This window comes from Saccostrea echinata, unplaced genomic scaffold, assembly GCF_033153115.1.
Source record: "Saccostrea echinata isolate AGI-Se365-2 ecotype Australia unplaced genomic scaffold, CSIRO_AGI_Sech_v1 ptg000054l, whole genome shotgun sequence".
In the NCBI taxonomy this organism is placed as follows: domain Eukaryota; kingdom Metazoa; phylum Mollusca; class Bivalvia; order Ostreida; family Ostreidae; genus Saccostrea; species Saccostrea echinata.
The window spans coordinates 41,208,334-41,315,617 of NW_026889803.1; the positions used below are offsets into that span (position 1 = coordinate 41,208,334).

The 107,284-nt window shown below is 34.0% G+C and overlaps 3 protein-coding genes and 1 pseudogene across 3 annotated transcripts; 2 read left to right on the plus strand and 2 right to left on the minus strand.

Moving 5' to 3' along the window:
• The first annotated feature begins 2,142 nt into the window (after nt 1–2,142).
• LOC133204882 (uncharacterized) lies at nt 2,143–6,559 on the plus strand. The gene is made up of 3 exons (XM_061340626.1): nt 2,143–2,717; nt 3,817–4,063; nt 6,519–6,559. Exons 1-3 carry the CDS (start codon nt 2,349–2,351, stop codon nt 6,557–6,559), a joined length of 657 nt encoding a protein of 218 aa, XP_061196610.1. The 5' UTR covers nt 2,143–2,348.
• Nucleotides 6,560–9,195: 2,636 nt separating this feature from the next.
• On the minus strand, nt 9,196–87,155 carry LOC133204883 (atrial natriuretic peptide receptor 1-like). The gene is made up of 26 exons (XM_061340627.1): nt 86,987–87,155; nt 79,110–79,211; nt 73,641–73,804; nt 55,712–55,958; nt 55,371–55,516; nt 54,889–55,044; nt 54,538–54,673; nt 53,990–54,084; nt 36,513–36,645; nt 33,065–33,167; nt 32,630–32,720; nt 31,499–31,561; nt 31,047–31,115; nt 30,603–30,704; nt 27,151–27,222; nt 24,957–25,101; nt 19,025–19,183; nt 18,664–18,832; nt 18,067–18,213; nt 17,561–17,684; nt 15,946–16,014; nt 15,620–15,791; nt 15,438–15,536; nt 15,175–15,266; nt 11,834–11,968; nt 9,196–9,300 (listed from the first exon to the last, which is right to left on the minus strand). Exons 1-26 carry the CDS (start codon nt 87,153–87,155, stop codon nt 9,196–9,198), a joined length of 3,264 nt encoding a protein of 1,087 aa, XP_061196611.1.
• A 4,285-nt stretch (nt 87,156–91,440) lies between these two features.
• Nucleotides 91,441–92,694, plus strand: LOC133204884 (uncharacterized; annotated as a pseudogene).
• Nucleotides 92,695–101,657: 8,963 nt separating this feature from the next.
• On the minus strand, nt 101,658–104,494 carry LOC133206009 (uncharacterized). Its single transcript, XM_061341915.1, has 4 exons — nt 103,658–104,494; nt 102,970–103,138; nt 102,427–102,632; nt 101,658–102,148 (listed from the first exon to the last, which is right to left on the minus strand). The coding sequence occupies exons 1-4, from the start codon at nt 104,429–104,431 to the stop codon at nt 101,864–101,866; spliced, it is 1,434 nt and encodes a 477-aa protein (XP_061197899.1). The 5' UTR covers nt 104,432–104,494; the 3' UTR covers nt 101,658–101,863.
• Between the last annotated feature and the right edge of the window lie 2,790 nt (nt 104,495–107,284).

Below are 107,284 nucleotides of genomic sequence, written 5' to 3' on the forward strand. Positions count from 1 at the left end.
TGCATAACAAAATAAATCAAAACTTTCTCTGAGTAATAAAACTTTCTCTGAGTAATAAATATACCTCTTATGCGTTTTTATAAGCTCATTTGCATAGAAATGCTTATACCTAGCCTTAACTCACATGCGCGGGGTTTTTAAACCTGTTTGAATCTCACTTATTTCTCATATATGTGCACAAATTGATGCTTGTTACAATTGTCAACTCGCACTGGTAGAGGTTTGTCGAGTTTACTTAGAAAAAGATGATTTCTGTCTGCATGGTTACGGGTATGGAGGCCCGTTATGGCAAAAGGAAAAATCAGTATACTGATAAACTCAATTTGTATCCTATTAAAAAAAATCAATAAATGATAAAAGAATCATCAAAAAGTTACTGATACAAAGGATTCTGAGAATAATTTGTGAATGGGAATGCTGAAGAAATATTCTTAAGTTTTAATTTCGGCTTTTTAATTGTTTATTTAAAAAAAAAAGTCTCGTAAAGAAAGAAAAGCCCTTTTCACTTCACTTTTAGTATTTTGGTGTCGGAAATATTGGACAGGAGTGCCTATAACCTATTTTTAACAACTTTTCAAACAATTATGAATTAACTATATTTTAACTCAACACACACGTATGTTATATAACATTATATGCACTTAAGGTAAGAACTATTTAACTCGAAAAGCTGCTTGAAATAGCTCTGATTTTTTTTTTGCAATATTCGAAAAATATCAGTTTAATTTAAATCATATAAATTAAAATAGCATCGCTAAAATCACACTAAAAGAATTAATCTTTTAGACTTCTAGATTTGTGCCAGAATGTTGTTGTTTAAACCACAAGACAACTTCAAACAACGAGTCACAACTACTCAATATCCAGAATAAAAAAGTGTCTAAAAGTATTATTGACTCGATTCCACGAAAAAGGGGAAATTATATTTGTTCCTCATGTGTTAGTGCATACTCGAAGAAGTCGAAAACATTTCAAGATGAAATCATTCAGTATATTGAAACGGAATGTTCGATGAGTGAATTGAAAGATATTGCTTCAGTAATCGGAAAACGTATATCGAGCAATGTTAAAGAAGACTGTTTAACAATTCAAAATGACTATAGAAATACAGAAAAACTAGTAAATTTCAATCCCAAAGAATGGCTGCAATGTCGAAATGAAATTGTTGTCGAGTTTTTAATGTCAACTGCTGACATATCAAATTTAGAGAACAACAAGAGGTGTCTTGCCCTAGTATCGTGCATTGAGTCCTTGTATAAGGCAAGCCTTTCAAACCTCGTAACCCCTTTAGCATTTGCTAGAAACATTATCAGTTATCATTTTTCTGGTAGCAAGACCCTGTGTGACTTTAATTCTGAGACTGAACCTGCAGGTTCCTACAAAACGATTTTGAGGTGGTTGAAAGAACAAAGTGGTTCAGAAATTATCTGTCCAGTCAATCAAGATGTTATAAGCTTTTATGATAATAATCAAGTTTTGTGTAGAAACTGGAGGGTAAGACACAATGCACAAGTAAAAACGAGCGTTATTACTACATTATTGCATCTGTTTCCTCAAACTTGTGTCAAGTTACAGCATCAGCCACATCTTTCACCATCTTTCACCTTTTCTTTGGTTATATAGCTCTGAACTATCATCCGAAGAGCAGATAGCATGTGTGAGTGATTTTATCCATGCATCCTCCATTGACTTTAACAGACTACGAGATGACTTTTTACGACGTAGGATCATGATGGTGTACGACCAGCAAGCTCAGATGAATGGCGAGATAAAAGATGACGTTGACAAAAATTCTGTTGACGACAGAACCAAATACTCACTTCAAACACTATATGAAAAGGTTGAACACAAACATCCACTTGTATCCCCGACGCTCTTAATGGGAGAGCCTTGCATGAGCAACCCTTGTTCATATTCATCTGTCAGCACAATCTTGAAAGACATTAAAGGTAGATGCAGCGTTGGAGGTAATCGGAAGTGGACAGTGGTCGGGTCAGATGGTCTGCCCTATGTCCTTGGTTCACGTGCAATTGAAAAAGATCGAGAATTACAAGACATACTTATCATACCTGGATTGGGACACTATGAAATGAATATGGTGAGAGGTCTTTTCAAACTTCTTTTCGATGTAATTCTTGTTGAACTTCAAGACTACGAAAGCTCTTTCCAGTTTCAAAAATGCTTTTGACCACCACAAATCATGGCAAGCATTCTGTATATTTTTCTTTGGAACCTGTGATGAGCTTATTCTTCCATATGTGAGACAATGCATAAACCATGAGAAAACTCCATCTCTTCAAGAGTTTTATCAATTCTTGAAGGACGCCTCCAATCCTAATTTCATTTTTATGAAAGATATTGTATTCACATATTGCCTTTCCCTTGTTTTCTTTCGGGCTGGAACAAGGCGGAATAACTCATCTGTAATGCTTGCTGGTAGAACAAAATTTGCTAATTTATTCTATGGTCTAAACATGACTCATTATCAGGAAATTGAATTCAAAGACCTTCGTATGAGAGTATTAGCTCCTGAGGACATAAAACAATTTATAACGAACAACGAATCTTTCTCTGCTTCGGGTCATACAAGTAAAGGCGAGGGAGGGGACTTTCTTTTAGAAGCCTATAATAGGAAAACTAAGTGCTGGATGCCACCAGGAATTCCTGATGAAAGCAGATGGCTCAGATCAGTAAGAAATGTTGACACATTAGACAAGGTATTTATCCTATTATGTATCGTTTCTATCTTACACATATCGTACATAATATCCAAATTTTCTTATTTTGCCTTGTAAGAGTTATTTACATTTCGAAAATTTCTATGGTCATTACAATAATGTCTCATCTTTTTCAAAACCTCTTCGTCCATTATTACGTATCCAGTACAGCGGGTATGAAACCTCCTCTTACATCCCTGCCTACTGCATCCAACCCATACCTCCTTTTCTTTTTTTCCTTTGTGTTTTTTCATGCACACTTGACACAGATTATCATATTCAACGTGATCAGTTAGAGATTTTGATGAGTTTCTTTTACATCTTTTCCTTTTTTCGGCAACTATAGAATGAATAAAAATAATATTTATGTTGACTGCATAAAACAATGTGCTATTATGTTTTTACATTTTATAAAGTTTTACCTTTATTGTGCTTTGCAACAGGCGAGGGGAAGCTGGTATGTATAGGTTCATCTTCTCTTTGGGGGCTTGACGGATGCAAGTGGAACTCCTGTGATTCATTCTTATTGACATCATTGTCTTTATTTTGCTAAATGAAATTCAATATGTAATTATTAATACAATATATCAATGATACAAAAATTGTATTCAACATTAGAAAACCGTTTACCCGAGAAAAAAATGGTATACATTTAAAAAGTTGCTGCTCTTTTCTTCAAATTTTCTCCCAATCTCCGTGACTAGGGTAACTGAAAACTCGGTTTTAGTCAAGATATGAAGATCTTTTAGCTACAAGAAAGAACAGAATGTTTGTAATGCTGGAATAGTTTTTAAATAAAAAATGCATACGAGGTTGAATTGTATTAAAATACATATGAGATTAAATTATATAATTATTAAATACATAGAATATATTTGATACGGTAAAAAAATCTTAATTTGGCATAAATGTTAAAATGAACGCACAGCCATCAGTAATAAGATTTTTCAGAATATAATAATACTAGTAATATATAGACACAAATAATCACACGTTAACCACATACAATCATAAGCGCATCAAGATTGTTTTACATCATTATATCCAGCAAAATAAGTACCTTAAGGGCTGTTTATATGCATTGTATATTCAAATATAGATGAGGAAAACCTTTATCGGAGCACAAAACTGTGGGGAAGACTCAACCTATGAAATCCCTCTTCACACAGAAATTTTAAAATGGCGACAATACTTGAGAAATTCTAATTACCTCAACCCAGCTACAGTTTGTCGGCACACCTCTCTGAATGGGGTTGAGTTAGATGAGGATCTCATTAACTTTGCAGCGCATTGTAAAGCAAATCGAGAGTCTTATCATAACAAAATTGCACAAGGACAAATGCCAGGTTATTAAGCTAAGATTATTTTCAATTGAAAGTTTACTAACAAACTTTTTATATACATTTATTAGTATAATTTCTTATCTTAGGGGGAAGATTTTAAATTTTTCCCTTCCCAATAGCACGAATAGGTTTAGAAATCAGAAAAAAAGAGTAAGTGTTACAGGAATCCACAAACGTTTATAAAATACAGAAAGTATTTGTTTAAAACAAATGATTTACAAAGGTTACTTTTTAGCTCACCTCGACGAAGTCGAGATGAGCTTATGCTATACCCCCGGCGTTGGCGTCGGCGTCCCGGTTAAAGTTTTGGGAGCAAGTCCCATTCCCAAGTAACTATAAGCCCTATCTGGACCAAACTTGCATGGATGATGCATCTAGGGATGGACACTGCCACACTTGCTTCGGATGCTGGATCTGACCTAGATTTTCCAGATGAGTGACCAGGTTAAAGTTTTTGGAGCAGGTCCATACCTAAGTAACTATAAGCCCTACCTGGACCAAACTTGCATGGATGATGCATCTAGGGATGGACACTTCCACACTTGCTTCAGATGCTGGATCTGACCTAGATTTTCCAGATGAGTGACCAGGTTAAAGTTTTTGGAGCAGGTCCATTCCCAAGTAACTATAAGCCCTACCTAGACCAGACTTGCATGGATGATGCATCTAGGGATGGACACTAACAAACCTGCTTCGGATGCTGGATCTGACCTAGATTTTCCAGATAAGTGACCAGGTTAAAGTTTTTGGAGCAGGTCCATTCCCAAGTAACTATAAGCCCTACCTGGACCAAACTTGCATGGATGATGCATCTAGGGATGGACACTACCACGCCTGCTTCAGATGCTGGATCTGACCTAGATCTTCCAGATGAGTAACCAGGTTAAAGTTTTTGGAGCAGGTCCATTCCCAAGAAACTATAAGCCCTATCTGGACCAAACTTGCATGAATGATGCATTTAGGGATGGACACTGCCACACTTGATTCGGATGCTGGATCTGACCTAGATTTTCCAGATGAGTGACCAGGTTAAAGTTTTTGGAGCAGGTCCATTCCCAAGTAACTATAAGCCCTACCTGGACCAAACTTGCATGGATGATGCATCTAGGGATGGACATTACCACACTTGATTCAGATGCTGGATCTGATTTAGATTTTCCACATATGAGACCAGATTTAGATTTTGGAGCAGTCTCATTCCCAAGTGACTATAAGCCCTACCTAGACCAAACTTTCATGGATGATGCATCTAGGGATGTACACTAACAAACCTGCTTTGAATGCTGGATCAGAGCTAGATTTTCCACATGCGTGAATTTTAGCAATATTTTTACTAAATTAGCATGGATGCTGTATCTAGGGATGAACACTTCCAGACTTTCTTTGGATTCTGAATCTGACTTACATTTTCTAGATGAGTGACCAGGATAATTTTTTTTTGGATTAGCTTTATAAAATTATGGCCTGTTATGATTAAACTTGCATAGATGGTGCATTCAAGGATGAAACTTCCAGACTTGCTTTGGATGTTGGAACTGACGAAAATTTTCTTGATTAGTAAACAGTTTTTTGAGCAGGTCTATTTCCAAGTAACTATAAGTCCTACTTAAACCAAACTTGCATGGATATTGATCTTGGGATGTACCCTAACTAGAAAAAAAATATGATGTAAAATTTGCCTTACTTATAGATAACATTCGTCGAGGTGAGCTTCGTAATCTTTGATTACCTATGTTTATATTTAATAAAGTATTGTTTTTGGCGCTTTATACCCAATTAAAAGAAGTAACATGTATGTTACAAAAACAGTATCTGTATACATCCTGGTCATCAATGTTAATTTAATATATCGTTTTGTCTCCTAGGAAAAGGACAAAAACTTGTCCCAGTTTTCATTTTTCCAAATGAGCGTTCCGAATTTCATAAAATCGAACGAAAGACGATACGAGAAATTGTCGACATGGTCCTCAGTGGCATTTCTGAAATCAGAAGGTTGGGTCAGTTGATACAGCTTCGATTCTCCTGCAAACATGGCATCGAGAAAGATTGAATACTGCCAAAAAAGACGTCATTCTTTCATTCTACAAGGAAGTTGTTGTAGCTCTTGAAGAGGCCACTGCTATTTTTGAAGGTATATATTTACAGATTTTTTTTTCATTTAGACTCATAATGTTGGAGAGTTACCTGTTTGAAGATTCCAAGTCGTCTATTTCTAAGAGTCTGTGTCCTTTTCAAAGAATTTGTGATGTATTCCATTCTTACAGGCCCTTTTCTTCTCCCTCGGCAAACTTGACCCTTTTTGTTTTTTCCCGGATTGTACGAAGAAGTTGACTCTTTTGAGCTTGATGACTAAATACATAAAAAAAAATCAACCCCCACAAAACACACACACACACAAGTTTAATAATATATATTTACATGAAAATTTCATGTTAACGTCTTATTATTATCATTGTAGGAGACGAGGTCGATTCTGGAGAATCAGCAGCAGAGGATTAAAATTTTCTCATATAGTTATATGTGTTTTTTAACTTCCTATAACAAAACAGAATATCTTGTTTTCAGTATATTTCACAATGTAATATATGTAGATTTCAAATATATAAAAACTAGAAATTTCTAAATAACATTAAACATCGAACGTGGGGGGGGGGGGGGGTCAATTACAACTTTGATTTCAAAAGAAACACAACAAACTTTTTGAATGCATGCATATGTAAGATGATATAAGGAATAAACAGCAAACCAAAAATATATTAATATGGAAGAAAAGTGAATTGTATTTTCATAATGAAATGCATCGTGTGGCAAGTAAATAGACGAGTACAAAATACTGATTTTTCCTTTTGCCATAACGGGCCTCCATACCCGTAACCATGCAGACAGAAATCATCTTTTTCTAAGTAAACTCGACAAACCTCTACCAGTGCGAGTTGACAATTGTAACAAGCATCAATTTGTGCACATATATGAGAAATAAGTGAGATTCAAACAGGTTTAAAAAGCCCGCAATCAACGGTTGCTATGTTAAAAATGCAACTTCCGTTAAAAAAAGAGTGTTCGCATTATTAAACGCAACGGTAGAAAATTTATTAAAATTCATAACATGCAAACATGACAATTATTGTTCATTTTAATACCCACCATGGCTTGCGCTTCAAACACCTTGCATGGTATCCGATGAATTCGAGACTATCTACGGCGGCAAATATAGCGATATTTCACTATAATAGTGAGATACCACTATTATAGCGGAATGTACGTTTCCCCCCAACCTGTTTGGTAAAACCTTAAGATACATAAATTTATTGTGATGACATGATGTGCATTATGAAAATGTGGATTTTCATTTGAAGTGAACTAGTAAAATTTACAACTAAGAATAGTTAACATTAAAATTTATATAATTATTAACATTGACCTGAAGGTCCCAACAATAAAAATTTTAATAGGCCTGTAACATTCTGTAAAATAAGATATGGGAAAAATACCCTGCTCACGAATACCCCCTCCCCCTTCCCCTTTCAAATATCCAGAATCCCATCAGCATCGAAAGCCAGTTTTTTGACTTGCCTAGATTGCCGAGCGGTCTTGCGCGCTGTCCCTGTACTGCTTGGAGACAGATTTCGGAGGTCGAGATTTCAACCCCAAATTGTGGGTCCTTATAAAGTAAATATCTGCGTGCTTAATAAATAAATGTATATATATATATATATATATATATATATATATATATATATATATATATATATATATATATATATATATATATGGGGGGTGGGGGGGGGTGTTTGTGTGTGGGGGTGTGATTTTTGTGAACGGTGTTGCCATGGTTACTGAAATAGAAAATTTTATGAAATTTCTTTAAAGGGGCTTAGACACAGATTTGAAGTCAATATTTCATCAAATTTTCTGTATAATATCATGACTTATATGTTACAATAGCATTTCACACGAAAATATAATAAAAAATTTATTATATCTGGAAATGATTGAAACTACAAATTTCGGGTCTCGTTTGATTGACACATCCTTGCATTTTCACAAAACTAAACTTTATCCTTAATACTTAAGAAAAAAAATAGATATTTTGTTGTGTATTAATGAAAAATATTAAAACTATAATCCAGAAAATTCAGACTAGAATTGTGAGAAAACAAACCCAACTCATCAGTGTTTTAGTCCATGCTCAGTGATGTGTGCAGAGTTTAACAAATTGAACACACCCGGCGAATCGTAAACATTAACAATAACAGAGCTCGTGCCCTGTTTACAGAAACAGTTTACGTTTCCCCGTGTGTGATTTATTCTGTGAAATTCCTTTAAAATCCTACTCCACCTACAGTTTTGGTCCGATTTCAATATAACTTGGCACACAAGATACATATTTTATTGCGACGGCTTTTGATATTTTATGAACGGTCATGCCATGGTTACTAAAAATAGAAATTTCTACGAAATGTTTTCCAAATGCAGTTTGCTCTTACTGTTTTGGTCTGATTTAAATATAACTTGACACAAAGAATACTACTCGTAGATACATAATTCTGTGCATGCTCTTTTTATTTATTTATTGGGGGGGGGGGGGGGTGCATGGTTTTTAAAAATATTAATTTATGTGAAATTCTTTCAAAATCCTACTTCTATAGTCAGTATAACTTGGCACACAGGTAGACAATCTGAGATACATAATTCTTTTTATGGATTTACGTTTTTTTTGTGAGCATTGTTGCCATTGTTACTAAAAATAGAAATAAAAACTAAAAATAGCTCGCTTGGTTCTTAGGATGTCAAAAGAAGAGTGAAAATTGTGAAAAATGCCTGAAAATGATGACACACTTATGAAACTTCAATAGATGACTTAGGATTGCCATATATATTTTAAATCAATGTTGTACATGATATGTATTGAATAGTATTTGCTCTATATAGATTACATATATAAAATATTAAGGTTGACAAATTGTTTATACACAGAAAATAAAGAGCTAGCAAGCAGTATCCCGTTTACGACATACGTGTTGTTGATTATTGAGCACTTAATTGAATTATATTCGGACAAACGAAGTGAGGGAGAATATAATTTTTGATATTAAGAATTTAATTTTTTGCAATTAGAAAATCATTTTCTGGTATCAAAAGTATCTTCCCTTTGTGTCCTTCTTATCCTCCTTCTCCCTTCCCTCTGTGTCCTTCTCATCTTGGTTATCCCCCACCCATTTAAATGTAATGGGCGGAGTCTAGATTAGAGAAATACAAATATCAGTCAAAATAAAATCAAATTTTGATTTTTTTTTATATCAGAAAGTGATTTTTTGATATAAGCAAAAAAAAAAAAATCATTTTCTGGTATCAAAAGTATCTTCCCTTTGTGTCCTTCTTATCCTCCTTCTCCCTTCCCTCTGTGTCCTTCTCATCTTGGTTATCCCCCACCCATTTAAATGTAACGGGCGGAGTCTAGATTGGAGAAATACAAATATCAGTCAAAATAAAATCAAATTTTGATTTTTTTTTATATCAGAAAGTGATTTTTTGATATAAGCAAATCTTGTATCAGAAATTACTGCTCAGGGTAGGTTAGTCGGTAGAGCGCTTGCTCCGTGATCGGGAGGTCGTGAGTTCGAATCTCGGCCGCCACTGACCTAAGTCGATAAAAAATGGGTAGCAACTGTTCCTTCGCCATGCTCTCGGCACACATTGAAGTGCTTCGGATCCTTCGGATGAGACCTTAAAAACCGAGGCCCCGTGTCACGGCAGACGTTGGCACGATAAAGATCCCTCACTGCTCAATGGCCCTGAGTGCCGAGTAAAGGTCAAAATTTGAAGCCCTTCACCGGTATATGGTGACGTCTCTATATCAGTGAAAAATTCTCGAATGGGACGTAACAACGTACAATCAATCAATCATATATCAGAAATTAATGTAAATTTTCTGATATAAAAAAAATGAAATTCTTGATATCAAAATATCAGAACACTGATTTTGTTTTATATATCAGAAAATGAATTTCTGAATTTTTGAAATCAAAAAATCGATTTTCTTGATATCAGAAAATGTGCGTGAAATAAATAGAACCAACATTAATGAATACTCCCTTATTCCCCTATAATTAGCTAGTTTACTTGTATTGGTACCATGATATATACCAATCTCGATGCAGCATTGTAGATCCAATTTACTATGAATATGATTCCATGGTTACGCTCACTCCTCATGGAAGATTGACTGTAATAAAAACATTATTAATTCCTAAACTAAACCATCTAATCCTAACTTTACCAAATCCCAGTGAAGAAGTAATAAGTGCTTTTGAAAAAGATTTGTATAATTTCCTTCGGAATAAGAAGAATCATAAAATTAAGAAAAATGTTATAATTCAAGAGTACAGATATGGTGGTCTAAAGATGATAGATTATAAAGATTTTGTTACATCATTGAAGGCAAGTTGGATAAGACTGGTAATACATTCAAAAGCCAAATGGATCAGCTTACTTGAGGCAGAATTAAAAACAAGTATAAATCATCTTTGGATGTTTAGAATTGATTATATTAAGAATTTAGGCAATAACTGGAGAAATAAATTCTGGAAAGATGTTTTTTTAGCTGGTCTAAAGTATATCAGAATGAAGCTATGAATGGTTTTACACTCCAGCAAGAACATGTTTGGTACAATCCAAAGGTCACCATTGGTGGCCGGTCAATTTTTATTAAAAGTTATTTTAGTTCTGGTTTTGTTTTAATTAATGATTTCCTTGATCCAAATGGTAATATTTATAGTTTTAATAACATTCAGAATAACTTTAATGTTAAAAAAAATTATATTGAATATGCAGGACTAAGAACTGCTATAAGAAAGAGACTAGCCTGTTTTAAAGATTACAAAACAATTTCAATTTCCAGACCACTTATTTCTGCTAGTTTACTTATTTTTTTCAAGAGTAAAAAAGGGTGTAAAGATATGTTTAGTCTTCTCATTAAAAATAAAAAGGGTGAAATAATTTCAGTTATAAAATGGAGAAAAGAAGGAGAGCAATTTTGTGAGGCATCATGGGAAAAAATATTTGAGCTACCATTTAAAACAATTCAAGAATCTAAATTTCAATGGTTACAATTTCAAATTTTACATAGAATAATTCCTAATAAAAGTTATCTTTACAAATTAAAATTAATTGATTCACCATTATGTTCCTTCTGTGATACTGATATTGAAACTATTGATCATCTTTTTGTTGACTGCTTCTGTGTTAAAGAACTTTGGTTGGAAATTGAAGAATGGATTTTGAATAAACTAAACCGGTTAGTTTGTTTCAATAAGAAATCAATCTTGTTTGGTAAATTTACAAACAGAGAACAATACATGTACAAGTTTGAGAATCTTCTTATTATGACTATCAAACGGTATATTTTTTCAAGTAAGTTAAAAATCCAATAAAATTAAGCATTGAGGAATTAAAACATGTAATTACTGACAGAATTCTAATATGATCGTCGTAATTTTGAACTATATTTATACCTTTAACATTTCATCATAAAACGCTGGCTGTACTTTGCTAATGCAAATCATTTTCTCATTATGTATTTTTTGGCAAGAAGAGAGTAATATGGACAATTTTTTCTGACATTTATTATACACACTTTTAAAATGTTCTGGCTTGTCCTCGTTGTGAAAGATTCGTTAATAACAAAGATGGAATTCAAGATGGTGTGGAATGAAACCAGAAGATATTGGTATCTGCTAGAACAACACATGGTAGTCTAAAGGCTACTCAAGCCTTCAGATTGTTCATTAAGGTATTGTTCAACATTGAATTTTGAGATGATTCCAAAGTTGACTCCTCTAAAAATGTGAAGTTTTGATTGCCACCCTCCTTCCATTCCAACCAGTATGTAAGCATAACTCCTTTACCCTACAAAAATGGACAAAAGTACATTTGCACGGTACAAGTAAAAAGAAACAAACAACTGTTACACTAACAACAATGCACCCATCTTCCCAAGTAGATGGCAGTAATCTTATGATGAGTCTGAAAATGTGATTTTCCATCAAACACATTCTGCAAAACTAGACAAAAAATCATTTGCAAAGTAATCGACATGTAAAGGAAATCAGTTGCTTAGCATGATCTATCTAGAAAACGGAAACCGATACAAAGACAAGAAGCCCAGGGGCCATATCGCTCACCTAAGCACTCTGGCTAGGAAAAAGCAGAAATCAGTTCAGTCTTGAAAAGTTTAAATATAAAACTGGTTTGGGGGTGGGGGGTTATTTTGAACTAACTTTGACCTATACTTCATAGGGATGCATTTGAATTAATAAGACAAACAATGGCTTTTGTTGTTCTAAAGAGAAGAAAACTTTTATTGATATATCATTTGTATTCCTTTGTATAACTATGATCCCTTGTTATGGCCCCTCTATTCTCCTGGGGAGTCCTGATTTGAACAATTTTGAATCTACATTACCTGAGGATGCTTCCATAAAAAGATTACCAATCATGGCTCTGCTGTTCTTGAGAAGAAGACTTTTAAAGATTTTTCCTATGTATTCGTACGTAAAACTTTGATCGCCCATCGTGGCCCCACCCTACCCCCGGGGGTCATGATTTGAACAAATTTGAATCTACACTGTATGAGGATGCTTCCATATAAATATGACCAATCATAGTTTTGCTGTTCTTGAGAAGAAGATTTTTAAAGATTTTTCCTATATATTCCTATGTAAAACTTTGATCGCCCATTGTGGCCCCACCCTACCGCCAGGGATCATGATTTGAACAAACCTGAATCTACACTACCTGAGGATGCTTCCAAATAAGTTTCAAATTTTCAAGCACAGTGGTTCTTGAAAAGAAGATTTTTAAATGATTCCATTAATTTTCACGAATTCATAATTATCTCCCCTTGGAAGAAGGCGTGGCCCTTCAGTTGAATAAACTTGAATACCATTTACCCAAGGGTACTTTCTGGCAAGTTTTGTTGAAATTGGCCCAGTGGTTCCTGAGAAGAAGATGAAAATGTGAAAAGTTTACAACGAAGACGACAGACAACGGACAAATTTCGATCAAAAAAGCTCACTTAAGCCGTCGGCTCAGGTAGCTAAAAAGGGGGTCTTTACAGAAGAACAACGCATGATGTACTTATTTTGTAAAGGTTTACAGCCAATAATACAGAAACCTATAAAGTACATAACCAAAAGGTTATCGTGTTGTTATTTTACAAAGGTTTACAACCAACAACACAGAAACCTATGCTCAAACAAAAGGTTAGCTTGACCCTGTCCTACAAAATTAACAATACTTTAGTACAGGATTCTTTAAAGAATCAGGGCACTTGACTACAGAAAATTTTACAACTGATATTAACACTATAGATACACAAACAACCAGCTACAATTAAGAAGTGAATGATTTGAAATACGTTGATATTATCCTCTACCCTTTAAATATTCGGAAAAACCTCTGAACAGTATTTCAATATAACGCAGGGGTTTGATTGTAAAATATTTCCATGTAATTGATTAAAGTGTGTTCATAGGTGAGTTATAAATTTTAAATAGTTAACGACTCTAAAAGATATACAAAGTTTAATTTCTACTTAATACAAATTCTTAATTTAGAAAAAATATAGTGCATCATGGGGATTTTAAGGGGTCGTAGACCCGTATTCTACCCATTCCCAATGGTAAAAGTGTGTGTGCGTTTCCAATTTCATAGCCTAAAAGAAAATCCACAAAAAGGCGATTCGAAACAAAAATATCTCTAAAAAACTATAAAAAAAAAAGTATGTCCGAACTCAGTAACATGTATATCAGAATCGGCGTTTAAATAAAAAAAAATCTAAAACGCAGGCTCCAAAACAGATTGACTGAATGTACAATAACTTAATAAATACCTTGCAAATAAAAAAAAACAAACTCTAGTTGAATTTATTTAGAAAGATGTTACATATGATATTTTTCTCAATTTCAACCCACAGGCCCTTGAATCGCTTAAATCCGACTTAAGAAAAATTTTGGGTGTTAAAAAAAGAGATAAAAGTATGTAACTCCTTACATGGGGTACCCACATTTCCGATTAAAATACTTTTAAATCAAATGATCTAAAATTTTTCTTTCTATTCATATCTATTCACATATAAACAACCTACATTACTACCAAAGCTGATTCCGAAAGTCCGTATACTTCCCCAGATATTCTGAAATCAATTCCAAAATTGACCTATATTTTTTACTCGACATTAGCTTGGTCCCCTGGTCATTCACATCTATACAGACGATGTTTGAACTGCAGTGAACAATTGCACAATATTTGCACGACCTTTCAACATTTTAATGTTGATTTTTTGCTCCAAAATGTACAGTTAAGTCCTTAAGAATTCCTTTCGCGAATAAATAATTAGAAAACGCCAGGTTATGCCAGCTTCAACAACTACACAGCCATTTTGTTTATAATTTTTTTTATGATTGAACGAAATTTTCCCGGAATGCATTATATTCGATTTTTTTTAAGTTAGACCGCTAAAATTTTGTTGGTAACTTAGTAAGAGTTTTTGATCAAAACATATAAAATTTTGTAGAGAATGAGTGCTAAAAAACAAATATTTAGTGAATATAGAAAAATTCCTGGAAAAATTCGACCCGTCATTCACATTTTACAATTAGTGAAAATATTCGGAGGCCCAACCTAATGTCGAGTAAAAAAAAATGTCAATTTTGGAATTGATTTCAGCATATCTCTGGAGGTATACGGAATTTCGGAATGAACTTTGGTAGTAATGTAGGTTGTTTATATGTGAATAGATATGAATAGAAAGTAAAAATTTAGATCATTTGAGTTAAAAGTATACATGTATTATTGGTGAAAGTGGGTACCCTATGAATGAGTTCCATACCTTTATTTTTTTTTACACCCCAAATTTTTGTAAATCGGATTAAAGCGATCTAAAGGCCTGTGTTTCAACCTAATGTCGCTATTTTTCCCAAATGGAAAGGCCGAGGCCCTTGATTTTAAGACCTTAAAAAAACCTGGCATCATCTATCCAACTTGAAATCGCACCTGTGTTTCGATAAATGTATCATTGCTTTGCATGTATGGTAGTAATGGTATAATGGTACCTTAATAAAGACTTCTCCTCTTGTGCTGAGATGAACTTCTGGTGAGTCTTTTAAGAGTGTTGCAGTAGAACCACTTATTTGAATTTTTGAAGCTAAAGAAATCACATTGTAAAGTCATGCCATTTTCGAGCAATATATTTAATGGAAAAATTGTAAAAGCGATACTTTGTTGTGGACAATAGGAATAAATTGATACAGAGCATTCTACTTCTCGAAAAGGTAAAAAAAAATATTCCGTTTGATCGCAGTTGATTGCTACAAACCTTCACTTGTACTTTCCATTCTTGAGGCCGTATTTACAGTATCTCCAAACAGGCAGTATCTTGGCATTTTAACACCAATAACACCAGCAACACAAGGACCTAAAAAATAAATATTATAGAAACCCCCATGACTGTCTTTTTCATGAATACTCTGAATAAAGTTAATTTAAGATAAAGCATACCTGAATGGACTTCCGCACGCAGTTCAAGCTTTTTACGTGGCCGGTGACGTATTCTGAATTTATTGACTATCCTCATTATAGATATGCTAAGTTTGGCTATTTCTGTATGATGATAGATATTCCTTTGTGGCAGACCAGAGGCACACATGTAGGCATCACCAATAGTCTCTACCTTAAAAATAATCATTTTTATTTTCTGAATTTGTTTATATTTGTCCATAAACTGCTAAATTGTTTTATGTTGATTAACAGTGAAAAGGAGCTGAGCCAATATTTAAAAAAAATACGTGGATATGATCACAAAGTATTGATTTATAAAAGTTCACCTTGTACACATCATACGAGGTAATTACATCGTCAAAACTGGAATACAAGTCATTCAACATTTCCACAATCTGAAATGAAAGAAAAAGTGAGCAAACTCACATACCCCACTGTTCCCCAAAACTTGACAATGCAACACATAATGAATGGCACAGTGCACTTTAAATACACAGTATAATTCAAAAAGGGCAAGTAATTGCAAAAAATCATCACATCAAAACTTCTTGCATATAAGGACATTCAAATCATTGCCTGTTACAAATTTAATTGGGCTGAAGTTTCTAGATAAATAATGGAATCAAAATTTCTCGGTAATATACACATTATGTCTGATATAACTACAAAGTTTCAGGAAATTCAGTGCAGGAATTATGCTGGCAAACTGTTATTTAAATTCCTCAGTGATTTCGATTTGTTAATGAGTGTAAGTTCATGTCCAAAGTATGACAATTTACACATTTAAATAATTGATGGGAATAAAATTATGACGTGGTCATAAAAAGATCTTTGTATATATACTGTACTCGTGAAATCATTTTAGGCAAAGCACTACTCTGAGCTGTATGCGTGTGTGTGCATGTTTGTGTGTGTGTGGGGGGGGGGGGGGTTGTGGGGTTGTGTACTTCTATCCAAGATTGTGTGTGTTGAATCATTAATATTTTGACCTCAAAATCAATAGGTGTCTTTTATAAAATATAATTTCATTACAAAAGCTGATTCCAGTGGATTTTCTTATTACATAGCTGAAAAGTTTCTTCAATAATAGCCAAAACTTTAAGGCCAAAAATAATGGAATCAAAATTTCCTGGCAATATGCACAACTTCAAACTGTGTCCTAAATACCTGCTAAGTTTGACGAAATTCTTTGCAGCGGTTTAAGAGGAGTTGTGCTGACAAACTGTTCATCTCTATATTCAAGATACATGTATGCCCAAAAATCTAAGTAGAAAAGTGCCAAAACTCCAAGATAAATAAAAGAATAGTAATTTCCTGGCAATATGCACATCTACACACTGTGTTCTAAATATCTGCGAAGTTCGATGAAATTCTGTGCAGCGGTTTAAGAGAAGTTGCGCTGACGAACTGTTCATCTCTATATTCAAGATATGGTCGAAAGTCTTAAGTTGAAAAGTGCCAAAATTCCAAGAAAAATAAAGTAATCGGAATTTCCTGCTAATATGCACATCCACACTCTGTCTTCTAAATATCTGCAAAGTTTGACGAAATACTGTGCCGCGGTTTAAGAGGAATTGTGCTGACAAATTGTTCATCTCTATGTTCAAGATATGGCCAAAAATCTAAGTTGAAAAGTGCCGAAATTCCAAGAAAAATAATGGAATCGGAATTTCCTGGCAATATGCACAACAACACACTGTGTCCTAAATATCTGCAAAGTTTGACGAAATACTGTGCAGCGGTTTAAGAGGATTTGCGCTGACAAAAAAAGGACTGACTGATTGACGGACGGGTCAAAATATTATACCTCCCCCCCCCCCCGCAACTTGTTGCGTGGGGTATAATTACATCATCTTGCTATGTTGCGAGAATAACTGTTTATATTTATTTTTAAAGTACAGGAATTCAATCTGAATGGAAATGTCGTTAAATAAATCTGACCTGCAACGGCGAAGATTCAGAAGAAATGGATGTGAACTGCACAATATCAGTAAACAGAATGGTAACAGACTCGAATGATTCAGGTTCTACAAATCCCTGGGATTGAATCTGATGAGCAATCGACCTACAATTAGGAGCATAATTTATGCACTGCAGATAGCAGTAATTTACTACGTTGATTTAATTGTACATTGCTATTGTCATCTACACTGCGACCGTCCGTCTTTTTTTCTGTGTGTTTGTTTGAAAGTTTGGGAAGTGTACATGTATATCATGAAAATTCCATTAAAAGATCTACGCCGAATTACGTATCACACAGAAATGGAACAAATGACAGGAAAGTCTCACTCAGCTTTGACATCACCAGCAGGCAACAATGCGTTCCTTGTTTTCATGATAGAATTTTTTTACCATTAAATTAATAATTGAACTGAAAAATTTTGAAAATGAAACATTGTTGTGATTTTTTTAATACACATGCATTAAATGTCTTTAAAAAAACTCACTGAGGTAGTAATTGATAGAGAAGATCTTCTGCTCTTCTCTTCTCGTGTAAATATTTTGACGTTCGCTCTTCAACAAGGTCCTCCAAGTTTGTAGCATATTGTTCCATTCTATTCAGAAGATTGTCGAAGAAATTCTCGGCTTTAACGCTGTCGTCAAAATATCATTCCAGTATTTCATAATGTCAGAATGAAAGAAAGATCTTTGTCTTGATATTAAAATTGTTAAGTAAAGTACTAAACGATGCTAATCAAAGTACTTAATACAGAATTTTTTTATGAGTATGTTTGCTAGGGAAAAAAAATAATTAAGAATTCTAATGATGAATTTACAACAGATTTCGTTTGGTGTACTTTTCGTCCAAAACAATTTAATATGATGATACAAAAAAAGAACAAGGGTGTTTTCAAACGATTTATCAAACCAACAACGGGTGGGACTGCCAAAAGCATCGATGTCAAAATTCCTGTCCAAATTTAATAGGTTATTCCGTATAAATACAACAGCTCTTTCATTAACTTTCAATTAAAGGTGTATTATGAGTATATTGGAAAATAATATGATAAGAAATAGTTCCATGAATTCCAGCTTATACTTACTCTGTAGAAATTTTGATGCTTTTTTTCAAATCCTTAAGAGTTAGTCTGCTTTCTGGATTAGCATCCCAACATTTGGATATTAAAGCTTGGAGCTTTCTGGGACACCCATTAGTTTCAAATTTAGGGCGAAAATTAATGGTCTCTTGACATTTTAACCGCTCTATGATTTCTGTTAAAAAAAAAAATGAAATTGCAAGCAAAATTATATTTTTAATTTTTGTCTTCTGACAAAAAGTTTGATATCACTGAAATCTCTACCGTTTTTTTTTTCTTTTTTTTCTTTTTTTTTTTTTTTTTTTTTTGCTAATGGATACCCACTTAAAATGATAGTTGAGAAATCGAAAACTTTTATAAAATGTACCAATTGGTTGTAGCTGAATTGTCTCCACTCCAAATGGACCATTTCTTTCAAACAATTCGTGTATTACTATGGCCAAGGAATACATGTCCGATTGTTGATAATTTGCTGGAGTTTGAAGTATTTTTAATCTCAGTCTCTCTGGCGAAGTCCATAACAGGTCTGTAATATTAATATTTTTGCGAAATTAGATCTGATTTGAATACATTAAAGATTAAGGATTTTCATGTGCTCAAATGTGTGTTGTTTAGAATCTTGTTATTATTGAAGTATACTAATTAAATGAATGCATAATCAAGTTTCACATTTTTTAAAAGACAAATTATGATAAATCATTTGGAGAAATGGTGTTCCTTCTGCTCATTTGCATATCGGCCATATTGGAGCTATACTGGCGACAGATACCAAAAAGGTTTATGTAGAAAAAAAAAATTAAAAAAAATCGCAAATTGCTATATACTTTTTCGAATAAAGTTCCGATGATTTGATTTTGTCTTTATATCTTCTACCGGAAATGACAGGATTGTTAATACTAAAAAGAAAGTTGCGAACGCCTTTTTGATTTTAAATTCGAATCGAAAGTATATTGTTTCATTGACTGTACATGTATGTTGTTTTACGTCCCATACGAGAAGAATTTTTCACTCATATAGAGACGTCAGTGTATGCCAGTGAAGGGCTTCAAATTTAGACCTATACTCGGACTCGAGCAGTGAGGGTTCTTTATCGTGCCAACGCCTACCGTGACATTGGACCTCGGTTTTTAAATTCTCATCCCAAAGACCCGTGTCTTTCACTTCTAGTGCCAGGCGATTGGCATAGGAACAGTCAGAACTATGTTTACGTTTCAGGCCTGACGCGGCGTGGCGAACGAGAATCGACCCCGGGCCTCCTGATCACGAAGCGAACGCCCTACCACTAGGCTACCATGAACGGTATTGTTCTATTAAAGGAAAATGCAGAATTGGTGTTTTTATCATTTCATGATGAAATGAAAGTGTTTATTGCAAGTTGAAGAACTCTTCCGCCAATAAATAGATACAGGAGAAAGCAAGAGCAAACGCTCTAACCACTGAACTACGCAGGTGACCGTATAACTAAGAAGGAGGGTTTAAGAAAAAAAGATACAAAAGAGGCTTCCAGGTTTTAATATAAAAATTTAAAGACATGGAATTTCGAGTTTATGCAGGATCTTATGAATATTAATGAGAGGTAAATCACCTGAAAGCAATCACACGAATAAACTGCAAACCATTTCTCCATATATTAAAAAAACAAAAGGAAATTATAATATGGGAATTAAATACCTGATTTAAGATAAATAAACCTTTCAACATACAGGGAAGTAACTCAGGTATGTAAAACAACGAAGCAAAAGACGTCAAAAAATTTTATCAGCAAAGAGAGGTTTTAGGGTAGGACAATCGGGAGCTGGGCTAGAGGTGAAATCTAATGGGTAGACTCACCAAGAGAGACAGCAGATGAAAATACTTTAACATAATAATTATAAACTCTATCCCCTACAAAGACCCTTTCAGGCAAATTCCAGTCATTTCATTCGAATACTATTGAGATCATCATCTCAAACTCTTATGAAAGCACTGGATAACAAGAGGCCCAGGGGCCATATCGCTCACCTGAGCACTCTGGCTAGGAAAAAGCAGAAATCAGTTGAGTCTTGAAAAGTTTTGATATAAAAGTGGTTCGAGGGGGAGGGGGGGGGGTTAAATTTGAACTTGAATCTATACTTCAAAGGGATGCTTTTGAATTAATATGACAAATAATGGCTATGCTGTTCTTAGGAAGACAATTTTTATTGATATATCATCTGTATTCCTTTGTATAACTATGATCCCCTATTATGGCCCCTCTATTCTCCTGGGGGGGGGGGGGGGGGGGTCATGATTTGAACAAAATTTGAATCTACATTACCTGAGGATGCTTGCATTTAAATATGACTAATTATTGTTTTGCTGTTCTTCAGAAGAAGATTTTAAAAGGCTTGCTTTTTCCTATGTATTCCTATGTAAAACTTTGATCACCCATTGTAGCCCCACTCTACCCCCGGGGGTCATGATTAAAACAAACTTGAATCTACACTTCCTGAGGATGCACCCATTAAAAAAAACCAATCATGGCTTTGCTGTTCTCGAGAAAAAGATTTTTACAAATTTTTCCTATGTATTTTATGTAAAACTTTGATCACCCATTGTGGCTCCACCTTACCCCCGGGGGTCATGATTGGAACAAACTTGAACCTGCACTACTTGAGGATGCTTCCATGTAAATATGACCAATCATGGCTTTGTTGTTCTTGTGAAAAAGGTTTTTACAGATTTTTCCTATGTATTCTTATTTAAAATTTGGATCGCCCATTGTGGCTCCACCCTACCCCCGGGGGTCATGATTGGAACAAACTTGAATCTACACTACCTGAGGATGCTTCCATATAAATATGACCAATCATGGCTTTGCTGTTCTTGAGAAGAAGATTTTTAAAGAGTTTTCCTATATATTCCTATGTAAAACTTTGATTGCCCATTGTGGCCCCACCCTACCCCCGGGGGTCATGATTTGAACAAACTTGAATCTACACTACCTGAGGATGCTTCCATATAAGTTTCATATTTTCAAGCACAGTGGTTCTTGAGAAGAAGATTTTTAAATGATGCCATTAATTTTTCATGAATTCATGATTATCTCCCCTTGGAAGAAGGCGTGGCCCTTCATTTGAACAAACTTGAACCCCCTTCACCCAAGGATACTCTGTGCCAAGTTTGGTTGAAATTGCCCCAGTAGTTCTGGAGAAGAAGATGAAATTGTGAAAAGTTTACAACGACAACGACAACAACGCCGACGACAGACAACGGACAAATTTTGATCAGAAAAGCTCACTTGAGCCTTCGGCTCAGGTGAGCTAAAAAGCTGAAGAGTTTACAATAATAGTATTCAATAAACACCGATATATCGATTATCGAGAATCAGAAAGTGTCGGTATACAGCTGATAGAATCCTTCACGCCAGCACAGAATCTTGGTTTTGAAAAATATCTACATTGAAAAACGACATTGCTTATTTTCAAATAAAACGTCGAGTTGTTAAAGGCCGAAAATCACAAAAGAACAAATTTTCTTACAAAACTGAGACTCGGACGAAATTCCAACGTTCTTGAAAACCCTCTTAAGCTAGTTAAGTACTTATTTAAATACCAACATTCTGCATGACTTCTCGACATGGGACAATACCAATGTTTTGAAAGACCTTCTTTACCCGAACCAAAAAAGAAACTGTATAAAACTGCAGTGATTGGAGGTGGATAATGCTATTCTAAACAAAAATGTTTTGAGCAGAAAGATGATGAGCAGAATTTCAGTCATAATGATTATTAATGCGTTAAAACAAGCAGGCTAATACAAGCGTTAACGTTCCTTATTTATACAGTAATATTCCACAATCACCTGCATATGGTGTTTATTCGATACTAAAGCGCATGTTTTGCGTATGATAAAACCTTTGATAGAAGCAGGTAACTGACAGAAAAAGTTGATGTTACATGGTTTTCAAATATCTCGTTTTAAGTCAGCATTCTCAAAGAAGAGGGTACGGTTTTGGCTTTATTGTGCCCTAAAAATTGAATGTTTTCAAAAAGTTTTGAAATTGGCATAAATATGAGTTGAGTATATGGGTGTGATAATTCATGAAAGAATATGGCATGAAGGAGGACCATTCTGGAAATATGACATCATTAATTTTGTATTTTTCTAAGTTTTAAGCAGAAAAAGCCTCAAAATGACTCATTTCAGGGGGTATTTTCCTTGAAAAAATAGTGTCCATAGCCGTCTCCCACTTTAATATTCGGATATGTTGTGTAAAATTCTTTAAAAAATCACATATCTCAAAATCTTAATGGGCGATGCATGTGGTCTATATTATCTGAAAGAAAATTTCACTGAAAATTGATGTCTTCTGGAACTTTTAAAGAAAATACGGGAAAATGCACGAGTTTATGACGTCACAATTTGCATTTAGGAAATCAAATGAGAAAAACGATTTGTTTGATCTTACTGCATGGAGTTTCAACATTTCAGAAAGCATGAATTTTAATTTCTTTCATCACTTTCATAATTTAGAAAAATACAGGGCCAGATTTGTATTGAAACTGTACCTTGTTCTTTTATGGGCCATTATGACTTTGTTTCCAAAAAGAAAATGTTTAGTAAAGCTTTAGCTCTTTCACTTCAAATCTTTAGAAGCTTTACAATCACTGACATGTTATACTTAAGTGTTACTTACTGTAAAGCTTCTGAAGATCTAAAATGAAAGTACTACAGCTTTACTAAACGTTTTCGTGTTTCTTTCTTTATTTGTAATTTTACCGAGCACTGTGGATTTATATTTCTATTTTAATATATATATATATATATATATATATATATATATATATATATATATATATATATATATATATATATATGATTGGTTGTGTGTTGTTTGACGTCCCGTTCGAGAATTTTTCACTCATATAGTTATATAGAGATGTCACTGTATATCGGCTGGTGAAGGGCTTCAAAGAGGGTGTTGCAGTTCTTTTGTTATTTTCCCTAAAGCTGTAGCAGCTTAAAAGAAAAAATTTAAGTAACAGAAAACGGTATATACAGCACAATGTAAAACAATATTTAGAAACTGCATACCGACTTCCAGTTTGCCATTAAATGAAGTGTAATTAGTTACATAGCAAAATAAGTCAAGTTTTCTGTTTTTCAAATAGGGAATCCCCATTGTTCTGAAAAATTGCCTCCTTGAAACGGAATGAATTTGATATACGCATAAAGAGACGGGATTTTTCTTCAAAACTGCCATTTCCGATTTTTGTTTCAAAAAGGCATATTTTCGAAAATCACAAAAATCGAATAAAAATTATCCATCCGAAATGCAAAATATGTACATAAAATAGCACGGGATAGTTCACTGTTGGAGCTGGTCTAGTGGTAAAGCATGTGGACTCTATGCAAAGATTCTTTTACCTGAGAATGGGTTCGAATCTTGGAAAAGCTGGTATATACATGTATATCCATTTTTTTTTTCTAAGACATATATTTAATATTATTGTTTAGTGACGAAGTCTTAAAAAATAAAGTACTATCATTTTAAATACTTTAATTTTTTCGTACACATTTCGTTTCATTATTGTTCTGTTAATTAGTGGCTCAGGTTTGACTTGAAACAACTAAATTGAAATGACTCAATGGATTTTCTTGGATACTGCATCAACAGCGTGATTATTGGACACATTTTTACATACTGAAAAATATTAATGCACACTGTCTACAGTACATCTTTCAAAATGATGTGCGAGGTGCACTTGCCATTAATTGTGCTTTTTATCGTTCCAACTTTTCTCTTTCAATATAGCGACAGTGACCATAGATGCGAAAAAAGTTTACTTTAGTCAGTCTATGTTAGGAAAAAAAACTATAATGCATGAAATAAACGTAAAATGGTAAATGTTTTGTTATAACAAGCTGGACATACCCGTCGTATAAATAAAGTCATCTACGTAGCATTATCTATATTTAGAGATAACTCTTCATGCAAGTTTCTGCAAGACCTTTACTCGGCACTTAGGGCCATTGAGCAGTGAGGGTTCTTTATCGTGCCAGCGCCTACCGTGACACGGAGCCTCGGTTTTTAAGGTCTTGTCCAAAAAAAAAAAAACCCCGAAACTTTCACTCCAAAGTGCCGAGTGCTTGGCGAAGGAACAGTTGCTACCTATTTTTATCGACTTATATCAGTTGCGGCTGTGATTCGAACACACGACCTTCCGATCACGGACCGAGTGCTCTACCGACTGAGCTACCGTGACGGTTTATTAATATAAAGTGCAAAAAGATAGTGGGCTACACCCTTAGAAAAATAACTAAATTGGTTTCTTTACCTCTTTCACATTTTGATTTCTTCTCAATCCAGTTACGTGGTCCAAAATCCGTCAATTTGAGAACGAAGCGACCATCGATTACACAATTAGAACTCTTAAGATTTCCATGGTAACGAAGATTTGAATGAAAGATGTATTCAAGACCCTTCAAAATAAGATTATCCAGTGAATTCTTCAAAAAGCATATTGATTTTTGAAATATCCTAATTATGATGTAAAAAAAGAAATATTCAAACGTAACGGCTGATCATGAAGTCGAATTAGCTTAAAACACCCTCGATTACAAAATGCATTTAAAACTTTCCGACTTTGGTTCTTCAACAGATTTATATCAAACTATACAATTATCTGGAGAGACAGTTATATATCCGGATGATCGAGGATAGTGATATCTATAGATGCATGTAATATATTTTTAATATATTTTTTAAAACTTAAGAGCCATTCTCTATAATGACTTGAACATTTATATAGGAGCTGTGGCACGCATAGTCTCAGAATTTCTGCAAACTCTCTACGATAAATGTCTTTGATACCGTTAACTCAAATCAGGCAAAATTTGGTTGCTACGTGTCATGGTTACCATAGCAACATGTCCTAAAGTTTGAAAAATGGCATTTTCCAACATGTTCAGAGTCCCATAGTTAACGTTTGCAGCAAAGCAAACAAGTGGCAATGACTGTTTCTGAAAGTTGAAGGCCTGATGTCTTAAATGCATGATAAACATGTTTGGTAAATCAACCATTACATACGTTACTATGGAAACAAAGTATTCAAAAGTAATAATTTTGTTCATTGAATTTTATGAAGTCATACACTTAAGAATAAAAAACAATTATAGGTTGAAATGCAAGCAAATAATAGACAAAAGATCCTTGTAACATATAACAAGGGCGAAATATGATATTTCTTATAGGTTGGCAATGGTTGCCATGGTTTTAATACCATGAAGAGATTGTAAATTTACTCTCTTAGTGTTTTAATCTTTTCCTATCTTTTTAAAAAGTATATTTTTATATAACTGATGATCAATTTTTAAAGGCGTTATTGTGACCCTAATTTTGACATTTCAAAAAATTCAAATTCAATTCTTTAAATAGACCGTTGCTATGGAAATTAGCCAAAAAAATATGCATAAAAATATGAAAAATATTCTGTTTCCTTGGATACGTACCCTTGTAGATAGATTCCCAAAACTTTTATGATTGATATTTATGAACAACTAACCTGACTTTCAAGTTTGATTACCACCCAATCTCTAACTGGATGCAAAAAGCTGGCACATAGGGTTAAATATTGATATAAAGTTACCAAAATCAAACATTTTTCCTTCTTGGTAACCATAGCAACAGTGTTGTATTTTTCTTCAAACTTTATCAATATATGATATTCAACTTTAGTTTTACCAGGTAAGTACTATTCAAGGTGAGTCAAATAATATGTTTCTTGATTAAAGGGTAAGTAAATTCCTAAAGCTGCAAAAAAAAATATCATTTAAACAACTGGTATGTTGTTTCCATGGTTACACTGCAAAGTAACAATTAATTCCATTTTTTCTTATGGTGTCGGTGTTGCATGGTCCTAAGGATGTATATGTGCCAGTCATGAATTTTATTGTTTTTCCACAAGATAGTAGCATTAACCCAATCTTAGCAACAGATTTTGCATGGTTACACTGTGTTACCATGACAACCATGGGATTTATTTTTAGAATAATATTGCCAATACCTAATTACTTAAGGTCAAATATTTTTATTGTTTTTCTTAAGTTGTTGATTGAGTTTGATCAAGTAACACCTATCATTAGTGAGTATTGAGCATTTTTCAGCATCTAAAATGTATTCCAAATGTACCCATGGTTACCACTTACTTAGAGATATATTCTAAATAGTTTATTTATAGCATAAGTGGCAACAAGGTGTCATGTTTTTGTGAGAATGCTTTGTTTGTTTTTCTTAGTCTTTATTAAGGCTTAATAAAGATTCAAAGTAGCTGAAAATCTCAATTTTTCAACCTTTTCTGGCTGTTACCATGGCAACCAAGACACATAGCAACCAAATTTTATTTGAAATATGTTTTTGGTGTCAAGTACTAATAATGGGCAAAGTTTCATCAAAATTGGTGACTATGCGTGGCAAAGAAGTTTAAGTGGTTACAGAGAATGGCTATTAAATCGCTCAGAAAGGGCATTTACTCTGATTGTGTCCCATAAAAGACAGCAACGAAAATCCCAATTCATCTTGATATCTTCGTTTTCCAGTATATCCTGTATTAAAAGTAGAGTAAATAAGTGAATTTAAAGTATCTGATTCGATATTTTATAATTTCTCTACGTACATCCCATCTTAACAAAAACTACAATATTAAACTATACTAAACAGTATCAACGTTTGTACAAAGTGAATAGAAGTATTACTACAGTGATTCAAAGTACAAGTATTTTTACCATGAATTTCAAAATGTGATTTTTTATTTCCAATTCTTCTTGCGAATTGTTTTTTAAAGATATTTCAAGGATTTTTATATTAAAAGGAACATGAGATGTTTGTGAAACACTTATGCCCCCCCCCCTCCCCCAATAATTGGAATTTTTCTAAGTCCAAGGGGTATAACTGTCAAAAATTGCTCGATCGTACCCAAAACAGAACTTGACCTGGATATTTTTATGATAAATCCGTGTTCTAAATTTCAGTACAATATGTGCAACCTCTGCAAAGAAAATAAACCGAAACTGCAAATAATTGGAATTTTTCAAAGTCCATGGGGCATAACTCGATCGCACCTAAAACAAAACTTGACTCCAAGTTAGATATTTTTATGATTATTCTCTATACCAAAACTCATTTTATTATATTTACATTTGCAAATGTTTTCTTTTATATAACACTATTAAGAGCAACGCGTATCTATATCCGTATAAACACGGGTTCCCCGCGTCATAATTGTTCGACGTAATTTTTCAGTGACGTCATAAAGGGTCGACGCGCAAACAGTGGATCAGTTGGGTTTGAAAAATAAAACGTTTCACGCGTTAAAGATTATAATCAGGTAAATATAAAATATGAACAAGTCACAAATGTAAATATAAGTAATAAGGTATCATTTTAAAACATCTATCGGGCTATAAATACGGGTTGGTACGAGATCAAATTTACCATAAAGCCCTTCGGGCTTTATGGAATTTGATCTCGTGACCAACCCGTATTTATATCCCGATTGATGTTTAAAAATGATACCTTATTTCTTAAATGTGCAACCTCTGCAAAGAAAACGAACGGAAACTGCAATTAATAATTGGAATTTTTCCAAGTCCAAGGGGCATAACTCTGTCAAAAATTGCTCGATCGTATCTAACACAAAACTTGACTTCAAGTTAGATATTTTTATGATAATTCTGTATACTAAAGTTCATTTCATTATGTGCAACCTCTGCAAAGAAAATGAACGGAAACTGCAAATAATTAGAATTTTTCTAAATCCAAGGGGCATAACTCTGTCAAAAATTGCTCGATCGTACCTAACACAAAATTTGACTTCAAGTTAGATATTTTTATGATAATTCTTTATACCAAAGTTCATTTCATTATGTGCAACCTCTGCAAAGAAAATGAACGGAAACTGCAAATAATTGGAATTTTTCTACGTCCAAGGGGCATAACTCTGTCAAAAATTCCTCGATCGTACCTAAAACAAAACTTGACTTCAAGTTAGATATTGTTATGATAAATCTGTATACCAAAGTTCATTTCACTATGTGCAACCTCTGCAAAGAAATTGAACGGAAACTGCAAATAATTAGAATTTTTCTAAATCCAAGGGGCATAACTTTGTCAAAAATTGCTTGATCGCACCCTAAACAGAACTTGACCTAGATATTTTTATGATAAATCTGTATACCAAAGTTCATTTCAGTATGTGCAACTTCTGCGAAGAAAATGAACGGAAACTGTTAGTAGACCGACAGACAGACCTACCGACCGACAGACAGCAGCAAAGCTATATGCCCTCCCTTCTTCAAAGGGGAATTATAATTAACTCAGGTACAGGTGGCATCAAATGTCCAGCGGTCAAGGTCTATTAAGTAATATTAGCACTCGAGTTTTTCTAGTTGTGTCGAATGCACTTTCGACATTTTTTGAGTTCCTCGGATACTGGTTCTGTATCTTGATGAGGAATAATTCTGAGAAGTATGAAAATGTTCTAATTTCTTCCTTGTATTGCATGCCTTGCTGAAGAACAGAATTAATCTGTTCCTGTTTCTTTCTGGTTACATGTTGATAGTCAGTAATTACCTTCTCGATTCCTCAAGGTCCTTTGATGCAGTTAAGTTTTTCCTGGAGTTCTTTGATTAGTTCTAATATCTGAACAAAACACGTTTTTCTCTCACACATCAATTTGTTTTTATAAATTTGTAGGATTCCGCCTGTTCCCGGTACTTTTCAGTTTGAGTTTTCAAAGTTTCGGTGTGAATTTCGATGACAATGATGAGAAGGGCTTTTCACTTAAACATGATTTTTCTCACGATTTGTCCGAAATTTGATTATTCTTTCTTTGTCTCTGATCTTCTTTCATTTTGATTTGTCTTCGCACTGTACATATGTACGTTTTGTCCGTCTGCGTTTCGATTGAGCGCGTGGGTATTGAAAAGACAGCACAGATGGTTCGGGAATTCCGCATTCTACACATCCTCGCATAGTGTCCTCACAGGCGGTTATAATATATTAAAAAAGGATCCAGAGGAAAGTTTTATAGAAGTATGTACTATAGTTAACTACACGTAGTTATGTAAATTAAATTTTTGTTATAGCACCTGTGGTGTTTCCAGAAGTCCGCTATTCGTAGAGTTTATAGAATTTATTAGATCACCGATCGTAATTGCCATCTTTTCCCTGATAGCATTCTTTATATTTTCATTCAAGTAATGAATTTCTTCTTCTTGTAACAAGGTATATTGTCTTTCAAACATGATTATTAAAAAACGCGTTCATCAATCGGGAAGCCATGCATAATATTCAATTAAAGAACTGAGAGTTTTTAAAGTATAAGTCCAGTCTTTTTTCTCTTATTGGAAATATATAATCGCCAGATTTGCCGGTTGTTAACGGTATTGTTTTAGAAAATGAATTTGTGCCAGGGTCAGATATTAAAAGTGGGCATTCTTTTAGTGTATTTAATTTTTAACGATTTGAGTTATTTACTCTCTTTTTTCTATGACAATATTTTTATTGAATCATTTGAGAATCTAATAAAAGCGTTGCCAAGACCATCGCTAATAATGCCAAAATTATATTTATTAATTAATTTAATCATATCAACAGCAAAATATACACATAATTAAAACTAAAAGTTTCCCCATTTTTATTTATAATTAAGGAAGCCCTGTATCCAAGGATAGCTGCAGACGATTATTCTTGCAATACCCTCTTGGCCGTTCTATGCATAACAAATTTTCAATTTCCTCACCAATGAATGGTATACTTTTGACATCTTCGAAAAATTTTGAAGTGTACACCTTCTTAAATCTATGATCATACACCTTCTTAAATCTAAGATCATACACCAACTTCTAACTGAATTTGAACCCACATAAACCTTTTATCAAAAATATAAATAATGAGGTACATGTGTATCACATATAAAATATACCATTAAACTCCCCTTGCTGCAGTATTCTACCACTGTGATTTTTAAAGCATCCACACAAAACCCAACGACTTTGGCCACATTTAGATGATCTAGTTCTCGAATCTGAAAAAAAATTAATGCACAGAGGTACGTTTTATACATGTAGTACATTTAAAGTGAACGTGAAAAAAAAACCTTGTGTTTGTTGAAAACGAAAATTTTGATTTGTTCTACATTTTTTGATCATTTCACGACATTGATCTGTTTTTAATGTCACTTGCTTGGCAATTCTTATTTAATATATTTGTAAGATTCGACGTCTGTTGAAGTATAAAGATTAATTCTTACATAGCATATAAGCATATTAACATTTAATTACCAATAATGTCACGAGACCAAAGCATGGTATTTTATGATGAAATATTTTATAAATACTTTTGCAGCTGATCAGTGACATTTTCATACCTGCTTTAATTCTCTGACGTCATAGGTTGAATCCGCCACTTCGTACTTTTTGAGAACTACTGTAGTTCCCTGCAGGAAAATTGTCTGTTTTTGTGACCTACTGTATCTTAGTACATCTTACAGCTACACAGTGTAATAAGATATCGCTTAAAGAATTAAAAAAAATTACCAACATAGTCAATTTGCTAATGTTTTTTGTTGATATGTTACATGTATTATATACAAAATAATCATTTGAAAACACTTGAAATAATTTCACTACTACATGTATATATAAAACTTCTTGACTTTAAACTACCATTAGTTAAGTAAAATTTACTTTTGTTTCATACATGTATCATCAAACTTTAATTAGTAATGTGCCTGAAATATACATCATCTTTTCTCTAATAAACTTATAATTAATAATAAAAGTTAATCAAATTTAAATTCTTCATTAGAATAATCGTCACCTTATACATTGCTGTAGAGACTAGACATCTGTCTATGTTGTGTTGTTCTGAACGAAGTGATATCTGCAAGAATTATTGATGTAAAAAACAAATGGAAAAAAATTGTAGATCACTTCACAATATCCTTAATATTGATAGTGTTTAGGAAATTTTTTTCCCATACTGAAGCATAAAATGATAGGGCATTTGATACCCCTAAACCAATTGATATAAATTTAATTTAATTTAAGAAAAAGAAATATTTCGTACTACTTACTTGAATTTCATCGATTTTTAAATAAAGAAGGTAATGGTAATTACATATAGGAATAAAACACTATTTTATTGTGCCAAATTGTATATTTTACATCCCTTGAGACAATTTACCTAATAATAAATTTATCGCATGCTTAACAGTTATATAAAAACGCCCGCGTGACGCAGTGGTTAGAGCGTCTGCTCTAGAGTCGCGGAGTAAGGAATTGATCCTTACGTCCCACTGTGGGACGTGGAGACCGGTCCTTCGGATGAGACCGTATAAACCGAGGTCCCGTGTCGCGGTAGGTGCTCCCTCACTGCTCAATGGCCCTAAGTGCCGAGTATAGGTAAAAAAAATAGCAGCTGTCCACCAAGTGGTGGTGTCTCAATATGAGACAAAAATTCTCGAGAGGGACGTTAAACAACAAAGAAAAAATAGTTACATAAAGGTATGACAACTTGACGTAAAGTCTCCCAATCATTTTAAAACTATTTATTTATAGATAAAGTTTACTTGTTTTTTTTACATGAAGGCGATTTTTGTGTGTGTGTGTGTGTGTTTATATTTATTTTTGTAAAAACCAGCTAAAAACCAGCTCAGAAATGTCATATGAGGGGCAGTTTTGTTCTAGAAGTAATTTATTAACTAAAATGTCAATCAGTAGTAAACTTGTTCTGAAATATCACGATTTAATTTCGATAAACATATTCTTTTACATTTATTATCATACATGTATGTAAGTTAACAACAAAAAATCTTGATCAGTATACATGTACTACATAAAATTGTCAATTTAATTCCAGAGGATTGTCAAGGCAAATAGCTTTTTAAAAGTTTTGTTGTGCAAATTGACTTAAAAGTACATCATAAATATTTTTTTTTTTAAATCTTACCTTTGACATTGAAAAACCTGATTTTTTGGTGGAAAGTATATCGCTTTCTTTTATTCTCCACACACTCTCACTAGCTTTTCTTTTGATTCGTCTGGTGTAAAGGAAATAAAAGTGAGCTGACTTATTAGGTAAGAACACGTTTCTTTAAAACGTTTTCAAGATGTTGAAGAAATAAAACTACCTAAAAAGCTTATCACAAATAACATATTTTCAAAACTGCAACTGTGTGTGTGTGTGTGTGTGTTGGAAACTGTTACAGAATTTTTTGAAGAGTAGCAACAAAATTTATTAGTTTTAGAGTGTTTACTGAAGATTATACTTGGACTTGTCATAAATCATCAAAATATCTGTTATATTTTTTGATTTAATTTGTTATAATCTGATGAACTGTGGCAAAAACGTGATTTATACACTACAGCAATTGGTTAACCGTACGTTACAACAAATCTTGGAATGATGATGCTGAGAAATACAACTAGAGCCAGGATACTTCCCATGGTTCCCACCACGATCTCTAGAGTCTCCATCTTTTCCAGGTCTGCAAGGAAGAGAAGGAGGTGTACATATGTAACAAATTAAAACAACCAAACCTAAACAAAATTAAATTAAGAGGCCAAAGGCTCACATCGCTCAACTGACTTACTAATGATCCTGTTGTTCTAACAAAGCAGATTTCTCCCTTTATATATATCTACATAAAACTTTGATCATATATTGTTACCCAACCCTACCCCAGGGTTCAGGAATGGAACAAATTTGAAACTACACGAGCTGCAGTTGCCATATAAATATGACTAACAGGACATTGCTGTTCTTAAGTTGGAGATTTAAAAAAAAATCCTGCATATTCCTATGTAAAACCGGGGGTCATGATTTGTAGAAACTTGAATCTACACTACATAAGGATGCTTCCATAAAATTAAGACTAACCATTGGTTTCCTGTTGTTAAGATGATTTTTTAAAGAACCTTCTTTCTATTCTTATGTAAACCACAGGGGCTCGTCACGATTAATTTGTCTTCTTTCTGTTTGACCACTCCTACACTATGAAAAACACAAGGGAGGAATCGAAAAAGGAAATTAAAAAAAAAGAAAATGTCTTTCGACAGTCTGCCATAAGAGTTCTTCCTTTCATGTACCTTCTCGCACTGCCCTTCCCATTGTCAGCTCTGTGACGATTAGTGTTTTGACGACAGTCTGAAGGTTGTTTCCATTATGCATGGGGAAACTCATTTCCTGGTTAGATCTACTCTCAGATCCCAGCTTGTTCTCTGTCTAGCAACGATATTGCTTTTGTTTGCTTGGCTGTTGACTCCCAAACTCTCGTGAAATGCATTTGTTTCACTTCTTTGGGCGTGTTCCCTCCTATCCACTTCCTGCACATTTACCAAGTAACACAATACCTTGTGCTGTTTCTATCTGTATCTCCATTGAGAAAGCGCTATTTTGCATCCTAAAAGCATTTTAGCTTCATCAACATTATTTATCAGAAGCTTCAGAAGTCTGCGTAAGATGTTCCTACAAGTCGCTGCTGGCACATCCACACTTTGTACTTCCCCGATAATCCACCGACTACCGTCAAGTTTCTTAAGTCACATCTGGACTTGCCTTTTGATATCTTTAACTCTGTTCCTGCCTGTGAGGAATCATCAATCCATCTCCCCCAAGCAATTGATTATATTGTCCACTATACGGTGGGGACTACCTCATGCATCCTTACATAACTATGAATATCAATACGTCTCTTTTTCAGCACATCTTGAACTCTTCAACTTAAATTTCATGCCTTTGCAGGAAACCTTAACATCTAATGCAGACAGCACCTAATCTAGCTTGTGTGTTAGTCAATGTTCACACAGTGAAGTTATGGATGAGACTTCTAGTCAATGGATAGTATATTTCAGACTTCATCTTTGAGCCTCTTCTCTCTCGTCCTGGTCATTGTAATTTTACTTAACCCCAAGACGAACAAAATTATAGAGATGGTGCATCCATTAACTTTCCATTTTTTGACCTACTGCCAGGAATATGGTGAACTCCTCCACAATAATATGGGTCCGTACCTGTCCATATTAGCATTTGGCAATCTCGGACCTTCTCTAGTATACAGGAGCTCTAATGCAGCCCCAATACGCCTATGTGGGACCCACAGACTCACCATACTACAGCAAAGTTTTTAACTTCTTTGGCTATATGCCCTACACGACAATAAACCGGGGGTATGCCTGCCTTTTTGATTTTCATACTTCTATATACCCTTTTTCCAATATAAGTATGTACATTTATTAGTAAACTCTCTTGGCTAATGCTGGCAGGAAACTCTCCTTCTTCTCGAAACATCCTTCTTCTCTCCCTCAATGCTGGCTTTTTGAAATCCATCGATATCTGTGAAAGATGTACATATATTTCCTGTTTACAGGGCCCTAGATCTTTCTTCCTTTGTGGATCTGGATGTGTTGTACGCAAGTATACTTCAGCCTATTCCTTGGGAGATTGGAGTTTCATTGACTGACCTTTCTTAACCCAGAAACTCTCTCGTAAAGTTGAATGGACCCTTCAAAAACTCTGCCATGTGTATGTCTAGGATCTAAATGTATGTCCTGAATTTTGAAAGATCTGGCCCGATGTCATCTGTCAAGATTACTGTCCCTGACTTTTCCCAGTCATTTGATAACCTTCTCTGTCATCAGCCCTCCTAATCTGTCTATTCAACACATTCAGTTCTTGGAGAAACACCAATATTCCTTTGGAGTCTGTTAGGGGTCTGGCTTGTAATCTGCTTCTTAACCTTCCCTTTCTCAAAACACTCTGTCTTTTTTCCACAATGCTGGTTAATGCTTCAATCATCCTTCCACCTTTCCTTTGCTATGTTTCTTAAGGATCTTGCTGACATTTTCATCAAAGCTGCTTTACGCTCCTTTCAGCCGCAATATCTGATATCCTAGGTTTCTATGTCAGTTATTTTTTACTTCTGTGGATCCCTGATTGGCTTGTTTGTGAAATGAGCTTCTCCAACATTTCCCCGAGGGTGTTTTGGAATGAATGACACGGAGAGGCTTTAGACTCCCTGGGTTGTCTACGGCCGAGGATCTTCCTGTATTTATATATGTACCAGCAAGTACTGTGTGTTGTGCCTGGGTCGGGTCTACTTATTACAATATTAGCTTTTTGTCTGGTGTTTCTCAGTTCTTTGTAGTCTGACAATTTTGTCCTGTTCCAGCTTCAACTCTGTTTCCTCAATATAATTGAATGGCAATATCTTTCTCCTAGTCCTTGGGTCATTTCTAATCGTTTCCATTCGATCTGTCTGTTCGTGCCTGTTACCTCATCTCTCTCGGGACGTTCTACAGGTAAGAGGTCTCCCTACATTTATTTCAAAGTTTATGAAAAGGGGGGTGGTTGTCATGGACGCCTACATTACACATTCGAGGTTGTTTTTCTGCTTGGCGGAAAGGCCGGAGAAGTTTCGATTGCTATATACATGCACCAGTACACGTGCAACGCAACGAGTACGGACTGAGGTAAATTGTATTTATACTACAATTAAATAAGTTGGGATCAAGTGTGAATTGATTTGGAAAAGGGTTTCCCCAACCAAATACTGATTGGTAATGACTTTATAACATAAAATACTTATATAAGAGGTCCATGGGCCGCTGACTCAGCTGAGCATTTTACATACGTCATATATACATATATATAGATATAAATATATTTTGTGTAAATTGTGGAGTTATTGTACCTTCTTCCCTGGTTACCCAAATAGGAAGGAAAGCATATTTAGAGGCAAACACCTATACATGTATATGGGTGTTACTGTCTTGTGACAGCATCTAGTTATTTATAAAGTATAAGATATTTAAAATAAGTTTTATTTATTTACGGTTTTCACAAAATTCGCCCAGGAATCCACAGTGTGGTGTGTCCGAAGGTGGTCCCAGTCCATCAGGCCATTGTATTTTATAGAGCGAATCCTCTCGAAATACTCCATCTTCGGTAAAGAAATAGCCAACAGTCTGAAACCAAAGAACAATTTTCACTTGGAAATTAAGAAAACAGGGTCAATAAAAGAGCTTATGGACCAATGGGTTTATTCAATTAAATGTCTTAGTTAAATTCACGCAAGAACAAATAGTAAACAATGATGCCCCATATGGCAGCTCATGCCTAAGTTTCTCAAATGCCAAGGTCAAGAGATCAAAATTGTTTATACCCAAAGAAAGATCTTGTCACAAACATTACACATGTGAAATGTGAAAGCCCTAGCACCAATTGTCCAGATGTTACGGCCATGGTTAAAGTTTTCAAAAATAGGTAAAACTCCAACTAAGCGTGAAACGTTTACTGAATTTTGTAAACGTTTAAACGAACAGCAGTAAATGAAACGTTACCGTTTAAATGGGAGAATATTTTGTGTTGAATTTTTATGGTTACTTACTCATGAAACACTAATTTAATACTCTATTCTTTCATTATAATGTAAGTATGAGTTGTTATAACTATTTATTGGTTTTTTAGGACGAAAGAATATGAAGCGCATAAAACTCATTCACTTTCTAAACCGTCACCCAATATTGCATTAATAGTTTGTTTGGCTACATACCAGACGTAGAAAAAGCATTGTCAAATTAAACTTGCAGAGATGGCTCTTTTAATCCTGAATTAAGTATACCGCGGTCTGTTGACTGTATTGAAACACTTTTCAAAGACTGGTGAAAACGTACGCATTATATTTATTTAATCAAAGTAAATCAAGTTTTGTACTTTGAAAAATAAAGTAAAATCATAATACATCGTTAGTATTCGCTACTCGGAAATCGGAATTAAATATGTTACACAGTATTTGGTTTTAGATAGTTTAGTTTAATAACATGTTTCCGGTATCGATTAAAACAGAAAACAATTATTTTCTTTTGGTAAATATGAAATAAAACAACTTGTTTGTATTTGTCTTTTATTACTTCTGTTAGACATTGATAATGACCTTCGTGTAAACGTTTACTCAATTCGTAAACGTTTAGAGCATTTAATCGAAACGTCGCCGTTTACACGTGTAATCGTTTCGCCCTTAACTCCAACATCAAGGTTAAAATTGTTGGTACCCAAGGGAAAGTATTGTCACAAAGAAAACACAATCGTGTGAAATATGAAAGCCCTAGCCCCTATTGTTCAAAAGGCCAAGGATAAAGCTCTTCAAAAGTAGGTCAACCCCAAGGTCAAAATTGTTGGTACCCAGGGAAGGTCTTGTTGCAAGAAATACACCTGTGAAATATCAAAGCCCCAGCACCAACCATTCAAAAATTATGGGCAAGGTTTAAGTTTTTCAAAAGTAGGTAAAACGCCAAGGTCAAAGGATTAATATTGTTGCTACCCAAGGGAAGGAGGTCTTGCCACAAAAAATACACCTGTGAAATATCAAAGCTCTAGCACCAACCGACCAGAAGTTATAATCAAGTTTAAAGTTTTTCTAGAACAGGTCAATTTCCAAGGTCAAAATTGTTGGTACGGAAGGGAAGGAATACACCTGTGAAATAGCAAAGCCCTGGCTCCAACTGTTCAAAAGTTATGGCCAAGGTTCAAGTTTTTTTTTAAGTAGGTAAAACTGAAAGGTCAAGGTCGAAGGGTAAAATTGTTACTGTAGTACACAATGGAAGGTTTTGCCACTATAAGTGGCAAAACCCTCCATGTGACATGAAATACACTTGTGTAATATTAAATCTCTAGCTTCAACTGTTCAAAAGTTATGACCAAGGTATTTTTTTTAAAGTATGTCAAACTCCAAGGTCAAAAACATTTTTACCCAAGGAAAGATCTTGTCATATGAAATACACCTGTGATGTGTGAAAGCCCTAGCTCTATCCGTTCAAGTTAGGGTCAAGGTTAAAGTGTGGTAAAATTTTGCAAAAGTGTGTCAAACTCCAAGGCCAAGAGGTCAAATTTGTGGTACCCAAAAAGAAGTCTTGTCACAAGGAATACACATGTGAAATATGAAAGCCATAGCTCCAACCAATCAAAAGTTATGGGCAAGGTTAAAATTTTTTGCGGGCAAACGGACAACGGACAGAGAAAAACCAGAAGTCTCTGATGAGACTGTAGCTCTACTGGTCTGTATAACAAAAGAAAAGTAGCACTTGGATTTGAAACATTGCAACATGCAACAATAAATAGAATTATGTATCTTAATGTAGTCTACTTTTGTGACAAGTTATATTGAAATCAAATGAAAACTAGAAGTAGTAGTATTTTGAAAGTATTTCACGGAAATTTCTATTTTTAGTACCGGTAACCATGACAACACCATTCACCCAAATAAAAACCAGAAGTCTCTGATGAGACTGTAGCTCTACTGGTCTGTTTGTATAACAAAAGAAAAGTAGTACTTGGATTTGAAACATTGCAACATGCAACAATAAATAGAATTATGTATCTTAATGTAGTCTACTTCTGTGCCAAGTTATACTGAAATCAAATGAAAACTGTAGGAGGAGTAGCGTTTTGAAAGTATTTCAGGGAAATTTCTATTTTTAGTAACCATGACAACACCATTCACCCAAATAAAAAAAAACAGAAATACATATTATGTATCGTAGTGTATTCTAACTGTGTGCCAAATTAGATTGAAATCAGACCAAAATTGTAGGAGGAGTAACGTTTAATGGGAATTTCACAAAAATTTCTATTTTAAGTAACCATGGCAACACTGTTCATCGAATTCAAAAACCAATGCAATAAATTATGTATCTTAGTATAGTCTTCTTGTATGCCTAATTATATTAAAAGCAGACTAAAACTGTAGCAGGAGTAGTGTTTTAAAGGAATTTCACAGAAATTTCTATTTTTAGTAACCATGGCAACACCGTCCATTGAATTCAAAAACCGATGCAACAAATTATGTATCTTAGTGTAATCTACTTGTAAGCCAAGTTATATTGAAATCGGACCAAAACTGTAGGAGGAGTAGCGTTTTAAAGGAATTTCACAGAAATTTCTATTTTTAGTAACCATGACAACACCGTCCATCAAAATCAAAAACTGATGCACTAAATTATGTATCTTAGTGTAGTCTACTTGTGTGCCAAGTTATATTGAAATCGGACCAAAACTGTAGGAGGAGTAGCGTTTTAAAGGAATTTCACAGAAATTTCTATTTTTAGTAACCATGGCAACACCCTCCATTGAAATCAAAAAACCGATGCACTAAATTATGTATCTTAGTGTAGTCTACTTGTGTGCCAAGTTATATTGAAATCGGACCAAAACTGTAGGAGGAGTAGCATTTTAAAGGAATTTCACAGAAATTTCTATTTTTAGTAACCATGGCAACACCGTCCATTGAAATCAAAAAACCGATGCACTAAATTATGTATCTTAGTGTAGTCTACTTGTGTGCCAAGTTATATTGAAATTGGACCAAAACTGTAGGAGGAGTAGGATTTTAAAGGAATTTCACAGAAATTTCTATTTTTAGTAACCATGACAACACCCTCCATCAAAATCAAAAACCGATGTACTAAATTATGTATCTTAGTGTGTCTACTTGTGTGCCAAGTTATATTGAAATCGGACCAAAACTGTAGGAGGAGTAGCGTTTTAAAGGAATTTCACAGAAATTTCTATTTTTAGTAACCATGGCAACACCGTCCATTGAAATCAAAAACCGATGCACTAAATTATGTATCTTAGTGTAGTCTACTTGTGTGCCAAGTTATATTGAAATCAGACCAAAACTGTAGGAGGAGTAGCGTTTTAAAGGAATTTCACAGAAATTTCTATTTTTAGTAACCATGGCAACATCGTCCATTGAAATCAAAAACCGATTCACTAAATTATGTATCTTAGTGTCCATTGAAATCAAAAACCAATTCACTAAATTATGTATCTTAGTGTAGTCTACTTGTGTGCAAAGTTATATTGAAATCAGACCAAAACTGTAGGAGGAGTAGCGTTTTAAAGGAATTTCACAGAAATTTCTATTTTTAGTAACCATGGCAACACCGTCCATTGAAATCAAAAACCAATTCACTAAATTATGTATCTTAGTGTAGTCTACTTGTGTGCCAAGTTATATTGAAATCTGACCAAAACTGTAGGAGGAGTAGCGTTTTAAAGGAATTTCACAGAAATTTCTATTTTTAGTAACCATGGCAACACCGTCCATCGAAATCAAAAAAACTTGTGTGCCAAGTTATATTGAAATCGGACCAAAACTGTAGGAGGAGTAGCATTTTAAAGGAATTTCACAGAAATTTCTATTTTTAGTAACCATGACAACACCCTCCATCAAAATCAAAAACCGATGTACTAAATTATGTATCTTAGTGTGTCTACTTGTGTGCCAAGTTATATTGAAATCGGACCAAAACTGTAGGTGGAGTAGCGTTTTAAAGGAATTTCACAGAAATTTCTATTTTTAGTAACCATGGCAACATCGTCCATTGAAATCAAAAACCGATTCACTAAATTATGTATCTTAGTGTAGTCTACTTGTGTGCCAAGTTATATTGAAATCGGACCAAAACTGTAGGAGGAGTAGCGTTTTAAAGGAATTTCACAGAAATTTCTATTTTTAGTAACCATGGCAACACCGTCCATCGAAATCAAAAACCGATGCACTAAATTATGTATCTTAGTGTAGTCTACTTGTGTGCCAAGTTATATTGAAATCGGACCAAAACTGTAGGAGGAGTAGCATTTTGAATAATTGTTTACAGACAGACGGACAGACAGACAGACAGACAGACAGACAGACGGACGGACGGACGACGGACACCTTACTATCGCATAAGCTCTTCTGGTCTCTGACCAGTAGAGCTAAAAAAACAGAAATACATATTATGTATCGTAGTGTATTCTAACTGTGTGCCAAATTAGATTGAAATCAGACCAAAATTGTAGGAGGAGTAACGGTATAAAGGAATTTCACAGACATTTCTATTTTAAGTAACCATGGCAACACTGTTCATCGAATTCAAAAACCAATGCAATAAATTATGTATCTTAGTATAGTCTTCTTGTATGCCTAATTATATTAGAAGCAGACTAAAACTGTAGCAGGGGTAGTGTTTTAAAGGAATTTCACAGAAATTTCTATTTTTAGTAACCATGACAACACCGTCCATCGAAATAAAAAACCGATGCACTAAATTATGTATCTTAGTGTAGTCTACTTGTGTGCCAAGTTATATTGAAATCGGACCAAAACTGTAGGAGGAGTAGCGTTTTAAAGAAATTTCACAGAAATTTCTATTTTTAGTAACCATGGCAACACCGTCCATGGAAATCAAAAACCGATGCACTAAATTATGTATCTCAGTGTAGTCTACTTGTGTGCCAAGTTACATTGAAATCGGACCAAAACTGTAGGAGGAGTAGTGTTTTAAAGGAATTTCACAGAAATTTCTATTTTTAGTAACCATGACAACACCGTCCATCGAAATAAAAAAACCGATGCACTAAATTATGTATCTTAGTGTAGTCTACTTGTGTGCCAAGTTATATTGAAATCGGACCAAAACTGTAGGAGGAGTAGCGTTTTAAAGAAATTTCACAGAAATTTCTATTTTTAGTAACCATGGCAACACCGTCCATCGAAATCAAAAACCGATGCACTAAATTATGTATCTTAGTGTAGTCTACTTGTGTGCCAAGTTATATTGAAATCGGACCAAAACTGTAGGAGGAGTAGTGTTTTAAAGAAATTTCACAGAAATTTCTATTTTTAGTAACCATGGCAACACCGTCCATCGAAATCAAAAACCGATGCACTAAATTATGTATCTTAGTGTAGTCTACTTGTGTGCCAAGTTATATTGAAATCGGACCAAAACTGTAGGAGGAGTAGCGTTTTAAAGGAATTTCACAGAAATTTCTATTTTTAGTAACCATGGCAACACCGTCCATCGAAATCAAAAACCGATGCACTAAATTATGTATCTTAGTGTAGTCTACTTGTGTGCCAAGTTATATTGAAATCGGACCAAAACTGTAGGAGGAGTAGCGTTTTAAAGAAATTTCACAGAAATTCCCATTTTTAGTAACCATGGCAACACCGTCCATCGAAATCAAAAACCGATGCACTAAGTTATGTATCTTAGTGTAGTCTACTTGTGTGCCAAGTTATATTGAAATTGGACCAAAACTGTAGGAGGAGTAGCGTTTTAAAGGAATTTCATAGAAATTTCTATTTTTAGTAACCATGACAACACCGTCCATCGAAATCAAAAACCGATGCACTAAATTATGTATCTTAGTGTAGTCTACTTGTGTGCCAAGTTATATTGAAATCGGACCAAAACTGTAGGAGGAGTAGTGTTTTAAAGGAATTTCACAGAAATTTCTATTTTTAGTAACCATGGCAACACCGTCCATCGAAATAAAAAACCGATGCACTAAATTATGTATCTTAGTGTAGTCTACTTGTGTGCCAAGTTATATTGAAATTGGACCATAACTGTAGGAGGAGTAGCGTTTTAAAGGAATTTCACAGAAATTTCTATTTTTAGTAACCATGACAACACCGTCCATCGAAATAAAAAACCGATGCACTAAATTATATATCTTAGTGTAGTCTACTTGTGTGCCAAGTTATATTGAAATCGGACCAAAACTGTAGGAGGAGTAGCGTTTTAAAGAAATTTCACAGAAATTTCTATTTTTAGTAACCATGGCAACACCGTCCATCGAAATCAAAAACCGATGCACTAAATTATGTATCTTAGTGTAGTCTACTTGTGTGCCAAGTTATATTGAAATCGGACCAAAACTGTAGGAGGAGTAGTGTTTTGAAAAATTGTTTACAGACAGACGGACAGACAGACAGACGGACGGACGACGGACACCTTACTATCGCATAAGCTCTTCTGGTCTCTGACCAGTAGAGCTAAAAAAACTATATGCCCCTGAATCATCGATTACTGGGGCAAAATGATTAAAAGTTATACATTCTATTCGTGTCTCTTCACCTACGAATAAACTATATTACTAAGAAAATTCATTCCAAAATTCCGTATACTTCCTAAGATATGCTGAAAAGCATGCCAAACGTTGGAATCAAATTATGGAAATATGAAATATGTAATGGATATATGAATCCTTACTTTTAGGCATCAAGAAGGCAAACTCCGAGAATAAAGATTTTCTACATTCCAATGAATTTTCAATAGCTGACCAACTTAGTCGTGGGACCTGAACCCTGAATAAGGTGTCATGAATTTCACATTATTGCTTTTCATATGTCCAGAGGTAAAAATAAAAAATTTTGAAGATAGCATTAATTATGATGGCAGACAAGCTGAAAATGTTTTATGTATGATGCAGGAGTAAAACATAGCAAAAGGTCATCTAAGTGACCTAAAAACTTTGTCACCCCTATATATAGTCCGAAATATCTGACGTTTTCATGGCGTTTTTCACGATTTTTATATTTGACATGCCAGGGAAACGTCAGAACCGGTGTCGTATAGTGAGACTTCCCCCGAAAGGCTCACTATATAGTGAGTCTTCCCCCCGGAAGGCTGGCTATATAATGAGCCTTCCCCCCTGAAGAATGGCTATATAGTGAGACTTCCCCAACGGAAGTTTCACTATATAGCCGTTCTTCCGGGGGGAAGGCTCACTTTATAGCCAGCCTTCCCCCATTCATAGCGAGACTTCCCCCTCTTATTATAGTTTCCGGAACATTGTTTTATTATTTAAAAAAAAATTCTAACAGTGTTAATTTATGACGAAATTATCTTCCATATATATACATGTATTTATATATTTATTTTATATGCATGAACAGTTTGAATATCGTTTTAACTGTTTGATATCCATTATAACATATGCATGTACATTGAGATGATATAATATATATAATATGTATACCCTTTCCTTTACACGTATTGATAACGAATAATTTTATTAGTTCACGAGTCACTTATATGAAATGTTCTGACTGTTTTCAGCATTTGAATAAAAAAAAAATTGACAGCATAGTTTTGTTTGTTTGTTTTTCTGTTTGTGTACAAACATTAGCTATTTACACATTAGATATGGTTCAACCGATTTAATAAAAAATGTAGCGAAAAGAAGAAAAATTTATAGTACTTTAAGACTATGCGAGAAATAAAATAATTGTGCTCGAATGTGAAAAATAAAACATGCATTCCAAATCTCAATTACGATTTTCTTAGTTCCTAACTATATTTATCCAAAGTTTCATGTACATAAAGTTTAAATCTACTTTAAGGATAATTTTAAGCATCATTTAATAGATATGCTGAAATGTAAAATTGATGGGAAAATATTTCATTTACTTTATCCACAGGGACGTTTACAATATTAAAGACTTCATAGATCAGTGGTTCGACAAAAATTTACACTACAGCACATAAATCTCAGATTTTTATGAAAGGTCCGTAACTGATCATGATTCAATTTGCTGAAATCACGAGAGAGTCAGTGATCTGAGCGCCGTGGTCGTTTTTCTCCAATTGACGAAAACCAGTATGCACGCATTTTATAAAACAAACTTTAAAATTATTACAACTTTATATATTAAATATAAGCAGATAAAACCCGTTTTGATAACAAAAAATATTGGAAAAGTAATAGTTCACCGATTTTCTTGAAATAATATATTATTTAACTCAGGATCAGAGGCGCCTTGATTTATTTTTATTAAACACATATATTTCAGAACATATACGTAATTTTATTTAACCTAACTGAGGAATTTAAAATAAAAAAAAAATACAATATAGGAATGACTAAAATATACATGTTTAATATGTATTTTGCATAATTTTACTGAATATCTCCTCCCCCTCTCTCTCTTTCTCTACTAATATATGTACATGTATTTCTCTCATTGTGATTTTTTTTTCAATTCTGTCTGTCCGTTCGTAATACAGTCCATGTTTTTCGTTCTGTTTATTCCTTTTTTTTCATTTTCTTCGTCCGCTGTGTGTTATTGCGAGTTAATTAATTAGATAACTAGTATTAAGAAGGAGTAACTCTTTACAAGTAGGATTTTGAACCAAATATCACGGAGGTACGTTCATACTCCCTCGCTCCTGACTTTGTCATGATGATCTAGCCTATGAATATTTCGCAAATATAATTAATTTGATATGGAATATTTTTAAAAAATAAATAAAAATCTTATATTTATGTAAAGACAATAAATTTGATTTTAAAAAACATTTTTTTAACAAACATTTTATTTCATTTGCATGTTTATTTCATAAGATGCTCATGTTCAGTCAGTAGACGCTGCCTGGTGATGGTCATCAAGATGATCTCCAAAGCTCATCAATCCAAATAAAGCCCGGAAACTTCCAACAAATTGGAAGTATGCTCCAGGAATGTAAATATCGCCTGGCTTCACATGTTTTATTCTGTTTTCAATTTCGAAGGTCAGATCCAAAATAAAGTCTGCAAGCTCGTGGTCTTGGGGGTTATCATAGACACACATCAAATCCTCCAAAGCTTCGCATAAGACAAGTTGGAAATAACAGTTCATGTCGTTACCATCCATTTGTATTTGGTAAATAAGGGACATTAGCAAATCCCTTATCCGTAGGATTTTTTGTTGAAAAGTATCATCACCTTCAATATGAAGTATTTTGACATAGTTTCGTAGAAACAAACGTCGTCCAATTGGTTGGCAAGATATTTCTCTTGCGTACATTTTCTTTAAGAAGCTCATTATGGCAATAATCATACAGGATTTTGTTCTCAACATGTAAATGAAAAAACCGAGTTTGAGCTCCCTTTCAAAGTAAATGATCTCCCCTTGGTTGTCTTCGTAGTTCAATGTTGAAAGAATTAAAATGTTTATTCTGAATAAATGCTTGTGTCTCTCTTTCTGGAAGTATTTTTGTTTGTTCTTTTTTTTTTATAATAAAATTTCTTCTGACTCGTACTGATACATTTTGTCTGAAATTTACTGCGGATTTTTATATTTCAAATACAATTTATATTTTATTAATTCATAATAATAATTCATGAATAAAACGGTATTCATATTTTGATTTAACAATACACATTTATTAAATAAGTGTGCATAAACATTAGATGTTAGATATATAAACACGATTAATTTAATTCAATCAATTATCCGGGAATTTTTTTCTTAATTAAAATACCTATATTTTACGTACCAAACGCTAGATCCTGTTATATTTAAAGTAATACACGTGGAGGAAATGGAAAAGATAAAAGACTATCTTTGTGAGGGAAAATATCCCCTTCAGGTAGATAAAAATGAGAAAAGAAGAATCAGGGCTAAATCCAAAAGATTTATTATCAAAAGCGAAAAATTATTTTGGATTAATAATTCAAAACAATTAAGAGAAGTAGTTTTGGAGCAACAAAAAATGACAGAAATTTTAGAAACATATCATGATAATAGAGGCCATATGGGAATAGAGAGGACATATAAGACCATATCTGAACTGTTCTTTTGGGACAACATGTACGAAAATGATCGAGAGTATGTCAACTCGTTCCATGCATGCCAAAAGTGTGGCAAATTTTCGAAAGTGACCCAAGAACTGCATCCCATACCAATCGTGTTCCCCTGGCATCACATTTGTATTGATTTAGTTTCAATGCTTCGCTCAAATTCCAATTACAATTACATATTGACAATTGTCGACTTTTTTACAAAGTGGCCGGAAGCAATTCCCCTTCGATCAAAGACCTCTGCAGAAGTGTGCACTGGCTCTATACAGAAAGTTTTTGGATAGAGGATTCCCCTCACTTATTAGTAGTGACCAGGGAAGGGAATTCGTAAACTCAATTATGGATGAATTGTCCGAAAAATTGAAATTTGAGCAGCGTATTTCATCTGCTTACCATCCGGAGACAAACGGTCTCGTTGAACGCTTTAATCAAACAATTCAGAAAATGATGTTCAAATCAGCTAACGAGGACCACAGCAATTGGGATGAATGCATTGATGAAGCTCTCTTCTCGTATAGAACTCAACCTCAAAAATCTACAAAATTCAGCCCCTTCCAAATCATGTACGGCCGAAAACACTGGCAAGACTCAACATTAGAATTAGAGCCTACTAAAATCCCTTCTGCAGATGAAATATTTGAACATTTATCACAAATAAGAAACACTGTAAACGAAAAAGTTATGGAAAATGTCAAAACAGCTCAAGAAATTCAGGTCATTCAGCACAAAAGAAAGAGAGGCAACAAAATACAATTTGCAAAAAAATGATAAGGTTTTGTTGTACAACTCCAGAAAAGCTGGCAGAAAGGGGTCAAAGATGGAGGCTACCTGGCAAGGACCATATTTTATATCAGATATCGGTTCAAAGGGGACAGTTTCTCTGCAAGACGAACATGGGAAAGTTCTGAAAACAAAATATAATGTAAAACTTCTGAAAAAATATGTGTCAAGAGATTTAGCAACAGTTACCGAAAATAAGGAAAACCATGACGGGAGTTCAAAAGCTGTTAAACGGAAGAAGCAAGATGCAGAAAAACCTGACCAAAGAAAAATAAAACGCGTCATCATAGAAAGAGAACACAGTGATGGTAACTCTCAAGGTATATTATTGAAGATGGAGATGGACACTATGATTTTTTGTTGCTGAAATATATCAATTTAAACATATCATTAGTACATGTAAACGAGAGCTTCACCTCTCTCTCTCTCTCTCTCATATATTTTTGCCGTTTATAACTGTAACAAAATTACAATCTGAAGTACATGCATACGGATATAAATTTGTGGCGATTTACAGCTGCTTATCTTAGAAACAAAACATTTATAATCATTTCACTCTGGAAAAGCGGAAATGCATTGATAGACAGGTAATTTTTTTTAGGAAATGGTGTGCAAAGAAAGGGCAACGAGGATGCCGATGAGCTTCCCGATATTGAACCAACGGATGCTAGACGAGAAACCAACGATGAACTGCCTGATATTGAACCAACAGATGCTGGACGCGTAACCACTGATGAGCTACCTGATATTGAACCAGCACAAAAGATTCATTCAGACATTGCTGTAGATGATGTATTTCTTTCAGCAACGAATGAACAATTTGTATTTAAAACAGTTGATCATAAGTGGCAACAAAAACATATAAACGTTTTGGGCAAAAGTGCGAAAATTAAAAAAGTGCATCGTGAGAAAAGGGTATCCGAGTTAACGAATACGATTATGAGGCTTTTCATGAAGGGGGATGGAAATTGTTTTTTTAGATCAATTAGTCACGCTATTTCAGGCTCTCAGGCTTACCATTTGGAAGCCAGGGAAGCCGTGGTAGCATGGATGACAAAAAATCACAAAATTATCAAATCGCATTTTGGAAAAGAGTATTTGGAAAAAAGCAATATGAAACAGGTGGGGACCTGGGCGACGGAGGCGGAAATTCTGTCTACTGCTGCATTGTTAGGTACTGATATTCTCATTTTATGCAGACAAAACAATACTCTTGTTTGGAATAAGTATGCCGCGAGTATGTTTAGCAAGGAACCATGTGAAAATGAATGCATATATCTTGTCAATGATTCAGGGGTGCATTTTGACTATGTCTACTCGCTGTCCAATTAAGTAATTAAAAGATTTCATGGTGATTATCCTTGAGTTTTTGTTACTTATTTAAAAAGTTGAATGGCACATGCTGATTCAAAATTACCAGTATGTTTCGCCCCACGCATTAAAACATGGTATTCTTATTTTCAATTTGTGTGGAACAACAAACAACTTATTGGTTTGTACATGTGTTGAAGTTAACAAATGAATTATTTTTGTTATTTTTTTTAATTCATATTCAAATATCTTATCTCAATCAAGTAATGACTGATGCATACATGGACGCTCTGTGTTTCAACGTATAAAGTGTAAAAATGAAATTGCGACAAAACAGATCTACACACTAAAATTGACAATTAGCCATCTCCGACTTTAGTGCAAAATAGTTTAGTCAAATAAGTGACAATTGCAATGCAGTATATATATTTTTTAATTTTACGTATTTTTTATACGTGTATTCAAACATCCAATCGTCCAAACCCAGTTTAATAAAATATCTTTAAATAAATAATTTTTAAAACACGACCAAAATGAAAAAATAATTGTATGAATTGATGTATGGGTGTGATGAGCAGGGGATGCACACATTTTCATGCAATTTTTCCGGTCATAAATTTAAAAAAAGGGGGGGGGGGGTTAAGCCCAATCCATGCATCCGGTGCCTTTGCTAAAATATGCATGACAGTCAGAATTTGATTTAAAGTGTATTAGAACTCAAATCCATCTTATTTGATTTTATAGTGATGTAATTTCATTAATATCACGCAAATTTAATTTCAAATGAAATACAAATCCTAAAAATACTTCATAAAATTTATAAAAGTTTAAAGGTCCCTAAAGCATACAATAAATATTTAATTATGTCAATGTATATAAAATCCAAACCGAAAACCGAAGGGGGAAGACTCACTATGGTCATTTATTACTCTGCAACCGTTTACTCATTGATTGATTGATTAATATTGTTTTACGCCGAGTCGGCAATATTTCAGCCATATTTCGGCGGTTTACACATTGAATTAGACATCTAAGTGATCATACTACGCGTATTCAAGAGGTCATGTGATAAAGATTTTCACATGGTCAAATTTAGCAATTTTATGAAAAAATGACGTTTTCCTGGCGTTTTTCACGATTTTGATATTTGACATGCAAGGAAAACGTCAGAACCGGTGCCATTATGAAAATTGGAAGTTTTGCCTCCCCCAACTGAACTCGATTTTCGATATTTGCAAATCGAATTATATAAATAACATTTAAAACATTTTATCCCCAGCGCACTATTATAAATTTATATTATGAGATGTGAGCTTGTATTGACCTAACTGTCCTTTTAAAAATGTTATAGTTACACGCTAAATTTTTTTCCTGAGCAAAATATTGCGCTAGGAAAATCCAGCTGGCATCTTAAAATACATGTACAATTTGTGTATTAATAGCCATTCTCTGTAAGCATTTAAACTCTTACATGTATATAGGGAGTGTGGCACGCTATGTCTTAGATTTTTCTGAAACTTGGCACACAAACCTATATTTATGTATGAAACTAAAATTCATAATAAAATGGTTGCTATGGTCAATGGTTACCATGGCAACCAACATACATTTTTCATGGCCTAAAAAGGGCTAAATTTTGATGAAAAATGACCATTTATGACAAATTAAAAGTCTTAAATACAACAAGATATTTACATGACTTCATCTTTTTGCCAAAATACATCATTTTTGTAGTTCTTTAGATAATTTCTAGTATTTGAGTAACTTTACCTAATAGAAAAAATATCGCCCGTTTTTATGCAGGATTTTTCTGGGAAAAAATTGTAGATTTTAGGCTCTTTTGAAAAGCCTGGTATAAAATTTTGCGGACATTTGGGAAAAAATAAATACATTGGTTTGAAAGTCCATATATAGTTCTAATATAAACTGCAGAGAAACACTTGGTATTCATATTTTGTTTTCATGTTACCATGGTTACAAACTTAAGCTTTTTAAAATAATTCCAGACAAGGGCAATAAGTATCTACAATCAGTTTCCATTTAAATACCTGAGTATTTTAAAATGGATTAAAACCAAATTTAGTCATGTGGTACACAATACCAAAAAAAAAGAAAAAAATCAATTTTCATGACAAAAGGACAAAGGCTAAGGTCAAAATAGCTCGATTTAGATGGAAATTTAAGGAAACTAAGCACATTTTTTTCTGTGTCCTAACTAATACTTTTGTTTTAAACAACATAAATAAACAAAATTACAGTTCTGGTAGACAATAACTACATGTGGCATCACATGAATTGGTAAATACGGACAGAAGGTCAAATTTCAAGGTCACAATGGTATATAAAAATTGCCTTTTTGTCCCCCGTTTTCATTGAAAGTGGGGAATATTGATTTGGGTCTGTCTGACTGTCCATCAGTCTGTCTTCCTGCAACACTTTTGTTTCGACCTGATGTCTCAAGAAGCCTTTGAGCCTTTGCAATGAAATTTTGCATAAAAAATCCCTGTGGCCTAGGGAAGACTCCCGTCGATTTTAAGGTCAACGGTCAAGGTCATGAATACATAAATTCTGTTTAAACACTTTATTTCTGTGCAATCTCGAGAAGCCTTCAAGCTTTTGCATCGAAATTTTAAAGCACAACTTCCTATGAACTAAAAAGGACCCCTATTGATTTCGAGGTCAAAAGGTCAATGTCAAAAATGTTTTCCTGTGACTTTTTTCAGAGAAATTGACAGAAAAAGCCTAAATCCATTTTACTTTGCAATATTATTCTTAAAAACTTGAAAATTTAGAGACATTGATGATAAATATTTCAACCAAAATATGCATGGGTTTACACATAATAGATCTGCTATTTCCCAAAATTTAATCAATAATTATCTGTTGTAAAAATCTGTTGTACCTGTTCGGATAATCTGTTTTTGTGCTTTCTTGAATTTATGTCGGTTGCTACATTTGAGTTAGTTGGTAAGCTTGATGGGATCGTACACCTTATGGTGTGTAATGTAAACATAATTTCTAAAGTTTAATCCTTGAAAATGTTGAAAATAAATAATCTGTCCCTGCCTTTTTTCTACGGTTTTCATTTTTTTAAAATGAATTTAGTAAGTAACCAATGACCAGGACTTATTCCACCCCTTCCAGGAACCATGTAAAAGCACTTACCCACATCAATTGGTAATAGGCATTTGTATTAAAAAAAAAAACATGGATACCTTGTAAAACGTTAAGAAGCGTTATTTATAAATATTAAAGGAAGTGGTTCATTCATAAGTGATTAACCCCTTCCCGCCCCCATTCAGAGGTATAGATTTGTTTTTTGTTTAATTTTTAGATTTTTTCTTTTGGTAAAAAGGGAGGGGGTGTCAGAAATTTATTAATGTTTTCATTCTTAATAAAATACAGCTAGACTGATTTAATATTAATTTTACTGCTACAAGGTTCAATCTAAATGTATCTTAGTCTAGAGATATGATAAACCGTTAACTTTAAATATGATTCACACAATTTGTATTTCTGTGCAAACCCCCCCCCCCCCCCAAAAAAAAGTATAATTTTGACTGGTCGATAGGAATCAAACAAAACATTTTTATTATTGGCCTTAACAATTTTTTTCTATTTTTTTTTATTGGGTAAAGACGTTTCCCTTAAAGAAAATTCTTGCTTCAGCAACATTATCAACTTACATCACATCATTCAATGTAAACTTGATACACCTGTACTTTGTTGTTGCCAAGCCTATTTTTTATCTGACTTTCAACTTCCAGTTTTGTACGATCATGTAAATGTAGCTAGACTTTAAATATTTAGGTAAAATCAATAGCCTACTTTTCTAACATTATAAAAAAAAATTGTCCACATTCGTTTTTAAAAAGAAACACTGGCTTTCCTGGCTGTTATTCATTGTAATATATCATGTACTCTGACTGAGACACTGTACCTCTTCTTACAACCAATTCAATATCATTCTTATATCTTAAGTTTATCTTTTTATCCCCATTTTGAAACTCCTAAGACCTTGAGGCTTAGGCTTCAATAATTCATGAATGTTTCTTGTACCATGTGGTCTTGTACATTTCCCCATTGTTCACACATAAAAATTACCCTTTTGCATCCAGGAAATAAACAAAGAGGTTAACATTGTATGCACATTAAATAAACAGAAAAAAAAAACACTTGATTTTACTTGAAATCCAGGATATATGTTGACAATGTAAACAACTTCCAGTCAGTTTTGTCCAATGATTTTTTTATCTCTCATACTAAAGAGCTGCTCTCAATTATCAAAGGGAGATAATTCAATTTTTAAATGAATGTCTGCTATATTAATCATAGATTTCTCATATTTATAGATTGAATACCAACAATGTTTTTAAATGACTTTTAAAATCAGATGTCATACTTTTTATTTCTGTGAGTAACATGAAATGAAGTAGCCGCATTTCATTGAATAACATTCCCAAAAATTGCATTTTTTCAGAAAAAATCAACTTTAGACACCGTTTTCATGGTAACTGCTCAACATTCATATGATCTAACAATATTTTTTGGAGTAGTTTATGAGGTGGTAAATTCTAGCCAAATTTGAAAAAAATATGTGACTATGCGTGCCACAAAAGTTTAAGTGGTTACAGAGAATGGCTATTAATACACATGTACACATACTGTATCAAGATAAAATTCTGTGGGTTGCATTACTTTAGAAAACAAGAATAAGTGTTATGCTACGAAAAAAAAATCCAATAATCGGAATTGTTAGTGAAACTTGCTGATTTTTATACTAAAAATCTTCGGATTTATGAAAAAAAGGTGCCTACCAACCATTAATTGAAAGTCAGGTGTAGTTTGGATCTGTTCTATCTTGTATCCCTGTTGTCTGTCACCATTCGCATTGAGTGAAATATTCCCTGTTACGCCTATCAATCAAACGAAAATTCATAAAATTACACATTATAATACACAATGTGTAACAGTGCAACAAGCCTGCTGAATTTTGCTTTTACAGCATAGACAACCAAATTGTGTTTGTGAAACATACTATTACTCCAACCCCCTTTGTGCCCCACTGAAACGGAGACAATTTTGACCAAATTATAGTTATCTCTACGGAACAACGGTGGAGAACACTGAAAACAGTGCATGTTTGAATAATTATATATACATGTGTTATCAATTTTTTTTTTAACCTTTTGGCCTTTTTTGACGAAAACTGCAAGGAACAACTAATTTTTGTCTAAAGGAGCGTCTAAGGTCCGCTAAAATTTATGGTCAAGATCCAATTTTCATTGTCATGAAGGTGACCTGGTCAAGAAAATATTTGTTTCTGTGTTGTTAAAAATCAATTGGTTTTATTAAAAGGACATACTTACTTGTAAACGTACTCCCCCAGATTCTTGAGGCAATCAATTGACCATCAAATGGATCTTTTCCTTCAAATGACGTCATGTTGACAGAGAGAGCATACATGTACATAGCTTCATAAAGATTAGAGGCTGGATAGGGAACCTTTAAAATAGTATGTTAGAAGTAATAGTTTTGTGATTTTTGCAATGCATTATTGCAAGGTTGAAATTAGCATACAAATCAGACATATTTTTGGAACGGAGGGGAGGAGGGAGGTTGTATGAAATATGTCTACTAAAAAAATTATATAATATCATTCAAAAGGTATCCTTTTCAGGATGAAAAAGAATAGAAGATCGCAAATACATGGCACCTACCTCTTCATCAGGTTTATAGGTGTAATTAAACAATTCCTGTGACTTGATCCTGACCCTGTTGGTAAAGTTCCTGTACTCGTTCGTATTTGGTGTAAAATACGAGATAAACAATATTGACCGGTACGCTATTTTAGCCTTTTCGTCGTCAGAATCATTCTAAAAGTATTTGAACAGCTCTTTATAAAAAAAACTGTACATTAAGGTGCAATATAATGTGAATAAGGTCCTTAAGAGGGTAAAACCTGCTGATCAGAGACATGAGTCTGTTTGATATATGTTCAATAATTTTCAACAGTGGGTCGTCTCAAATTTTGACACCACCGTGTGATATATTAAATCTTTCTTACATTTTAACTTTGATCTCTATCGTCTTCATTCGACATTGTAAAATTACTAAGAACCTTCATCTTAATTAGCATTCTCCTGAAATAAAATCACCGCCTCTTGTCTAATATGACAATGGGTACAACACAAATGCTAACCTGCTTCCAAGAAATGTCACCAAATGTGTTCTTATGGGAGTAATAGTACACACAGATAAACATATATTTCTGTTGAATCAGACCCATATCATAGGCGTAGATCATAAGCTTCCTCAGTGTCTCCCCTCTAACAGCCAACACAATAACTGAAAGAAAGTAAGCAACCTTCTCTGAGGTAAGCCTAGGACCCTGTTAAATATGGATTATTTTTTAAGGTGTTATTTTGTGATGTTAGAATTTATACTAATCTGAGACACTTTAATTAAATAATTTTTGATGACAGTACTAGAACTTTGTTTTGATATTTTTTTTCAAACATATAGCTAGCTTAATATTCTCACTTCTAGATGTTAATGCAACTTGCTCTAATGTTTCATACAGGTCCCTGGTCTCGTTTAACGTTTTAGAAATGGCAACGTTCATTCCATCAGCAGACGTCATGCTTTCAATCGCGTCTCTTGTGTATATCCAGATTTTGTCCGTATGTTTTTGAGCAATTATTCCAATTCGATACCAGGAAAAGGACTTCATGATACCACGTACAGCTAATCCAACTTTATCAAACGTTCCTAAGAATCTTGTCAATGTCTAAAACAAAAGAGAAGGTATGGGCTGATATTGTTGTGTACAGTGACATATAAAAAAAAACTTCTTATCAGTTACTGGGCGGAGGTACATGTAAACGCAGAATTTACATTATGTTGCGAAGCATACAATATATAAACGGCTGTACAGGTGCGTCGATTTTCTTTATTGGTCTATTTTATCTATTTATTTATTTATTTATTTTTGAGCGGGCATCAATACCAGTCCTGTGTGTGTGCATGTTTTTTTTTTAAATACAGAATACGAGTAATTTTTAAAACAATTTTTGAAAAAAATTCAAGACCCACCATAGGTTTAGATCAGGATGCAATCAATTATTAAGTTGACAATGATGAAATTCTACATTACTGTAATTTGTGCTATTTATACACACTTCGGATCCCCGTAGACCCTCTTTGCCTGAAATTGTTCCATAAATGAGCCTAAGGCTAAAAAATATCATATTCCCAACAATATTAAAAAGTGTTTAAATTTTGTTTTTTCTCAAAGACCTATCAGTGTGTTTTCTCAGATTTGTAATATGTGATCAGCAGACATACACAGTCGTTTATATATGAGTTGGGTTCTTAGTGTAGTTACATGAAAAAATATTTTTTTAGTCTTTTAATTGAGTTTTTTAAGTTAAGTAAATAAATGGTATATACTTGAGTATCAGGCTCACGACATAGGATGTCTCTCATCCTTCACATCCCTAAAGGTATTTTTAAGACCATCATCATTTTGTGTTCTCTAATACATACAGACTGTGTTAAAATGTTCATCCACTTTTCAAATACCATTGAAAGTATAACAGCTTATTCAGAGAATTTGTGTCCTCCGCTTAAGGAAAAAAGAAGAGCATGCGCAGATCTAGAGTGGGAGGGGTCGGACCCCCCCACCTCCCCCCCCCCCCTTGATTTGCAGATTTATTAAATATATACATTGAAGGAATTTTTTTTAAAAAATGCCAATATGGATTTGATTTGATTGCTTATTCCATAAAATGTGTACAGCTGATTCTTTTTATACAAAAATATTTTTCACACTGTTATAATGATTTGCTTATTCTATAAAATGTGTACAGAAGATTCTTTTTATACAAAAATATTTTTCACACTGCGGTAATGATTTTATGGCGTGTACGAACACGCCAGACGTCTTTACTTCTTCATTTCATATGTTGAATAGTTCAATACTATCATTTAGTAAATGGGAAAAAAAACCTTTTTTAAAAAAAAAAGAAAACGGTGTTGTCTGGGATTCGAACGTGGGACCTTTCGCATCCAAAGCGAGAATCGTACACCTAGACCAACGAGGAGCTTGACATTCATACAAATCAAATGCATATATATGTACTGAATATATTCACGTTCGATATTGTCAATATTTTACACAACACATGGTGTCTAATTTAGCCTTTACTAAACAGTTTTAATATAGATGTAATTAGAATATTTAGTCCGCCGACAACCTGTATTATATGTAATACCTGTTCTAAAAATAGTGCTACGCGACTTTTAATACAAACGGGGAGTAACTCTTAAAAAAAATGACCAAAATAAATAAAAGGGGGCGGGCCATAGGGAATTATGGTATAAAATATCACTTAGGGGTCTTCCTCAGGCCACACAGAGTTGCTAAAAGCTAAGAAAGCTAAATTAACTACAATGTTTAAAATACATAATAACACTGTCCCTGATTACTTAAAAGAGATTTTTCTTAATACTCAAACACAATTCATCAAACAATACTCATAATACAGAAGACTACACAATTCCGAAATGTAGACTTAAATTCTTAAAAAAATCCTTTGTCCCAGACGTAATTAACAACTGGAATTCTCTCAATCTGGGAGTGAGGAAATTAAAGTCTATCAATCGATTTAAGAAAAGTATTTGTACACCTTCTTTACCTCCTTCTTATTTTTCATATGGAGAACGTTTTAGGAATATAATTCACACTAAATTAAGACATAATTGTATCCTAAATAGCGACTTATATCGGAGAAATATAATTTCTTCCCCCAGATGCACTTGCGGCCAAACTGAAGACGTTTATCATTTTTTCTTTGTATGCAAGAAATATGAACGTCCAAGAAGTAACTTAATAAACACTATTCTTCAACTTAACCAGCAAAATATAATAGACACTCATTTTTTTTATTATGTGGAAACGAATCTTTGTCTACTGATGCAAATATTCAAATTTTCTGTAGTGTCCAGAAATTTATTCGAGAATCAGATAGATTCTAATTCAAAACAGTGTCTTTGATTTCAATATGTATATGCAGAATGAAAATTTAAAATGTTTTAGCAAACATGAAAGCTTCTGGTTCAGAAACATTGTAATCAGTGTATATGTAACATTAGGGCTCTGGTAGATTACTCAGAGTATGTGTCTCTATAATTTTCATATATATTACATGTACAACAAAAATTTTAATTAATTATCTCAATTTATTTATCATGACAACCATATTGTATTCATTGTTTGTATAACAAGGAGAGGATTTATAATGTTGAAAGAACTTGTATCCAATCCTTTTGTATGTATTATTACAATAAAATATGTTCAAAACAAACAGAAACAGAGCTGTTATGTAAAGTTTCATTGCAAAAGCTCTAAGGCATACCGAGATATCGCGCGGAAACGAAAGTGTTAAAACAGACAGAATTTATGACCTTGACCTTTGACCTCAAAATCAATAGGGGTATTCTTTAGGCCATAGAGAGTTGCTAAGTAAAATTTCATTTCGAAAGCTCAATGGCTTCTCGAGATATCGCGCTGAAACGAAATTATTACAGACAGACAGAAATTCAGATGGACGGACAGACACACAGACCTAAATTAATATCCCCCACTTTCATTGAAAGCGAGGGACAACAATGCTATATCCAGTTGTATGAAATATATGCATCAAATAAGTACAGAAAAACTCGGTTTTAAAGAACTCTCTTATAAGGAAATCTCAGTGTATATAAAAAGAAACCTTCGAAATCCCGAAGAAGATTCTTCACGTTGTTCTTTTTACGGATATAAAGAATTTTAGTAATTAAAGGTCTTTGTGACTTAATTCCTTATAACTGAGGTTTACAGTATTATGTAACATGTACTTATTTAATATCAATTGCTGCAAATACTTTTATGCATGAATAGATGTGTATTTTAAATATAAATTATTTATATTTTGATTTCTAACATTAAAAAAAATGCATGCCAAATGCGGTTAAGCTTGGAATGTGAAATAAACATTATATCTGTCTGTAGTCGTTCCAAAAAGAGAGAGAGAGAGATAGAAAAGAAAGAAAAAGAAATCTTTTTTTATATTACTGGAAGACAAATGACATTGGTTTGGAAAATATTTCATATATATTTGCTTATCTACATGATAAATGAAAAAAAGATGTATTTATCGGAAAAAGATCAAAGATGGTAGTGGCTTTGTCTTGTCAATACCTGTTTTAATTGCAAAGTGATATATACACATTTCAAAGATGTTAAAAGATGTATCATGTTAGAGAAGGAAAACAACCTGACGAAAGGCTCAATTTATAGCTTAAAGAACAATATTGATATAGATCAATTCTAAGTATCAAAGAAAAAAAAATCCCTCTTTATTACTAGACTTTCCTCTCATTCCTACATTGTTTGTTTTTGTAATTGAAGAATGATGTCTACCTACTTTTTTAAATCCAGAATGTTGAAAGTCCATTTTCTGAGATATAAATAATTCCCATGTTCAGTTTATAAAATGTCTCTAAACTCTCTTATTTCCTCTAAGTTTTGTTGGTAGGTTTGACAAATGTTCAGTAGAGATAAAATATCATAATTTTTATTTAAAACAAAATATTTACATCTCAATATGCATATGCATATTTACTTAATAAGGGGCAATTACAAGATCATTGTTTCAGAAATCTTAAGTTACTACCTGCAGTTTAAGATTTGAAGGGGGCAAAAGGTGCATTTAGCTTACCTAGAAAAGTTTAACTTATGTGATAAGTATAGTCATTACCTGTACAACTTACTATTGAAAATAAACAATTTACTATATTTAATTAGCTTCCTTTTTGCTGAATTACTGTGATCTTGTTTTGTTTAGAGAAAAAGAAAACAATCTTATGATCCGCTTTTTCTTGAAGGAGTTCTCGGGAAGTAAATGTCTAAAATTCAAAAGGTGCAACCTCCCAAAAGAGGGCTAAATAGACCTGGGACCTGAAACATCCAGGAAAGGACTACTAACAAAAATATAATATAAGCCACATTAACAAATAACAAAAGTTTATCGAAATAATTTATTTTGAACATTTGGGGTTGTTACATACAATGTAAATGAAACTAAGTTTCAGAATTTACTACAGTAAAAAAAAAGTATAGCAGTAGTCTTAGGACTATAACAGCATGCTGAGATTGAGAATATTACAGTTGACTTTAGTACATGTACATAGGTCTCAATTCATACACAATGTCATAAATATTCAGGGATGTTTTAGTAAATTCACACAATTATTATTATTATGTCATTTAGATAGTAAGTGCATGTAGGCTGCCATTGTATGACATCATCAAATATTTCACTTGACGAGATAATTAGAATTTGCCTGAATGTAAAGCAAGTACAGTCAATTAGTTACTGGTTTAATTAAAGTGTTAATAACTTAAAGGATTCATACAATGCCTGTAGAACTGATTTCTCTTTTTACAGTTGTTGCCATTTGGCACTTTTTGTTTTTGCTAAAAAATGTTTATTACCAAGTCATTGAGATCTACCACTAGCTCCACCACAAGAGAAAGTGTATTATTCCTAAGATTGAATTCTTGGTTTATTAAGTAAATACTGTATTGATCTTACTTAAAGGTTTCTAGAATAATTTAGTAACAGATAATTGTTCCTAATTGTTTAAATCATAATAATTTCAGCCTGCCAGGGATTTTCAGGAAAATGAAACGGTTTGGTTAGTTTCTAGATGCTGAATCTATATGAGAGAGAGAGCTGCCCAGTTCATTGAGCACTTGCTTAATACAAAACTTTATAGGTACGATGAATTTTGCACACCAAGATTATAATTGTTAAAGAGCCAAGTTCTAATTATTAGTCAGTATAAAGATAGTTTTCATAACTTGATAATCCATAAAATTTTAACAATGAAGTTCCTGACACCCAGAAATCCTGACAATAGAACTTCTGATAAGTGAAGTACTGATAATTTCTCATGTATAATGTATTAATTTATTGTCTATTCCCATATATTAATTTCTGATACAGCACTCTTTGTTATAAGAGTAATCCCCCTTGAACTCCAACTTTAGCTATAGATACAGAGAACTTTATATTAAGCTATCTCCCACCACTCACGAGACCCTTACAAAATATCATGTTTGTTGACAAGGGGACCAAATAGTTTTGTGCATCAACTGATGACTTGTTTATAAGTTTGTGATGAGGTTTAATAAACAATTATAAAGAACATATGGAGTTCATGTTTAAACATCTTAAGTGGAAATGAAGATAAATTGTATCTGTATTGAGGCCAGCCTAATACAATAGATCTAAAATAGCGTTTTTGTTTCTGTGTTTTGTATTTCTTTTTGTTTTGTTTTCTTTCTTTATTGTTTATTTGGCTCTTTTGAAGTTGTATATAAAGTTAAATACACAAATAATGATGGTATTCGAACAGTATCTAGGTTGTTTACAAAGGATCTAAATGTTAAAGAGTAATTGATTGTATTTTGTTTAACGTCCCTCTCGAGAATTTTTCACTCATATGGAGACGCCACCACTTGCCGGTGGAGAGCTGCAAATTTTGTCCTATACTTGGCACTTACGGCCATTGAGCAGTGAGGGATCTTTTTTCGAGCCAGCACCTACTTTGACGGGACCTCGGTTTATAAGGTCTCATCCGAAGGACCGGCCTCCTCGTCCCACAGTGGGAATCGAACCCGCGACGTAAGGATCAAGTCCTTACTCTGCGACTCTAGAGCAGACGCTCTAACCACTGCGCCACGCGGGCGACTGTTAAAGAGTAAGGTTAAACTGGAAAATCACTGTTTTATTTACATGCACAATAATTTTCTTTCATGGATTGATAAATGGTCATGAGATGACCATAATTATGTTAACTTTTACATGCATGTAATACATGTATGTCATAAACTACTCTGTTTATTACTATACATGTACAAGATAACAAATATGATGGATCATACAAATGGTGTCCCTATACATGTATTTGTTAAATTAAGTACAGAAATCGGACGAGGTAATTCAATTTTTTAAATTCTTGTCATGGGCCGATAAGGAAGGATAGGTTTAAATAAATTTCAACCTACTATTCGACCACTTTTACGTTTTTATGTCCCCGTATCGAAGATTTGGGGGTATATAGTTTTTTCCCTGTCCGTCCGTCTGTCTGTTTGTCCGCAAAATCTTTAACCTTGCCCATAACTTTTGATTGGTTGGAGCTATGGCTTTCATATTTCACATGTGTATTTCTTGTGACAAGACCTTTCTTTTAGTACCACCATATTTGACCTTTTGACCTTGCAGTTTGACTCAGTTTTGCAAAATTTTACCAAACTTTAACCTTGGCCATAACTTTTGAACGGTTGGTGCTAGGGCTTTCATGCTTCACATAAGTAATCCTTGTAGAAGACCTTTCTTTGAATACCAACAACTTTGACCCTTTGACCTTGGAGTTTGACCTACTTTGGGAAAACTCTAACCTTGGTTAAACTTTTGAACGATTGGTGCTTCGGCTTTCATATTCACCTGTGTATTTCTTGGGAGAAGGCCTTTCCTTGGGTACCATTAATTTTGATCTTGACCTAGATGTTTGACATACTTTTGAAAAAAAAACTTTAACCTTTTCCATATTTATTCAATGGTTGCTGCTAGGGCTTTCATATTTCACAGGTTTATTCATAGAGAAAAAACCTTACTTTGGGTACCATGTTATCAACATATTTGATTTGCATTTGAGAAAGTTTAACCTTTGCTATAAGTTGCCATACGGTGGCATCAGTGTTTTACGAACACATCTTGCTTAAAACCTTGTTTCAACTCAGTAATCTGAACGTCATTTTTCATAGATGTAAATAATCTTCATGTTTAGTGTATAAAATGTTTCAAAACTTTCTTACTTTCTTATAATTTATGAGTAAGCTGCAGAACTTCATCTCTGTTAAGAATTCTGTGGAAGATAATCCAGTCATTTGGCTAAATATGAAAGGGAAGACCTGAACAATTAAACTGAATTTAAAATGCAATATGTGTACCATATATCCTCTACTAAATTGGACGTTATAAAACAATTCGCAAGACTACATGAACAATATGTTATGGCTTCAGCAAGGAAGGCTGTAACAGTATTGTCTGTGTAAGGCTCATTATTATAACTGTATTTTAGAAGAACTTGGTTATAATTCTGAGTCTAGAAATCCATATTATACTCACTTTCTAAGGATCAAATGTTTCACATTTCAATGTTTAATACTTTTAATATTTCAGTCAAGCAAGGTGAGTTCGATCTATCCTACCTGTACTTGATTCCTTACCTTTATAAAAATCCTTTCAAACAAAGATATATTGTCGGGTCCAGCAAATGCTCTATCAAGCCTCTATCCTTACTTCTCATAAAAATATTAACAACTGTAAAGGATCAAACCTCAGACGTACCACATGAGCTACAGCACATTCAAGAAGTGGTGTAAATCAAATGTGGGTTCTCAGAAGCTTCCAGTAACTTTTAGAAAGTTTAAAATCACCAAATTTTTTTCTAATTTCAATATCATCATAATGTTTGACTTTTATACACTTTATGCAACATTTCTCACGATAAATTAAAACTAATTGTTTTTTTTTCAATCTCGGTGACAACTGCTTCTTCAGTAAAAATGGAACTAGGAAATATTGGTCATCAACAAAATTACATTGTTGAAGTGATTTTAAAAGGATCTTGGATTTTCTTATTGACAAAATTTATGTAGTCTTCGGAGAGCAGGTCTTCAAACAAACTGTCGAAATTTCAATGAATGAGCATTATAATTATGCTCCTTTATCAGCCGACCTGTGTTATATTCCTATTAAGCAGAAATTATTAAAAACTTCTACAGAGGAAGAAAACACTTGCTTTGGCCTTCAACTTCAACTTTCAAATTTAACGACGACGTTTTATCATTAAACAATAGTTACTTCTATTCATATGTCGACTCGATACATTCCAGTGAATTCAAAATTAAAGATACCACAGAATCTGTAACATCTGTTTTAAATTTGGATGTTTTACTGACTATAGACTGTAAGGACCAACTAACAACTGAATTTTATGACAAACGAGATTTCAGCTTTTCCATCTTCGACTTTCCTTAATTATGTAGTAATATTCACCTGCATATGGTGATTACGTCTCTCAACTTATTCAATTCTTGAGAGCATTCGCTTAGTACGATCAATTTTTAGCTCTACTGGTCAGAGACCAGAAGAGCTTATGCGATAGTAAGGTTTCCGTCCGTCTGTCTTATGTCTGTCTGTCTGTAAACAATTTTTCAAAATGCTACTCCTTCTACAGTTTTTGTTTGATTTCACAATAACTTGGCACACAAGTAGACTACACTAAGATACATAATTTAGAGCATCGTTTTTTTTTTTATTTAAATGAACGGTGTTGCCATAGTTACTTAAAATAGAAATTTCTTTGAAATTCCTTTAAAACGCTACTCATGCTACAGTTTTGGTCCGATTTCAATATATTTTGGAATACAAGCAGACTACACTAAGATGCATAATTTAGTGAATCAATATTTGATTTCGATGAACGGTGTTGCCATGGTTACTAAAAATAGAAATCTCTGTAAAATTCCTTTAAAACGCTACTTCTACTACAGTTTTGGTCTGATTTCAGTATAACTTGGCACACAAGTAGACTGCACTAAGATACATAATTTAGTACATCGGTTTTTGATTTCGATGAACATTGTTGCCATGGTTACTAAAAGTAGATTTTGTTTGTAAAATTCCTTTTAAACATTACTCCTGCTACAGTTTTGGTCTGATATCAATATCTATAATTTGGTACACAATTAGACTACACTACGATACATAATAGTGTTTATCAATTTTTATTTCAGTGAATGGTGTTTTCACGGTAACTTAAAATAGAAATTTCTGTGAAATACTTTCAAAATACCTCCTTCTACAGTTTTTGTTTGATTTCAATATAACTTGGCACACAAGTAGACTACATTAAGATACATAATTCTATTTATTGATGCATGTTGCAAAGTTTCAAATCCAAGTGCTACTTCCTTTGTTATACGTACCGACCAGTAGAGCTACAGTCTCATCAGAGACTTCTCGTTGAACCTTGGCAGGCTACTGACAGATAAGTTGATGTTACAGGAATTTCAACAACCTCGTTCAAAGTTATCATTTTATAAATTGTACGGTCGTAATATTGACCTCGTTAACAAATATAAACTATCATTGTGTCGTATTTTGGGTGACGTGTTTCATATTAATTGTTATATAGGCCTTTGTTTTTATACTGAATTTGACTACGGAATGTCCCGTCTACCTGATCAATATATGTATATAGGGTCACAGCGGATGTGACTGATCAACAGGGGATCCTTACTCTTCCTAGGTACCTGATTCAATCTCAGGAATTTCCAGGGGTCCGTGCTATGTGCCCTGTTCACAGATGTTTACGATTCGTATTTGTAGATTTTTAGACATCAATTACTGTTCGTTATCTTCACCTTTTTGTATATTAATCTAATTATCGATCATTTTTTACGTTAATCATAAAATTATGCAGCTCCAAGGGAAGTCCACATATTGCTTTGCAACAAACCTGCTGTTCTGTTATATTTAACGTGTTCAGTAGTTGATTGATTGATTTATTGTATGTTGTTTAACGTCCCTCTCGAGAATTTTTCACTCATATGGAGACGCCACCACTTGCCGGTGGAGAGCTGCAAATTTTGTCCTATACTCGGCACTTACGGCCATTGAGCAGTGAGGGATCTTTTTCGTGCCAGCACCTACAGCGACACGGGACCTCCGTTTAAACAGTCTCATCCGAAGGACCGGTCTCCACGTCCCACAGTGGGAATCGAACCCGCGACGTAAGGATCAACTCCTTACATCGCGACTCTAGAGCAGACGCTCTAACCACTGCGCCATGCGGGCGACACGTGTTCAGCAGTAAAATATCACGCAACATTCTTCTCAATAATTTGAAAGGTAGGTGTCGATTAATGCTCAGTCGAGATAAGATGTATGGAGTCTATTTATGACAAGATGATTGTTTTCCTGAATCTTAAATTAACTTTCAGCTTAGACTTCGCAGGAGGCAAGAAGGGTGTACAGGTACATGTAACCTTGAAAATCGTAATGTGATAAGTGTGTTATTATCGTTACTTGTACCATTACGTACAATATGATTGAAAAGAAAAGCATTCGCAAGACAAAATTAATTTGCCCAGCCTTTTTTTCTGAATGGTTGTGATGTGGTGATTAATAACAATCAAGGCCTTAATGTTGTTTACGTCAAATTTCGACTTCACATAAGAGGGTAAATGTTTGCGTTATTCTTTCTTTTTTGTGGAGTTCTCGGGTGTAAAATATCTAGAATTTGAAAATTTCGATATGACAGAAGAGGGAAAAAATATATCTTTTTCGAAAATAGCAACTTCCCAGAAAGAGCTAAAGAGTGCGAAAAAGACCATCGGACCTGAGACATCAAACGAAGGCCCCAAAATAATGCAGCAGTAAATAATATACAAAAGCTCCGATCTCATCAGAAACTTCTGGATCATTCGTATAAAGTTGTTCTTATCATATTTTTTTTTCAATCAGAGCAATACAATTTAAATTTTGATGGCTTCTTGGATTATTTAAAAATAAAGGCAGATGATCCGAATAGGACATACTCTGTCTTTCACAAAGGAACGACATTAATTAGAAACATGATCGAAACTTCCTTCCCGTGAACACATTCATGCGCAGTACATGTATTTCTGTTTCATGAACAATAATTTCACAAATCCTTATCTGCACTTATTTTTAAAGCATAAACACAACTACTTATTATTAGAATAGTTAAGCTATTCAAGCTAACTTGTATTCCGATTGAATATTTTATTTAAAACGTTATTTATTCTAACATATGCACGTTCATTTCTTCTGTCGGTTTGCTAGACAATTATAAATGTGTATTTGTGTAAAAATGACATGATATGTAAACACAAAAGAAACCAAACAGTTTAGGATTATCCAAAAAAAGAGAGAGAGATATATAAAAGAATGGTCTTCAAATGCTCCTTAGCAATGTCTGCATAGTTTGATAACAAGCGTCGACATTAATTAGATTACCTTCTAAGACTTCTTACGGCATTTTTCAAGGTTAATTGCACAACAAGACTATAATAATGATTAGTATAGATTTATGTTTTCACGCAAAGAGGATTCTGAAATAAGATGGAATATCTTCTTAAACAGTGTTTTATTGTTTATCGATGTCCAGTCTTTTGTAATTTGAGAGACTAGTTTATTAAACATTACTACCCTCGAAGACAAAGTGTTTTTAAATAAATACATTTATTGTAGTAAAATCATTAAAGGAATAAGTCACTTAGCAAAGAATTTTTATATCATGCTAATGAACTACGATTTGGATGCTTAAACCAAAAGTCTCTATCGAAAGTGTAGCTCTGCTGGTTTGTATTTATATGAAGAGAAAAGTAGCACTTAGACTTGAAACTTTGCAACAGCAATAAACAGAATAATAATCCTTGATTTAGTATCTTTTTGTGGAAAGATTGCAATCAGCATAAAACTGTAGGAGGAGTAGCCTTTAAAAAGAATTTTACAGAAATTTCAATTTTAGTTATGGCAACATCAATTCATCAAATTCAAAAAACAAAAAACGATAAATACAATTATGTATCTCAGGGTAGTCTACTTGCATGCCACGTTATATTAAAATCAGAACAAACTGTATGAGAAGTATCATTTCAACTTTATACACAACCATTCCCCACGATAAATTAAAATCCAGGCTTTTTGATATCATTGACAGCTGCTTTTTCAATAAAAATGGAACTCGTAAATATACTTACCTTGTCATTGGTCATTTGCAAAATTATTTTGTTAAAAAACATTCTGATTGTACACACAAGTACTCTGAAGTTGACATTAAAAAGATGCTTGAGTTTCTGATTGACAATATCTATGTGGTTTTTGGAGACCAGGTCTTCCAACAATCTATTGGAATTTCTATGGGTACCAATTGCGCCCCGTTATTAGCAGACCTTTTTTAGTATTCATATGAAGCAGAATTTGTCCAAAATCTTGTACGTGAAAAGAAGAAAACACTTGCTGTGGCGTTCAACTCGACATTTAGATATATCGACGACGTATTGTCAATTAACAATGGCTATTTTCATTCTTATGTCGATACAATATATCCTGGTGAACTTCAGATAAAAGATACCACAGAGTCTGATACATCTGTTTCATATTTGGATATTTTACTTGAAAAAGACGTTAATGGTAATCTAACAACCAAGCTTTATGATAAACGTGATGACTTTAACTTTTCAATCGTCAACTTCCCTTACTTATGCAGCAATATACCTTCATCACCTGCATACGGGGTATATATCTCTCAGTTGATTCGATACGCAAGAGCATGCTCTACGTATGTACAATTTCTAAAACGAGGTAAATTATTGACAAATAAGTTGATGAAACAAGAGTATCAGCTGTCTCGTTTAAAGTCATCATTTCGTAAGTTCTATGGTCGATACAATGACCTTGTCAGCAAATACAATTTATCATTGAGTCAAATGCTGACTGACGTTTTTCATACTAATTGTTAGGCCATTATTTACAGACTGAATTGTCGACGGATTTTTCCGTTATTTCCCGATCATGACAAGGAGCACACGGCGGGTGTGACCGGTCGGCAGGGGATGCTCACTCCTCCATGGCACCTGATCCCAACTCTGATGTTTGGAGGTCCGTGTTTGCTCTGCTCCTATTTTGTATTGTATAATGGACTTTTGAGCTTGAATACTGTTCGTTATCTCCATATATTTCATTTGACAGTATTTCATAGAAATTTCTATTGTTAGTAACCATGACAATACCGTTCATCAAAATTTAAAAACCAATATACAGAATTATGTTTCCTAGTAGTCTACTTGTGTGCAAATAAGAGGAGTAGCGTTTTGAAAGAATTTCACAGAAATTTCTATTTTTAGTAACCATGGCAACACCGTGCATCGAAATTAAATACCGATATACAGAAGTGTAAAAGGGTACCTGATTCAATCTCAGGAATTTCCAGGGGTCCGTGCTATGTGCCCTGTTCACAGATGTTTACGATTCGTATTTGTAGATTTTTAGACATCAATTACTGTTCGTTATCTTCACCTTTTTGTGTATTAATCTAATTATCGATCATTTTTTACGTCAATCATAAAATTATGCAGCTCAAAGGGAAGACCCACACTTTGCTTTGCAACAAACTTTGTTTTAGTTATCATTATTATTACATTTTACAAATATAATACATTATCAATTACTATTATATAATTAACCATTCAATATCATGAAAACATTATCAGTCGCAAATATTTCATTATATTCATGCATCATTCATTCAAGACTCTTTAAATATATAGTTTTGAGAATGTTTGTTTGTTTGTTTGTATGTTGTTTAACGTCCCACTCGAGAATTTTTCACTCATATGGAGACGCCACCACTTGCCGGTGGAGAGCTGCAAATTTTGTCCTATACTCGGCACTTACGGCCATTGAGCAGTGAGGGATCTTTTTCGTGCCAGCACCTACAGCGACACGGGACCTCCGTTTAAACAGTCTTATCCGAAGGACCGGTCTCCACGTCCCACAGTGTGATTCAAACCCGCGACGTAAGGATTAACTCCTTACATCGCGACTCTAGAGCAGACGCTCTAACCACTGCGCCACGCGGGCGACACGTGTTCAGCAGTAAAATATCACGCAACATTCTTCTCTATAATTTGAAAGGTAGGTGTCGATTAATGCTCGGTCGAGATAAGATGTATGGAGTCTATTTATGACAAGATGATTGTTTTCCTGAATCTTAAATTAAGGCTTTCAGCTTAGACTTCGCAGGAGGCAAGAAGGGTGTACAGGTACATGTAACCTTGAAAATTGTAATGTGATAAGTGTGTTATTATCGTTACTTGTACCATTATACAGTTTATGATTGAAAAAAAAAGCATTCGCAAGACAAAATTAATTTGCCCAGCCTTTTTTTCTGAATGGTTGTGATAAGGTGATTAATAACAATCAAGGCCTTAATGTTGTTTACGTCAAATTTCGACTTCACATAAGAGGGTAAATGTTTGCGTTATTCTTTCTTTTTTGTGGAGTTCTCGGATGTAAAATATCTAGAATTTGAAAATTTCGATATGACAGAAGAGGGAAAAATATATCTATGTCGAAAATAGCAACTTCCCAGAAAGAGCTAAAGAGTGCGAAAAAGACCATCGGACCTGAGACATCAAACGAAGGCCCCAAAATAATGCAGCAGTAAATAATATACAAAAGCTCCGATCTCATCAGAAACTTCTGGATCATTCGTATAAATTTACCTTATTATTGATTTCTCTAAATGTTGTTCTTGTCATTTTTTTTTCAATCAAAGCAACACAATTTAGATTTTGATAACTTTTTGGATTAGTTTTTGAAAAAAAAAAAATGCAGACATTCTTAAAATAATGATCCGAATAGGACATACTCTTTGTCTTTCACAAAGGAACAACATTTATTAGAAGCATGGATCGAAACTTCCTTCCCGTGAACACATTCTTGCGCAGAACATGTATTTCTGTTTCACGAACAATAATTGCGCAAATTCTTATCTGCATAAACACAACTACTTATTAGTAGAATAATTAAGCTATTCAAGCTAACTTGTATTCCGATTGAGTAATTTATTTTAAAACGCTATTTATTCTAACTTATGCACGTTCACTTCTTCTGTCGGTTTGATAGACAATTATAAGTTTGTATTTGTGTAAAAATGACATGATATGTAAACACAAAAAACAAAAGTTTAAAAAAAAAGGAGATAAAAGAATGGTCTTCAAATGCTCCTTAGCAATGTCTGCACTCATAGTTTGATAACAAGCGTCGACATTAATTAGATTACCTTCTAAGACTTCTTACGGCATTTTTCAAAGTTAATTGCACAACAAGACTATAATAATGATTAGTATAGATTTATGTTTTCACGCAAAGAGGATTCTGAAATAAGATGGAATATCTTCTTAAACAGTGTTTTATTGTTTATCGATGTCCAGTTTTTTGTAATTTGAGAGACTAGTTTATTAAACATTACTACCCTCGAAGACCAAGTGTTTTTAAATAAATACATTTATTGTAGTAAAATCATTAAAGGAATAAGTCACTTAGGAAAGAATTTTTATATCATGCTAATGAACTGCGATTTGGATGCTTAAACCAAAAGTCTCTATCGAGAGTGTAGCTCTGCTGGTTTGCATTGATAGCACTTGGACTTGAAACTTTGCAACAGCAATAAACAGAGTAATGATCCTTGATTTAGTCTCTTTTTGTGACAAGATTGCAATCAGACTAAAACTGTAGGAGGAGTAGCCTTTAAATAGAATTTTACAGAAATTTCGATTTTAGTTATCAAGGCAACATCAATTCATCAAAATCAAAAAACGGTAAAGACCATTATGTATCTTAGCGTAGTCTACTTGCATGCCACGTTATATTAAAATCAGACCAAACTGTATGAGGAGTAGCATTTTGACATTATTTCATAGAAATTTATTTTATATATATATATATAGAAGTGTAGTCTACATGTGTGCCAAGTTATATCGAAATCAGACCAAAACTGAAGGAGAAGTAGCTTTTTGAAACCAAGTTAAAAACCAATATATAGAATTATGTATCTTAGTGTAGTCTATTTGTGTGTGCCAAGTTATATTAAAATTCTCCAAAACTGTAGGAGGAGTAACGTTTTGAAAGCATTTCACAGAAATTTCTATTTTAAAAACCATGGCAACACCGTTCCTGGAAATCAAAAACCAATATACAGAATTATATCTTAGTGTAGTCTACTTGTGTACCAAGGTAAATTGAAATCTGACAAAAACTGTAGAAGTAGCGTTTTGAATGTATTCTACAGAAATTTCTATTTTTAGTAACCATAGCAACACCGTTCATCGAAATAAAAAACCAATATACAGAATTATGTATCTTAGTGTAGTCTACCTGTATGTCAAGTTACACTGAAAATGGACCAAAACTGTAGGAGGAGTAGCATTTTGAAAATTTCAGACAGACGGACGACGGACACCTTACTAATCGCATAAGCTCTTCTTATCTCTGACCAGTAGAGCTAAAAATCAGCTATACATCAGCATGTAAGGTGAAAAAGGTGAGGATAATGAACAGTTGTCGATCTCCAAAAATCAACAATCAATGCAAATCTGTGAACAAGGCATATAGCACGGACCCCTGGAAATTCCAGAGGTTGAACAGGTGCCTAGTAGGGGTAAACATCCCCTGTTGACCGGTCACACCTAAACACATCTTGAGCCTTTAGTTTTGATCAAGTACACTGAATATTCCGTAGTCAATTTAGCATAAAAAAAAACCCCCAACAACTGGTATGAATAACGTCAATATAAATACGACCCAATAATAGGATATATTTGCTAACAGGGTCATTATAACGACCTTAGAATTTACAGAATGCTGACTTTCAAAAAGGTTGTTGAAAACCTTAGCATCAACTTATCTGTCAGTAGCCTACCTCGGTTTAAAAATTAATCGTACTTAGAGCAGGTACTTCAGTATCGAGACATAAACCCTATTTACTGGTGACAGCTGAATATTACAGTAACTACATAAATAAGGAAAGTTGACGTATGGCATCTCGTTTGTCATACAATTTAGTTGTAAACCCTCATCGTCTATATATGAAATGTATTGTAAAGCTTTTGGGACGTCTTACCCACGGAATAAAGAAGTTAGAACTGAACTGATCAATAAGAACCTAAAAGTTGTCAAATACATGCTGTTGCAAATCTTTAAAAAGTGCATTATGGAAATTTCATGCATATAAGACTTATTTTCATTTCCTCTGGTGAAATCTTGAAATGTCTCTAACCAAACACGTGATTTTTGTATAAGATTTCTCTTTATGAAATGTATGATGAAGTTATGATTCAAAGAATTAAAAGTTTAAATCTTCGACTTCAATACAGCAACAAGTCAAAACAGGAAGACATTCAGGATGGATGCAAATTAATTTATTGATTAAAGTTGTCCGAAGCAAGGTATTTGCCCGATGCATGGTGTACTCACCTATTTCTTCTGTGAAAAAATCTGACACTTTATTAATTTTTTTAACCTTTATTTTTTATCATAATGTTTTTGATAACATAAGCTGTCTAGCTCTGTTCTTGTTATCTTTTATTAAAAATAACAAAACATTCTTTGCAGACATCTGCAAAAAGCACCAATAAAAGACTTTGTTTTTCTAGAATCAAAAAGCCTGCTAAGGTATTACTATCCATTATGCAGAGAAAAGACATCCAGGCACACCATTAATAAAGACGACAAATTGACAACTTGGAAAACAGATTTCTTACCGTGAATACATTCTTATTGAGCATTTCTGTGTCTTGACAAACACCTGAGAAACACGCAATATTATAATAGGCAGCCAGTCGCCCCACAAAACTGCACACTTGTGAACACTGGGGGCCAATAATGGCGCTGTAATTTCTTTTCCTCAACATGTCGCTTGTGATCCCTAAAATTAAAACATTATAAGCATAAAGGAACAACTAATTTCAAAGTTCACATGTCATTTTAAAGGTTGCTTCCCTCACTAAAAAGGAAATCAAAAAAAGCTTCCTCGACAGCTTTCAAATAAAGCAAATAATAATGAGGAATTCGACAATATCATTATGAAAACTTAAAAGACGCATGACGGAAGAGGGGTCAGAAAAGCCTGTATCAACCTCGGGCCCAAATGAACCTACACAATTTATTGTAATATTACTGAGTACACTTTAAAACATAAATATTGAAGAATTTAGTAAAGATTTATTTTTCTGAGCGCTATTATTTTATTAATAATACATAATGTTGTTTCATCATCTTTTGGTGTACTTTCAAACGACTTTCTTTCCACGGTAGAAAACAATAATTCTAAATTATGACGAATGTTTCATGCTCCTGTTACATAATGATTCATTTTCCTTTTATATAATGAATTATTTGAAACCCCGTCATTTTTTGTAACAACTGACGTTAATATTCATTCCTACTTTAATTCCTTTCAAAGGAGATAGTGAAAATATCAATACACTTAACAATAATACGAAAAACAAGTACTTAATTAAAGTGAAGAAAATATTAAGGCAAATGTACATGAACAAGACTTAGTACACTATACGTAAATACAAAATAAATCAATCAATAATTCTTGACATTATTCCTTACATAAGTACATATTCCTTGTTATAGAGGACCGTCTATCTTGTATTTATTTGAAATTTTCAAAGTAAAATGATGTATTTTCAGACTCCTGCGAAGATTGATTGTATATTGTTTTACTTCTCATTCGAGAATATTTTCACTCATATATAGAAAGACGTAGCCATATACCGGCGAAGGATTTCAAATTAAGACATAAACTCGGCCCTCAGGGTCATTGCGCAGTGAGGGTTCTTTATCATGCCATCGCCCACCGTGACACGGGACATCGGTTTTTAAGGTCTTATCCAAAACTTACACTTCCTGTGACTTTCACTTCTAATGCCGGGCTCTTGGCGAAGGAATGCTTAGGTTTGACGCGGCGCGACGAACAAGAATCAAACTCGGGCTTCCATCACGAAGTGATCGCCCTACCATTTGTTCGTTAAGAAGAAGGTACAGTTGGGGCTTTATTGTGCCCTTAAAATTTAATGCTTTCAAAGACTTATGAAATAGGTTTAAATATGAGTTCAGTATATGAATGTTATAAATCATGAAAGAATATGGCATGAAGGAGGACCATTCTGGAAATATTACGTCATTAATTTTGTACATTTCTAAGTTTTAAACAGAAAAAGCCTCAAAACGATTCATTCAGAGGTTATTTTCCTAAAGAAAAAGGTGACCACAGCCGTCGCCCACTTCAATTTTCAGATATATTGAAAAATCATATTTCTCAAAATCTTTGTAGGCGATGCATGGGCTCTTTATTATCTGAAAGAAGGCCCCGATCCTGGGGCCACATCCTTCACAAAATGGGAAGAGACACCATTGCTTAGCTTAATAACCAGGAACAGAAGATTTTTCAATGCATTAATGCATTTTTACTGTATAATCATTAGATCTGCGCCCAAACACCAGAACCTCTGACACAGGGGGCCATGTAAGGCACCCTTGCTCATCATAACCGTGCATTTAGTTAATCGGCTTAATACCCTGCAGCAGAGGAGATTTTCAAGGAATTAATGCATTTTCACTATAACATCATTAAAGCCCCGCCCTTAAACCAGAACCCCTAACCTCGGGGTCATGAAATTCACAATTTTGGAAGAGGCACCCGTCCTCATTATAACCATGTACTTAATTTGCCAGCTTAATACACAGGAGCAGAAGAGAAAATTTTCAAAAAATTTATGCATTTTCACTATATAAACATTAGAGCACCTTTGCTCAGTTTAATAGCCAGAAACGGAGATTTTTCAAAGCATTAATGCATTTTCACTGCATAATCATTAGAGTCCCGCCCAAACACCAGAACCCCTGACCCAGGAGGCCATGAAGTTCACAATTTTGGAAGAGGCATTCTTGCTTATCATACCCAGAATCATGCTGAATACCCAAAAGTAGAGGAGAATATTTTTGAAGAAATAATGCATTTTCACTATATATTCAAGATAGCCCCACCCTAGCACCAGAACCCCTTACTCTGGGGCCATGAATTTCATTTTTGGTAGAGGATTCAATGCTTATTACAGTCATGCTAATAGTTTGACTGTTTGATGTCCAGGAGTAAAGAGGAAGATCTTTAAAGATTGCATTAATTTTGGTTTTAACCCCACCTCTTAGGCCACAGGGGGACAGGGGCCACGAATTTCAAAATTTTTGTTCACCTTCACCCATAGATGCCAAAATTGGTTAAAATTGGTTCAGCCCTTTCAGAGAAAAAGTTGTACAAATGTTAACACACGACGCACGTCGCTGGACGGAAAGAGAAAGCAATAGGTCACCTGAGTGACTCAGGTGACCTTAAAAAAACTACAAACAATACAAATCTGTGAACAGGGCATATGAAACAGGACTCCCAGAAATACCAGATATGGGATCAAGTGCCTGTGATCAGTAAGCATCCCCTGTTAACCGGCAAAAACGCCGTGACCCCTATGTATTGATCAGGTAGATGGAACGTTCCGTAATCAAAGAAATGCGAACGATAGTATTGTTTTGCCGCCTACCTCCAAGTCAAATTTCGAAAGTTGACACATTTGAATGATTTTTCATATCTATATAAATATTTATGTGAATTTTCATAAAACATAAATTATTTGGGAAAACTAAGAGAGATAACTCTTTAATTTTGGTAAAAATTGCGTTTTTCAATATAGAAATCAACGGAAAACGGAAAATATTTTTAAAACATCCCCCCCCCCGTAAAACAAAAATTCCTTTTTATGGGTTTTATGAATTGTTATTCAGACATACTACAGCTTTTGTTGTTTCACTTGGGGGAACATATGTTTACTGACAAAAAACCACAAAAATGTCATTTTATTATCAATTTCAAGGGAGATTACGAATAAAATAAGGTCTTTTATAAATCTTTTATGCTGAATTTTACATAAGTTAAACATACAGAAAGTTTGAAGGGTCATTTTTCCATTTCCATTCATTTTTGAAAATCTAGAGATTTTTAAAGCCTGATTTCAATGGATAAAATTTTCAACCCCCCCTTTTAAAAAGAGTCGTAAATAAGAGCAATTAGGTTTTTGACATTGATATTAAAATTATTTATCAATTAATAATGACCTCTTTTTTGCATTCAATCAAGTTTTAATGGCCAAACTGCCATTTATATTGAATTAAATGGGTATATAATGTAGCCGGGAATCGAGAGTTAGCGTGCGTGGTTCTTTAGTATAAAAACAAAGGCCTAGCAATTAGTATGAAATATGTCAGTCACAAAACGACCAAATGATAGATTATGCATTGTATTTGCTAATAAGGTCATTATAACGATCATAGAATTTTTGACTTTAGACGAGGTGGTTGAAATCCCTGTTTCATCAACTTATCTGTAAGTTGTCTGCCTCAGTTTAAAAATTAATCGTACTCAGAGTATACTTTTGAACATTTATAAGATTGGAGGCATAAACAACATTTGCAGGTGATAGCGGAATATTACTACATGAATAAGGAAATTTGATGATGGAAAAGCTAAAGACATCTCGATTGTCATAAAATTTTGTTGTTAGTTGGCCCTTAACCTCTACAGTCAATAAAACATCCAAATATGTAGCAGATATGGCAAACTCTGAGATGACTTTAATTTTAAGTTCACTGAGATATATTAATTCGATGTATGTATGGTAGTAACTATTTTTAATTTATGAAAGAAAAATGCTGTCGTTATAGCTTAGTGTTAAAGGTCGGAGCAAGTGTTTTCTTCCCCCCCCCCCCCTTTTTATAGAAATTTTTGAATAAATTCTGCTTCATACGAATACAAGAACAAATTGGCTAATAAAGGAGCGCAATTAGTGACCATCGAAATTCCAACAGTTTGTTGGAAGACCTGGTCGCCAAAGACTACATGTACATAGATGTTGTCAATGAGAAACTCCAGCATCCTTTTAATATCAGTGTCAATATTTAATGCTCTCTAATATCATCTTTGAGTCAAATAAAATATAGAAATATTCTTATTAATCCAAAAGTATAAAATTTCTAATTTTAATTCAAGTGGTCTACATGGAAACCGGTTTTTGATGAGTAACATTAATATTATTTAAAGTCATTAGTCAATTCGAATTTTTTCATCCTCACATTGTTTTTAAGAAGACACACTTTTAATATATTTTATTATTTGGAAAATATATGGAAAAAGTTCAAGAGAAATAATTGACAAAATGTATTAAATATTATTTTTGACTACATTAGAATAATGCATGGATGTGGATTGTGTGCAAGGGTGATCGACTGAGTGAGTGCGTATCTCAATAATATAAAAGATGTATAGATCTACAGTTACTTTGTTTATTATGAAAAAAAAAAAAAAAAAAAAAAAAAAAGAAGATTTTTTTAAATCTGGAATTTTGAAGGGAAATATCGAATAGAGATTATAATCAACAAATTCAGTTGTAGCCCAGTATCACCCATTATCATTCTGACTTTAAGAGGGTATGTTTTTGTTATGAAGAAATTCGGGTTTGAGTTTTGAAATCAAACACAACGACTATAATTATGTCGTCAGGGGTATTGAAGTCATATCAACTCCTAAAACATATTTATCAAACATAATCTAAGGGTCGGATCAGGTAAATTCTTCTCCCTCTTTAATACAATGATTGTTTCGGATAAATAAACATGCACTGTGAAACAAAGCTTGACAATAAATTTGCTTTAAACGTGTTCGAATCACATGTGTCCATAAAACTATATGAATCATATATAATACGTCAATGATAGATTTGCCATTCTAAGAATAGTAATGGTACAGACTATCTAGTACCTTCATTAAACCTTCAGTAAACATTGCAAATAAGGAAATGAATTTGGTATCTTATTGTATCGACAGGTACATTTATTTATAGTTACCAGCGCGGTCTTTCATCTGAATAGCTAGATATTAACTCAATTTTATTTAAAACGCAAAGGTTCTTTAACATAAAAAATAGAGATTTCCTAAACATTATTGCAACTTTGTCTTAATCAAATAAGTTAAGGAAGCTCTCAGACGAAATCAGTCTTAGCAAATCTATAGAATTCTGGTATTTTCTCTGTTGCCGATGGCGTTTGTACAGAACGATAATAAGGTGGCTTAAACTATGTAATATCGTAGCAAATAACACAGAGCTCATCCTTACCCAGTCCGTGTACTCCATTACATCGTGTGTTGGCGTATTCCACTTCTATGGAGCCTTCCTTAATGATGCCCTTTCTTTCAATGTCTTCAATAGCAATGCTTACTGAAAGTGCAAAAAAGAATTCTTTGTCATTAAAAAATCGTGAAGAATCATTTATTCAATTTAAAACTAAGAGAACTGAAATGATCGCTTGTATATTTAGAAAGTTGAACTTCGTTGTAGAGTCGCGGAGTTAGGAGCTGATCCTTACGTTGCGGGTTCGAGTCGCACTGTTGGACTGAAAACCGGTCCTTTGGATGAGACCGTGTTGCAGTAGGCTATTGGTAGCGTTCAATCTATTGTATTAAGCAGCTAGTGTTAGACTTAGAAATTTAAATTCAGCCTGACAATTTCCTGCAGAGAGAATTAAAGGGCTTGGACACAGATTTGAAGTTAATATTTTTTATCATTTTCAGTATAATATCATGACTTATATGTTGCTAGAGCATTTCACGTCGAAATATATAATAAAAACGTGTTTAGACACTTCTTTTAATCTGAATTTTATTAAATCTACGAATTTCGGGACGCGTTTGATTGAAACATATCCTTGCACTATCAAGAAGTAAATTTTATCCTTAGTACTTAAGAAAAGTAGATTTTTTGTGTATTAATGAAAAATATTAAAACTTTAATCCAGAAAATTCAGAGCAGAAATGTGAGAAAGCAAAACCAACTCATCAGTATTGTCAGTCCGTGTTCATGTGTACAGAGTACTTAGTAAATAAATTGAACACACTTGGCAAAATGATAAGAGTTCGTGACTTGCGTGTTTACAAACACTGACGTTTGACGTGATGTAAAGAAGAATGTCATTGTAATTGAATTCTTTGAATATACATGCAAGTTCAATTCATTAAACTAAATTTATTATTTTTTTTTCATAAGTATAGTTAAAATGTAAACAATGCAACTGTGTCCAGGCCCCTTTAAAGCATTCATCGCATACTACCGTTACATCTCAGATTTCTTGGAAATGGAAATCTTGAAGTTCCCTTTTCATTGTAAAAATTAATGCAAAATCGCACATAATTTAGACTTTTGGCAGAATTGATGGCGATTTTATTTCAAGAACATCTATCGTGAGTTTGGCTCATTGGCTGTCTGTGATTGATCTTTTTAACAGTGGTATTGTGAAAAAAAAGAATACATCTTTGAATGTTTCATAAAGGGTCTTTTCTTCTGTTTAACACCGCCATATATGTAACACCTGCTTAGATTTTTATTCGCCCACCTGAGCCAGAGGCTCCAGTGAGCTTTTTTGAACAAAGTTTTTGTTTGTAATTCGCCAGCAGCTGTCTGTGGACTGTAAATTATTAACAATTAGACTTCTTCCAGAACCACAAACAAACTTAAATCTATGCATTCGTGGATAATCAGAATGCAGGACTATTATGAATAAAGGGCCGACCTTGCCTTATTTCAACAAGAAATGATTAAAATAAGTCTTAATGATATATTTTATTCAAGAAAATAAAACTGAAAAAGATATGCCTCATCATTTATATGTAGATTTCAGGTTGCTATACCCCTGCAAGCGAAGTTAAATAAGAGGGTATATTGGAATCACGATGTCCGTCTGTCTGTGTATATATGAACTTGTCCGGACATATTCTAAGCGACAAGTCCATGGATTTTTTTCCTTGAAAATTATTACACTCTTTATTTAGCAAATAAAGATGTGCACATGATATTTTCGTATTGGTCGTATTTAAGGACATAGGCAAGTCAAGGTTTAGAAAAAAGGTTTAATACATGGGTTTTTTCATTTACGAAATAGTGATTGAGAGTGATCTCCCGTGTAGAATTCTCTAAGCGGTGAAAACCAATAAAGCGTATGTTTACAGAGGTAAACAAAAGCACGTGTACTTCCTTCAACGGGTAGAATCATAAACACAGCAAGAAAGAAAAGTAGTAATGGCTTTGTTGTACATTGTATTCAAGGGACGAAGAGCCAACAGGTCGTCATTTACCATAGTGTTTTTGCAACGTTATGGACGTAGCTAATTTGTTCCGCAAGAATATTAAAGAGGAGTGAAATTCTTGTCTGGACTTAACTTTGCTATCGATAAACATTACAGATCAGATAATGATCATAGGATATGTTACGACCCTAAACAAACGTCATTTAGTCAAGGTCACAGAGCTCAGAAGTGTCAATTCTGAAGTCTCGGTCAGAAATGTAAAATTAGGCCCATAAGACAAAGAACTATATGCGGTATATGCATATTTTTGTCCCCACAAAAGTCATATTTTGAAAATATCTTTAAATATGCTAAATTGTATATATTGTATGAGAAATCTAAATTAACAAAAAATATTATAGTTTCAAATTAGGTTTTCGGCAGTTTTGTTTCTATGACGTAACAAACTATTTGGATTTTGTGTAGTTTTTCAGAAAGAGGAAAAAATGGACAGAATTTGTTCAATTTTTATTATAAAAGTTATAGAGCGCAGGCCTACTCCAGAACAATATTTACATATTTCATTGATATCATTCTACACATTAAATCAAAATATTGAGTTAGAGCAGACCTGCGCTTGGCGACTTTTACTCAAAATATCGACGTAATATACACCTTTTTTTCTGTATAAATCTTGGAAAATGAATTTACGTCATTTTCCTGACGTCATGTCTTACATGTACATATGGTGCCATAGCTTATGAAGATATTCATTGCTATTAGTCTGCAGATATCCCCCTGTTTTAGAATATAATTATATATTTCTCCGTTAAAGTTTGATTTGGGGGCATATATTGGTCATTACCGAGTATAGTCCTTTGTTTTGGAAGAGAATAAGAGGTCACGCTTGGCACAAAGGTTGATTATGACCAAGAGGTACATGTATGTCGTGATTCCATGACATTGTGGCTTGTAGAAGATTAAGCTCACATTAGAAGTTCCTTTGTAATGCATGATAACCAAACGTAATTATAGCAAAGGGGAAGATTAAGCTCATGTGTTTGTTTGTTTATTGTTTAACGTCCCTCTCGAGAATTTTTCACTCATATGGAGACGCCACCACTTGCCGGTGGAGAGCTACAAATTTTGACCTATACTCGGCACTTAGGGCCATTAAGCAGTGAGGGATCTTTTTCGTGCCAGCACCTACTGCGACACGGGACCTCGGTTTATACGGTCTCATCCGAAGGACCGGTCTCCGCGTCCCACAGTGGGATTCGAAACCGCGACGTAAGGATCAACTCCTTACTCTGCGACTCTAGAGCGAACGCTCTAACCACTGCGCCACGCGGGCGACTTAAGCTCACATGAGAAGTTCCTTTGTAATGCATGATAACCAAACGTAATCATAGCAAAGGGGAAGATTAAGCTCACATGAGAAGATAAATGTTCTTAGGGCTATGATATTCCAGTGCTTCGACTTCGTATTGGCATAATTTTCATACTTAACACAAAGCCTGTTCACGGCCAGATAGAGGTGTTACAACCATCATCCAATTACATCTCAATTACATTCAAGCCATAGGAATAGTGTAATTTTTAGCAAGTTTTTGAACCTCATCACATCAAACTCGTTTCCAGAACGACCTCCCCCCTGTCCTTTAAATTAGTAAAACGGGAAAACGACTTGAGGTTGGGGATTTAATGTGCAAAGGGTTTTTTTTTTTTTTTTTTTTTTTTTTTTTTTTTTTTTTTTTTTTTTTTACAAATAATGTCTATAGTATGGTCCTAGCTTGTTCATAAACAATCCTAAATACGTAAATTCGTGCGCGTCTTTGGAGTTCCTAAACAGATAGTAAACAGTTGCTACTACGTTCGTATACACCATTTGAAGCCGTTTGGCTAGATTTTTGTTGAACAGAGTAAGAACTAGTTAATTAGTTAGTGGAGGGGGTTAAGCTATTTTAAGTAAACCCTATAATATGTGTTTACATTTAGCACAGAAATATATATTTATAATAATCATCTTTGAAGATGAATGGATTTTGTTTTAATTTGTTCTTCATGCATCATAAAATGTTTGTATGTGTCAAAAAAATCTCTTACGTGCATGAGCCACTTCTTGCTTATTTCTCAAGCAGTCTTAAAAGACTCCACAGAGTGAACTCTGGTTTGTTTTGTTTTGTTGTTGTTGTTTTTTTTTCCAGATAATTGAGCTTCCTTTGTAATGCATGATAACCAAACGTAATCATGGCAAAGGGGAAGATATGTGTCAATTAATGCTATATGATGAAAAAAGCTAATCAGTTGGCGATATTAATTCCCTAATTTTTAGAAAGGTCTAATAACTGTATATTTTCTTATTAATACGGATCAATGACTTAAGCCATGAGTAAGATTTCATTAATTTTAGGTCGATACCCATGCTTTTCATAACATTTCGTATAACACATGTATTTAGTTTACGATATACATTTTTGGAGAGTTTGTTGTTTATTGTCCTCCTGTGATATGACATTAAAGCTTGCAACATTTCTCCGGAAATGGCATAGACATTTTTGAGGGGGAAAAAATCAACACATTTCGAAAATTTCCGAGAGAGAAATTGTACGAGTAACAATATATTTGTAATCAAATCTTAGTTCAAAGTATTTCTGCTTTTGTGAACATATAAGAAATTAAAAGAAGATAAAATGAAGCATATATTGATTTTAATCACCAATTAAAGATCTGGAAAATGGCCTCTATGTAAAATTACATTTTAGTACATGTACAATAGTCATGAAAAATTAACAGGAATGAAAGAGCAAGGGCCACTTTGGGCCTTTTTTCGCCCTGTGAGTTTCTGAAAAATCGAAACTGCTCAGTTTTGGTTGACAGTGCAGTACATGTAGGCCTATTTATCGGTAACTGTGTATCTATTGAATATGACGTAATTTTCTCCATAGTCAATGAATTTTGACGTCATGAAATGCGTCATTTTTACCATATCTTGTAAATTCCTTTAAAGATGGCCAAAAGTTTGTGTATTTGGAGTATTTTTTCAATTTTTCATATAGAGCACAACCTTTGATCCAAAATATGCAATTATATAATGAAAGGTTTGCTTCTTAAGATCATAAAACATGTTTTAATTTTTGGATCGAGGGCTGTGCTCATCACAGGCACTTGGGGTATGGACCCCCCCCCCCCCTTTCCATTTTCTTTTCTTTTTAAATCTGGGGTCGAGTCACCTTTTTCCTATTTTTGTATTCTAATATACACTGTATGTTATTAATAATGTAACTCTTTTGTCTCTGTAAGCTGTTTTTAAATATATCGTTTTCGACTGATACATAAAAAGAGAGAAGGCTTGCAACTCTTTTCTCATCTTTTCTTCTCTTTTCTGCCTCACCTCGCTTAAACTTCACCTGATTATTTATCGAAAGAATAAGAAAACATGGAATATGCATATATCAATAAATTCGTTATACATTCTTCTTCCTTTTCATATTTCCATTTAATTTTATGTGCCCCCGATTTGTAAATATTTCGATTAAATCACCCGCATCTAAGGTAAATTTTGTTGATATGCACCAGCTGGGACGGAAGTGCAATAACGGTAACTCTAACTTTATAAATGTTCTGCATTAAAAAAAAATTCCAGGCTTTGCAATAACAATATTGTGAAATTTGGTTGTCTAGGTCGTCTGTTAAAAGTTAATCTTCGTCAATTGCAATTTGCTAGTTAAAGTTATCTTGTTATTCACAGAACTTACCGTTACATGCTATATGAAGAGAAAATTAGGGATTTATTCCTTCTCGCATTTCATGTTCCGAATGACATTACACGTAATGATGATACCCGAAAATACCGGGCACTTCCGTCCCAGCTGGTGCACATCGACAAAATTTACCATCGATGCGGGTGATTTAATCGAAATATTTACAAATCGGGGGCACATAAAAATTAAATGGAAATATGAAAAGGAAGAAGAATGTATAATGAATTTATTGATATATGCATATTCCATGTTTTCTAATTCTTTCGATAAATAATCAGGCGAAGTTTAAGCGAGGTGAGGCAGACGATGAGAAAAGAGTTGCAAGCCTTCTCTCTTTTTATGTATCAGTCGAAAACGATATATTTAAAAACAGCTTATAGAGACAAAAGAGTTACATTATTAATAACATACAGTGTATATTAGAATACAAAAATAGGAAAAAGGTGACTCGACCCCAGATTTAAAAAGAAAAGAAAATGGAAAGGGGGGGGGGTCCATACCCCAAGTGCCTGTGGTGCTCATATTTTAATTCTTTGCTGAATTAAGTCAAATATGCCTGTTTTCTGCAAAATTCAAGAACATTGCGTTTTCACAAAGCCTGTTTTTCAGTACCTGAATTCTCAAAAAGAAATTTTGTTATAGGAAATGAGAGCGCTACGTCTCTACTTTATTTTGATATATAAAATGGGACAGTGGGTGATAGTCAATTAATTGATACAAGAACAGGGCCATTTTATGCATAAAGTGAACCTAGCTCTTTCATGTATAATTTTCAAGGAATTGTTCATTACAATGCATTATTCCAAGGCAGACGGACGAAGAGAATTTGGCGATGTATTCTTTGGTAAAATATTTATTGATTGATTTTGTTTATTGGGATCTGGGGATTTTGTGTCATTTTGTTGTATTGTCCTCTACCAAATTTACCATTTTTCAATTTAAATTTGTATATACAAATTTTAAATTGAAACAAAAATCTGAAGATAAAAGATAGTATTTATCCATTTTTTAATCTGGTTGGAGAGTTGCACTGTTGTGATTTACGTTTACATGTACATGCATTTAGAAACAAATTAGCTTTAGCAGTTACCCAACCTGGGTAAAACTTTGAGGAGTGGGGGCAGGGGTCCTCTAATAAATAGACGTCATCAAAGGAAATCGATTATACTATTTATACACGTAGGTTAATCAGTAATTATTAATGCAAGTTGAAGGAAATGAATCTGTTTTGTTATGACGGAGTAGTTTAGGTTAAAATTTTTCACCAAATCTAGGATTTTGAGCTAAATGGATATTTATGCATAATTAATTTGCGATGTTATTATAAACTCACGACGTGCTTAATTCTAAAGAATTTCTGTTCTCTTGGGACTTTGACCAGTATATGTTATGAATACTTTCTGTAGAGGTCCGATATTATGGGTATAATCACGAGAGAATGATCATTAGAATGTTGTTCTGAGATTAAAATGAATACTAACATCAGAATTATTGAATTTTATTATGATTTGAAAGCAGTGCATATCATATATGGAATATTATTATCGAAGAATGGAAACTTGAAAGGGAAAAATTGATAATAATAGTATAAAAGTTGATTGACAAAAGTATCAGTAATGTAGATGTATAGGGCTGACAAGTAATCTTCGGTAATATTACAGCAGTTTCGAAAAAACACTCATTAAAACTTAAATATTTGGCATCCATTCTATCAAACAATTGTATATTCAGGGATATTTTAGCAAACTTTAATACGACTTGTGTGATATATTTTCCATTTTTTGAGTCGAGGAACAATTGAAAATATATGCAAATTATTTTTCTCTCTCCTTTATGTTACTTGAATTTGTTTCAGAATTTTTTTTCTCTGCTTCCTATTTGTATCCACATAGAAGATGAGTTTGTTGTTCCACATATATGTGTATCCTATATTTGCATACTAAGGTATATATTTTCCCTCCTTTAAAAGCGAATTTTTCTAGAATTACAATAAAACAAATCTTTTAGGTGTTCTGGAGACTATTCAAAGTAAGTTAAAATTAGTTCCAATTCAAAAGCGAGTTATTTAAGACGAGAAAGCGAAAAATACCGAAATCCAAAGTTCAATTGTCAAAATATTAAAATAATGGAAAATATGCATAGGTAATGGCACAACATAGAATAACCTAACCTGCTGCTCCGGCTTTCTCTTGTCCGAATGGAAACAAGAAATCGCCCTTACGCCCGGGGAGTAAAACAAGCACTCTGAAGGGAGGGATGTTAGATTGTAGACCACTGTTTGATGTCAGAGTCATTAAAATCGCTATCACACAACTTAAACTTCTGATGGAACAATTCATCGTTCTGGTATTGATCCCTTTTCAATCTAAGCTTTCTCAGGTAAAAACTTCCTATTTATAGGTTTAGGCGGGATGCAGGAATTGGTCAGTATTGACTTCATTAATAATCATTTCCAGATGTACCTGGATTGGTCATGGGTTTATTATCCGATTTCTTCTTCTGTCTCGGTATATTAGGTTCAGGAATGGAAAATATAACAGCTAGATGCATGTTAAAGGGATTTTATTGCAGAAGAGACATGAAAATATGCATAGACGTAATAAATTATAATTAACTTAATGATGTTAAATATTAAAGGTTACACAGGTATAAAGGAAGATTATTTGTTTTACATATAAAGAATATAATTATGGTATGCATTCTTGATCAAATCACAGGAGTTGGTGCATGCACTTACCAACTTCAATGATATCTTCAGTAAATAAAAAAGTAACGCCTATAATAAAACCACCACTGTGAACAGGAGAGTAATAGGGGAACATCTGTGTTAGTAACAGAGTTTAGAGTATTTACTTTGAAACGCCCGTTCAAAAGACATTTCACCACCTCTCTCAGACAATCTTTGTTTCAGACGCCATTTGGTGACGTATTACTATTACAGTTCAACAGTGGAAAAAATCAGATTTGTGTATACATATATATATATATATATATATATACATGGTTTATTATCAAAAATGTTATTAGTTTAAGGCGCTTAAGTGCATACCAAAATGAATACATATTATCTAAACATTTAACAGGTATGCTCTCATTCACTGTGGATCATAGAAAGTAATACCAAGTGGATGAAGGTACACTCAAATTCTGAAAAAAATGATTTGATTTGAATAAATTTTATCATGTCTCAAGCATAAATGGATTGGGCTGGAGAAATGGCCCTAAAAGCCTTCTCCATATGGTACAAGACGTACATAAAACATTCACAAAAATTGAACTTCTGGCATCGAAAAATAAATTATAATTCTTTGTAGTACCATCAAATCAAAACAAAGAATTAACATTTATTATGTCAAGAGTCAGCTGTTTTACAAGTGGTAATCGTATGCAATGCACAGTCATCTGCAACGGCATATAATGCTTTGTCAGGTCTGCAAAAGATTTGATCTAGCATCAACTTAAGGTTTGTCCACCCTCTTATAAGAGAGATAACTTTCAATGGGATTAATGACTATTATTTCTTTCTAGAAATGGTCAAGGTAAAAGGTGCCAAAATTTTCCCTTGCAAGGTATGTTAAAATTGTTTACATTTAGATTTTTTGGGATTTCATAAACTTCTGCGTACACTGAAAACCATCTCACAACTTCAGGGGTCCTAAGTCCATTTCTGGCCGTGGGACCCCTTAAAAACTTCGTTCATTTTGGGGGCGTGATTCTCTCTTTGAGAAGAACCAATCAAATTGGGGTTTACATAAGTAGACAAAATGTAAACACAAAGAAGCAGTCGACACTGCATGTGTTTCAGGATGTTTGTCACAGAAAAGCTTAAATGTGATTAGTCGAGAGATAAGAAAAACAATCGGGATTTGTAATTTTTCCGAAAGACGTCCCTGAAATCAGCCCGTAGAAAATGAATGGAATTTTTCAGGGGTCTCACGGCCACGAGTAGACGCGGTACTCCTGACGTTGTGAGGATGGCTCAAAACCAGTGTTTCGATTTTTAGTTTGGAACAGACAAATATATTTGTAAAAATCTGTGTTTTAGGGACGGCTGTCTGATTCTAGCTCATGCTTGAAGAAAGATCATGTTTACAAAACAATCATTATGTAACTTGTTAAAAGTAGATACTATTAGTGGAATATACAATATTCCGCTGTTTTATTATTATCATTATTGGATGTTAAAGAGCCAAGCCATCTTTTTTAATGTTGAAGAGCTAGACCTGTCTTATGATGGATTTTTTTAACAACAGTCCAATCGGTTGATGACCTTCAAACATACAGAATTTTTTTTTCTTTTTGAAAAAGTTCTTTGTGGTTTATAGTTTACAGGTCGCTGAGAGAATTTATTTTACATTTTGAATCTTTTATTGTTTAATTACTGGTTAAGTTCGTATTCAAAACATCAGGGTTTTGTTTGCTTATTTGTTTGTTTGTTGTTTGTTGTTTTTTTTGACGTCCTTTCCGAGATTTACGGTTAACACTAAATGGTACCTAGGGTACCACTAAAAGGTATCAGGGTATGGATATATAATTTATACATGTATATGAATGAGTTGTTGATAAAGCTTTTATCGTATTAAACACTTACGTAGCTTTCAGCAGGTCTGGACGATTTCCATATATGGAAGTCAAGAACGATAACTGAAAGTTGCTATAAATATACATCATGCCCAATCAGAAAACAGCGTTTTGGCACACCGCAAAACAAATTTCAAACGAACAAAAGAGAAACACGTGCTTTTATTTTTTTTTTCCTCAAAAAAGTTTTTTGACCAAAAAACTTCATAAGTAAGATAAAAAGTTTGAAGGTATTCCCCACACATTTACCATGAACAAACTTAATATTTTCATCTCGGGGAAAAAAGACAAAACATTTATTAGAGCATGTAACAAAATGCGACCGTTTATGGAGGAATATATCACACCTTTAAAATATTATCAATTACAATTATATAACAAAAAAAAAAAAAAAAAAAAAAATACTAGAAAATGTTGATAAATATTTTGCTTAGCTGTTCGATTTTCATTAATGTGCCGAAAAACGTTATATTTATACACTTTAAAAGCATAATGGAAGGTATAAAACATGGAGAACATGGAGAAAAGGGAAGGAAAATGAATGCTATTTATCATCATAACTCACCACGCATATCAGAACTGGACGATTTAGTGATGAAGACTCTTAGATCCCAAGTACCAAAAAATTTCATGCCAGTAACCAAAAACTGAAACGCTGCCGTATTTTATCAAATTTTCTGCTTGACTGGGAGCTCAGAGTGGATCTAGACCGGACGTTAGCATTTCCCTAACATCGTGGAAACCGACCTACGACCAGACGCAGTATTAGTGTCTCAACATTCGAAGACGTTGGTCGCAATAGAGCTGACCGTGCCATGGGAAGAAAATTGTGAGGAGGCACATGAGAAGAAGAGCCTTAAATATGCAGACCTCATGGCAGACTGCAAGAATAGAGGATGGAGCGTTTGGCTGTTTCCGATATAGATCGGCTGCAGAGGGTTTCAAGCGCAATCGGTGTGGAAGCTGCTCCCACGATTAGGAGTATCAGGAAGAGCATGGAAGACAGCGATAAGACGACTGGGAGAAGCAGCAGAGATGTCATCCTGCTGGATATAACACCGCCGAGGCGATCTGTGCTGGAATTCGGGATCCATCGAGTAATGGATTGGCCACCGCTGCTGATCCACCAACTGGAGGATGTCAGGGATCTGAGTCATTCGAAGACGATCGGAACCGACAGGCGAGCACCAGGGGAGGAACTGACAGATAGCGATAGGCATGCATAAGAGTGCCAAGCTGACAGAAATCCATCTGTAAGTGCATACAATAAGGTAAACTATTGATATTGCTACCTCAAAGTGACAGACTTTAATCCCACTTAGAATTTATTCTAAGCTTTGAAGTCGAGTTTGTGCATGGTAGAATTGTTGTATATGCAGCATTATTCCTAAATGTGAATTAAGTTTACAAAAAGTTACGTTCTATAAAAATCTTTTGAACAAAAAAGTTTAAAACCATGTGTTTTATTTATTTTCTTAGGGTTTGTCTAAATGTCAAGAATTACCGCCTTGTTAGAGCAATTTACGATTATCTTTCTTGACTTCCATATCTAGAAATCCTCTAAACCTGGAAAGGGTCATCCAAACTGAAAAGTGGGAAAGTTTCTTCAAAACCCAAAACTATCTCGTCCAAATATTAATTCGGTCAATCTTGGGGGTCTTAAAATGTTTATTTACGCATTCTCTTTTCCTTTAAGTAGATATATAAAAAAAACTTTCTATCACAGGCCTGCGTAAGTACAACGTCGTTCATTGTCTTCGTAAGGGCTAAATCTGAAATTAAAATACACAAAACATTTTTTTAATAATGTCACAAATCAAATTGTGGATATTAAGAAAACTTTATAATGAAAAAGTTCAGATTTATAAATCAAAAATAAAACCGAGATATCTAGATCTAGCTTCCTCGTTTTTCCGAACGATTTATGTTTAGAAAATATATACTGAAACGCAAAAGAAACGCAACATCCTATTTTAGGGGGAAATATGATATATAGGATTTAAAATTCTCGCCCTAGGGCATTCGGTTTTTCATAAATTTAAAATGGTTTCACCCCGCATGGTAGGGTACGCAGAGAACGTAATTCCGCTGTTTACAACAGAAATTTTCCGCTACCATTTTCGCATCAGTAAAGAGATGTTTGAAGAGTTATTAACTGTTGTCGGGGGGCAACTAACATCACACCACGGGGGAGGCAGTGCTAAAATACAGCCATCCAAACAACTTCTTATTTTTCTGTGTTATATTGCCAATAAAGAAACAATGAGGGAAATAGGTCATTACTTTGGAATTGGCCAATCAAATGTATATGTAGTTCTGAAAAGGGTGAACAGTGCAATTCATGACAACCTATCAAATGTAATATTCATTTAAGTTAACTACAGTAATTAATATGGAAATTTCAAATCTCAAATTAGGTTTAGACAAGACTTTCACAAACATATATTATTCTTTAAACTTTTATTATTTAAGATAATCAGGTAGCCAGATGTCCGGGAACAACTAAAAATAGCTCAAGATTTTCAACTGAAAAGTGGTCTTCCAGATGTCATCGGTGCACTCGATGGAACACATATACGTTTGTCTTCGTGTATTGGAGGAGATTCTGATTACATTAATAGGAAGCATTTCCCTTCCATTCAAATACAGGTGAAATATTAAAATTAAAAGTATTATTTTATGTATAAGCATTTCAAGATGTTATCTTAATTTATGATGGATAGAGTTTATATTGTTAGAGCCAATATTTTTACATTACTATAGGTAGTGGTTGATGCAGATTTGATGCTAAGAGATGTATATCCTGGTTGGCCAGGATCTACGCATGATGCGCGTGTGTTGCGAAATTCCACTCTTTCACAAATGCTATTACAGGAGGTTATTTTGATGCAAACAGGTATTTCTTGCCGATGGTGCATATCCCTTGAAACGATGACTGATAACGCCATTCAAAGACAATGGCCATTTCACCATGCATACAACAGAGAAGATTTAACAGAGTGCACTCTTCAGCACGACAAGTTGTTGAAAGGGCCATGGGTCACCTTAAGCAGCGTTTTCGTCGCTTACAAGAAATTACAATTCATACATGTAGTCCAAACGAAATTGTCAAAACAATTGTCTCTGGTTGTATACTTCACAACCTCTGCATGAAGATTGCATCGAAGATTTCCTGCCAGATAACTACAACGGTGACAACCATCCTAACAATTTCCAAATGTGTATGCTGATGGTCAAGATGGAGTACAGAGGCGTCAGCAACTTGTCCAGGTCTACCCTAGAGACTGCATGATGTGACTAAACTGTTTTCTAACACCACTTTCTTCATAATCAAATTTCAATAAGTTTTAGATTTGATTTTTTTCCCAAACTTATATCCAAAATTGTTTAACTTCTTTAAATAAATTGCATCATAAGAAATAGAGGTTCATGGTACATGTAATAAATTACATGAAATATAATTTTTTTTCTTAAACAAAAGTAAATAAAAGATGACTAGTTACAAAACCTATCTCATTGTACAAATTGTTACGCATTTAGGTTTCTGTTATTCTGTCAGAGTTGTGCTTTTCTGAGCTTGATTGCTGACACAATGGTAATAATGGTAATGCCCCTAAAACCTATTTCTTTGACTGATCAAACATGAATTTTTAGGTCTTTTTGATTAAAAAGTTGAATGTTTAAAGTTCAGAATAATTGACAAATAAAAAAAGTAAGGATAATATTAGTGAAAGTGGAGACAATGACATAAGCATAAAACATAAAATCCATTTCTTTGGAACAATTTACAAAAATTCTCATACTGAACTAGAATTACTTATAAATGAGATTCAAGACTCAAGTAAAGAATCAAGTTTCACATGACTGTTTCAATCTGTTTGATATCATCGGTAACTCGTATCACTTGTTTTCTGGAGAGTCTTTTTCTTCAGAATTTTTTTTTGTCGATGGAACTTTCAAAAAGATCAAGAAGCCGATCAAATCTTCTCATTTTTTCTCTTTGATGTCTTTCCATTTGATTCCTCATTTCCTTGTTCATTGATTCAAGTTTCCCAAACATTGATGTTAAACTTTCAGACGATCTTTTTTTTTGGCAGGGGCCTCTGATCGTTTTTTGTTTTATCATCTTTTTCTTTCATATTACAAGAATCTGCTTTCTTTTCTGTGTTGGTATCTTTGTTCTCTGGATTTTGAACTTCATCACACGTAACAACTTTTCTCCCGTTTGTTTTTTCCACTGTCAAATGTACATGTAGCCTGGGAAGAAGCTCTGTATCCAAGGAGATTGTTAAAATCATCTGCATATTTCCAAGAGTTTTTTTGTTTTCCCGTTTTTTTGTTGGCATCCATTGTCTCTCTGTACTTCTTTTTTTCAAGTTTTTCCATTTGTTTGCGATTTGCTGCTTAGATACCTTAATTCCAGACTCGGATAAGGTTTTTTTGTATTTGACCCCATAGATAATCATGATTTTTTGTTTAATTAATTTCCTCATCAAAATTGGTTCTCTGAGAGATGAGAAATCGTTCCTCACTCTCAGTCCATATATGAACCTGTAAAAGTAAAACTAAAATTTAGCTTTCTTCATTTTTTTCTTTTTTCTACTCTTTTTGCCCATAAGGTCCCCTAATTTTTGACATATGACAAAATGAAAGTCAGTATATGACAAAAAATTCTTTAAAGCTACTTGTGTCATGTTTGATACCCCAAAAGTTAAAGTTATTGATGATAGAGAACATTCAGATGATGTATTAAAGCATTTTGTGGATGCATCACATGAAGATGGGAATTCATATTCAGATGAATCGCATTCAGACTCAGTTAAAGGGCTGAGAAAAATGTCTATATTTTTGAATTATAACAGTTTAAAATCTTTCACCATCGTCCAAACTTAAGTTCATGCATGACGTGTACCTTTGGATCCTCCGTGTTATTATTGTTGTCTATTGGACTGGTACATGAGGTAGGGGGAGTTTCCCATTCACCATCTTTATCATCTTCGAAAATCATTTGGAGTATTTTATTCTTTGTGTCTGGATCTATAAGAAAAGCATTCAAATTCAGTATTCTTTATAACTATTTCCTCTGATAATTTTGTTTTCCTTTTCCAAAAAAAAAAAAAAAAAAAATATGCCAAACTTCTACTGAAATACTAGGGTTATCATCTAGTATGAATGTATGTTTATTTGCCCTAAAGCGTGGTTACCCTTGATGCTGTTCGCCCTAATTCTCGTTTGCCCGGAGTTCGTTTGCTCTAAAACTTGTTCGCCCATGGTGCATTGGCCCTATTTTTTATTGAATGTGTTAGTCCATTAGTTTTTGTTGATTTTATTGAATTTCACTATTTTTTTCTGAATTATAATTCAACACATTCCCACATACAGTATATGGATTAATAGTACACACATTCATATAATGACTATTTTATTACAGAGGGACGTTAAACAATAAACAAACAAACAAACATTACAATTTTATATACTCTATTTGCCTCCTAGATGTCCAAGGAGCATAGAGGATTTTCAAAGAAATAATGGATTTTTACTATATATTCATTATAGCCCCATCCTAATACCAGAGCTCCTGGCCCAGCGGTCAAAATATTCACAATTTGGCCCTTGCTCATGCACTTAGTATGTTTCCTTAAAAACAATGGGCTAAGAAAAAGAATTTAAAAAAAAAATGCATTTCTACTATATATATATTTAGAAAAGCCTCACCCTAACACCAAACTCCCTGACCCCGGGGTTATGAATTTCAAACTTTCTGAAAAGACATCCTTGCTCATCATAACCACGCAATTAGTATTTCTGTTAAAATTTATTAATATACAGGTACAGAGAAGAACAATTTCAAAATTAAAAAAATGCATTTCCAGTTTTCCACTATATTCTAGTATTCAATAGACCCCCACCTTTTGACCCCAGGGTCAGGGGTTCTGGTGCTAGGGTGGGGCTATATAGATCATGTAGTGAAAGTGCTTTATTTCTTAAAAAATCTTCCTCTCTGCTCCTGGGTATTAAATAAAGTAACTAAGTACATAGTTATGATGAGGAAGAGTGCCTCTTCCAAAATTATGAATTTCATGGCCCCACGGTCAGGGGTTCTGGTGTTAGGACAGGGCTCTATGGAATAGTGAAAATACATTAATCCATTGAAAATCTCTGCTCCTAGGTATTGAATAAACAAACTAAGAACATAGTTATAGTTAGATGGCTGCCTTTCCAGAAATTGTGAATTTCATAGCCCCAGGGTCAGGGGTTCTGGTGTTAGGGCGAAGCTCTATTGATTATGTAGTGAAAATGCATTAATTCTTTGAAAATCTTCTTCTCTGCTCCTGGGTATTAAATAAACAAACTTAGTGCAAAGTTATGATGAGCATGTTTGCCTCTTCCAAAATTGTGAATTTCATGGCCCCTGGGTCAGGGGTTTTGGTGTTAGGGCGGGGCTCTATTGATTATATAGTGAAAATGTATTAATTCTTTGAAAATCTTCTTCTCTGCTCATGAGTATTAAATAAACTAAGAACAAAGTAATGGTGAGCATGGTTGCCTTTTTAGAAATTGTGAATTTTATGGCCCCGGAGTCAGGGGTTCAGGTGTTAGGGCGGGGCTCTATTGATTACATAGTAAAATTGCATTAATTCTTTGAAAATTTTCTACTTTGCTCCTGAGTATTAAATAAACTAACTTAGTGCATAGTTATGACGAGCATGGTTGCCTCTCTCAAAATTGTGAACTTCATGGCCCCTGGGTCAGGGGTTCTGGTGTTAGGGTGGGGCTCTATTGAAATATATATAGTGAAAATGCATTTATTCTTTGAAAATCTTCTTCTCTTTCCTGGATATACCGTTCAGGGTAGCTCAGTCGGAAGAGGGCTCGCTTCGTGATCGGGAGGTCGTGAGTTCGAATCTCGGCCGCGACTGACCTAAGTCGATAAAAAATGGGTAGCAACTGTTCCTTCGCCATGCGCTCGGCACTTTGAAGTGAAAGTTTCGGGTCCTTCGGATTAGACCTTAAAAACCGAGGCCCCGTGTCGCGGCTGACCTTGGCACGATAAAGATCCCTCACTGCTTAATGGCCCTGATTGCCGAGTAAAGGTCAAAATTTGAAGCCCTTCAGCGGTATATGATGACTTCTCTATATGAGTGAAACAACATACATCCAATCAATCAATCTCCTGGATATTAAATAAACTAAGTTCATAGTTATGATGAGCATGGCTGCCTCCTCAGAAATAGTGAATTTCATGACCCCTGGGTCAAGGGTTCTGGTCTTAGGGTGGGGCTCTTATTGATTATATAGGGAAAATGCATAAATTCTTTCAAAATATTCTTCTCTGCTCTTGGATATTTTTCAAATAAAGGAAGTGCATAGATATAATAAGGAATAATGCCTCTTCCAAAATTGTGAAATTCATGGCCCCTGGGTCAGGGGTTCTTGTGGGGGGGGGGGGGGACTCTATTGATTATATAGTGAAAATGCATAATTTCTTTCAAAATATTTTTTTCTACTACTGGTTATAAAGCAAAGAAACAAGTGTATAGTAATGATGAGCAAGGGTGCTTCTTCCAGAATTGTGAGTTCATGGCCCTTAGGTCAGATGTTCTGGTGTAAGGGTGGGGCTTTATATATTTAATAATATAGTGAAAATGCATATCTTTGAAAATCTTCTATGCTTCTGGGCATATTCGAGGCAAACAGAGTAAAAGTTTTAATATGCAAAGGTTTTTTAACCAGAATTAATTCCCCTTTACCATTCACCTTTGATAATTAATCACTGGAAACAATGTATTTGAAAGGTTAATAGAATACAAGAATTATGCAAGAATATTTATTGTATAATGCAAAATGTACTATCATAGCTTTAATGATCAGGTAGACTTGGAAATAATAGATGAATAAAAATGAGACAAAAATAACTTATCTTTTTAAATGTTCTTCAAAGGCCAAGAGAGGCCAATGTGAGAAGTAATAATATGGGGTTAAAAAATAGACATTTTGTTAATAGTCTGCATGGTAATAGTGATAAATGGGGGACAGATAGATACTAGACCAATTATTTTGTTGATGCTAATCATACTATTTTTCTTGGTTTTGGGCAACAAAGCTTCATTTATCAGTTTATGGATCCTCTAAATTGTTGTATTGTACTCAGGTGACCGTTAAGGCCCTTGGGCCTCTTGTTGTCAAACTGAATGGTCCTAGATATATTTATTGTATGGACCAAAAATCCAAGTCATCGTTTGAACTTAATATTTTGCGGTCTTTAAAGGTTGCAGATAGTGTGCACGTGCACGCCCCCCAGGGCCATCGGCAATCCTCGGCTGACCCCGCTACGCTCCATACAGTTAGTGTGCGAGGTACGAGCTACCGAGGAGCTCCGAGTGCCCCCAGGGTTAAAATGCCATAAACTTTTAAATAAGTTTTGTGTGTTCTTTTTAAGTTTTATATATTTACTTAATCATGTTCTATATAAAAATATTGTACACGTTTGGCAGTATGGTCATTACAAAGAAAATTATAGCATTTGTCTTTGAACTTTGTGGACAACCCTCGTATATACGTAGAGGTAAAAGACGCTGTGTTGTTTAAAAGACTGTTACACTGTGTTTTTTTCTGATACCAAGCGTATTAGTTTACATGTAGTGTATGGTTTTTGTTAAAAATAAATGTATCTTTAGGTTTTTTTATTCATAAAAAATATTATTTATCTGTTTTTTTTTTGTTTTTTTTTTTACAAATATGTAACCTCTAGGAAAGCCGGAATCGATCCATTTTTGCTAGAACTTCTCTGGTCGAACTTTGTACAAAAATGTACATGTATGTCTTATAACGGTCTCTCCATCTGCTTTCAATATTTTCGTCCATATTTTCAACTTATTTTCTTGAATCCTGTAATTAATTGCAATCAAACTTGCCTCAAGTTCCATTGATTACATGAACTACAGATTTATTTTGTTGAAGATCCGGTTTTCCGATTGGAAATAATTGTGAAAATGTACAGCAACCTTTCTGTATATATTTATTTTCTCGCTATATGAACAAGACTGAAGTTAAAGGGGCCTGGACACAGTTGCATTGAACTTCATGAATATTCTTAGAATTCAATGACAACGACATTCTCCTTTACATCACGTCAATATGGTGTCCGGATAGGGCCATTTGCAGAAGCTCAACAGCGCGTTCAGAAAAACACGCCATCGCGCTAACAAACAACACGCCGTCGCCCTATCAGAAATTTGTGTTAGCGAGTTGTGTGGCAGAGCAACAGCGTGTTGTGTATAGTTGCTTTAGCACGACGGCGTGTTGTGTGACAGCGCAACGGCGTGTTGTGTAAAGTTGTGTTAGCGCAACAGCGTGTTGTTTGAAAGCGTGTTAGCGCGACAGCGTGTTGTGTATAAGCGCGATGACGTGTTTTGTATAATTGTGTTGTGTTGTGTTAGGGCGATGGCGTGTTTTTCTGAATGCGCTGTTGAGCTTTTGCAAATGGCCCTATCCGGACACCATAGTTTTTGTAAACAGGGCACGAGCTCTGTTTTTGTTAATGTGTAGGTTTCACCGGGTGTGTTCAATTTGTTAAACTCTGCACACATCACTGAGCACGGACTGACAAAACTGGTGAGTTGGTTTTGCTTTCTCACATTTGTACTCTGAATTTTCTTGATTATAGTTTTAATATTTTTCATTAATACACAACAAAATTTCTACTAATTTTGTAAGTAAGGATGAAGTTTACTTTGTGAAAATGCAAGGAAGTGTCAATCAAACGCGTCCCGAAATTCGTAGCCTCAATAATTTCCAGATAAAAGAAGTTTCTAAACACCTTTTTATTATATTTCCGTGTGAAATGCTATAGCAAAATATAAGTCATGATATTATACAGTAAATTTGAGAAAATATTAACTTCAAATCTGTGTCCAGGCCCCTTTAACGTTGGTCCAAATACTAGCCTGTGGACAAGAAACTTTGATGAGAAAACTTTCGAATTCTTATATAATCATAATGATAAATAAACAAATACGTTGATAATGAAACAAGAATACGATTATATTTCAAATCCTCAGGATGTAAAATTTTATTATAAATATGACCAATGAAAGGGGAGGTTGGGTATTACAAAATGAAAAAATAAGTGTAAAAATCTGCGGTAAAGTATTAGTTTTCGCCAAACTGTGATCAGGCCTAGATAAAACTCAATAGTTTTACAAATTAATGTACATGTTAAGTTTTTTCCAAAAAATTATTTTAACATCTGAGGAAGAAAAAATCTACAAGAACAAGTATGTATTTGGCAAAATATGTCTCCCTCCTCCAGGCTATGCTTAAACAAGACGCCCATGGAACACAATGCTCACCTGAGTAACTTTGGCCCTGCTGTTCTTCACCAGACTTTCTCCAATTTAAAACCTATTGTGGCCCCATCCTATCCCAAGGGGTCATGATTTTAACAATTTGTAATCTACACTACTCCAATATGATTCCACTTAAATTTCAGTATTTCTGGTCCAGTGGTTCTTAAAAGCGAGATCCTTAAAGATTTTTCGTATATATTTCAATGTAAAAATTAGTTTCCCTATTGTGGCCTCACCCTACCCCAAGGGATCATGATTTTAATAGTTTAGAATCTACACTACCCCAGGATGCATCCACATAAGTTTCAGCTTTTCTGGCCCAGTGGTTCTTGAGAAGAAGACTTTGAAAGATTTTTTTTCTATATATTTCAATGTAAAACTTAGTTTCTCTATTGTGGGCACACCCTATGCCCGGGGGTCATGATTTTTAAAAATAAAAATCTACACTACCCAAGGTTGCTTCCACATAAGTTTCAGCTTTTCTGGCCCAGCAGTTTTTTTAGAAGAAGATTTTTAAAGATTTCTATACATTTCAATATAAAACTTGGATTCCCTATTGTGGCCCCGCCCTACCCCCGGGGGTCATGATTTTTACAATTTAGAATCTACACTACCTCAGAATGCTTCCACATAAGTTTCAGCTTTTCTGGCTCAGTGATTGTTGAGAAGATTTTTTAATGACCCCACCCTATTTTTGCCTGTTTTTGATAATCTCCCCTTGTAATTGGGCTTGGCCCTTCATTTTAATAATTAAGCTTCCCCTTCACCCAAGGATGCTTTGAAGCAACTTTGGTTAAAATTAGCCCAGTGGTTCTTGAGAAGAAGTTGAAAATGTGAAAAGTTTACAGACGGACGACGGGTGATCAGAAAAGCTCACTTAAGCTTTCAGCTCAGGTGAGCTAAAAACCTATCCAGATTTTATTCTTGGAAGAAAAAAGACGAATCATGAAGAGAACGAGGATAGATATCGAAAATCGATATACATGTATATACTGCAGACTGACCATATTATAGCTTCTGATCAGCTTGGGGCCACAATAAACGATCTCATTTCAGATTCATCTGTCCATAAGACGGTGACTTTGGTGTACCAAATCAATAAGCCTCTTGATTTTATTTCCACAGAAAACATGACTTAAGGGAAATATCATTTTTAATTATTTTCCTTTTCACTTGACATTTAAAAGTCATTTATCCCAGTCAGAGTTATTTTTCTTATCAGAGGGACAAGGGACCGTAATAGATCAGCGGTTCAAAAATATCACATTTTCCAGGCGCAGAGTGAATATGAACAATTTATATTATTTCATTTCCATCTTGAATTTTTGAACGGTATTTGTCCAAAAATGTCGATTAAACAAAACACTGGATAAACCCCATGCAAGTCAGGGGGAGGGGGCAGGGTTATCCTTACGAGAATATAGGTCAGCCGACATAATTATAAATGCGATGACCTGACCCCGGCTGTTATCCGGACCGGGTCTAGGATCAGCATTTCACCATGTCCGCCTCTGAAAGAACGATTAGTTGTATAATATCTTAAAGCACACCTTTCTTTTTGGTCTCGTGATATTGAAATGTGAACACGAGAAGACACAAATAAAATCGTAATGCTTTAACAATCTCATTTAATTGCACAATCCCAACATAAAACCATGTAGAAATCAAGAGTAATTGAGTGAGAAAATGATTTCTGCACGCTCCTCCTGACAGTGGAAAACGCATCCTCTTGTACCTCTGAACATATTACGGAAAAAAAATTGCTGAGGCATGAAAAAAAACATATTTATGGACATTAAGACAATGCCGAAAGAACAATTCTTCTCACAATATGCTTTTCCCTGAGATCAAATTAATAATCACTTAAATTTTTGAACATGATATTGAAATATCATCTGCTATGTGGAAGTTGGTCAAGTAGGCATATAGTTTAACTCCATACAGAACACCGTCTGCTATTTTGAAGTCGGCATAGTTTAACTTCAGGACTGTCTCATAAAATATCAACTGCTTTGTTGAATTTGGTCATAGTTGGCATAGTTTAATTCAGCACTGTCATACAGAACACCGTCTGCTATTTTGAAGCCGGCATAGTTTAACTCCAGCAGTGTCTGCTATGTTGAAGTTGGTTGTAGTTGACATAGTTTAACTCCAGCACTGTCACACAGTACAAATCTGTTGGTGTACTTCTGAAGACAGATGGCCCTGGGCTCCTTGATGCCGTCGTCCTTATTAAGCAGTATTCGGTTCAGTTGTCCATCTGGGGTCAGCTGATGAACATTGTTGGAGATGAAGCTAGTGACGTAGATATTGTCTTCATAGTCAACGGAGATTCCTACTGGTCCTTTCATTAGGGGGTGACTGTAGTTGAACATTTCTATGCCATCTCGTCCAAAGCACTGTAACAAAATATTAACATCCTTTATTCAGGTAGTAAAAAGTCTTTTAAACAATGGTAACTTTATTTATCTACAAATGGAGTCCCTATTCAAAATTATAAGGAAAAAAAATATTATGATTTTTCATGTTGAATTCCAATGCTATCAATTAATTTTTTTGACTATTGACCTTATCAATAATGGTGGAATTGTAAATAGTAAAAGCATTGGTATCAAGCCATAGCTAGTTTTAATAAGTTCATTCCACGTAACTCCTGTTGCTAAGTTCTGATTCCTACCTGTACTGAATTGTGATTCCAGTCGGAGAAGAGTAGCCTGCCTTTACTTGTACAGACCTGTCGGATGCAGGCGTTAGGCACCCTGACCACGTGAACAGATTCTCCCCTCAAGTTGAGTATTTTGACTTCCGTGACACAGGCCACATAGAATTTCTCCTCCCCATAGGCCAGGCCGTGGATCTTCGAGTGTACTGAGATTTCTTTGACTGAAATAGAAAATAAAAATCTAAATGTTATTATATCCATGTATTTATTCGCAATCTAACTCAGTGTTCGGTGTAGTTCGTTCAAAAAAAAGTTTGACTGTTTTAGAATACAGTAATGGAGTTCGAGAAGAGACAATTAACAGCTGTACACAAACTGCAGATATCATTTCGATTTACTTGAAATATAAAAGAACTTGTCATTTATTTTGTAAGAGTATACATGTACCTCTGTGACAATAAAAACAACTTTAAAACTTTAATTACTTCTACGCGTACGGTAAAAACTGTTTTTATCTTTTGTAAACAAGATGCGGTAATGGACAATCCCATGTTTTACCTGTTTTCATATGAATTGTGTCGACAATGGCTATTGTAGATACGTAAGACATGTTCCATGGTTTGTTGTAGGGAAGGGACACGCCCACTGTGAAGGGATTGACGAGGCACACGTCCCATGGCTTTCCTTGTAACGGCATCTCCGCAGTCAAAGTACCACTTGGATCGTACTGCCAAGAAAATAGTTCCATATTTCATCGTCTTATTTTAAAGAAACATTTTTGAAATTTCAGAAGGATGATCTGTTTTATTTCAACTTTAAGGTCTGACGAAACGTTCCTCGAATATCAGTTTTAATTTCGCATTTCTTCAAAATGTACCAAAAATATTTTAATTATTATTATCTTATGATTTCTAAACCTTTTATAAATTATCTGAAAAAATATATATAAACCAAAAATAGTGATATCAGCAATTTAAGTGATTTCCAGTACATGTATGAATCCCATTTTTTTTGGAGGAAATTTTTAAAGTAGCGCATTACTTCAATCAATAATTCATGGGAATATTATGTAAGATTGTCTCTTTTTTCATTCTCCTCAGCTTTGAAATAGGAATTGACATTCTATTAAATGCAGAACAAGGGGGGGGGGGGTTAGTAAAACTAAGGTCAAAGAATTAGATCTTTTTCCGATATTGGTCGGACACTGGCTTTAATATTGGTAACCCCAGAATAACGTGAAATTTACCTGTTGTAAGGAATTTGTTAGCCGATTTCCGATCATCAGAAGTCCGTTGTAGAGGTATGTACATCCTCCAATATTAGAACTATGGTCCTCACATATAGAAAAGGAATTCGACACCACCGCGGTACAGTCTTCCAAACTTTGGTCGAATTGAGAACTCTGGATGTCGCGTACACCGGAATCGTCAAAAGAGTTGACGTAACAATTTAATCGAACGCTTCCAAACTGCTTAATCAGTGATTTCAAATTATCCAGTTTATCATTGATCTGAAATTCATACTCGTAGCACTTGTTGGTCGTGTCTAATCTATGTTGAATTATCTTTTCATAAAAAGCGTGTATGGCACTTAGATCGGAATCTCGTCTTCGAGACCAGAACTTGATGACGTTTTCTAGCCTCCGCTGGTACTCCTGAATTGCACTTTGGCGGGCCTCTAACTCTGCGATTCGATACTGACATTCTTTCGCAGCCTCTTTATGAATTTCATCTAGATTTCTACGAAGCTTGGCTTCCAATGTATCTAGATGTTTGTTGATATCCTGGCGAACTGCATCCATCTCTGAATGAATCGCACGTTTGTTCATTTCCAGAGTTTCAAAATGTTCTCTACTTTCCTTCAGCATCGCCATGATTTGATGTCTTTCTTGTTTGAAGTATTTAATTATCTCCATAACTGCGATCCGGTCATTTTGGTTGATGTCTGTTTCACGAATCTCGTGTTGTTTAGTGGGTGGTTTATGCGGAACTGGACCGCCGTTTTGCTTTTTTCCAGACATTTTTTTGCTGAAATATAACAGTCGAAAATCACCGATTGACCTTTAACAATTAATTGAGTATTATGTTCATGGAACACATAAGACGTCGATGAAACAATATGAATATATACTTATAATATTTTTGATTTGGTTAAGCCCTGAGTTAATAGATTTTCGAAGAGGATTAACAAAGCTTTGAATAAAGATTAACTCGTGTTTTTATTACCTAATATAAAATGTCCAAATCGTTTTTTACCTAACTGAAAGTAATTTATAATCCCCTCCCACTAAAAACCTGGGATCGTCAAGAAGATTGCTACTCAGATTTAGTGACTATTTGAATAAGTGGTTCATTTACACAATTGAGAAGTCTGCTCGTATTTTTACCTTTCAAAAAAATGTAAAACTTCCATATACGTACATATTTCTCCTATAATTTGTACACTTTCTTTCACTGCTTTCGTAAATCCAACTACATTAGAAATCAAACATTTTTTCTTTGGAAAAATTGATCCACATATCTGTATATTCTTTATGAAATTAGACAGCACGGTATGCGGTCAACGCTCATGAATAAAACCAAATGTTTACAAATGTTCGTGGGTGAAAGGGTGCGTGTCTTCTTCTGTTCACTACAATGACCAACAATATAGACTGAGATCGGCTTCCTTGATAAAAATTCGAAGCAAGTCACTTCACATTGTTTATACAACCTACAAATTAGTTGGTGATTCATTGGCAGTATTTAAATAGGATTTTAACTTTACAGTGTTAAACGCAAGGTGGACAACAAAGGTCGTAAACTTCTCAAAGACCGCTGCCTACGGGACGCAAAGTTTATCAGTATATATAATAGATTGACGAAACTTGTTCGTTAAATATTTGTTGTACAAAAGATCAATTTCAAAATAGGATTAAAGAATTTAAAACTTACAGATCATACGACACGAGAGCACGTTGTAAAAATACTTTCATAGAAAAATATAAATGATACCGGTGGAATTCGCTCTTGTTTTGATTTGGGTTATTGAAGATTTCTAACACAGGTATATGGCAATTAGGGATAATTTTGTGTTAAATAGACTGTTCGAATTTTTAGATAAATATCTCGGAATTTTAAAAAGTCGGTTTCAATAGGTGTCGAAAAATACCTGACCCCTCTTGAAAAAAATCCTAATTATATTATTTAAATCTAATGAACTTCTTATTAGAAAACAGGGCTTAAAAAGGCATATGCGCCAATTTCTTTTGTGACAATTTGGTATAGTAGATGTGTGACAATTTGGTATAGTAGATGATCATTTATTTAGTGTAAGAAATGATTTACCTACTGGGATTGTTCTCGGCTTTTGTTCTATTGTCAACTGTAGACAAAAGAGTAATCAATAAATCTCTGTATACAGGTTATAATCGTTAGCCTACCTACCGATGGTGACAAATTTCAGTAATCCTATCCGATTAAAGCGTTAATTTTTTAGCTAATCCATCGATTATCAGGGCGTTAAAAAAATGGTATGCACTAGTGCAGTAATGCTTGCTTTTTTGTGACAATAAAAATAATAGAAACAATGATATCCTATTTATATTACACACTTTTTATGACAAAAATGTTCACGAAAGAATAATAAGACAATATTGTATTAACGTGCCTTTATCAGTTGACAGAGATGGGCAATAAAAGAGTCATAAAAATATTACCAACATGTGATTTTTTGGGCTCCACACACTCCACAATGTACATATATTTAAAAAAATAAGGAACTCATTAACTTGATATTAAAAATATCTGCAGACAAATAATTTTACAATCGTTGTAGTTAACTTACCTAAAATAATGCGATATTTGATTTTATTTCCCCGGTCTGCCCTGCCGAAATGAACAACTTGTCAAGTCGCCAAGTGCTACCAACCATAGAAATTGTTAGGCACCGCCTGGCATGCGACAAGCTCGGACGGTTGTATCTGTTAAGTAGTACCTTACCACGGGAAATGATCTCGACTTTATCAAGGGGGGATTTTTCCTCACATGTATAACAGCGTATTTGAAACAACGCGGGCTTAGTCAACAAGTATGAAATAATCGTTTGATTTTGTAAATAAAGCGATGCCTACCCTTGTATGAATCATATACGCAATGGATACACTAGGCATGGATCCACGAATTTAGAAAAAGGGGGAGGGTATAACCATAAAATAGTATATGCAGAAAACGCAAATGCATTTCCAAAAAGCAAGAAAAGGGGGGGGGGTAATGAAAGAAACAAAACTCCAAACGACGCTTTGAAAAACTTTTGAGGTGAGTATGAGGAACAGGCTTTTACTATATCTTTTTTCCCTTTATTAAATTACTATTTCTTTTTTCTCTTTATTATTACTATTTCTTTTTTCTCCTTCATTATTACTTTGTCTTTCTTCCTTTAATATTACATGTACTATTTCTTTTTTCCCCTTTATTATCAATTTTTGGGGAGGATAAAAGTAGGTTGCAAGCCTTATTCTGGATCCGCTAGTGTGAAAAAACTATAGAATTAAAATATGTCTTCGAGAGAAAATTGTACCTTAAAATGGGTATGCACTATATCATACAATTCATATACCTTAATTTACTCCAGACCATTTAATTGTGAAACATTCAAATATCATTTTAAGTCGCGGTGATCTATCGTCCCCAGCACCATATATGCGATAAGAAACCACCGTTGTAATTCAGCATTGCTTTTCATGGGGAAAATACCCATCCATAAAAGTTAAAAAAAAAAAAAAACTTTACCTAGCTACAACATACATAACTCAAGTTTATTTTATTTGATATCACAGCTAGGACTGTAGGAAGGGGGGGGGGGGTACCTCCAAAAATTTTGCAAGTTTATACAC

Excerpts from the sequence above, each read along its gene's own strand:
- LOC133204882 (XM_061340626.1), top strand. The coding sequence starts at position 2,349 with ATGAAAGATATTGTATTCACATATTGCCTTTCCCTTGTTTTCTTTCGG. Across the intron at positions 2,718-3,816 it reads ATGTTGACACATTAGACAAG|ATGAGGAAAACCTTTATCGG; the intron begins GTATTTATCCTA and ends ATTCAAATATAG. Across the intron at positions 4,064-6,518 it reads TGCACAAGGACAAATGCCAG|GAGACGAGGTCGATTCTGGA; the intron begins GTTATTAAGCTA and ends TTATCATTGTAG.
- LOC133204883 (XM_061340627.1), bottom strand. The coding sequence starts at position 87,155 with ATGAATTGTTCCATCAGAAGTTTAAGTTGTGTGATAGCGATTTTAATG. Across the intron at positions 36,646-53,989 it reads CACCTGACTTTCAATTAATG|ACTGTTGGCTATTTCTTTAC; the intron begins GTTGGTAGGCAC and ends CTTTGGTTTCAG. Across the intron at positions 32,721-33,064 it reads ATTCCAAGATTTGTTGTAAC|ACGAATCAAAAGAAAAGCTA; the intron begins GTACGGTTAACC and ends CCTTTACACCAG.
- LOC133206009 (XM_061341915.1), bottom strand. The coding sequence starts at position 104,431 with ATGTCTGGAAAAAAGCAAAACGGCGGTCCAGTTCCGCATAAACCACCC. Across the intron at positions 103,139-103,657 it reads TAACAAATTCCTTACAACAG|TACGATCCAAGTGGTACTTT; the intron begins GTAAATTTCACG and ends TTTTCTTGGCAG. Across the intron at positions 102,633-102,969 it reads CACAATTCATATGAAAACAG|TCAAAGAAATCTCAGTACAC; the intron begins GTAAAACATGGG and ends TTTCTATTTCAG.